This window comes from Eptatretus burgeri, chromosome 2 (genome assembly GCF_056783735.1).
Source record: "Eptatretus burgeri isolate ZD-2024b chromosome 2, Ebu_testis_v1, whole genome shotgun sequence".
NCBI classification, from domain to species: domain Eukaryota; kingdom Metazoa; phylum Chordata; class Myxini; order Myxiniformes; family Myxinidae; genus Eptatretus; species Eptatretus burgeri.
The window spans coordinates 62,190,658-62,316,139 of record NC_140962.1 but is presented as its reverse complement, the minus strand read 5'-3'; the positions used below and the strand labels follow the sequence as shown (position 1 = coordinate 62,316,139).

Here is a 125,482-nt window from a genome sequence, read left to right as displayed (position 1 = left end):
AATTTCAGACAACATTAAATATCATTTCGAGTTACAAAGGGAACTTTGACATGGGAAGAGACCATTTGATGCATCCATACTATGCCATCTATCGTTTAGATTTGGCCCATGAAGCCTCTAGTTTCGAATTGGCCCATGAAGCTTATAGTTGAGATTTGGCCCCTCAAGCCTATAGTTTAGATTTGGCCACTCAAGCCGATAGTTTCTTCATCATCATCATCATCATCATCATCATCATCATCATCATCATCACAATGTACCATGCACTTTACAGTGCTGTCTAGAAGGCTCTTGTGAAGGCTTAAGTTGGTGGTTTGCCATTGTTTTCCCATCAGTCAATCAGAACAGCAATTTGCTATTTGTTCAGGGTTCCGGCAATAACTGGCCGACTCTTGACAAGTACCGAACAAAAGCTACAAACCTTTGTGTCCTCCATCGATTTAGACACCATCGATGTCGGAGTTAAAAAGAAAGTGATTTTGTCATTTTTATTTTTAATTACAATTTTTTTTAAAAGAACACACATGGTGGGTTTTAGGAGATGAAACGGAGACCCACCATGTCTTAAAGTATGCACCTCCAACGTGTGGAGAGAGCAGCCAGCAACTTACGCATGCACACACCACACACACGCGCACACACACACACACACACACACACACACACACACACACACACACACACACACACACACACACACACACACACACACACACACACACACACACACACACACACACACACACACACACACACACACACACACACACACACCTTGAGTACTGTACTATAAGAAGAGTAAATGAATAAGGTGGAGAAAGTATTTGCCTTTAGGTATACTGTACAGGTCAATACACAGGACTACATGTTAATATAATGGCCACTTACTGTTGCTGTCATCTTCACAAGGGACGGAGACATAGTCTTTGGACATTATGGTTTCCCCTAAAAGGTGAACAAAACAAACATGTGATGTTTGTGCAAACATTGTGGATATGAATTATGCAAAGCAGGAAATGTAGATGAGTGAAGGTAATTCATTTGATGTACAGATGTTTCGAGAACTCACCCAATGCTTTGAAGCGCAATGAAGTCGGTTCTTTTGGAGTATAATATATGCATATGCTGGATAGAGATTGTTATATCATCTCTTTCAGACACGTTTACGAAATGGAAAAATACCTTTAGTCAACTCAAAATGTCAGAATGTGGGTGGAGAAAGCTCCACCCAGTGGGAGGGATGCCACACAGGTAAGAATGTTGACCCTGTCTTGGAAGCATCTTTTACGCCAATTGCTCGTATTAAAGTATTTATATTAAACTTCCACTTGCTTCATTGTGAAGCCATTGTTCTTAATGTAATTAATTAATGTAAAACCCTTAAATGGTGCCAGGTGTGTAGGTGTTTGTGTTTATATCATAATCTCAGAACTTGTCCGGACATGTTTTCAAAGACAGTATGGGGTTCTCCCCTAATGCAGGTATTGCACTTTTAAGTGATCCCAGCAATCCTGGAAATACATGGACCAATGCAGTTATAAAACTGCACCTGCCCATGAAAAAGTAGGAGAAACCTGAGATTAGAGGAAGTTAAGGAAAGTCTCATTGAGTTCGCCACAAACAAACTTCAGGTCAGCCAAACGAGAGATGATCATCAAGAACTCCTTGAACTAGCCAGAACCTTTCTTGGTGGCATCCCTCATCATGGAGTGTGAATTATAGCACCGAGAGCACAGAATCATGCAAGACGGATGGCCAAGGTATAATAATCCCTCAATATCTGTATGTTTAGGAGAAAGTTTAAGCTCACTCATCGCGAGGAAAGAGGAATCAGTGACATCTGCATCTGTTCTTCGAGTCTACCTTAGGGCATTGTTCACTGCTGCTCATGCCATTTCTTCTCCTCACATCGACCTTGACTTCCGACAAAATCTTGTTTAGTGCGAGAAGGAGAATTCTGCCTTTTCAAAATATGTCTGTTCTAAATGTGCTGCACCTTCATGGTATCTCATTTAGGAGCTCAATGGTTTGACATTCTTTGATTCGGATATATCCACAGAGTCTAAAACGAGCAATGGTTCAGGCGTTAAATGAAAAGGAACGTACGTATAAACTTCCACAGTGCACACAACTATATATCAGGAAGTCCGGGGACACGTCAGTTAAATATTTTGTCACAAAGAACACAATGGATGACGTGGATACCTTGAAATCCCAGATGCTTTTCTGGATTGTGACCCCAAGTAATATGGGATCTCAGAGAGAGGATTACAGGGAGGCACAGCAGAGTACAGACAGTTGAACACTTGAAGATGGTAAATGACAATGCTGAAAGGTGTGTCACCCTTATTGATTATATTGTCATCATAAATAGAGAGGTCATAGATAATGATACCACACACAGAGTTTAAGTATTGTATATACTTCGATTTTAATAAAATGATGATTGTAAAGATCATTTAAAAAAAATCTGGAAGTTTAGCGCAACTGAAGCAGTCTTATAAAATCACCCTTATACACTGTAATAAGATGACGACGTTGCAGTTTACATGAAGACATTAAGTCGCAATCGAACACAAGTCGCAGTTTAGGAGATGGAGGCTTTATTGATCACCACAGAACACACCACGATACTCCACCATCCACGTGCCATGCCCTCTCATGCTATATAATCGAAATATTGCATGGTTCTTGGAAGTATTGTGAAGGCGATTTTGTGTTCTCGTGTTCAAGTATATAATTTAATTTAAATAAAGGTTTAAAGGCATACAGATGAATTGCTTCCAGGTTTTACCACCGTTTTCCCCAGTGTCTATTACATCCCCCTACCAAACAGGTGACATTCGTTCTTTGTGCCCTTTAAAAATGTCCTTAAAAGAGTGAGTTTCCTATTTGGTATGATTTTTGCTTGACTGCGAGGCAGGCAAATAGGGTACAAATATTATTTCACTCCGCTCTAGACATGTGCGGTCGGGACAAATTCAGAGCCAAAGTACTGTAAAACGACAAACTTGTCTTCCTATTCTATTCATGTTCCGATTCGTGTTAAATGTATAACATTCGATTTAAATTAGTTGTTCCTCAATGATAAACTCATAAAACAGACAGCGAGACAGACTGACGGACATGAACCAATTGATTAAGCCCCCTTTTTGCTTCACGTACACTGGGTAATGAAGAAAGAAGATCGGTGGTGCAATGGTTAGAGCATCTGCTCCGAGTTTGGGACATTAGCCGTTCAAACCACCGGCCGAGTCCAACTAAAAAAGAAGCACGTGCCGATTCCTTGCTTGACGTTCAGCATTGAAAACGATCGAGCAGTTTCAATCCCCATAAGATGGCATTGATGGCGAGGAGGAAATTACTCTTTCGGAAATGCCCCGCAATTGTTGTGATGTCAGTGGAAGCCAGTGTCCGAGGAAGCGATGACACTTCCCCCAAGCTCAGTGGCTGTGTTTATCTCACCTGTATATATCCATGTGTGCGAGATGTGTGAGTGGCAGCTCCATTTCGAGCCTTCGACCTTGCATAAACAATTCCTCTTTCAAGTTGTGCAGAACCATAGAAGCTGCTTCGCCAAGAGTAAAAATGAAACAATATCAATGCTGAAGTGACGAACCACACCAGGCCCCTGGCTAGTATCAGGCCGCTACACTCGAGAACTTCAACCACATCGAGCAACCTCTAAATATGGTCCAAAATGGATGAAATGACTTCTTTTTTTTTACATTAGAACAAATCAGGGCAGCTTTAAAATTTTCAACTTTAAATTCTATCTGCAATTAAAGGGTATCTACAAAATAAACAAAACGCATTTGGCAGGGGCTACAGCTCAACTTGAAGAACCACTCCTTTGATGTCTTCAAACAAATGGGGCTGTCAAAGCAATTTTTCCACGGCTCGGATGCACAATCCCGGATGGGTCGCCACTGACGCAGGATACTCAAATAACTCATTCTTCCGACCTTGGAAGGATGACAGGCTGAGTCAACCCACGTGGTGTTATTTTAACAGCATGACAGGGGCTCAACTCGGGACCGGAAGATCTTAAGCCAGCCATCTCAACTGTTAAGCCAAAACCAGGCTATACAGCAACTTGAAAACTACAGAAATGGCCAGTGATATCCATTCTCACTCAATACCTTGACAGGCTAAACCTAAGACGTTTGTCAAGAGTCTTGACAAATGTCATCATTTGTCAAGACATTTGTCATAATTTCTACAACCGTACTTCACAATGGGGTAGATTTTGAAATTGCAGAGCAGCACCCAGTCATTGTTCAAGTGGCAAAAGATAACTTTCTGGCTCACTATGAAATTATATACAAATGTTCTGACAGCTTTTAACATTAGTTTTATCAACAATTATCACCAAGCTGCAAGGTTTTTAATTTGTTTTTATTAAAACAGATCTCTTAGATAGAGCATTCAGTTTTAAGAAGAAAAAAACATGGGAGGGAGGAGTGGAGTCGCTTACAACAAAGGCACTGATCATTCTTGTTTTGCAACTTTCATGTTAAAACATGTGGAATCTGGCTAAGTGAAAAAATAAAAATAAAAATAAAAAAACCTTAAATAAATATCACATCTCTCGTTTCACTTTAAAATACACCACTTTTATTGTGATAAACAATCAATGGTCTTCAAAGACTGGCTTTAGCAGTCAAATTCCGATTCAAAAAATCTTCACGATGGTCTTGAAAAGTTGCAGTTTTGAGGCCAGATTTCTTTACTAACTCTGCCGATTGCACAAACTACACATAATGTTGTCTATTTCACTCAAGGGTTGTTCGCTCTTTGAGTGAAAGCTGGCATAATATATTGATAGCCGAGAGGTACGCACACTCGCCTTGAATTGATCTAGCTTGGGTTTAAATCTCGGCTTCGCTTAATTTCATCCTGGTGTTGTGCTGAGGGCGGGGCATCAATGTGTGATTGGGTTGTTAACTCAGAAGACTTGTTGAGCAGCACAAGTCATTGGTAAACATTAAAGATCCCTTGGTGTCCTTTCACGAAGGAGAGTTATCCCTGACGTCTGTAACAAATTCCAAATTCCTACCCGGAGTGCTGGGAAGGTGAGGTGAAATGTCAAATTTCCCACGGTGTCTTTTGTGTGAAGAGTTGGCGAATTGTAGCCGGCATGCCGAACAAATTTGGAAATTCCGACCATCTTCAATCAAACGTCTGTCCTGGACAACCAGCTCGTGAAAGACTTTTGGGCCAAAGATTTGCCTGGTTGAGCACACATGGCGGGAACAATTGGGGCCGTTCAAGCAGCACTCGTCTTACTTAGTCGATGCAAATCCTCCAAATCCCATAAGCGAAAAGGTCGGCTTACGTACAAGCCATTGTTCATTCTTTATTTTAAACTTCCCACAGAGATAAGAGATAAAAGCACAGACAAGTGAAGATCAAAAGGATTTGGTTGTTTTATTATCAATGTCCCAGGATTTAACATATTCGGCAAAATAACCTGAGCAAAATGGATATTTTGGACGAAACATCCAAAATTAACCATTAATGTTTCTCCTGTTATATAATAAAACAACGCACAAGATAAAAATTGCTTGATCAAAAGGTTTTGTTAACCATTGAAACGAATCGGCTCATAAAACTACCCACGGGAAAATACACTCGTTTCAGCCAAATGTCAATCAGACGCAATTTAGAAAATTGTAAACAGCACAAGAAAAGAAAATGGCACCTACAAACACAACAGCCCGTACAAAGCTGTTCATCTGATTAACCCACGTCAAACAAAACAAGCAGGCAGCACCGGTGGCAAGCGTTTAGCCAATGATGCCAGAGCACATGGCAGATAAATCTAAACAAAAACAAAACGGCACATCTATACATTCTTATCGATACAAAATTCAACAAGAGTCACTTGCAACAAAAAGAATGAAATGAACCATCCAATAGCTGAGGATCTCAAGCTTTGACCCTTGCCAGTCCGTGGGCACCGCTGAGCACTCCTCCTGACCCGAAGCACAGTGATAGAACCAGCAGTTGACATGAACTGCATTCCTCTCAGTCATTTACAAACACCGACAGGTAGACTGGTGCCCTTGAACACCAACCCTTCCAAATTCCACCCCCCCCGCCCCCCACCTTCCACTCTGCCCTGACCCCGTTTTACCCCCAGCAGTTAGCATAAGTCAAGTTTAACACACAATGAAACAGACAGAAAAAAAACACATTCTCTCACTCACTCTCACTCTCTCTAAATGAAAAAGCACAATACACTTTAAATGTAATAAACAGGTTGCTGGAGAAAATTAAGATTTCTGGTCCCGTAGGAGGACGGTTGTGAACTATGTCACGGAGACAAAATAAGCATCATCGGTTTACAAAAATACGAAGCCTCTTTGCGGAGAAAGGAGGGTAAAGAATGCGGGATAAGCAGACATTCAGGAAAGTCCTTCAATGTTCATTCCATGTTTGACTTCAAACACCGTTGGCCCATTAGCCGACAATCCTTCCCGAGCAAGACCGCTAAGATTATTTTAAGTTCCACATATGTGGGGTACCAGAGGGTTCCATTATAAGGTCTCTGCAAGTTCACCCTCCCGACCCCTCATTCAAAAAGAAAAAAAAAAAACGAGGACTTTAGCAGTGGTTTACCAACACCACTGTCACCAGAATTACAAGTGCTGTTCGAGGCTGCTGACATGGTGTTGACGTGGTGTTTCAACATGCTACACTCTGTGCACACTACAGCTGTTTTTACAAGGACCCGTTTAACCTTGGCCTCCGGTAACAATGTAAAATGATAAGGTGACCTTTTGTCCGCTCTCTATCAGCAGCCGATGAAAGGAAATCACCACAGGCAGGTTGGGTGATGACAATGGGAAGGGGTTGAGTGGGGGTGGTGGAGGGGGGAATAAAACATGATGTACTGGGCTCACTTGGGTGTGCTTGAAAAGTATTGAATGTAATGAAACTCAAAAAAATTAAAAAGTTGGGCTTCCAAGGCCTGCTGGAAGGCAAACTGGAGCAAACAGATGGGGACTCATTCTCCAAAGACAACCATAGGTGAATGAAGAACGTAGTGAACAGAGTGGATGTCAGAATGTGCTAAAGGATTTCAACAAATATCGACCTTCAGTGGTCTGATGGCAGCGAAGCCACAGCCGATTTTGAAAGTGCATCTTCTGCTTTCGCTTGTACACCTCAATAGCTCCAGGCATCTCCTGATTGGAAGTGTAGACTGATGGATTGGTGGGTAAATGGGGTGATGGGTTTGTGCAAGCCTTTTGGATAATCTGTCATGACAAGAAACAGTACTCCTTGCTAGCCCATCCATATATCTTGCCAGTCTCTTGGATAGGTCATTAAGCTGACCGAGGTGCAGCCAATGATGGCACCAAGAGCCGGTGGTTATGACTCGAGTCGTGTTCGTTTGGCTGGAGCAGCTTCAGGAGAGTCGGTTTCTTCGTCCTCTTCATCTTCGTCATCAGGGTAGTCAACAAGCCCAACAGAACCTCTCTAGGATAGGGTGGTGGTGAAAGGAGAGCCGAGCCATTTGATTAGTACATTCTTATTGTGGTGATGTTATGCCAGTGCCACAACAGCAAACCTCAAAAAAAAATGTGATAGCCAGATTTTATGCAGCTTTACACACCTTGTCTTTGCTACTACAAAGCAACTAACAAACACTAGCCTGTATAAAAAAATTAAAAACATGATGCTCTGAAGGCTCAGGAAATGTGGACAAAACAAATGCTGAGAGGTTAATCAGGACCTTCATTCCATTAGCAAAGCCAAAAAAAACATTTGACAAAGTAAAGCTATCCATTCAAAATACACCGCCCCCATAAAAAATAAATAAACCAATGTCACCCGCAGGGTGACCCGTATCTTGCCAAAAGGTGACCACGCGTGACTTCTTTAAGGTCACACTGAGGTGAACAGAGCTGCTATCCACCAGGAGCGACTCCTTGAGGAATATCTGCCTACGAGAGATTCCGATGAGAATCGTTCTACAGAGTAACCATGAAAAATATGCTTTTGCCTCATAACGTCACCAAATGACGTCATAATGTCTCAAGCTTGACATATCTAGAAAGCACTCATCGAGGTGTTCAATTTGAGGTACTACACGATATGATTCTTAAAACTTGAAAATTTGACCTTGGGGTCAAATATGTTTGACCTCAGGCACTAACCATGAAGGTCAAGGCCAATCGCCACCAAAAATTAATCAGCTGAGCGCCAGACCATGAACTATATTCCCATGAAGTTTGAAGACGATCCGATCAAAATTACTCAAAAAATAAGGGTTTCGTCGACTCCCCTGATTTGCGACAAAGTGACCTTGACCTTTGACCTTGACCTTCAAAATTTTATGCGCTGAAATGGACATCTATAGGCCTCTGATATGCGAAGTTACAAAAATTTCCAATGATAACTGTGCTCTGCAAAGTGATTTATACAAGATTACAGACCAAAAAAAAAAATAAAAAACATATGACTGTCAAGGCCAATCGCCACCAAAAATTAATCAGCTGAGCGCCAGACAATGAACTATATTCCCATGAAGTTTGAAGACGATCCGATCAAAATTACTCAAAAAATAAGGGTTTCGTCGACTCCCCTGATTTGCGCCAAAGTGACCTTGACCTTTGACCGTGACCTTCAAAATTTTGTGCACTGAAAGGGACATCTATAGGCCTCTGATATGCGAAGTTACAAAAATTTCCGATGATAACTGTGCTCTGCAGAATTTTTTATACGTGATTACAGACAAAAAAAAACAAAAAAAAAACATACAAGCTGACTAACATATCTTGCAAAAACTTCGTTGTGGCAAGATAATAAATAACATATCCTCCAGCACACAACATTGCCGGGGCACCTTCAGTGCTGACGCTGTGCACGTGTGCAGGAGACAGAATTGGGAGGGAGCAGTGTGCAAACAGAAAGACCAACGATTTGTTACTTACGAAATCTAAAGATTTCGTAAGTATATTGATGACTTCCGTCCTCTGTTTGTGTGTGTGTGTGTGTGTGTGTGTGTGTGTGTGTGTGTGTGTGTGTGTGTGTGTGTGTGTGTGTGTGTGTGTGTGTGTTTGTAGGCACGATAACTCGAGAACGGAAGAAGCTACCAATGTCAAATTACACCACGTGATTCAGGAGGGTGATGGCTAGCCCTGATTAGATTTTGGTCAAAATCGGTTAAAGGTCAAGGTCACAGTGAGGTCAAACATAATTCCGTAAATTCATGTGGAGAAATGGAGTATTTTTGCTTCGGTCGACGTTACGAGTTCGTTTTAACTTCAATTTTAATTTTGTCTTCGGTTTTTGCGATCGCTTAGGACGCTTAACACTGAGTTGTCGAAATTCTGGTAAAAATCGGATGTTTTGGAGACGTTTTAAGAATGTATAAAAAATATTTCACTCGCCGCGTCACGGCTCGACACGTGGTGCAGCATGCTCGAGCAGAGGCGTCGTTGAGTCACGTAAAGGTTTTCCGTGTGCGCGCTGACGGTGTTTTCGATAAAGATGGTGTTTAAGTCATTTTTTTATCCCAATAAAGGTTATCGTCACATGCCTGACTCACTAAGCCGTCGGATTATGTCAAGATTGTTGGTGGATGGCCAAATATTACAGTTTTGTGACTTTGATAAAATAATATTAAATAATTGCGTGGAGAAATAGAGTTTTTTGCTTCGGTCGACGTTACGATTTTTGATGGTTTGGTACAGAATCATCATAGAAACTTCTGGTTTGTGTCGCTACCTTCTCTGGAAACAGCTTTTATTAGACAAGGTCAGAGGTCAAGTTGACGATTTCGTAAGTACCAGTCTATGACTGCTTGTTATTGTGGTCATTGAAATGCACGTAGTTAGCAAATTGTTCACATTTTCAATGCAAAACAAAATGGCTCACCTGTTCACCAGGAGAGCATAATAACAGTTATGAACATACACAGATAACAGGTGCACAGATAACAGATCATACGCCCACATAAACAGCACATAAGCCAAGAAAAATGGTCATAAATAATCAATAAATCAAAAATACCCTCTATAGCCAAATCACTTGTTCACCTTAGTGTCCAAATATCAGCTTCCTCGCTCAAAAGGTGCCCGAGATATTTCCCAGATGAGAAAGAAAAAAATAAGTAATTCATAAAGCAATAATAATGAAGTAGTAAATCAAGAAATAAAAAAAACATAACACTTTGCCAAAGCACTTGTTCACGATTGTGCCAAAATTTCAACTTCGTAGCTCAAAGGATGGTTGAGATATCGCCCGGACAAACAAACAAACAAGCAGTCATAGACTGGTACTTACGAAATTGTCAACTTGACCTCTGACCTTGTCTATAAAAGCTGTCTCTAGAGAAGGTAGCGACGCAAACCAGAAGTTTCTACGATGATTCTGTACCAAAGCATCAAAAATCGAATGTTTGACCTCACTGTGACCTTGACCTTTGACCGATTTTGACCAAAATCTAATCAGCACAAGCCATCACCCTCCTGAATCACGTGGTGTAATTTGACATTGGTAGCTTCTTCCGTTCTCGAGTTATCGTGCCTACAAACAAACACACAAACACACACACACAAACAAACACACAAACAGAGGACGGAAGTCATCAATACACTTACGAAATCTTCAGATTTCGTAAGTAACAAGCAGTCATAGACTGGTACTTACGAAATCGTCAACTTAACCTCTGACCTTGTCTAATAAAAGCTGTCTCTAGAGAAGGGAGCGACACAAACCAGAAGTTTCTACGATGATTCTGTACCAAACCATCAAAAATCGTAACGTCGACCGAAGCAAAAATCTCCATTTCTCCACGCAATTATTTAATATTATTTTATCAAAGTCACAAAGCCGTAATATTCGGCCATCCACCAACAATCTTTACATAATCCGACGGCTTAGTGAGTCAGGCATGCAACGATAACCTTTATTGGGATAAAAAATGACTTTTAAACACCATCTTTATCGAAAACACCGTCAGCGCGCACACGCAAAACCTTTACGTGACTCAACGACGCGTCTGCTCGAGCGCACTGCACCACGTGACAAGCCGTGACGCGGCGAGTGAAATATTTTTTATACAATCTTAAAACCTCTCCAAAACATCCTATTTTTAGCAGAATTTCGAAAACCGAGTGTTAAGCGTCCTAAGCGATCGCAAAAACACTAGGCAAAATTAAAACTGAAGTTAAAACGAACTCGTAACGTCAACTGAAGCAAAAATACTCCATTTCTCCACATTAATTTACAGAATGATGTTTGACCTCGCTGTGACCTTGACCTTTGACCGATTTTGACCAAAATCGAATCAGTGCAAGCCATCACTCTCCTGAATCACGTGGTGTAATTTGACATTGGTAGCTTCTTCCGTTCTCGAGTTATCGTGCCTACAAACAAACACACAAACACAAACAGAAGACGGAAGTCAATATACTTACAAAATCTTTAGATGTCGTAAGTAGCAAACACACAAACAGAGGACGGAAGTGATCAATATATTTACGAAATCTTTAGATTTCGTAAGTAACAAGAAGGCATCAGGCGGGACAGGTATGACAAAAATCATGCAAATGACGTCACTGTCACCTTGACCTTTGACATGTATAAGAAAACATTGACAGCCTCACTTTTGTCCTTCGGAATCTTCTGGTAAAGTTTGACGAAGATAGCTGAAAGTGTGAGTGCGAAAACTCGTGAACAGTAAATACCGAGCCGAGCCGTGACAAACGAGACAGACCGACACATGATGAAACTTTTCAATTTTCGTCAAAACAAGCTGAGTGAAAACCAAGTATGCATGTCATCACAGGGCACCAAATGCCTTCGGCATCCGGCAATGTCGTGCAGCGCTTGGAGATGGAATAGGGAGGGCGGTGCACATTAAATCATCCCGATGGTAGATCAGAGTGGATTGGTGAGATGTATGAATTGGTATTTTGGTGGCCAAGGCTACAATCATGTCTTGTGGCTCACCGCACCACCTTCTCTCAGGAAGCTTGGTGAAACTTTTTTTTAACCAATCTGGAACCACCTACAGGTTGTTATGAACAAAAGGTTTAATACAACAAAGAGTGGGAAGGTGGAAGAGAGGGAGAGGGGAATATTCATTTACATGGGAACATGGGACAGACATGGCACCAGGTTATTGAGACAGATAACATTCTCTAATCTGAGCCGTAGATAATGATTTTTTAAATTTATTCTCAGAACCAGCTTTCACCACATAGATACATTAGACATGAGCAAGGATGAGTGAGTTGAGTGGACAGAGGAGGCGAAAACATTTTTTTGTCTCAGGTTGTGACCACAGTCTGGTTATTCTTGTTGTATAATGATCAAGGCTCATGAGAGATCAAGAGCAGAATGGAATGGAACAAAATGCAAAGGGGAAAAACCAACAGCAGAGTAGAAGTGAGAGTGTGATCAAGGGGAGGGGGAGAAGGACATGGGGGTGAACAAGTTGCTTACAAGCTGAATGAAACACAACAAGAAGAGGAAAGGGGAAGCTGGGATGAAAGAGAAAAGGAACCAACCAACCGACAACTAGCAAATGAAAAAAAGGTGAGGGAGGGGGAATCATAACAACCTGCAAAAGGGGAGTGCTGGGGACGAGGGGTAATTTGGGGTAGAAGAGGTCACGAGTATGGATGTGGGGGGGGGGTGACCCTTAGGTGGTGGCGAATGGCTGACTTAAAGCCCTGAAGGGAAGAATGGGATTAAGCAGACTGGGGAAGTTGGTTTCACAGTGAGAGAGCAAAGAGGAACAAATGAGTGGAGGTGAGCAGTGAGCCTGGATTTTGAGAGTTTAAAAAGAAGAGGGTAACTAGCAGGCCATGTGTGCCCTGAAGAAACCTGTGAGGGACAGAGCCAAGAAAAGGTAGAGGGTGTCAAGCCAAAAAGGAGGTGTACAATGCAGAGAGGCCACCAACCTGTCTGCGTTGTGAAATTAACAGGCCTAGACACTCGGCTTCATCAAATGAGATCACAATGATTTTGAGGACCTTACTTTCCACAGCATCAAGAAGGGCAAGGTGTGAGGCAGGGGAGGAAGCCCAAAGTGGAGAGTAGTACTCCATCAAGCTGCAAATGAAGGCTTTGCAGGTTCAAAAATTCAGATCGGCCAAGAAAAGACCTTGCTCAATGAAGGGTGCCCAGTTGGCAGCTGGCGTTGGAAGCCATCTTGGAAATATGACCTTACCAAAGAAAGATGGCTGATGGTGAGGCTTAAAAGTGAGTGTAAAAGTAAAAGCAAACCTCTTCAAATTGTTTGTTTTGGAAGCATATGGGAGGGTTCGCCAGAGGGTCCTTTCAGAGAGACAGGGTATTGTGTGTAGGATTTGTGAGGGCTGAAAGACATACTTCAAGTGTTGGACCAGCTCCTGGTTATATGGAGGTCTGCAGAGAGTGAAGAGGCTGCTGCCCATCTGTCTGAAGGATGAGGGGTGTCACGACAGAGGATGGAATCATCAGCAAAGACTTGCACAAAAGCCTCGTCTCACTCATGCACCGATTTGTCAAAAATCACGTATGTGACTATCCAATCAATACTATCGGCCCTCGTACCGAACCTGTAGAGACACAGTGATATTCAAGCAGCTTGCTTTCTCAACATGGAAAACAAACCAATCTGATGGTAACTCTAAACCACTCCATAAGACTCACAAGAAATGTGTTCATCCAAATACAAGCTATAACACGTAGTTTTAACAAATGTCAAGGCTGAACTCTCCAAACGGTTTCATTACTTAAAGTCCTGGTGGTACATTGTCAAGTCAGTATCTGGTGTATGCTCCCCTCGCTCACCTCAAAATGGCCTCATCTCAAACTCTGCTCCAGAGAAGGCAGAATGTCTCAACTCAGTGTTCCCCAACATATCTTGTCCCCAAACCATTTCTACCTTACTCCCTTGTATCTACTGCCTTATTGACTGTCTTTCACACCCGAGAAGGTAGAGAAAAATCTGTCTAACCTAATCTCTTCATTGGCGATGGACCCAGATAGCAACAGTGCCATTGTTCTCAGATCATGCTCTGCTGCTCTTGCTTCGCTCCTCTTCAGCCCATCCTCTTTTGATCACTTCGCATCTGCCTGGAAGTCAGCTAACATCACTCCCATCCACAAGGATGGAAAAACAGACCCTATCAACTGCAGGCCAGTAAGATTACAGTAATCCCCCGTTTCTCGCGGGGGTTACGTTCCAAACCTCCCCGCGCTAAGTGAAAATCCGCGATGAATGGACGCCTCCCCAAAAAATTGATTCATCTCGTCTGGTCGGTTTGGCAGTGAATGGGTTTGAGGTGCCGGAGATCGACTAGTCTGGTCTGGTTGGTTTGGCAGTGATTGGGTTTGAGGTGCCGGATATCGACTAGTCTGGTCTGGTCGGTTTGGCAGTGATTGGGTTTGAGGTGCTGGAGATCGACTAGTCTGGTCTGGTCGGTTTTGAGGTGCTGGGTATGAGCAGTGCTCGTCCAACGGCGGCAAACCTTTTTCCTTCCCGAAGCATATATCGAGCACCTTTACCTTAACCTTCTCCTGGAGCATCATCGTTACCGCGATGTACCGGGGGAATCCGCAGAAAAAATTAGTTACGTTCCAAGGGAAAACCCGCGATGAACCGGGGACGCGATAGGTGAACCGCGATGAAGCGGGGGTTGACTGTACATCCAATAATAAACAAAGTCCTGTAATCCATAATTGCTGCTGATGTAGTCCTTCCTCTTTTTAAATTTCGCAATCTCTGACCATCAGTTTGAATTCAAGCACAGTCAACTATGGACATGCTGCTCCTCCTCTCTCAGCAATGGTCAGAGCTCCTAAGTCAAACAAGAATAACACTCGGTTGAGTGCATACCTCCACTAGGCTGAACACTTTACGTTTTGTATCCCACTGATAGGAGGAATCTGGATAAGGACCTGAACCAAAATCGAATCGGCTTGTTCTTGTCACCTAACAAACTGATCCACCTAGTTTTGTTATAATTCGTCCACAACTTTTTGAAATATCATGCTATATATCGTTTTTGGCCCCATCCCTCAATGGTGAAAAATCACTTTGCAATCAAGAAGTTATCGTATCCAGCCGGATCCAGATTGAGATCTTCACCCAAATTGAATCGATGCGGCCTTGTCACACACCCAACCTGTCCAGCAAGTTTTGTCCGAATCAATGCACAACTTTTTGAGATATCCTGCTCACAATTCAACAGAAAGGGGTGAAAACATAACTTCCAATCACCTTCGGAGGCAGAGGTAATAAGAGGTCAGGACCATCTCCCTGGACATATCAGGCATTCAATAAATTTAGCATAATGTCATGCCCCTCATATAAACAGGATGCAGATAAAAACAAACACAAAACAAGAAAGAGTAATCAGCGATTGCAGAACTTCACCAAGACTAATTTTGTGTGGTGTGTTGTATGGTGTTTGTGTGGTTATGTGTGGTGTATTTTGTGTAGTGTTTGTGTACTGGTGTGTTGCGAAATTAATAAGAGAAATAACTATAACTGCCACTTTTAACTGCTGGGAGTGATGACCGGGTATGAAGACGTCCCACTTTGATGCAACTCCGCTTTTATCAGACACCTTACCCTGACCCTGACCCATGACATTTTTATTTATTAATCAACTGAATTCAGGATGGGATTAAAATATATTCAACTCAGATCAGATGGAAGAGCAAACAGGTACAGTCCTGCATTGAAGTAATCAGAGGAACCCAAACAAACAAAAAGAAAACATGAAGTCATCAGGAGGAACCTGGATAGGATTCACATTTCAGCTGCGACTCCTCTACCCTCAAACCCATCCAAGAACAGCTAAATGAGCCTTATTTAAAAATTAAAAAACCCACATGAAAAAATTAAATAATTGTGGCTGCCAGACCATGTGTCCGATCAAGTTGAAGTGATGCGGAATATTAGTTCACTAGCCGAAACCCTGTCACAGACGGATTCCGTTCCATGAGCCCACTATGACAACCAGTGGCGGCTCTTGTAAGAGCCGGATCCCAGTCGATGTACTCCATGGCCTTACCTAATGAGGCCGACAAAACGTCCTTGTACACAACATTTTTGGTGTACACTTCTCCTTGTGAATAAGTCCCCCGATTTGTGCACGTGTCTACTTTGACGTACACCATATCAAAACTTCTCAGGTCACAGTGCCGAGAAAAACGTGACGCGACCGTTAGGGGGAGCACAAAATTGGTCCTTCAGTATTAATATATAGATGCTTCAGAGTTGAAGGTTGACTATTGCCACTATGTGCGATGCGCTCTTACAGGTACGAAGTTTCTTTCAGTCCAGGTCATAGTACCGAGAAAAACGTGACGCGACCGCCAGGAGGAGCACACAATTGGTCCTTCAGTATTAATATATAGATAATTGAGATCTAGTAGTGATGCAGAATAGGACACACATGCCAGACCATGTGTCCTATTCCGCATCACAACAATATCACAATTATGAAGTTTCACGACAATCGATTCAGCGGTTCCACAGAAAACATTATTTAATATCTTTTTTAAATCCAATATGGCTGCCAAACCATGTGACCTATAAATTATTCTTTAACACAACCTAGTATACACATGCCTTGGGGAACATTTATGTGACGTTTCCCCTCGATCTATCCGGCTGTTCTGGAGAAGAATTTTGTATGTTTGGGGGTAAATCCAATATGGCTGTAAACCATGTGACCTATGATGTCGTTCATATTTGTGAACCTTTTGTTCCTCTTGGAGAGGCAGCCATATGTGTAAAGTTTCGCCTTGATCTGTTCAGCCATTTCAGAGAAGATTTTTGAAGGTACTTTATAAAAAACAATATGGCTGCCGAATCAAGTGACCGATGACGTCATCAAAAAAAAAAAGTTTGTGGACCATTTTATCCCAAGATGACCCTCAAAATTTTCATACTGATCGGATGTAGCATTCCACATATGCAATTGTGACATCATAACGAAGGCACCTATGATGTCAAATAAATCAAACATTCCACATGGGGAGTACTTGCTGTGTGTCAAGTTTCAATTTTTTCCTCGGTGTGGGTTCAGAGATGCAGAGATCTAAAGTTTTTTTCAACATGGCTGCCACACTACGTGACCTATGATGTCATAATTATCATTAAAACATTATACATGAGTGGTCGCACCAATGTTGAAAACTTCGTCTCAATCCGACAAGCGGTTGCAGAGAAAAACACGAAAGTTCTGTGTGGAGAAGCAAAAAGAAAAGATGAAGTCTTTTCTTTTTGCTTGTTTCGGTTCCTTCTGATTACTCCTATGAAGGACTGTTCGTATTTGGTCTTCCATTTGATTTGAATTTAATTTGCTTTAATCCCATTCTGAATTCAATTGAATAACTAAAAGAGCCACACGGCGGAGTCCACACCTCTGCCACGTCATGCCTGATCCACAAGAACATATAGGGCCCAATACTTTTTGAAATATCATGCTATAGAGTCCTATATGGTTTTTGGCCCTAACTCTCAATGGCGAAGAATCACTTTAAAAATACCCCCGAGCGGAAGTGCCGGTCATCTCTGCCAGAGGTCGAAAGTAACTCTGTGCCATACTGGAATAGGGGCAGTTCATAAAGTACGTACGCTCTACTTCCGGGTTTCAAAACCACCCACCCCCTCTGTATGCAGGCTAGTGACCACCCACCCACCCCCCTCATACATCGCTAATCACTTGCAAAGCCAGCAGTTCCTTATGAACCGATGTTTGTAAGCCATGACGATGCAGTCCCTAGCAGTGTAATTTACCATTTTATTTTAATATCACAGCACGTCATTTATGAAAATAAAAGTACAAATTGACATTCAAGACAATGTTAATGTCATAAATGAAAGTAAGTGTGCATATAAACTTGTGTTCCATTGTTTTAGTTAAATCTGACAAAAGCTTCAAATGTAATATTTGTCTCGGAGAGATCCGGTTGTTAATTTTTTAATACTTTTTTTGTATGTACGTACTTTATGAACGGCCCATACGGGGAATCAGAACGAAATTTGAAGGGCTATAAAATCAGAACGAGAGCAAATTTCAAAAAAATGGCTCGTGTTGTTCTAGATAATAGTCCGTAGTATCTGAATCACTAATAACATTTGATCTCTCTTGATAAATGAGGGAGGAGATACGATTTGAAATCGACGATTTTCGCAACTTTGACAGCCTCGTGACGTTGACCTCGACCTTGGACGACCTTGTAAGTTACATCGTTGTGCATGTCTCATCGACCTCTATCCATTCCACTATTGGTTATTTGTCTGCACTCGGTTTGATTGTGGACGGACGGACGTACGGACAGACTTCGAGAGTGGGGTTATTAGGTCATCTCTACTGAGATGATAGAGATGACCTAAAAATGAAATAATTCTTGTATCAAGATCCGGATTCAGATCTTCACCCATATCGAATAATTTCTTCCTCATTACACACCCAACCTGTCCACCAAGTTTCATCCGAATCCGCCCACAACTTTTTGAGATATCCTGTACACAAACAGACAGAAAGGGGTGAAAACATAACCTCCTTCACCTTAGGGGGTGGAAGTAATAATAATAAAAAACGTCATGGGTCAGGGTCAGGTGTCTGATCAAAGCATAGTTGGATCAAAGGGGGACATCTTGGTACCCAGTCATCACTGCCAGCAGTTATAATGTGGCTGTTCTAATTTTGACTCTTATTACCTCCGCCACCGAAGGTGAAGGAGGTTATGTTTTCACCCCTTGCTGTCTGTTTGTTTGTCTGTGTACATGTTGGGTGTGTGACAACAAGGACGAACTGATTAGATTTTGATGAAAATCCGACGACGAGAATTTTTTTAAGTGATTCTTCACCATTGAGAGATAGGGCCAAAAATTATACATTGATGAGCCAAAACATTATGACCACCTGTCTAAGATGCTGTTGGTCCTCCGTGTGCCGCCAAAACAGCGCCACCCACCGAGGCATGGACTCTACAAGACCCCTGAAGATTTCCTGTGGTATCTGGCACCAAAACATTCGCAGCAGATCCTATAAGTCCTGTAAGTTGTGAGGTGGAGCCACCATGGATCGGACTTGTCGGTCCAGCACATCCCACAGATGCTCAATCGGATTGAGATCTGGAGAATTTGGAGGCCAGGGCAACACCGTGAACACTTCATCATGTTCCTCAAACAATTCCCGAACAATGTGTGCAGTGTGGCAGAGTGCATTATCCTGATGAAAGAGGCCACTGCCATCAGGGAACACCATTGCTATGAAGGGGTGTACCTGGTCTGCAACGATGTTTAGGTAGGCGACACGTGTTAAATTGACGTCCACATGAAATGCCAGACCCAGGGTTTCCCAGCAGAACATTGCCCAGAGCATCACACTCCCTCCACCGACTTGTCGTCTTCCCACAGTGCATCCTGGTGCCATCACTTCCCCAGGTAAACGGCGCACACAAACACGGCCATCCACGTGATCTAACAGAAAACAGGACTCATCGGACCAGGCGACCTTCTTCCGCTGCTCCAAAGTCCAGTTCCGACGCTCGTGTGCCCATTATAAGCGCTTTCGACAGTGGACAAGGGTCATCATGGGCACTCTGACCGGTCTGCGGCTACGCAGCCCCATACGCAGCAGGGTGCGATGCACTGTGGATTGTGACACATTCCTCCCATGACCACCTTTAAAATTTTCTGTGACTTGTGCCACAGTTGACCTTCTGTCGGTTCGGATCAGACGGGATAGCCTTTGATGCCCTCGCGCATAGATGAGCATTGGGTGCCCAACACCCTGTCACCGGTTTGTGCTTTGTCCCTCCTCGGACCACTGTCGGTAGGTACTCACCACTGCTGACCGGGAGCACCCAACAAGCCTTTCTGTTTCAGAGATGCTCTGACCCGGTCATCTGGCCATAACAATTTGGCCCTTGTCAAAGTCGTTCAAGTCTTTACTCCTGCCCATTTCTTCTGCATCCAACACATCAACTTCAAGAACTGACTGTTCACTTGCTGCCCAAAAATCCCACCCCTTGACAGGTGCCATTGTAACAAGATAATCAATGTTATTCACTTCACCTGTCAGTGGTCATAACGTTTTGGGTCATCAATGTATATAGCACGATATCTCAAAAAGTTGTGGACGGATTTGGATGAAACATGGTGGACATGCTGGTTGTGTGACAAGGAAGAAATGATTCAATTCTGGTGAAGCTCCGAATCTGGATCTGGATACGAGAATTATTTAATTTACAAGTGATTCTTCACTATTGAGAGATCGGGCCAAAAACTATATCATACTGTACAGCATGATATTTCAAAACTATATTGGGCCCGATATGTTCTCGTGTATTAGGCATTTCGTGGCGGAGGTATGCACTCGACCGAGTGCCTTCTAGTTAATTATGTAACACACCATGACACAAATGCCACACAAAATACACCACACAAAACAAGTCCTGGTGAGGGTCTGCAATCTCTGATTGCTCTTTTTCTACAACAGCGAGGTTCATGGAAGAGCAAGTAACATTGACAGTGGGGTAATGGAGAAACAATTGGGTACAACCAGCATAGGACTCAGTTAACAGGAAAGAAACAGAGGAGGGGAAGAAACACTGAAATCAGCAAGACAGCAGGTTGGGTTAGGAAGCGTTAATGGGAGGTAATAAAGACCATGGGTCAGGATTAGGGATGGCACGAGGTGATGGTGAACTGGCTACTTGAAGCCCTGGAAAGAAAAGTGGGAAAGACCACTCTCTGGAAGGCAGTTCCAGAGAAACGAGGAACAAGGGTGGTGAGGTGTGCAGTCAGTCTGGATTTTGGAACTTTAACCACAAGTAGGTTACTGGGATAATGTGTGCATCCTTCAGTTGCTGAGGAGGGTTGGAGGACTGAGAGAGCAGAGGGAGCAATATTGAATAAGAGACAAATAAAAGGCAAAAAAGGCCACCGACCTGAGTGGAGGTCAGCCTGCCTGCAATGTGACAGCAACAGACTTTGTGCTTCATTCTTTTCAATATACAGTAATCCAAGAGAGACATGTGATGCTGGGGTGCCAGCCCATAGGGGAGAGCAGTACTCCATTGAGCTACGGAAATAGGCATTGTCCACCGAATAGTTATGATTTTCCAAGGAAAGACTTGGATCGACGGAGGATGCCCAGTCTGCGGCTCGTTTTGGAGGCTAGCTTTAATATGGGGTTGGCTGAAAAGTGGTCATGGCTGATGGTGAGGCCTAGCAGGTCAAAAGACTAAACCTCTTCCAGTAGCTGACCATGGAAATAGACATGCGAGTTATTTTGACAATCCTTCCAGAGTGATAGGGTGAGACGGTGACATTTTATAGGATTGAAGGCGGACATGTTCCATTTATCAGATCAGAGTCAAATCATTTCAGAGAGATTAGCAGAAAGTGACATAGCTGCATTCTACCAGAGAGTGACATAGCAGTGGGATGGAATACTATATGACACAATGTGGAGTCATAACCAAAAAGGAAGAGGGTTTTTCAGAGCAATTAAAAGGTCATTTATATAAATGAGGCACAAGACGAGGTACAATACAATGCCTTGGGCAACTCCAGCCTCCATTGGGAGAGGGGAGAAGGTTCCAATGCTGCAAAAACAGACAAATTCCTATATTGTGTTGATTTGACCAACCATCTGTTATGCACATTAATGATGTAAAAGTGCACTGATGCCTTCAAATGTCCTTGTCCTAAATGTACCACAATACATACCTGCAAATGCTTCATCAAAATTTATCTCAGACCATTTGATTGATAGTTGACTGCATTTTCATGTACAACCTTCACCACTAGCTTTAGAACAGAGAGGGATAGTGACATGCATCAACACAACAAAGGCTTACAAGAAAATAAGCATAGGCAGAGAGAAATATCGAGAAGGGACTTCAATGGAGCCAAAATCCTACCTTTGATGTGATTGCAAGTGTTGCTACGCTGCTGCTGATGGGAACAGATGGAACTTGGGAGCTTATCGGCGATGTCACTGCTTGGCCGAGGGGTGACAGGGATTTATCCAGTGTCAAGCTGCAAGGGGGCAGCGTGTTTACTGCTAATGACAGTTTGAACATTGGTGCCTCTGTTTTGGTTCCGAGGCTGGGCTTGGGGAGGACTTCTGTATCGTCAGTATCTCGTGCTGCTAGAATGGTGGGGGAGGAAGGGAGAGACAGAGAGAGGTAGTGGGGGGGGGTGGGGTTGGAGGGGGGAAGGTTCAATATGTAGTTGATCAATGTCTAGCACAGAGTTACTTTTTTAAACAAACTTCATTGTTTGCCATAAAAAGTGTCATTCATCCAATAACAATGGCTACCACTTCAGCAAAGAAGAAAACAAAGGCCAAATGCAAATAATCGCATCCTAAGTTGCATTGGCGCTGTCGTACCAGCTTTCGGCAGGTGAAGAGGCCATCCCTAGATGTTAAGCTGGGAGTCTGTCTGCCAGCATTTGCTGGTGGACATGAAAATACCCCACAGTGTCCATTGCAAGAGTAGGCCATTGTGTGCCATCCCTGGCCAAATTCAAAATTGTTGCCCTGAGCTGTCATTTGTGACTTTGGTGGGGTTATCGGAATCATATACAGACGTTGCTACCGAAGGCTTCCGTTACCCAAGAGGGTGCAACAACACAACACGTGTGCAATGATGGGATTTGAAGCAAAAGTTGGAACATGGTCTGAAGGGAGAAAAGAAGTACTGCATTTCTCTGCAAGAGCAAAGAGTCAATACTTCTGCAATGGTCAAACCATAGAGTCAACTGATAGTCAATTCAAAGAGCATTTGCTGCCCCCCACCCCACCCCTAGAAATTAAATAAACACATTACATTATGAATGAGAACATGATTAGTACATGACTTACATTAGATTTTAATAAACATTTGTTTCAGAACTGTGGCAGAAGCAGATAAAAATCTCACCTTTGATGATGCCATCCAGGATAGTGACCAAGTATCCTCACTATAATTCACGGACCGGTGTGTGTGCGTGTATTTGTGTGTGTGTTTGTCGCACTAATCTTCTGACAGTTCTGGGCCAATTAGGTTCAGACTGGCAATATAGGATCAGCATGACACCAATTAGTGCAGAGGGGTGTTTTTTTATCTTTGCCTGTGGTCTTGGGGGGGGGGGTGAAGGGATGGGGGACTATGCAAATTCTCTATGTAAATGTGTATCGTCTCTCAAGGTGGGGAAGGGTATTATAAGTCCCCACCCTTTACAGAACAGTATTCCTGTCCCCACATTTTCCAGTGCAGTGAAGCGTTTGGAATTACGCAGCGAGAGATATTTTGAATTACACGTTTGAATAAGAATAACAACATAACCCCCGTGGAACTGCTTCAAGTGAATACAAATGAGAAATATCATGCAGAGATGACGAGAGGATCTACAGTAACAGATGTTCTCCAAGCATTATTGATTAACTGGAAGCAGATTTGCTGGAAGAATACCCTACCAGAAAGAGAGGAAAAGAGAGAGAGAAAGAAAAAAAAAACAATACCCTACCTCCACCACCGAAGGTGAAGGAGGTTATGTTTAGGGTAAACAATACCCTAAAAAAAAAACAATAGCTCTAAGTCAATCACCAAAACCACACATATGATCACACCATTTACAAATATGTTTTCTAATTCTCCATTTTGGGGAAGGACTGTTTGGGTGGTGAATGGTCTTACAGTTTCTAAGGATGTCAGAGAGTTGTGAAATAAATTATTGCCTCAAAGACTCGGTGATGTTAATGCATAGAGTGTCATTCCAAGTCTGGGAGGTCGGTGGTTCTAACCCCGGCCAAGTCATACCAAATACTTCAAAAATGGTAGGTGCTGCTTCCTTGCTCGACGTTGAACATTTAAAAGGATAAGAGCACAAACAATCCCCATAGGTTGGCATCCATAGGGAGGAGGAAATGCTCCGCTGAGTGCAGTGAAAAAGGCAGCGCCATTGCTGAGATGTTGCTGGTACTCAAGAGTACCCCAGGAAGTCATGGCACTTCCCCAAGCTCAGTGGTTGTGTTAACCTCATCTAAAAGGTGTACTCAAAAGGGGTGTGTGTGTGTGTGTGTGTGTGTGTGTGTGTGTGTGTGTGTGTGTGTGTGTACGGACTCCACTATGAGCCATAACGAGAGAGAGAGAGAGAGAGAGAGAGAGAGAGAGAGAGAGAGAGAAAGAGAGAGAGAGAGAGAGAGAGAGAGAGAGAGAGAGAGAGAGAGAGAGAGAGAGAGAGAGAGAGAGAGAGAGAGAGAGAGAGAGAGAGAGAGAGAGAGAGAGAGAGAGAGAGAGAGAGAGAGAGAGAGAGAGAGAGAGAGAGAGAGAGAGAGAGAGAGAGAGAGAGAGAGAGAGAGAGAGAGAGAGAGAGAGAGAGAGAGAGAGAGAGAGAGAGAGAGAGAGAGAGAGAGAGAGAGAGAGAGAGAGAGAGAGAGAGAGAGAGAGAGAGAGAGAGAGAGAGAGAGAGAGAGAGAGAGAGAGAGAGAGAGAGAGAGAGAGAGAGAGAGAGAGAGACAATCCTTGGAATACACTTTTGAAGATAAGGAAACCTTTCCCTGTCTCTTTTCCTCTCAAGTAAACACCTTTGTCATCATGTTCGATTCTCCCATTGGTCTGTACTCACTATTTATTCCACCGGTTAATTTTAAAAAAACAAAAAAAATGAGAATGGCACTCTTCGACATAGACCGACTTGCCTCCGCCCACATTATTACATTATAATACTTGTACCAAGTTTTATTTAAATCCCTTCAGCTGTTCTCAAGTATCACATTTTTACCTGAAATGATCTCTGACCTTTGGCCGTGCTGTTAGCTTTGCTAAAATATAATCAGTTCATCTTTGCAACGTAATATATACTTTACCAAGTTTGGTCAAAATATCATCACTGGTTCACAAGTTAGCCTGGTAACGGAATGTTTACAAAATGGGACCTCTGATCTTTGACCTCTTGACCTGAGAATCTAATCAGTTAATTTTTCAATCATTATACATACTTGGACCAAGTTTGACTTCGATCCCCTTCAGCCTTTAAGTTATTGCGGTAATGAAAAACTATCATGGATGATGGATGGACAGCCCGAAAACATAATGAAGAAGAACTAGTCTTGCTGGTGCAGGCTAGTGTTCATCTGTATTGGCAGACATTAGAACAGTGGATTAAATCAACAGAACATTTATTGAGGTATGCTGATTGGCATGGGAAGCAACAAGCTGATGTTGAGCGTTAACTCTTTGGCGGAACAAAAGAGCACTGATATACTTCAACACCCAAAACATCAGCTTCTTGCTTCGTATGGTGGTTAGCATACCTCGATCAGCTCCCTGTTGGTTTCACCTATTAATAAAAAAACTGACATTTTGCTCCAGGGCAATGTATAAACGAGAAATCATCTCAAAATACAAAGCATGTCCATACCTGCTCTGTACTCAAAATAAACCTGACAAAAACAACAGCTAAAGAAAAAAAAACCCCAAGAAGTTACATTTATTAATTCATGTTCTCCATATTCTCATAATAAAGGCTTGTTGAAAATTTGATGACAAAAGTTGAAATGGTAAAAAAGCAGCCTGAACAGACACACACTCCCATTCATTCAAGCTTCTGGGTCTCACTATCTGCCATGATCTTTCATGGAAAAGCCACATTTCCAAGCTGGCCACCAAAGCTCGTCACCGACTGGGAATCCTCGATCGTGCAAAGTCTTGCTTTGGCAAACCTGAGCTCCTGACCACATATTAAGCTTTCGTCCACAGCCTGAAAGAGTACTGCTTTCCCCTCTGGGCTGGTGCTCCTGCCTCTCACCTTTCTCAGCTTCACGCTGTGGAGACCAAGGCATTCAGGATCATTGGTATCTCCCGCGGTGAGGCTGAGTCTTTGGGTCTCTCGCTCTCACCACAGGGAGGTCGGTGGTGTGTCTTCTACCGTCTCCTCTCCGGCCTCACCCCCCCCCGCTCTGTGTGCGATTTGTCCCCCCCTCCTCCCCCCCATAATATTTCCGTAGGGTGCTCAAGGTCCGCCAGCAACCCCCTTCTGGTAAAACTACCAAAACCAAGAATCACTGCTCACCTTCACTCTTTCATTCCTCTTTTTTTCCCACCTCTGGAACAAACTCCCACACACTTTTCAATCCCACTCTTCCCTCCAGGTCTTCAAAACAGCTGTTCACCACCATCTCTTATCTTCCCCCATCCATAACGACGATCTTTTCCACCCCATTAATCCACCCTAAACCCACCTCCTTCAAATTCCCTGCTTTCCTTCCTGAAAGTCCCTGTACAATCCATCTTGTTTACTCTGTGTACCCCACCCCATCCTTGTACCTTCCACAGATCTCCTCATGTCTGTTCCCCACTGTTTTTTCCTTGCCTCTCCCACCCCTCTTGTCTCCTGCTCCCCTTGTTGTACGTTTCTGTGTGTTAGCTTTCATATGAGCTTCGACAGTGTATTTACAAAAAAAACAAACACTAATGCAAAAACCCCATGTCCCGCTTTTTTTTTTCTTTTGTATACTTTGTCGAGGCTCGTATGAGAGCTAACACACAACGCACATCAAGGGGGGCATGATACAGGAGGGGAGGGAGTGGGAAGGACAAAATAGTGGGGAACAGAGACATTTGGAGATTTGTGGAAGGGAGAGGGATGGGACGGGGAACATGGGGAATAGAAGATGGACATTACAGGGACTTTCAGGAAGGAAAGCAGGGAATTTGAAGGAGGTGGGCTTGGGTGGATTATCGGGGGTAGAAAAGATCGAGGATTTGGATGGGGGATGATAAGAGGTGGTGGTGAACAGCTGTTTTGAAAGCCTGGAGGGAAGAATGGGAATGAATAGAGTGAGGGAGTTTATTCCAAAGGTGGAGAAAAAGAGGAATGAAAGAGTGAAGGTGAGCAGTGATTCGTGATTTTGGTAGTTTTACTAGAAGGGGGTTGTTGGCAGACATTGAGCTCCCTGCGGAAATGTGGTGGGGACAAATCGCAGAGAGAGAGCAGGGGGGGCTAGGCTGGAGAGGAGACGGTAGAAGACAGAAAGACCACCGACCAACCTGCTGTGATTGAGTGAGAGGCCCAAAGACAGCCTCATTGCGGGAGATGCCAATGATCTGAAATGCCTTGGTTTCTACAGCGTGAAGCCAAGAAAGGTGCGAGGCAGGAGCACCAGCCCAGAGGGGAGAGCAGTACTCCATCAGGCTGCGGACAAAAGCTTTGTAAATGGTCAGGAGCTCAGGTGGGCTGAGGAAGGACCTTGCATGACGGAGGATTCCCAGTCGGCGACTGGCTTTGGAGGTGAGGTTTGAAATGTTGTGATGGCTAAGAAGCCCCTGAAATGTAAAGTGTGTGACAAACCCATAATAACTTTTGATGGAGAGTGACGCAAAATTCAGGTCCCATTTAGAATTTCGTTCAACTCCCATTGAACAAAGATCAGGAGGTTCAAACTGAAATGCCATCAACACTAATGGTGTACTGACTGTGAAAGACTTATGTGTGGCATTGAACTCGATTTGGTCCCAAACGACTTCATAAGAGCTTAAAATAGATCCATAATCAACTGGTTAATAAACTAAAAAAATAGCACCGTAAAGCGGGCGTAACCCCTCAGCCCCTTGACGCAAACCAATTTCAAGATGGTGGTCATATTGAAAATCGCAGCATGCCCATTTTCAAAAGGAACCTTCCTCTACTCAACCCCAACACACCCTGCAAAAATGGATTTAATCGGACAAGGCGTTCTCCTCGAAATTGATGGAAACCAATTTCAAGATGGCTGCCATGGAGGCCACATTGAAAATCGCAGAGCGCCCATTTTCGAAAGGAACCTTCCTCTACTCAACCCCAACACACCCTGCAAAAATGGATTTAATTGGACAAGGCGTTCTCCTCGAAATTGACGGAAACCAATTTCAAGATGGCTGCCATGGAGGCCACATTGACAATCGCAAAGCGCCCATTTTCGAAAGGAACCTTCCTCTACTCAACCCCAACACCCCCTGCAAAAATGGATTTAATTGGACAAGGCGTTCTCCTTGAAATTTATGGAAACCAAAAGTTGACAGACGCCCGGACGCCCGCCGGACAACGCCTATGACGACAATACCCCTTAGCCAATTCTGGCTGAGGGGTAAAAACCACAACACAGATAATTTTTGACAACAAAATGAGCCAGGATTACCCTTCTTCCTATCGATAAATTTCCCAAGGTTATCGATGAAATCGTCCTCCGCCTTGCTCTTTTCAGAAGGAGGGACGACTGCCTCCTCTTCCTCAACTTCCTCCTCATCCTCGAACCAGATCTCCTCCTCTTCCTCTAATGAGCGCACATCCCGTCTGTATCGGTGGTTTCGTAGCAGTGGTGTTGTACTGTCGAAAGAAAAAGCCAGTCCACACCGCACAGGCCATTAATTAATATATCACGAGAACTCTTCCGCTGAGAACTTTCTCACTGAGAAAAATCAAAAGTAACAACATCTCGCTGCATCACGATGCACTTTCCACGTTCATATATGATCGTTCATTATTAAAGCTACAGGTGAAGAAACATTTCCGTTTTTTTATTCACCTGTCCACTTTCGGTGTTTCCTGTCTCTCCTTTTCTTGTTCATAACGCAGCTTCAAGCCTTTGAACGTTGTCACGTAGTCAATGTTTTCAAAGCCTTTGTAGAAGTTCTCCACGATATGCATTATCAGTGACTTTACATCCTCCTGATGAGACAAACATGAAGTGCATAAAAGGCCTTGTGCAATAAATCCAATGATGTAAATTTACACAATTTTCTTTTAATTTCAGGTGAACTTGAAAATTCACGAACATAATTTGATATTTAATGATGACAAAAAAAAAGTCTAAGCGACTAAATCAGAGGAGGTGAATTGACATTGAATGACCCTATAAAATGGCAAATTACGATTAAGAATATTATATAAAAACACACATATAGCCGAAAGAAGAAGAGACATCACCGAAGATTTTTCATCCTGCACTCGTCAGGGCACATACAAGAATACAAGATATGCAGACGCAAAGCAATTTTATTTGCTCATATGACTGCTGCTGACACGAATACACGTCATGGCAACAAGGCAGTGAGGAAACCAAAGACTTCCCATTATAACAGAGCAAGTTTAAAACAAGTGGATTATTTGCACAAACTCTTTCTGTTTACAAAGAACAGGAACTTGTATGTGTATAAATGTGGCTTCAAGAATATGTAAATATGCTTCAGAACGTATACATGCCACAATCTGAAACTGTTTAGCATGATAGTTGCTCATCTGCACATTCAGGATTGGTCAGGAGGTGCTGACCGATGGTAGAATCGCTTTTTTGAGCTGGCGCTCTTGTTGGGTTCTTGCATGCACGAGTCAGTTGTTTATATACAACCAATATCCAAGATATTACGGATTGCCAATGGGATGTGCTGCTTGATCCGGTCCTCCGGTCAAACGGATGTACGGTCTACGTACCTGGCATCACGTCGGCATTATAATTGTTAACTAACATTATTCAATTTTGTGGGAGGGAGCACATATTTCTGGACTGAGGGGAGCAGTTTGTGAGTGTTAAATATCACTCTTGTTGCAAAATAGTTGCAGCACCATGAAACCACCTGTTTCATATGTTGTTAATGACAATTTTGAGCTGTGTGCACCCAGAGATGAGTCGCTCAGGGTAGCAGATGTCACATTAGTGTAGTAGATAGTAGAAAAATCGTGCAAATTATGATACAAGCATCAAATTTGGCATTTCTGTTCTGCAGGGCTTTCTGATCAAATCTGCCCGATTGGCCGTTTGAAAAAACAAATTTTGAAAAAAAAATAAAAAATTCAAAAAAATTTGAAGTCACAGCTGGCTCAAATTCTTGAAGCGCAAGTGAACATCCCAGACAGAAAACCAATGGAAGATGCAGTCATCATTGATGGCTCAGCACTTATCAATGCCCTACCTCCACGCACTTCAAAGATATTTGATGACTATGCTAAAGAAGACATCATCCCAAAGGTGGAATCCTATGGTGCCAGGTACGAGAGGGTGGACGTAGTGTTTGATGTGTACAAGAAGTCAAGTCTGAAGTCCGAGGCAAGGTCGAAAAGGGGGCAAGGAATCAGAAGAAGAGTGACAGGAACCAGTAAGACCCCAAGTAACTGGAGAAGCTTTCTTCGAGATGACAGCAACAAGACTGAGCTGTTTCACTTCCTTGCGGAAAAGATGTGTGAAGCACAGACGACAAGCACAGTCATTGTCATAAAAGGAGAAGATGTCATTAGCAACACAAGGAAGTCACTGGATGCTGTGTCTCCATGTTGTCATGAAGAAGCTGACACTCAAATATTTGTACACGCCAGGGATGCAACGACGGATGGTAGCAAGTCCATTATCATTAAGGCTAATGACACGGACGTACTAGTCATAGCAATATCTGTACTGCCATCCTTACAGGAACTAGGTCTTGAGAACATGTGGATTGCCTTTGGCCAAGGAGCCAAGGCGCGATGGATTCCAGTCCATGAGGTAGTTTCTGCAATAGGGCCTGAGAAAGCTAGAGGGATCCCATACTTCCATGCGTTCACTGGATGTGACGTAGTGTCTGCCTTCTGCGGTAAAGGGAAGAAAACTGCATGGCAGACTTGGAACGTCTTTGATGATGTTTCTGAAACATTCACCAATCTCAGCCAGCATCCAACATTGATTCGTGATATTGACTTTGAAATTTTTTTTTTTTGAAATTTTTCAAAATGTGGATTTTCAAATGGCCAATCAGGCAGATTTGATTAGAATCCCCTGGAGAACAAATGTGCCAAATTTGATGCTTGTATCATCATTTGCACGATTCCTCCCAAAAATTGCTGTTATCTGCCCCACTACATAGAATAGTTATGATGTACTCAATTTCAACAGCAAGCCAACAAGGTGAGCATATGGCCAAGGCTCTGTTCACAGCCGGATGTTAATAAAGGCAATCTTGGAGCATGTTGGGCTAAAGAAGTCCCACTGTGTTTACTGCACAACGAAGTTAAACTAGCAATATATTGCAGTTGATAATCCATCCCCAGTTTTCTTGACTAACACTTCTAGAAAGAGTACATATGATTGCTACATTTTAAAAATGAGCTTTAGTTTGGGATGGAGTGCATTGAAATGTGCAAGGGAATCAGTGCAGGCAGTAACAGCATTAAAAAAAATGATTTCAGTGTCGGTGTGATGCCTGGTCATACATCCCTTAACCTGGAGGACCGGATCAGGCAGCACATCCCATTGCAATCCGCAACACCTAAGAATCTTAAATACTGGTCACATACAACCAACTCGCAAATGTAAGAACCCAATACGAATGCCTGCTCAAAAACGCGATTCTACGAATATTCAGCACCACCTGAATAACCCTGAATGTGCCGACGACTCTCATGCTGAACGGTTCCAGATTATGGCATGTGCACGTACGTACCGAAGCACATTTGCATATTCGTCAACCCACATTGACACATACATTGTAAACAAAAAGAGTTTGTGCAAACACTCCACTTGCTGTAGCCTTGCTCTGTTATCATGGGAAGTCTTCGGTTTCCTCTCTGCCATGTTGCAATGACGTGTATTCGTGTCAACAGCAGTAATGTGAGCAAATAAATTGTGTTGTGGCTGCATATCTGGTATTCTTGCATGTGCTCTCACAAGTGCAAGACGAAAAGGTCCGGTAACGGCCATTTTTACATTGTAAACATACGAACTGTGCTTCCCCATTGTCATTGTCTCGGGTCGCTTACCTACAATCGATTTTTCATTTATTTATTTTTTCATTAACTGATGCTTTTCAATGGTTCTGTGATTTTTCCGGGTGTATCGGCTTTGATGTCCATCAGCATGCAAAATTACCGTGCTTCCCCATGGTGGCAGGTCGTTCATCTGCATTTTTTCATTCATTTATTTTTTCATTAACGGATGTTTCCCGATGGTTCTGTGATTTTGTCCAGTGCATCAGCTTCGATATCTGTCGGCACGAAAAATTTCACCTTTCTACGTCACCCAGAAGGTACCGATCTTTAATGCAAGTCAATGAGTCAGGGTGTCAGTCACGCCAGAGTATGCCGACGAATGAAAAAATTGTCTAAAACACTGGCGTACGTCGAATACGTTATGGGTAAGTTTGGTATACGTTAAGAGCACGCTGAAGCACGCTGGCATACGTCGTAGTACGCCGAGCTCGTCGACAAATTTTAAGCATGCTCAAAATTTTTCGACTTATGCCAGCGTATGACTCACACGTTCCGCATACGCTGGCCAAAAGTTGTAGGCACGTTATGCGATCGTTGACACACGTTACTTGGAAGTTACTCATAAGTCAAAACACGTCGAGGTAATGTTTAGCGTACCCGAAACTTATTTCTAACCTATGAGTAACGTGCTATGAACCTATGTGTAACGTATCTCCAACGCATATTGACGTATGTGGATGTATTTGACGTCTTCCGGACGACCACAGAACTTATTGAACATGTTTCTAACTTACAGCAACCGTATAATGGCGTATTGGCAGCATTTAGGGGAATTGGTATATAAAAATGGGCTTCACAGGAGGAACCCGTCAGTGTTTCAGACTCCATGTTGAGTAGATGTCCATGTCAGTAGTATCAGTAGTAGTAGTAGGTGAGTGTGTCAGTAGTAGTAGTAGTAGTAGTAGTAGTAGTAGTAGTAGTAGTAGTAGGTCCATGTCAGTAGTAGTAGGTGAGCGTGATGGGGAGGGTGTGGGTGATGATGGATCCTCCTTGCATCCGCGTCCACGGCCACGGCTAGGAGACTTCTTTGCAGCGTTCTTCGAAGTTTTCTTCGGCATGACGATGATGTTGACACTTCGATGTCTAGCTTGGTTATGATTAAAATCGTCGAGCGGCAGCGTCCATTTAAATAGTCGAGCGGCAGCGAGTTAAATCGTTGAGCGGCAGCCTATTACTAGCCTATGCCACGTGATCGTCGGCGATACGCTGCCGCACGCTATGCATACGTTAGACTATCGTTGGGCATACGTTGTGAACGCCGACAACACGCTCAGCATTCGTTGCTATAAATTATCTATAAGTTATCGAAACGTTCTGTGTACGTTACTAATACATTATGCATACGTCCAACTCGTTATGAGTACGTCCAAAGCTGAAAAAAACATCAATAGTTCAGCGTAGAAAAACATTGAAAAAAAATGCCGAAGAAAACTTCGAAGAATGCTGCAAAGAAGTCTCCTGGCCGTGGACGCGGACGCAAGGAGGATCCATCATCACCCACACCCTCCCCATCACGCTCACCTACTACTACTGACATGGACCTACTACTACTACTACTACTACTACTGCTGACACGCACACCTACTACTACTACTGATACTACTGACATGGACATCTACTCAGCATGGAGTCTGAAACACTGACGGGTTCCTCCTGTGAAGCCCATTTTTATATACCAATTCCCTGAAACGCTGCCAATACGCCATTATACGGTAGCTGTAAGTTAATGCCCAGTCACACCTTGACGTTTTAGCCAGCAATGGCAACGTATCAAAATGTATGTAAAACGCTGGCTTACGCTGAACTCTTGATGTTTTTTTTAAAGATTCGGACGTATTCATAACGAGTTGATCGTATGCATAACATATTAGTTACGGACACAGAACGTTTCATTGTCTTATAGATAACTTATACCAACGAATGCTTAGCCTGTTGTCGGCATTCACAACCTATGCCCAACGATAGTCTAACTTGTGCATAGCGCGCTGCACGTATCGTCGACGATCACGTGGCATCGCCTATTAAAAGGCTGCCACACAATGATTCAAATCATAACCGCCGGAGAAATGGAAGTGTCAACATCGCAGTCACACCTTGGCGATCTTGCCAGCGTATGCCGACCTCTGAAAAATGCGTCTAAAACGCTGGCGCACGTCGAATACGGTATGGGTAAGTTTGGTATACGTGAATAGAACGCTAAAGTACGCTATCATACGTCGTAGTAAGTGGAGTACGTCTTGAAATTTTAAATGTGTTAAAAATTTTACGACGTACTTGCCGTATGCCTCACACGTTCCGCATGCGATGGGAATAAGTTGTACGCACGATATGCGATCGTTGACACACGTCGACAAACGTTACTTGTAAGTTACTCAGAAGTCGAAACATGTCGAGGTAATGGTTAGCGTCAGTGTTCCAGACTCCCTGTTTTTTTTTTTCTTCGGTATGACGGTGATGTTAACACTTTGATTTCTAGTGCAGTTATGATTTAAATCGTTGAGCGGCAGCCTATTAATTATATTATATAAAACCGCACGAGAAATCAAAGTGTCAACATCACCGTCATACCGAAAAAAAAAAAAACAGGGAGTCTGGAATACTGACGCTAACCATTACCTTGACGTGTTTCGACTTATGAGTAACTTACAAATAACGTGTGTGGACGTGTATCAACGATCGCGTAACATGCCAACAACATGTTACTCATAGGTTAGAAATAAGTTTCGGGTACACTAAACATTACCTCGACGTGTTTCGACTTATGATTAACTTACAAGTAATGTGTATCGACATGTGTCAACGATCGCATAACGTGCCTACAACTTATGGCCAGCGTAGCAGAACTTGTGAGTCATACGCTGGCATAAGGCGTAAAATTTCAAGCATGCTAAAATTTGAGGACAACCGCAAAGTAAAACGATGAAAGCCAGCGTACTACGACGTATGGCAGTGTTTTTCAGCGTGCTCTCAATGTTTCCAAAACTTACACCATAACGTATTCGACGTGTGCCAGCGTTTCAGACAATTTTTTCAAAAATCGGCATAAGCTGACTAAAACGTCAAGGTGTGACTGGGCCTTTAGAAACACGTTCAGTAAGTTCTGTGGTCGTCCGGAAGACGTCAATCAAATACGTTGACATACATCAATATGCGTTGGAGATACGTCACACATAGGTTCAAAGCACATTACTCATAGGTTAGAAATAAGTTTCGGGTACGCTAAACAATACCTCGACGTGTTTCGACTTAAGAGTAACGTACAAGTAACGTGTGTCGACGTGTGTAAACGATCGCATAACGTGCCTACAACTTATGGCCAGCGTATGCGGAACGTGTGAGTCATACGCTGGCATACGTTGAAAAATTTTGAGCATGCTTAAAATTTGTCGAAGAGCTCGGTGTACTACGACGTATGCCAGCGTGCTCTTAACGTATACAAAACTTACCCATAACGTTTTCGACGTGTGCCAGCGTATTCGGCAAATTTTTCATACGTCAGCATACGCTGGCTAAAACGTCAAGGTGTGACAGGGCATGACGGTGATGTTGACACTTCGATGTCTAGTGCGGTTATGATTTGAATCGCCGAGCGGCAGCCTTTTAATAGGCTACGCCACATGATCGTCGGCGATACGCTGCCGCGCGCTATGCATAAGTTAGACTATCGTTGGGCATAAGTTGTAAACGCGGACAACACGCTAAGCATCCGTTGGTATAAGTTATCTATAAGTTATCGAAAAGTTCTGTGTACATTACCGATACGTTATGCATACGTCCAACTCGTTATGAATACTCCCAAAACTGAAAAAAACATCAAAAAAAACATAAAGGCCCTGTCACACATTGACGTTTTCGCCAGAGTATGCTGACGAATGAAAAATTTGTCTAAAACACTGGCGTACGTCGAATACGTTATGGGTAAGTTTGGTATACGTTAAGAGCACGCTGAAGCACGCTGGCATACGTCGTAGTACGCCGAGCTCGTCGACAAATTTTAAGCATGCTCAAAATTTTTCGACTTATGCCAGCGTATGACTCACACGTTCCGCATACGCTGGCCAAAAGTTGTAGGCACGTTATGCGATCGTTGACACACGTTACTTGGAAGTTACTCATAAGTCAAAACACGTCGAGGTAATGTTTAGCATACCCGAAACTTATTTCTAACCTATGAGTAACGTGCTATGAACCTATGTGTAACGTATAAGTTATCGAAAAGTTCTGTGTACGTTACCGATACGTTATGCATACGTCCAACTCGTTATGAATATGCCCAAAACTGAAAAAAAAAAAAAAACATCAATAGTTCAGCGTACGCCAGCGTTTTACATACATTATGATACGTTGCCATACACTGGCTAAAACGTCAAGGTGTGACAGGGACCTTAGAAAGAGCTTTATATATTTTATATGTATATATGGGAAAAATTACAGGCACAGACCAAGAATTAAACCCAGGTCCTCGAGAAAACCGTACCAGTGCTTTCTAAAAATGTCTTTCTCCATAAATCGGCAAAACGCTGTTTTAGAGATAACTCGATTTCCAGTCCTGAACTGGAGTTCATAATTGCTGGAGTTAATTGTTGGGGTGTGAGTTATACATATAAACTGGTATTTTCCTGAGAATTTTATCTGAAAAGTACCCTGCGTATTATAAATGGTGATGACGGTGTACATACTTTGAATTGCACTTAAACTAATTTAAATGGTTTTGAAGATAGTGCTAAAATGCAGCAGTGAGGGCTTACTGTTCGAACAAAGTCAAAGAGTTCAATGATGGCGGAATTCAGGAGGTTGTAGCGTGAGCCGTTGTGGAGGAAAGCTCCCACGATGGGATCAAACAGGTTCCCCTTGACGATGTAACGGTTGTAGAGCTCGTCTTTCATCCCAACGATCCTCCTCATAAATCGTAGTGCACCTGCAGAGAGTGTCGGTGGTTGCCACACAGAGCTGCCTCGCTCAAAAAATGCAAAGGTCACTGGAACCGCAGACTTCTCATGAAGCAAGGGTCATCAAAAGCTGCTGGGAAACAGCAGAGATAAAACATGCAAAGTGACTTTTACGGAACTTTAAGGACAACTGGCCGTAGTGATTTTTTATTTTTATTTTTATTTTTTTCAAATCAAAATATAATATGATTTTTTTTCTTCTTTCTTCTCGTCTTTGAAAATGGGGGGAAAAAAAAAGTTTTGTTGCCAATGTGGTACATGAATGCACATATGACATTCGAAAATGCCAACTTGAATTTCATTTCTGGAAGAAAATGTAGAAGGTTTGTGAAAAGGTTTGAGGGAAGCAGAATAACTCAGTTTATAGCATCTTTCCTGAAAAAATGAACAGTTCTGGGTTTGATTCCTAATGCAAGTGCAAGACGAACATTCTCGACTAGTAAGAGCAAACATAGATGCTCATGAACTGCCTTGAAGACGTCTTTGAATATTGTGGTCTATCTTCTTGTCAACTGGTAACGATATGAAACTACAGAATCAACAACTACATTTGGAAGCACATTCAGAGGTTACATTAAACCAGCTGCTTCTCTCATACAGGGGTCGGCAACCTTTTTGTGCAGAAGAGCCGAACAAAATGAAGACCTTGAGCAGTTGGTGCACAAAGAGCCAATCGTACAATTCAAACACACAAGTGACATAGCCTATTTAATTGTGGAAGTGTAACAATGAAATAGGAAAAATAATAATAATAATAATAATAATAATAATAATAATAATAATAATAATAATTGAGTTTATATTGTACAGTACTTCCATTGCCATTTTCTGTTCAAGCAAAGCTCAAGGAATGTTCAACTCTTTGTTAAAGATTTGGAATTCCAGAAAACTTTCAGCAAAAACTACGATGAAACGATTTGATTTCATTGTCAAATCAGTGTTATTACATGGTGCAGAGACATGAAAAAATGAGCATGGAAATGGAATGCAAACTGATTGTCTTCTATCTGATCGGTGATGGAACACACACCCCAGGGGTGTGGTCAGTTAGCAACTCTGTTGTAGAGCGCTCACCATGTGGCTTAAGCACTCAAGAAAGCACTCATTTGGAACTGTTGATACGGAACAGCTGGCTTGGTAAGCGCTATCTGCGACGTAACTGAACACACCCCGGTTGTGCAGCTTTGCTAATTCCGGTCTTACACAGATGGACTGATTGAAAGATATCTTTACCAATCAAAACTCAATGAAACTAGACAGGAATATGAGCAAAAAGATCCATCTCCGTGCGGTGGGCCTGTTCGTGCAGGAGAAATACAGCTCTGGGTCAAGTCTGGAGCAATAAACAACAATAACAGCAACAACAACATGAGCGGGTGGGATAGCCCACAACTTTTGGATCTAAATTAAATGAATATACACCACAAAATTAGAACTCATGGTCATTTGTAAATATGTTTCATAAATAAATATTGTAATATTATGAATTAAGTGTTTGTTAATTTGATCTTTACCTCTGCCACCGAAGGTGAAGGAGGTTGTGTTTTCACCCCCTTTCTGTCTGTTTGTCTGTGTACAGGATACCTCAAAAAGTTGTGGACGGATCCGGATGAAATTTTGTGGACAGCTTCGGTGTGTGATAAGGACGAACTGATTAGATTTTGGTGAAGCTCCACATCCGGGTCTGGCTACTAGAATTTTTAAAGTGATTCTTCACCATTGAGAGATCGTGCTAAAACGATATATAGCACGAAATATCAAAAGTTATAGACGGATTCGGATGAAACTTGGTGGACACATTGGGTGTGACGCAAGGACAAATTGATTCAATTTCGGTGAAGATCCAGATCCAGATCTGGATATGAGAATTATTAATTTTTTTTTAAAGTGATTCTTCACCATTGAGAGGTTGGGCCAAAAACACTATAGTTCTGTATAGCATGATATTTCAAAAATGTAATGGGCCCGAAATTGTCTCGTGGATCAGGCATTACGTGGCGGAGGTATGTGCTCTACCGAGTGCCCTTCTTGTTATATGTGCATCTGCACTGATAAACTTTGAGACTGCAAGCCACCTTGAGATCTCACACACACACACACACACACACACACACACACACACACACACACACACACACACACACACACACACACACACACACACACACACAGGCACACACACACAGGCACACACACACAGGCACACACACACACACACACACACACACAGGCACACACACACACACACACACACACACACACACACACACACACACACACACACACACACACACACACACACACACACACACACACGCCATTTTCCCTGCTAAAGTGGGGGTTAGCCTTGCAGGCCCCATCACAATCTTCTCCACTTTAGCCTATTTTCTGCATCTCCCCTTCTTAATCCCCTTGCCCACATTTCTTCTTCCACCACCTTTCGCCAAGTTTTTCTCAGTCTTCCCCATCCTCTACTTCCTACTACACTCATTTCCAACACTCCTCTCACCCAGTCATATTCATCCTTCCTCAACACATGACCCGAACATCTCAACCTGTTTCTCTTCACAACATCCATCACAGACTCTATTCCCATCATCTTCCGCAGGTCATCATTTGTCTTCCTCTCTCTCAACGATACTCCACACATCCACCGAACCATTCGCATTTCCACCCTTTCCAGCCTTTGTTGCTGCTTCATGTTCAGTACCCATGTCTCATTCCGATAAATCATCGTACTCCTCACACATGTAGCATACACCTCTCTCTTCAGCTTCAACAACACTCCCCTCTTCGTCAGCACGCCACTCAGTTCCCGAAACTTCTTCCATGCACATCTCACTCCAGAAACCGTCGAAGAGTCTGATCCACCTTCTGCATTCAGCATGTCTCTGAGATAGCAAAATGTTTTCACACCTTCCAGCTTCACACCATGTCCAAGATCCAACTCAACAATTCCTTCATCTGCAGCTCCCTCGATGCACACCTTACACTTGAATGTAGTTGCCACACTGGTAAATGACCCTCTCACAACACTACATTTTCGATGAACCCATTCAGCACACATTGTACACTGAATGGAGTTCACTCCGACACCCTTCCTGCACACAGCACATGGCCACTTCCCAGTCCTTTCCACCTCACATGATTTACCACTTGCCATCACCTTCGTCTTTCCGATATTCACCTTCAAACCTTTTGCCTCCATACATTCCTTCCACTTGTTCATCTTCTCCTTCAGTCCATCCATACTCTCTGCAATCAACACCAGATCATCTGCATACAGCAGCTCCCACGGTAAACCCTCCTTTACCCTCCGAGCCAGCACCTCCATCACAACTACAAATAGAAGTGGACTTAGTACTGACCCCTGATGCACTCCCACCCTCACCTCAAACTCACCACTGTTCCCATCCTTCATCTTTACAGCTGTGCGTGCTCTCTCGTACATGGCCATCACTACTCTGATCAACCATTCCTCCACTCCTAACTTCCTCAATGCCCATGTCATTCCTTCGCGTGGGACGCTATCAAATGCTTTCTCCAGATCAACAAACCCAAAAAACAACTACTTCCTCTTCTCCATGTACTTCTCCTGCAACTGCCTCACAATAAAAAATCACATCCGTCGTTCCTCTTCCTGGCATAAATCCAAACTGCATTTCGTCAATCTTTACCTTCTTCCTTATCCTCTTCTCCAACACCCTTTCCAATACCTTCATTCCATGCTCCAATAACTTTATTGTTCTATAGTAGCCACAGTCCAGAGGGTCACCCCTCCCCTTGTATAGAGGGACGAGGTTACTCAGGTCCCAATCCACTGGAATGTGGCCTTCTTTCACCACCAGATTACAGATCTCTGTCATTCTCTTCACACCCCAACTTCCCGCTGCCTTCAACATATCTCCCACAACTCCCGTCGGCCCTCCTGCTTTTCTACTCTTCATTGCTCTTCTAGCTTCCTCAACTTCCTTCTCAGTTATCTTCTCTGCTGGTCCTAAAACTGGGTTACTCTCGATGTTTCTATCCCATTCATTTTCTACATTCAACAGCCTTTCCATATATCTCTTCCATCTTCCTTTAATTCCATCTGAGTCCACAACGATTTTTCCCACTTCATCCTTCAAGAAACTCATCCCCGTCGCATCAAACCTCTCTCTCGCTATCTGCTTTGCAATCCTGAATATACCGCTCTCTGACCCTCTTCTGAATCCAAGCGTTTTCTGAACATTTTTCCTATAGGCCTGCGCCTTTGCTACCTCTTTCTTTGCAGCCTTCTTGGCTACCTTATGACTTTCATGCGCTGCCTCTTCTACCACCGTGCCCTTCACCTTTTGCCATTCCTTGAACTTCTTCCTCTTCTCTTCAATCGTCTTTCCAACTTCATCACCCCACCACCATGTTTCCGAGTGCCTCGGTGGTCCTTTTGTCCATCCACATACCTCACCAACGGCTCCCAATAGACTATCTTTCATTGACATCCAACCACTTTCAAGCTCAAGCACATCATCCTCAACCATACTCAGCCTCTCTCTTAATTCTTCCTTCACTGTCGCCTCTTTCAACCTCCACAACTTCACCCTCGGTTGGTCTTCACCCGCTGAATTCTCCGCGCACCTTTCACCCTTATATCGCAGACAACCAGGTGGTGCTGTGAAACAGTCTCCTCCACTGGGGTCACCTTTGTGTCCCAGATGTTTCCCCTATCTCGCCGACGCACCATCAGATAGTCAATGGTTGTCGTCGACCCACCTGATGTGTATGTCATAAGCTTATTATCCGCTTTCTGGAATTGAGTATTACAAATCAACAAATCAGCTCCATCAGCAAACTCCAAGATCCTTTCACCTTCTCCATTTCTCACACCATATTCATAACTACCATGGACTCCCTCAAAACCGTCTGTACTCTTCCCACATGTCCATTCAAGTCTCCTCCTACCACAACAATTTCATCATCTTTCACATTTTCCATCAACTTCTCCATCGCACACCAGAACATGTTCTTCTCTTCATCGCTTCGACCGACCTGCGGGGCATATCCTGAGATGACGTTCACCAAGAGCTTTCCGATCACGATTCTCACCATCATCAACCTTTCATTCACTCCAGTCACACTCACTACACTGTCTACAAACTCCTCAGAAAACATGACATCAACACCATACACGCCTTCCGGGCACCCTTGCCACATAAACTTGTACTTCTGTCCCTGCCTACCCTTCACCATTCTCACACCACTTCCCTTCCATCGTGTCTCCTGCACATAACATATATCCACGATTCTTCTGACAATGTTTCAACCACTTCTCCTGATCTCCCTGTCATTGTCCCTATATTCCATGTACCAAACCTCAGAAACTGATCTCCACATGGGGCATCAGACGATTGGTCATCATAAATGGAAAAATTTCCTCCCTTGCTTAGATCGGGTTCCCCACCTTGAGTTTTAACGAGAGGGGTGAGGACCCCCACGGGGTACATCGGGCTGTACCCTGCCCATAAGTTGTACTCATCATTGTTTCCTTTTGAGGCGATGTTTTTATGGCCGGATGCCCTTCCTGACGCCAACCCTTTTAGTCGCCTCTTACGACACGCGGGGATACGGTGTACCTATTCTAACCGGGGCACACAGCGGGGACCTTGAGATCACAGAAGAGCCAAATATGACTGTGAGCCATGTTGCTGACCCCTGTAATGGTATCTTAGATGCAAGAGAAAGCCTTTGAGGGCTAGAACCGTAGCGATATAAATACCTGATACCAGACCAGGGCATTTTCTTCATGGTGGTATTGAGCAATACGAACAATGGTATTGAGCTTCTGAACACGGCTTAAAACAGTCGGACGGCAGGAGCCTGCTCACAACATGTGATTTTGGACAATGCTCCTGTGGACCACCGAAAAAGTGACAATGGACCACCAGTTGAGAATCACGAATCTCGAACCTTTTAAGCACACACCATGCAAACATCTATAGTCTTCTTATAAAATACAGACTATACTTTTCAGCAAGTGATGCGCAAATTCGACCCACTCAGGATGTGGGGTACTCTGCTAGTAGTTAATGAAAGCACTCTTGTCACACTCTTGGCAAAACACTTCAGAACGAGAAACTAGAAACAGCAATCAGCAATCAGATTGCAGATCCTCACCAGAACTTGTTTTGTGTGGTGTTTGTGTAATATTATAGTGTACTTTGTGTGGCATTTGTATACTGGTGTGTAAATTAAAAAGAGACAAAACTGGAACTGCCACTTTATAAATGCTGGCAGTGATGACCGGTACCAAGACGTCCCACTTTAATGTAACCCTGCTTTGATTGGACACCTGACCCTGACCCATGACGTTTTTTATTATTATTACTCAATTGAATTTAGAATGGGATTAAAATATATTCAATTCAAATGGAAGACCACATAGGAACAGTCCTGGAGTGGAGTAATCAGAAGGAACCCGAACAAGCAAAAAGAAAGGATGAAGTCATCAGGAGGAAGCTAGACAGGATTCACATTTCAGCTGCTACTCCTCTACCCTCCACCCTCAAACCCATCCAGGCACAGCCAAGTGAGCCTTGTTAAAAAAAAATAAAATCAAAAAGAACCCAGATCAAATGATAATAATAATAATAATAATAATAATAATAATAATAATAATAATAATAATAATCCTGGCTGCCAAAATATTTAAATGTAAAAGGATGTATGGATGTTGATCCAAAATGTATGAAAACAAGGTTGGGATGGTCAAAATAAATGATGTGAAATAATCCCTTCATCTTTCCGGATCGGGATCTGACAATTTTTTTAAGTGATTCTTCACCATCGAGAGATATGACTAAACTGATCTATAACACCAAACAAGATATCTCAAAAAATTGTGGACAGATTCAGACGAAACTTGGTGGAAAGGTTGGGTGTGTCGCAAGGACTAATTGATTAGATTTTGGTGAAGATCCGAATTCAGATCTGGACACGAGACTTATTTAATTTTTTAAGTGATTCTTCACTGTTGAGAGATCGGGCCAACAACAATATATAGCATGATATTTGAAAAATGTATTGGGACCAAGATGTTATCGTGGATCAGGCATTATGTAGTGGAGGTGTGCGCTCTACCGAGTGCCCCTCCAGTTAAAAATGTTTTAATTAGTTGTGGATAATTTGAGAAGTGTGTTTTTTGCCGTCTAAGTATTCGTAAATCGCTGGACAGAACGAGTTGAAAACTGGTGGTTATACTCAGAATGTGCACAAGATAAAAAAAATAATAAACCAATGTCACCCGCAGGGTGACCCGTATCTTGCCAAAAGGTGACCACGTGTGACTTCTTTAAGGTCACACTGAGGTGAACAGAGCTGCTATCCACCAGGAGCGACTCCTTGAGGAATATCTGCGTACGAGAGATTCCGATGAGAATCGTTCTACAGAGTAACCATGAAAAATATGCGTTTGCCTCATAACGTCACCAAATGACGTCATAATGTCTCAAGCTTGACATATCTAGAAAGCACTCATCGAGGTGTTCAATTTGAGGTACGACACGATATGGTTCCTAAAACTTGAAAATTTGACCTTGGGGTCAAATATGTTTGACCTTAGGCGCTAACCATGAAGGTCAAGGCCAATCGCCACCAAAAATTAATCAGCTGAGCGCCAGACCATGAACTATATTCCCATGAAGTTTGAAGACGATCCAATCAAAATTACTCAAAAAATAAGGGTTTCGTTGACTCCCCTGATTTGCGACAAAGTGACCTTGACCTTTGACCTTGACCTTCAAAATTTTGTGCACTGAAAGGGACCTCTATAGGCCTTTGATATGCGAAGTTACAAAAATTTCTAATGATAACTGTGCTCTGCAGAATTTTTTATACGTGATTGCAGACAAACAAAAAAATAAAAATAAAAAAAACATACAAGCTGACTAACATATCTTGCAAAAACTTCGTTTTGGCAAGATAATAATAATAATAATAATTAAATAGCCGGGGGGTGGGTGCAGTGTGCGAGAGGGGTGGGGACTAGTTCTCTTTGTAAATGTGTGTAATTGTACTGTAAATGTGTGTAATCAGTCAGGTCAGGCCAGATTAGATCTGTGACTTGCTACAGGTGTCATGTAAACCTGTACTAACCTGTTCCATGGTCGGTTTGTCGGCAACTAAACTGTCTCCCCCACCAGGTTTTTTGGTGAGGAGGGTGTTTGGATATGGACATCCAGCAGGATTAAAAACAAAACCTGTGAAAGGGAGGAGGAGCTCCTTGTGAGCCAACGGCCATCCATATCTAGTGCCCAACTGTGTCTGCGGACGTCCTCTTGCAATTGGGTTACTTCTTATTAGGAAGTTGGTGGCAGGATTTGCACTCCGTCCACCGTAAAATGCTTCATTCCGCAAAACACAAAAACGCAAAGAAATCTGAAAACCCACTCTGTGGGAGTACCTCCTGTGCAGCTTCCCTTCGCAGGGCAGCTCACCGGATAACGGGATTGGGACAAAGCCTTTGGGACCCCCAATCTTTGATGATAGGAGGGAAACCATGGGGTAACATTCCCGGGTCAGATTGCGGGAGAATGTGTCGGAGTGGTGCTGAGGTGTCGTCCACCAGATGGCAGTCTCCTTGGGTTAACCTGAGGCAGTCCCTTTGGGTGGGTGCCTGGAATGCCATATCCCTGAGAATCCCTGAGAGGATGATCACCTGTCTCTGTTATCATCTGAGCTCAAGCGTTTGGACATCGGTATTGCAGCACTCTCTGAGGTTCGGAGACCGGATTGCGGCGAGATCATGGTGGGTGGTTACTCCTACTATTGGTCTGGTCGATCTGATGGTTACCATTCCCAAGGAGTTGCTGCAGCTGTGTCCAATAAGCTGACTCCAATGATAATTGAGGTAACACTGGTCGACGAGCGTATTATGAGACTAAGGATTTGTCACCCCTTAGGTGTCATTTCCCTGGTCTCTGTTTATGCTCCGACTGAGGCGAGTGTACTCACTGTGAAGGATGCATTCTACGCCACGCTCGAGTCTGTGGTTGATCAGTGCCCCAGACGAGATACACTTCTAGTCTTGGGGGATTTCAATGCATCGACTGGAACTGATTGGGATGGTTATGAGACATGTGTTGGTCCCCATTGGCCAGGAACTATGAACCAGAATAGCACTAAGTTCCTCAACTTTGCAAGAAGTCATGCACTTAGGGTGCAAGGTTCATGGTTTCAGCACCCACAAGCTCATCGCTGGACTTGGTATTCCAATGCTGGTGGTGTGGCAAAGGAGATTGGCCATGTTCTCGTTGATGGTCGCTGGAGGATAATCCAGAATTGCAGGGTCTACTGGAGTGCTCATTTCCTCAATACTGACCACCGGCTTGTTGTCGTAACTCTGAAGTTGTACCTAAAAAATCCAAGAGAATGGTACCATCCCAGCCTTGGCTGGATGTTGGCAAGCTCAAGGATGAGAGGGCAGCTGAGGAGTTTGCGAACAAGCTGAATGGAGATTTGGGGGTCTGGGTACTTTGGGAGGTCGTGAAGAGTTGTGAAGTGCCTTTAAGACCACCGTCGTTGATGTTGCCAGTGGATGTCTTGGAACTCACCGTAGGGCAAAGAAGAATTTTGTCTCTCAAAGGACACTGGATACCATTGACCAGAGTCGCAGGGCCAGGCTGAATGGCTGAGCTGTTCAGGGAGCTGAGGGTTAAAACTGTACGTGCACTAAGGGTGGACAAAGAGGCCTATGTGCGAGGAATCTGAGGGGGTAGAGCATCACCTGTGGTCAAGTGATTCTCATCCCACTTCCAGGGGAATTTGCGCATTGCGTTCATCCAAGCCCATCCCTCGGTGTACTGCAGTTAGAGCAGAGGTTGGTTGGCTCTTGACAGAGGAGTCCGAAGTGAAGGCCAGCTGGGCCGGTTACTTTGAGCAGTTGTACCAGGCTGATCCACCAGCTGTCGAGTTGGACGTCAGCGGTGTAACAATCCCTGTTGCTGACCCTCCAATCAACTGTGGTCCACCTTTGCTTGTGGAAACACAGGCTGCGGTGAACCGGTTGAAATGGGGTAAAGCTCCAGGGATCTGTTGCATTCATGCTGAACTTCTCAAGCTGGTGGAAATGCTGCACTCGTGTCGTTGCATGCAGTTCTGTGCTCTGCCTGGAACACAGGCATTATCCCAACTGACTGGAAGAGGGGCCATGTTGTCACTCTCTGGAAAGGGAAGGGGGATCGCCAAGACTGCAACAACTACCGAGAGGTGACGCTGCTCTCAGTGCCGGGCAAGGTCTTTGCTCGGATAATTCTTGATGGGGTTCGCCACCATCTGCTTGAGCACCAGCGTCCAGAGCAGTCAGGCTTTACACCAAAGAGGTCAACGATTGACCGTATCCTTTCTCTTCGGGTCCTCACCGGATGCAGACGAGAGTTTTGGCAGGGGCTGCTTGCAGCCTTTGTTGATCTCTGTAAAGCGTTCAATTCAGTGAATTGGGATGCCCTCTGAAGGATTCTTGGTCTTCGTGGGGTGCCACCACAACTGATCAATCTGAAGTCTGAACTCGACTCTGGTATTGAGAGTGCTGTGAGATGTGGTGGTACCATCTCTGACTTATTTCCAGTTGTTACTGGAGTTCGTCAGGGGTGTGAACTGACCCCCACACTTTCCAGCACTTGTATGGACTGGATTCGAGGGAGGATGGCAGAGAGATCAAGCTACGGTGCATCGTTTGGGAATGCAAGATCTCTGACCTTGATTTCGCAGATGATGCAGTCATCTTTGTGGAGACTTTAGATATCCTTTTGGGGGCCCTCGAGGTGCTGAATGAGGAGTCGGAGCCGCTGGGATTACGGGTTTCCTGGGTCAAAACTAAGATCCAGGCTTTCAATGACATATTGGATGCTGCTGTCCTGTTTGTGCCTGTTTGTGGTTAGGATGTTGAGGTTGTGGAGAGATTCACTTACCTTGGCAGTGATATTCATGTATCTGCTGGCTGTGAGTCGGAGGTCAATAGACGTCTGGGTCGGGCCTGGGGAGCCATGGATAATGGGGTGTGGCGCTGCCGGTGCCTGTGCGGGAGGATGAAAGTCCGAGTCTTCAGGTCCTTGGTGCTTTCAGTCTTGCTCTATGGATGCGAGACTTGGACTCTGACCAAGGATCTGAGACGGAGACTTAATTCCTTTGGAACCAGGTCTCTTCGGAGAATCCTTAGCTATCGCTGTTCAGACTTTGTGTCCAACGAGCAGTTGCTGAGAGAGACTCAAATGAGATTTGTTACCTGCATAGTCCGTGAGCGTCAGCTCGACTGTATGGACATGTGGCTCGTTTTCCTGACACTGATCCTGCTCACCAGATTCTCTCAGCGTGGGAGTCTCATGAGTGGCGGAGGCCAATGGGCCGACCACGTGCCTCGTGGTTGCAACAGGTTGGTCGGCAACTCAAGGAGATGGGGATAGGCCAGGCATCTGCCTGGGGGATGGCCAGACGGAGGCCCCTGGAGTACCGGCGGAAAGTGGACGCAGCGACACGCTGCTCTGGCGCATGCTCCCTTACTTGACCTGGCCTGTACTGCTCCAGGAGGGAAGGGGCATTGCATGTCAGAATAAAATATGCAACCCTGGGGAAAATTAACCAGTCAATAACCCTGGGGAAAATTAACCAGTCAATAACCCTGGAGAAAATTAACCAGTCCATAACCCTGGAGAGATTAACCAATCCGCAACTCTGGGGGAAATTAAACAGTCTGCAAGGAGGGGTACTTTGTTTGTAATAATAACAATTATAACTAGAACTACGTTGTCGATGGCACACCATCGCATATTCCCGCGTGCGCTGCTTTGTCCCAATAACGCTAGGTGAAATTTTATCTTGCAAAATGGATTGACTATTCTTTTCTATTTGATGTGCTTTATGACCAAAGACTTACTATGTTTACTTCATCAGAAGTCATTGCAAGCATGTCAACATTTCATGAAACATTAATTTAACACTATCCAGCAATATAGAATTGTGCACAATTTAATCATAGGAATGAACTGTGTATAATATTAATTATAATTATTTATAATCAATTAGATAAATACAGTAAAACCTGTGACTGTTTGTCACTCATGGAGGCCACATAAGTAAGTTCAATATTAAAGAATTTACCATGAACAATGGTAAATACACTTAAAAAAATATGTTGTTAAATGTATAACTCATGAATATGTTTGATTTAAAATTCTAAAAGACAATATATATTTTTTTTAATCACCCCCCTTGACCCCACCCCCTCTGGCCCGGCCCCAAGGGGTCATATAAAAAATCCGACAGGGTTGTGCACTTCCCCATACATATATCTACTATGTCCCAAAGTTTCACGTTCCTATTTCAAACGGTGTAGGAGGAGTTACAGGGTAAGACAGACGGACGTACGGACGGCGGAGGCAATCACAATATTCCCGCTTTTCTTCGAAAGCGCAGGAATAACAAGAAAAAGCGAAATCAGAGATTGCAGACGCCAGGACTTGTTTTGTGTGGTGTCTTTTGTGTGGCATGTGTACTGGTGTGTTACGTAATTAATAAGAGACATAACTAGAACTACCATTTTATAACTGCTGGCAGTGATGACCGGGCACCAAGACGTCCCGCTTTGATGCAACCCCGCTTTGATTGGACACCTGACCCTGACCCATGACGTTTATTATTATTCAATTGAATTCAGAATGGTATTAAAATAAATTAAATTCAAATCAAATGGAATACCAAAGAGGTACAGTCATGCATTGGAGGAATCAGAAGGAACCTGAACAAGCAAAAAGAAAAGATGAAGTCATCAGGAAGAACCAGGATCGGATTCACATTTCAGCTGCTACTCCTCTACCCTCTGTGAGCCTTTTGTTCCTCATGGATAGGTGGTTATACGTGTAAAGTTTTGCCTTGATCTGTTCAGCCACTTCAGAGAAGATTTTTGAAGGCTTCAAAAAAAAAAATTTATGGCTGCCAAATCATATGACCAATGACATCATCAATTTTTTTTTCTGTGGACCATTTTATCCCTAGATGGCCCTCAAAAATTTTCATACTGATCACATGTAGCATTCTACATGTGCAATTATGACATCATGAAGGCATCTATGACATCATAAAAAAAAACAAAAAAACCCCACTTATTCCCATGAGTACTTGCCATGTATCAAGTTTCAATTTTTTCCTTGGTGTGGTTTTAGAGATGGAGGTCCAAAGTTTTTCCAACATGGCTGCCACACTACGTGACCTATGATGTCATAATCTACCATATAAAACACATTGTGTGTTTGTGTATTTGTTTGGGTGATGTCTGTTCCCCCCTTCAAAAGGACGATTTAAGAAGGGTTTTCAAGGCCAATCTTTTAACATGACTGTGTATTCATTCACTATGGTATATTTTTTCAGGATAAAAAATAAAAATAAAAAACTCGAAAAACATTTTCCATTACAGAGTAATTACATCTCTTGTTTTGAAAATGTAGACAGCGAATTGCAACCAGACCTCAATGGCGGTATACAGAAGCGTTTAAAAAACAGCAATAAATACAAGGCACAGGAGGTGAAATCTGCTGCACGTGATGTGTAACGCACGCAGAGTAAAACGGGTGTTTATCTACATACGTGCAATGTCTAATAAATAAAGACACAAGCACACCTGACACTAGGCCGAGGCTTCAGGCTTTGACGCTCACGTGGCAGTACCCTCAAAATGAAAGGTCCCAGAAGATAAAGAAAATAGGGTAACATTTGTGCATTAAAATAATACTTTTTTTTTGCTACAAAACATCATATCTTCAAGTCTCTAAATCCATCCATCCATTAGGACCACACTCTGTGTAAAGAGTTGGTGCTGCCGAAGCAGTTTCCTGTGCTATTGGACCCAATCCTGGACGGGTCATCACTCCAACACAAGATACCAGCAAGCTGGCACTCATTTTGCTGACCTCAGAAGGATGACAGGCTGAGTCAACCCCACATGGTATTAATTCAACAGCCAAGCAGGATTTGAACTCAGGACCCTAGGATCCCAAGCCCACCTCTCCAGCCATTAAGCCAACACCAGGCATAATCTCTAAATATTTCAAATAAAATCATTCCACCCCATTATTTTTCACAGGCTTTTATACTGGTTATCATTAAAACATTTTACATGAGTAATCACTCATATGGTGAAAATTGTCTCAATTCGACAAGCGGTTGAGGAGAAAAATACTAATGTGTGCAGACAGACAAAAACAAACAAACCCAAATACAATCCCATCTCCTCTGGCGAGGGTAATAATGATTTATACGGCACAAATTCTCAGATCAAAGGCACATTTACACCTACAGTGACACTCGGTAGAGTGTATACCTCCACCAGGCTGAACAGTTAACGTTTTGTATCCCACTGATAAGCCAGATCTGCATTCAGACCTTAACCAAAATCGAATCAGCCTGTTCTCGCCAACTACCAAAATCATCCACTAGGTTGTCATCACCCGTCCATAACTTTTTGAAATATCATGCTATATATCATTTTTGGCACGATGTTTAAATGGTGAAGAATCACTGAAAAAAAAGAAAGAAAATTCTTTCGGATCCAGATTCGTATCATCTGCATAAAGAGAAAAATGAATCTAAAGTGTCACAGCAGGGGCAAAGTGGAGGGAGTGAAGAGAACAGGTCTGAACACTGATCCCTATGGAACACGACAGTTTGAGAAATTTCTGCTCAAATTTTTCATCATCGATTTCCACTCTTGGTCAACCGCATTGAAAGCTGCAGCAAGGTGAAGCAACACCAGCAATACCATCTGCTTTTGTTCTAGAGCAGAGAGAATACTGTTGGCTATTTTTACGAGAGTTCTCTCAAAACTATGTCCAGGCCGTCAAGTTGACTGCAGGAGATTATTAATTCTCAAGTGGTCATGAAGAAGTTGGAGGACGACCTTCTTAAGAATCATGGAAGATTGACTATTGACTGATGGATACCAAGTTTATCTGGATCCAAGGTAGTCGTTTTCAAAAACGGCATAACATAAGCATACTGCAAATCCTCTGGCACTGTAGCTTTGGGCAAATCAACAATTTGTGTGATGTAAAGGAGCAAATGTAGCTCAGGATTGTTTGTTCATACATGTCGATGTAGGAACAAGATGACATGACTTCCAAGGTGACAATCGGATCTCATTCACGGTTGTAGGCACAAGTTAGTTCACCTCACATGAGAAGAGGCTGCAGCTTCATTGCAGCTTAGCATGCAGCAAGAACTCATGGATTCCCTGAATCTTCTGCCTGAACAAAATGCTAAAACTATTTGCGAAGTTCGCGTCACCTTCATGAACAGGCCATGATCTTGACTTGAATCTTCCCACGAGATCATTCACAAGAGAAAAAAAAATTAGCTTCTGGTCACCTTCACTCTCCGATATATGAATAATCGGATAATGAGTTTTTGCTCGATTCATCCTGGTCTACAATTTTTTCCGTCGCTTCACAAACTGACAAATATCTTATAATACTGACTCTGCAACATCTCCCCACACACTTACAACACTACTTCCACAATCGTATGTCAAAGGTATACCAGGGCATTTCCTGACTGTGAACAATATTCTTGCACTTTACATGTGCATGCTTATTCACAGCATTGTATAATCTAACCAGTTTTTCGGCATCAGCAGCAATGATGGCGACGTCACGCTGACATTCAGCTAGACATGTTGCGACGTCGCCACAGAATAATTCCTTGTTAAATTATTGCAGCTTCCTATAATCTTCTCTTCGTTCTAACAGGCATCTTATTAATACCCAGTGACCTAATGCATCTCATCAATGATGCTGAAATCCTATTGTTATGTGAAATCTGGCCCCTCAGAAAGAAATTCATCATCTATGGAGTACATAAGGTTCTCGGCTGCTTCTGAAAAAGAGATGAGAGACTCCGACAAATCCACAATAGAAGTAAGAAGATAACAAGGATAAATACCCTGCACACACTCATCTCCAAGCTGTCTAACCTGAGTTTGAATCTCATCCTAGCTATAAAACTATCATCCTGGTGTTTCGCAGGCATGGCAGGACGTCAATATGTGGACCATCCTATGGATGAACAAAAAGGCCATCCAGTCCGATAGCATTAGTTGGTTGATGTTAAAGATCCTACTGTGTCATTTGTGAAGAGTAAGTGAGCTATCGGCGGCATCCTAGCCAATTTTCTGCTCTCATCCACAGGGGGTGTTGGCTTAATGGTTAGGGTGCTGGGCTTGAGATCCTGGGATCCTGAGTTCAAATCCCACTCAGCTATTGAATTAATACCACGTGGGGTTGACTCTGCCCGTCATCTTTCCAAGGTCGGCAAAATGAGTGCCAGCTTGCTGGTATCCTGTGTCAGAGTGGCGACCCATCCAGGATTGTGTCCAATAGCCAAGGAGACTGCTCAGGCAGCACCAACGCTCTGCACAGAGTTTGGTCCCAATGGATGGATCTACAGGGGCACAGCATCAGTGGCATAGCCATGCCCCCAGCAATGATGAAAACCAGCAGCCACGTGCTGCACATAAAATTACGAAGCCCAGTGGCTGAGTACTGTAGTCACATGTCCACATTATGGTATGTATCCATACCCTAGTTAAGTTGAAATTGGAGCAAAACTATGATCTGAATTTATTCCAATAAAGCACATTGACACCAGTGAAACCAGTAGCAACATAATCCAGCTTATTCTTGAAATCAGCCCAAATCAATTTGTATCATATTAATGTCCAAATGGTAGTTTTAACCATCAGAATGTTGAAAAAAAAATAGGAGAGCACCAACATCCAGTTGCAACACGGGTGCATTTCTGTGATCTCTCGCGCTCTCTTCAATTCATATAATTCACGACTGCTGGTCTGTTATGATCATGAAAGTTTGACAAGAACGAAGAGGGATAATAATGGCAAGGGTGGCCGAGAAAGAAATCCAGATGTGCAGCCAAGGATGCCAAAATCCAATGACGTGCACGAACAAAGGCTCGATGGTAAAGATGCTTTGTCGTTAAAGTGAGTGAAAATGCAGTCTGGATGTCAGACACATCCTTCAACACTGTTCCCATACACTTAGCTCGGTAAGAGCTACTACTTGTCTGTACACCTAAAACCAGAAAGTTCAAGGCAATTGCAGTTCATCCCTAATCAATTTGGGCAAAGGCTTTCCTCAGGCCTAACAACCCTGCTGTGTTAGCCCTGAGGAGAAGCAATGCCTAATGGAAGTGACAGAAGAACAGTTGCACCCCATATAAGTGATGAAAGATCAGAAAATCTGGGCTTTCTTTCTTTACAGGAGGCTCATGGAGGAGCAAGGGGACTTTAACCTTGGAAAATATGCATAAATTCCCATGTACAGGGAGGCCTGAAAGCCACTTTACCCCTCTCCAGTAAAGCATTGTTCTTAAACTGTTATAATATACAGGTATTAATGTACAATACTTACAATAATTAATTAGTCAATGTATCTGAATGATGGAGCACATACAGATACATTGACTGATTAATTATGCTAAGTACTGCACTGTAAAACATGTGTATGAAAACATTTGAAAAATGAATGCTTTATGACTGGGGAAAGGGTAAGCGACCGTTAGGCCACCCGGGACAAGGCGATCATTGAGAGAGTGAAAGAAAAGACCACAGAGGTATAACGAGACAACAGATCAAGACCCCAAGGAAAGTTATTGTACTTCCACAGTTGGCTGAAACCCCCGATACAGGAAGGTATCTATCAATATTTGTAATATTAAAACATCAAACTTAAATGCAAACAAGTAGCCAATGAGATGAGCAGCCAACATACAGAGGGCGAGGAATGCGTGTTTGGAGTTCATCAACACAAGGACGCGGCGCAGGAGGTCCTTATTCATTATGTAGTTCTTTATGTGGTATGTGTGGTGCTCCACACAGAATGTCAGCAGCTCCAAGATGAGTGCCAGCAACTGCCCTGTCTGGAAGTCATCTGTGAATGACAAGACCAGAATCACAAACAAATTAGTTGAATCATGGTGGATTCAAGTACGCCATATCTGCCATGTTGGAATCTTCAAAATGGAAATAATTATTATTACTCAAATATCCTCTTTTAGATTCCTCTTTGGGATAAATAATTTTACTTTCAAGAAACATTAGCAATTCAGAGACTTTTGGTCATTTTCAGGGATATTTATATGGGTACGATTCTACGTTATTCCTATTTACCACTGCTTGAATACATGACAAATTTTAGCTTCACCATAATTTGGAAAAACAGTATAAATATTCCTCCCAAAGCAGAATCAATGGTAGCAAGTGACTGCTCATGCAGAGATTTCTGCACAAGACTGCTTTCCTCTTTTCCTTGCAAAAAAGGTGCACAAATTGAACCAAATTCTAGAAAACTGCTCTAAATGAAAGTCTGAAACTTTGCATAGATACGAAGGGAACTCTAAGGAAGTGCATGAGTGAAAATTGGGTGTTTGGGTTAATTAAACCTCTTTTAAGGACAATTAATGGCCTTATTTACTATTATCCTTAATCAGGTGCATCCTCGGCCACCTCGCTCTCAATGGAGTTTTAAGGTGCATCCTGGGTTACCTCACTGGGGTCTGAAACCACCATGTTTTTTGGCCTGCTCACCCATGCCTTGACTTGGAATAGCCTGCAACGAAGTCTTAAAGATGAAGTTTATTTTTTTCCCCACTTTCCTCGCTCATATTATCAATCATACCTACGAATTGCTGGATACATCGCAATGCTTATAAACGACCAGAGATGCCAGCGTCATTGCTTTATTTCATTTCCGCACATGCCATAACCTCAAGTATCTCTTAAACTAAGCCGAATTACGAAATTTAAGCTCCAGAATTGAGCTTAGCAGCAGTTCTGACTGCTAAAAAAAAGAAAAGAAAAAGATGTTCATTCGTCCAATTCAGCCATATTTGACATTTCGATGTCTTCGGGAGGTGTGTGTTTAATATGACAGAAAGGCGATGCTCATCACTTGCTAAGCCAGCCATTCCTTATGCTTAGCAGCAGTTCCGAGTGCTAAAAAAAAAGAAGAGAAAAAGGTGTTCATTCGTCCAATTCAGCCATATTTGACATTTCGGCATCTTCGGGAGGTGTGTGTTTAATATGACGGAAAGGCGATGCTCATCACTTGCTAAGCCAGCCATTCCTTATAAACTGTTTCATTGGAGTGCTTGCTTGAGTGCTTAAGTCACTTGGTGAGCGCTCTCCAAGCTGCTCGGTTGTTCGTTTCGTTAAAAGTATCCGTGCATTCAATCCAACATCGATTATACGTACGTTTCCGCCTTTGTTGGGTCGCGCGGTGCCGTGTGGTGAGTGCCTCGGGAAGGTGTCTCATCCACTGAAAATGTGCAATTTTATTTTTACAAGACATCGCTTTGTTTAACCTTTTTGTGATTTGCATTAATAACACACCCCTCACTTTGACAATGACACATGAAAAAACAAGGTCCATCCGACCTCATATTCACCATGTTTGTTCGAGCTTTGATGGCAAAGACCACCATTTAGTGTTTTGAGCCTTGATATATTTTTGAATTGAATTTTGTCAATTTCCCACTTGAATTTCTCTTTCAAAGAACTCTGTTTAAAGGAAAATCTTTGCGTTTGTCGTTTTTAAGTACTTTATGCATGTGTACATTTGCACATGTACATATGCATATAAACTGTATTATCACGACGGAACTTGGCACCAGTGTTTGTGTTATTCGTTGTTGATTGGTGTATACATATCTCTCTCTTCTCTTCCCTCTCCCTCTCCCCCCTCTCCCTCAACCTCCCCTCTCTCTCCCTCAACCCCCTCCCCCTCTGTGTGTCTCTCTCTCTCTCTCTCTCTCTCTCTCTCTCTCTCTCTCTCTCTCTCTCTCTCTCTCTCTCTCTCTCTCTCTCTCTCTCTCTCTCTCTCTCTCTCTCTCTCTCTCTCTCTCTCTCTCTCTCTCTCTCTCTCTCTCCCCCTCCCTCTCCCTCTCTCCCCTCCCTCTCTCTTCCTCTCTCCCCCTCTCTCTCTCTCTCCCTCCCTCTCCCTCCCTCCCTCTCTCTCCCTCTCCCTCTCTGTGTCCCTCTCTGTCCCCTCCCTCCTCTCTCTCCCCTACTCCCTCTCCCTCCCTCTACATTCCCAGAACAGGGCCCAGAGCACTACCTTGAGGAACTCCAGCCTGGACAGGAAGAGGGGATGAAAGAACTCCATTTAGGGCCACACGTTGACTGCGACAGGAGAGGAAGTCTGTGAGCCATGAGTGGAGATGGCCTTGGATACCATAGGAAGAGAGTTTGGTGAGCAGAGCAGGGTGCCAGACTGTGTCAAAAGCACGTGATATGTCCAGGGATATGGCTCGGATTTCATGTCTGGCATTGAGGACCTCCATCCATTGTTGGGAGAGTAGAAGCAGCATATCCAGGGTAGAGTGACCTGGTCTGAAACCAAATTGATGATCGGAAATCAAGCCATTGGAGAAGAGGAAGGATTTAATGTCTGAAGCAATGATGGATTCCATAACTTGACCAGTGTTAGAGTGTTAATGCAAAAAGCAGCACAGGAAAACATGATTTTACACCAGATGGATGTCAAAACTGACAAAACCTACATGCACCAATAGATTGTGAGATTTTCATGGAACAACCAGAGGGTTATGAGGTGAAATCTAGTAGAAATGAAAAGTTGGTGTGTAAGCTAGAAAAGTCACTATATGGATAAAACAGTCGGGCAGAAACTGGTACAAACTGTTGCATGAGTATCTGAGTGAAAATGAGTTTGTAAAAAACCCAGCTAATCACTGTGTTTACACAAGGAAAACAGAGAATGAGAAAGTGATCGTCATATGGGTTGATGACTTGGTTATTGCTGCCAGTGATGAAGAAGCGCTGAAGGTTGTGAAAGATGCTCACAGCAAAATTTCAGATGAAAGACTTAGGTGGACTTAAACATTTTCTTGGTATTGATTTTTACCAGTGTGATGAATGTGTGAAAATGTCACAGAAGAAGTATGTGGAGAAAATGCTAGAGAGGTTTGACGTGCAAGATTGTAAATCTAGAGCGACACCTTGTGAACAAAAGTTGAATTACACTGATGGTGCAGAAATAATGAGTGATGCCAGAAAATACAGAGAGGTCGTCGGTAGCCTAATCTATCTAACTACATGTACTCGACCTGATCTAAGTTTTGTAGTGAGTAAATCTTAACAGTATTTTAGTGAGCCAACAGAAGAGCAGTGAACTACTGTGAAACGTGTACTAAGATATCTAAAAGGCACAATTGACAAAGTGTTGTGTTACAAGAAATGTGAAAATGAGGGACTGAGGCTACGGGCATACAGTGATGCAGATTGGGCAGCTGATGTAACTGACAGACGTAGTCCAACCGGTTATTGTGTTAGCCTAAATGAGAATGGTCCTTGGGTTTCATGGAAAACCAAAAAGCAGCCAACTGTTGCACTGTCCACGTGTGAGGTAGAATATATGGCGTTAGCCGGCAACCACACAAGAGTGTCTGTACCTAGTTCAACGACTAGAAAGTATTGATGGGTGTCAGTATGCACCACCTAAGATATATGAGGATAACCAAGGTGCAATAGCGTTAGCAAAGAATCCTGTAAGCAGACAGAGATGTAAGCATGTTGACATAAAGTATCACTTTGTAAGATCAACTGTAAATAATGGTAAAAATAAGTCTTGAGTATTGCCCAACAGACCAGATGGTCGCAGATGTAATGACAAAACCTGCAACGAAATTCAAGTTAATATAAGTAAATTTGCAAAGTTTATGTTTGGAGACTAACCATGTATGTTGAAGCTGTGACTACATGATGTCATTTATGATATTTGGGGTTTTTTGTTTATTATCTTGCCAAAGCGAAGTTTTGCAAGATATGTTAGTCAGCTTGTATGTTTTTATTTTTATTTTTTATTTTTTGTTTGTCTGTAATCACGTATAAAAAATTCTGCAGAGCACAGTTATCATCGGAAATTTTTGTAACTTCTCATATCAAAGGCCCATCGAGGTCCCTTTCAGTGCACAAAATTTTGAAGGTCAAGGTCAAAGGTCAAGGTCACTTTGGCGCAAATCAGGGGAGTCGACGAAACCCTTATTTTTTAGTAATTATGATCCGATCGTCTTCAAACTTCGTAGGAATAGAGTTCATGGTCTGGCGCTCAGCTGATTAATTTTGGTGGCGATTGGCCTTAACCTTCATATGTTTTTTTTGTTGTTGTTTTTTTTTGGTCTGTAATCACGTATAAATCACTCTGCAGAGCACAGTTGTCATTGGAAATTTTTGTAACTTCGCATATCAGAGGCTTATAGGAGGTCCCTTTCAGCGCATAAAATTTTGAAGGTCAAGGTCAAAGGTCAAGGTCACTTTGTCGCAAATCAGCGGAGTCGACGAAACCCTTATTTTTTGAGTAATTTTGATCGGATCGTCTTCAAACTTCATGGGAATATAGTTCATGGTCTGGCGCTCAGCTGATTAATTTTTGGTGGCGATTGGCCTTGACCTTCATGGTTCGCGCCTCAGGTCAAACATATTTGACCCCAAGGTCAAATTTTCAAGTTTTAGGAACGATATCGTGGAGTACCTCAAATTGAACACCTCGATGAGTGCTTTCTAGATATGTCAAGCTTGAGACATTATGACGTCATTTGGTGACGTTATGAGGCAAACGCATATTTTTCATAGTTACTCTGTAGAACGATTCTCATCGGAATCTCTCGTAGGCAGATATTCCTCAAGGAGTCGCTCCTGGTGGATAGCAGCTCTGTTCACCTCAGTGTGACCTCAAAGAAGTCACACGTGGTCACCTTTTGGCAAGATACGGGTCACCCTGCGGGTGACATTGGTTTTTTATTTATTTATTTATGATGATTTGAGTTGAAGGAGATAATAATGTGAGAGCAAGTGGGGGTGTTGACATTTACGATATGTGTGTGCTCTCAATAATTAATGAAACCAGCCAATATGAAGTGCTGTGATTGTCATGTGACCAGTATACCTGTGTATATATACTACTGCGCATGTGCAATAAATTCTCTTCTTCAGACGTTGAAACCTGCATGACTGAGGGTGTTTGTTCCTCCGTAATGTAATGTCATGGTTTTAAGGCTCGCACTGAGTACAACGCCAGAATCGCTGTGCAATGTAGCTCTATCAACATGTCATAAGCTTTCAAGAAATGTTTGGTTCACGTTCCTGAGGTTTCTGTTTCTTTGTAAATAACCATTTAAAGTTGCATCACTCTTTTTGAAACGCCCTGTAGATATGGATTACTATAAATGTAAGCACAAAATAGTTTCATTTTTCTTTGCTTTGATAATTTTCACACATGCTCTTCATGGTAATCAGGATAGATTTGCTGACTGGCTTGGTGGTTTTCGTATGTCATTAATAAAACAAGGTTATTTCATCACAGAAAATGACAATTCTGCACACTGTCACCAAAATATCCATATTATAACTCCATATAGCACAATGCTTCTTAAGCAATGATCAATAATAATCTCCTCAGACCTATCATTGTCTAATTACCCCACTGAAACCATCTACTTTTCAATTAAGCAGTTCCTCAGGTGCATTGATTGCTTGGCAGCCATTTTGTAAGACGGTTGCCATGGTCATCAGGGGCCAAGTCTGCAATGCCCCAATATGCAGATCTGATCCATATATATTGGTCTATCTGTGTGCCAAACTTGATGCTTTTATCACAAAATGCACAATGGGTTTGCTATGGCACCCCACTACGTCATTACATATCTGTGATCATAACCAATTTGAAGACTGAAATTGACTACTCCACATAACATTTATAAAACCCCAACAAGGAAGAGCAAGTTAGCAGTTGTAAAAAAGCAAAAAGCCTGAGTAAATCGGGACAAAGAGAATGGCAGACACAGGGAGTTAAAATGTACACGGAAGCTCTTAGCAATGCAGGGATGGTGGCGTAATATAATTTCCCTGTGAAATATATTTTTGAACCTCCCCGAAAAAAAACATTCCACTGAAATGAATTAATCAGCAAGGCAAAGATGAAAATGTGCTCTGGGTATATTTGGAATAATAAACTTTATCATGATTTCAATGAGCAATGTATTTCCTCCAATGCTGGATTCCAGCGGATGCCAGGATTGTCAATAAGTCACTTGAGCCAAGTCTCAAGTCTTTCAGAGCAAGTCTCATGTCAAGTCTCAAGTCAGCGTGGAATTACTTCAACTTGCGTCAAGTCCCACATTTACTTATAAACCTAGTTGGAGTTTAAGCTATCAAGGAATTGAGACACAGTGCTTCAACTTCAAGCAGTGGACATTTTTTTTTGTTCCGTGCAAAAATTAATATGTTAAATTTACTTTTCATGTCTAATATACTTACTTGACCATATGTACATGAGACTAATCAGTAGCCTCAGCTTATGTTTTCATTGTTTAGATACAGAAACGAAGGATTCAATGTGGAACGGAAAGAAGATTTCAATAACTTCCTTGATGTACATTAAAATGAAGCATATAATCTGAAAGAAAGGTGGGAATCAGGAAGGGAGTTTTTCCTACGTTTGTAAGACTGCTGCTTGCAACTTGGACATGGTGTACTCTGTGCTGTCTGGAGAGTGGACACTGCCTTTAACCTTAGTGGAGAACGGTATGCGACCCGGCAGCCGTACGCTCTGGTGCGCTGCACATACACAGCATATGTCATAATTGACCGAACTACGAACACCCAACTGAAAATAATTGACCATTCATTTTAAACCCCATTTTAATTAGATGTTTATTCAATGATTATTTTCCAAACATTGTCAACAAGTCATTATAAACCCAAGTCGCACGTAAGTCACAAGCGAGTCGCAAGTCTCCAGACACCGAGTCCCAAGTCAATTTTGTCAAGTCCGAATAAAGCCACAGGTCGCAAAATTGTGCGACTCGAGTCACCAACTCTGGCCGACATTGATCATGCTCGAACTGCACATCCCAGGAAAAGACGGTGGGACCACATTGATCTCTCTTCATCAATATGTTTTTTTTCTGCACAATGCTTGATTGACTGGTGGGTGTGAAGTCAAAATGCACACGTGGGTCTGATTCTTCCACTGCCAGTATATTTTTGCTCTACAGAGGAGGATGGAGCATTTAACCACCAATATATGCAAGTTTTTATTTTTTTTGATTATTTACTTTATTTTTTTTTACAGAGATTGAGGCTCATGGAAGAGCTGAATAATATAGGGGTGATGTTGATAGTGATGGAGCAGAGGGAGTTGGCATAAAAGGAGGGTTGCAGATATTGGAAAGTAATGAATACAAAGGCAACATAAGTAAGGACATACGGATGAGACAAGGGAACCGAGCAGACAACATGTAAGCAGATAATATAAGAAAAATTGGCAAAAGGGTATATATGGAAAGGTGCAGCTGGAGAGGAGATTCAGTGAGCACATCAAATCAACAATGAAACGCCTGTATTTTCCCCCGAACCCAAAGAAGGTAGCAATAATTCAATATGTGCCTTTAGCAGCAATTGACATTTTGCATTTCAAGCTAAACAAAAGCCAACACAGGGAATTTGCTATCAGCTACTATTCCCCAAAATAAGCTCTGTCTATATATGCATCTGCCATTACTCTGAGGTCTTCCCCAACATGTTTTCCTTTTCCTGTCTCATCCTAAAAAAATAAAAAATTAGAAAGTGTTATGTTTTTAAAATGTGGGTGTAACGATACACTCAAGTCGCCTGAAAATCACACCTTTGCCTGGTTTATCTTCCGTGGTGTTGGCCAGCAACGGAGCAGTCAGCACGTGCATGCAGTGTTTGTAAAAAAAGCTCAGAAATTCAGTCTTCTCCGTTTTCTGCAGAAAAAAAACAAAACAAAATAAAAAAACCTGGGTTTTCTCAATGTAATATTCAAAGGCATGTGACATGATTTGCTTTTTCCTTTCGTATTTTTTTTTCTGTTTATGCAAACCGATGGGTACATGCATTTTGAAACAATTGACATCAAATTCAGTGCAATAGTACAAATAACAGAATTACTCAGAATTTTACTCGGTCAACTGACTTGCCGAGCAATTCTCACTTTATGGCTTACTCGAGAAAGTGACACGTTACAAGTACGTTACTCCAGCGTTAAGCATCCACATTGCTATATCCACATTGCTATTTGCTTGCTTACTTAAGGCCCAGTCACACCTTGACGTTTTAGCCAGGAATGGCAACGTATAAAATGCACGTAAAACGTTGGCGTACGCTGAAGTTTTGAGGTTTTTAAAAAAAGTTTTGGTCGTATTCATAACGTGTTGGTCGTATGCATAACGTATTAGTAATGGGCACAGAACGTTTCGTTGTGTTAAAGATAACTTATACCAACGAATGCTTAGCCTGTTGTCGGCGTTCACAACCTATGCCCAACGATAGTTTAACTTAGTCATAGTGCGCTGCACGTATCGACGACGAACTCGTGGCGTTCTCTGTTAAAAAGCTGCCGCACGCAGATTTAAATCATAACCGCCTGAAAATTGGAAGTGTCAACATCGCAGTCACACCTTGACGATTTAGCCAGCGTATGCCGACCTATGAAAAATGTGTCTAAAACGCTGGGACACGTCGAATACGGTATGGGTAAGTTGTGTATACGTTAGGAGCACGATGAAAAACAATGAAGTACGCTGGCATATTACGTGGTACGTCTAGTACGTCGTGAAATTTCAAGCATGCTGAAAATTTTACGGCGTACTCGACGTATGGCTCACAAGTTCCGCATACGCTGGCAAAGTTCTCGGCACGCTCCACAATCGTTTACACACGTCGGCCACACGTTACTTGTAAGTTACTCATAAGTCAAAACACGTCGAGGTAATGTTTAGCATACCCGAAACTTAATTTTTAACCTACGAGTAACGTGCTTTGAGCCTATTAGTAGCGTGCTTTGAACCTATGTGTAACGTATCTCAAAACGCACATTGGCGTATGTAGACGAATTTGATTGACGTCTTCCGGACGACCACAGAACTTACTGAACGTGTTTCTAACTTACAGCTACCGTGTAATAGCGTATTGGCAGTGTTTAGGGGAATTGGTATATACAAATGGGCTTCACAAGAGGAACCCATCAGTATTCCAGACTCCATGTTGAGTAGATGTCAATATCAGTAGCAGTGGCAGTAGCAGTAGCAGTAGTAGTAGTAGTTCGAGAGAATTTAGTGATGTTGATGTTAGTAGTAGTGGTAGTAGTATCAGTAATAGTAGTTCGAGAGAAGTTAGTGATGTGGATGTTGGTAGTAGTAGTAGTTCGAGAGAATTTAATGATGTCGATGTTATTTGTAGTAGTAGTAGTAGTTCAAGAGAATTTACTGATGTCGATGTTGGTAGTAGTAGTAGTAGCAGTACTTTTAAGTAACGTGTTGCAAAGTGTGAACAACGTTCGTGTAGCGTGCTTACAAAACGTTACTCATAGATTAGAAATAAGTTTCGGGTACGCTAAACATTACCTCGACGTGTTTCGACTTATGAGTAACTTACAAGTAACGTGTTTCAACGTGTGTCAACGATCGCATAACGTGCCTACAACTCATGGCCAGCGTAGCGGAACGTGTGTCATACGCCGGCATACGTCGTAAAATTTCAAGCATGAAAAAATTCGAGGAAAACCCAAAAGTTAAACGTTTAAAGCCAGCGTACTACCACTTATGGGAGTGTTTTTCAGCGTCGTCTTAACATGTACAAAACGTACCCATAACGTATTCGACGTGTACCAGCGTTTTACACAAATTTTTCATAAATCGGCATACGCTGGCTAAAACGTCAAGGTGCGACTGGGCCTTTAAGATCTCATCATGTCTTATGGTAAATGGAACCTCTTGACGAACTCACACCACTTCCATCTGCCCTGGGCCCACTGACTGATTGCTGTCCAGATCGTTTATAGATCCCTCAGCTCCTTTTCCATGTCTTTCATGTCTTCCTCCTCTATGTCTTCCAACCCTCCTTCAAACTCCAAACCTCCATTGCATCGCTTTTTGTGATGCTGTTGCTTTTCCAGATGCAGTACATGTCCAATCCATCTCCACCTCCTCATTTTAATTCCCTCCATGACAATATACCTTCCAGTCCTTCTTGCTCAATCTATCTGGCTATAGGATTCATAAAATCCTTTTGTAAAAGTTGTAAACAAAGGAATTAGTTTCTATGCAATGACTTTGTTCACTTTCAATGCATCACAAGCAAATAGTAGAACTGATTTTACATTGGTGTTGAAAATTTGAAAAACTTGGCTCTCGTGTTGTATTTGTTTTTGATTTCCAGATTTCTCACATTCTCATGAATGCTACTTGTGCTTTTTGTATAGAACATCTCCATTCTCCTTCTCCTTCTTGGTGATGATAGACAACTTAGGTATTCAAAATTCTCAGCATCTGAAACGGGCAAGTCATTGCACACGACAGCATTGTTGGCTGATGTACATAGTTCCAAACTCTGTTTTGTTGGTGTTTATATTCTGTTGTACTTGTAGGGTATACTCCTGGAGCCCATATATTTCCTCTTGTATACTTTGCTTGGTGTCCGATAGCAAACAGTGGACAAAAAAGTAAAAAATGGAACCAATGTAGAGTCATTTAATAGGGCGTTGGGCAATCACGTGTGACCAGTACAGCCTGTATGCGCCATAGCATAGAGTTCACCAGCATCTGGAATTTTGCAGTAGGGATGCAAGACCATTCTTCCACGAGAAAGTCAATCAACTGACACCTGCTTTATGGAGGTGGAAAACACTGTCTTGGGCGTCGTTGCAGAATATCCCATAAATGCTCATTTGGGTTCAGATCTGGTGACTGAGAAGGCCATGAGAAGGTGCCGAGAGTGATCAGAGAAGTGATGTCATTTCCCCTAATCTCAGCAGCTGTCTTTGTATGTTAACTCATGTCTGGTGTTGTCTCATGCACCTGTCAGCATGTGTGCGTGATTTGTGGCACAGCTCCTCCATGAACCTGAGAACCTGCAATAATAATAATAATGATGATGTTAATAATAATAATAATAATAATAATAATAATAATAATAAACTGTGGAGACAACATGCATATCTGTCGGACTCCTGTTGGCAACCTCAAAATCTGGCGACTTCTCTCAATTCTGGATTGCACTGCATGTGTATCCATTGTATATGCTATAAAAACAATCTTTCTGATGAACTTTCCCAACAATCCATATCCTTCCAATATATTCCACATTGTCTCTCTCTTCACACTGTTAAATGCTTTTTTCAGTCGATGAAAGTCATCACAAGACTCAAATTCCATTTGTTACATTGTTTTATTGTTGTTCTTCAGGTAAAAATTTGGTCTCCACAACCTTTATTCCTTGTAGATTCAGTCTGTACTTTTGTCAATACTCCATCCACAACCTTCGGCATCTTATTTCGCATTATCTTGTAGAGCTCCTTGCTTGCAATATGCAGAAGAGTTTCACCTCTGCAGGTACCACATTCAGTAAGGGATCCTTTCTTTGGCTGTTTAATAATCAGTCCAAATTTGCACACGCCAAGTACATGTCACAACATTTACCGCCGCTACCGAAAGTGAAGGAGGTTGTTTTCACCCCTGTCTGTTTGTCTGTGTACATGATGTCTCAAAAAGTTGTGGACAGATTCAGATGAAATTTGGTGGACAGGTTCGGTGTGTGACAAGGACGAACCGATTAGATTTTGGTGAAGATCCGAATCCGGAACTGGATACGAGAATTATTTAATTGCTAAAGTGATTTTTCACCATTGAGAGATGGGGCCAAAAATTGGGTCCAATATGTTCTCGTGGATCAGACATTACGTGGCGGAGGTATGTGCTCTACCGAGCGCCCTTCTAGTTCATGAATAAAGTTGTGTCCTGTAATTTTCTAATTATAAACTGCAGTTTGTTCACGAATTTTGAAGTCAAAATAATCTACTGTGATTGATACATGAGAGTGGCTTGTACTTTGTCTGGTGGTGTTAATTTGTTCCAGTTTTCTTCGACTACTATGCTACAATGGAAACCATGCGAAGAGAACATGTCTTCGGCAATCGAGATCGCCTAAAGTTGCTATATATTCACTTAAAAGTGACCAGCAGATTAAGTGTAACTGATTGTAATTACCTCCGCCACCGAAGGTGGAGGAGGTTATGTCTTCGCCCCTTTCTGTTTGTTACTTACGAAATCTAAAGATTTCGTAAGTATATTGATGCCTTCCGTTTCTGTTTGTTTGTTTGTTTGTTTGTATGTTTGTTAGTTTGTTAGTTTGTTTGTAGGCACAATAACTCAAGAACGGAAGAAGCTACCAATGTCAAATTAGACCACGTGATTCAGGAGGGTGATGGCTAGTGCTGATTAGATTTTGGTCAAAATCGGTCAAAGGTCAAGGTCAGAGTGAGGTCAAACATAATTCCGTAAATTCACGTGGAGAAATGGAGTATTTTTGCTTCGCTCGACGTTACGACTCCAGTTTAACTTCGATTTTAATTTTGTCTTCGGTTTTTGCGATCGCTTAAGACGCTTAAAACTCGGTTGTAGAAATTCTGGTAAAAATCGGATGTTTTGGAGACGTTTTAAGATTGTATAAAAAATATTTCACTCGACGCGTCACGGGTCGTCCCATGATGCAGTGCGCTCGAGCAGACGCGTCGTCGAGTTACGTTAAGGTATAATTGCGTGGAGAAATGGAGATTTTTGCTTCGGTCGATGTTACGATTTTTGCTTCTATGACTGCTTGTTTGTCTGCTTCTATGACTGCTTGTTTGTTTGTCTGTCAGTGTGCAGGATATCTCAAAAAGTTGTGGACGGATCCGGATGAAATTTAGTGGATAGGTTCGGTGTGTGACAAGGACCGGATGTGTGTGTTTCGTGAAGATCCGGATGTGGATCGGGATCTGGATACGAGAATTATTTAATATTTTTAAGTGATTCTTCGCCAATGAGATTTGGGGCCAAAAACGATATTATACTGTATAGCATGATATTTCAAAAATGTATTGGGCCCAGTATATTCTTGTGGATCAGGCATTACGTAGCGGAGATATGTGCTCTACCGAGTACCTTCAAGTTTTATATGGTCCTCTTTATTTAACAGCTTTGGTTGATATTCGATGCAGTTTATAATTGGAAAATTACAGTGCGTTAAGAAAGTATTCGCACCCTTCGACTTTTGTCACATTTTGCTGTGTTACAGCCTGAATTTAAAAGTGAATTTAAGGTTAATTTTTTGTCACCGATCTACACAAAATACGCCATAATGACAAAGCAAAAACGTTGTAAGAATTTTTTTACAAACTAATTAAAAATGAAAAGTTGAAATGTTTTTGTGCTGAAATGAAAAGCTGAAATGAATCTTTCGGTAAGTTGTAGACAGGTAAGTTGTAGACAGCAACTGCTCAGGTTAGCACTACCGTTCTGACTTAGGAGTGTTAAAGTGGTGCCCGGGACCATCTTACACTCTCCGTGTCAGGATTGCTGGCCTTACTTTCTGTCTCACTCAATCTCTAACTACCGGGCTAGCGTTAATCTCTCCTCATGGTGAACATCCGGATCTGAAAAATTTAAATTTTTCATGTGACTACACTTTTAAGATATTGGGCCAAAAACGATACAAAGTAAAGCATGATATTTCAAAAAATTAAGGATGGGTTACGATAAAACTTGGTGGACGAGTGAATAGGTGACAATAACAAGCTGATTTGATTTTGGTTAAGGTTCGTATCCAGATCCAGCCTATCAGTGGGATCCAAAATGTAAACGGTTCAGCCTGGAGGAGGTATGCACTGTACCTGTAATTTACTCACTGTTATTTGTTTTCGTTACTCACTGTTATTTTCTTTTTGTATATATTTTGCTGTTTGTTTCCTATCACTTTAATATCACCAATTTACAAATGTAATGAAGTGTTGTCGTTCAATTCAGCAGAAAAGAGCTAACTTTCATAGAATCATTATCATCATTTCTGGCCCTCATATGGTACCCCTGTGCATGTAACAAGAATCTATCTACAATAAATGGATGAGGTGTGTATGTGTATGTGTATGTGTATGTGTATGTGTATGTGTATGTGTATGTGTATGTGTATGTGTATGTGTATGTGTATGTGTATGTGTATGTGTATGTGTATGTGTATGTGTATGTGTATGTGTGTGTGTGTGTGTGTGTGTGTGTGTGTGTGTGTGTGTGTGTGTGTGTGTGTGTGTGTGTGTGTGTGTGTGTGTGTGTGTGTGTGTGTGTGTCATACTTTTTGTATATCAATTGCGGTCTATTCATTAATTACGCGCCATTGGAATGTACCTTTTGACCCTTTGGACTGCTGAGACCACTTCAAACTATGAAGACCCTTTAAGAACCCCGCCCCCCATCCCAAGACCGTGAAGACCCGAGGACCCAAAAGCAATAAAAAAATTCCCCGAGTACCCAAAAGTTCCCATGGACCCAAAAGTCCCAAAAAGTTCCCGAGGACCCAAAAGTACCAAAACGTTCCCAAGAACCGAGAGCACCCAAAAGACCCAAAGACCCCTAAGACTCTGTAGACCCTTTAAGACTCGACGATGCAACAAAAAATCCATTAGAATTCCCATGTTTTAAACGCACACCATGTTAAGGTCTATAAAGCAGCTTGATAAGTCATCCTACCACAGCATGGCATTCTGATTACAACATACAGTAGTACCTCTACTTACGAATTTAATTTCTTCTGGGAGTAGTTTCGTAACCTGAAACCTTCGTAAGTAGAGACGCCTTTTGAATGTAAATGCGCTAATCCGTTCAAAGCCCCGCAAAATTCGGACATTTTTTTTTAATAAATCATAAAAATGCATCAGAACATGAAACAAATACATGTTAAAATTAGATTACCGCACAATAAACATAAAACGAGAGGCACATAATGTAAAAAACAAAGAATTAAGGAAATAATAAAAATATTCATTTACCTTTTAACTGCTATTCTCGTTACTTTTTGGCCTCTTTGTTTACTGGTCCTTATCAGCAGTGTTTTTTGCCTCGCGTTTCGTGAAGAATTGATCCAATGACGTCTGCTTTTGCCGGCTTTTAACAATCCGTCGGAAATGCGCGAGGCAGACATCGTCATAGTGCGCGATAGCCTGACTTGTGAACACTTTTTCCGGGTGATTCTTTTCAACAAATTCCGAGACTTCATGGAATTTTCCTAAAATGTCTTTGATTTGGGCTGATGGAATAATGGCTGCCTCCTCCTCCTCCTCCTCGTCCTCTTTGAACTCCTCCTGCACTGTGGTGTGTTGCATCACCTCCAATTCCTGCAGCTCCTTCGTCGAAAGCTCCTCGTTGTGCTCCTGAATCAGCTCGTTGATGTCCTCGTCATCCACCTCAAGACCCATGCCCTTTCCCAGCGAAATAATTTCGTCAACTTCACTCTCCACCTCGAACCCCTCAAAATCTCGTGGGGCAACATCATCAGGCCACAGCTTTTTCCAAGCTGCATTAAGGCTACGTCTGGTCACCTCCTGCCAGGCCATGTCGATCATCTTGAGGCAAACAACAATATCGAAGTGCTCCTTCCAAAACTCACGAAGTAAGCTAAGTAAGTAAGTAAGTAAGGTAAGCTGGGTGTTTTCAGTGATGTCAAAACACCTCCTGAACAGGTGTTTTGTGTAGAGTTTTTTGAAGTTTGCAATGACTTGTTGGTCCATGGGCTGGAGGATAGAGGTGGTGTTAGGTGGGAGGTACAGCACCTTAATAAACGAGAACTCCTCCAGGATATCATCTTCGAGGCTGGGCGGGTGGGCAGGGGCATTATCGAGAATGAGGAGGCACTTGAAGGGGAGATTGTTCTCCTCTAGGTACCCCTTAACAGCAGGGCCAAAAACCAAATTGACCCACTCAACAAAAAATTGTCGGGTGACCCAGGCCTTGGCATTTGCCCTCCATAGCACCTTAAGTTTTTCTTTTAATATTTTGTGAGTCTTGAATGCTCTGGGATTTTCGGAGTGGTACACCAGCAGGGGCTTGATTTTTCAGTCCCCGCTGGCATTGGCGCAAAGGGCAAGCGTAAGGCGGTCCTTCATGGGCTTGTGGCCCAGCATTTTCTTCTCCTCTATTGTAATGAAGGTGCGGCGCGGCATCTTTTTCCAAAAAAGGCCCGTCTCGTCACAATTAAAAACTTGCTGTGCAACGTAGGCTTCATCGATCATCAATTGTTTGAATTTTTGCACAAATTCGCCGGCCGCTTCGTGGTCGGCGCTACATGCCTCGCCATGGCGAAGAACAGAGTGAAGTCCAGTCCTCCTTTTAAACTTCTCGAACCACGCACGCGATGCCTTAAACTCCTGGTGTAGTCCTTGCGCCGAATTTCCCTCGCCTGTATCCTCCTTCACGAGGTCAGTGAAGATGGCGGTTGCCTTTGCGCAAATTATGGCCTCTGTCACTGTGTCACCAGCGATCTCTTTCTCCTTTATCCACACGAGTAACAACCTCTCCATCTCATCGTTCACTGCCGACCTCCTCTTGGAAATGACAGAGAGGCCTTTGGAAGGAGCCGTAGCTTTTAGGGCTTCCTTTTGTTTTATTATCGTGCCGATCGTAGATATATTACGGCCATATTCTTTTGCGAGATCAATCAAACGCATCCCCTTTTCATACCTTTCTATTATCTCTTGCTTTGTTTGTATGGCCAGAAAAACTCTCTTCTTCTTCTTTTCTCCTTGTCCACTTATCTTCATTGCTTTCTTGGGGTCCATTGTGAATAAAAGTTACTGTAATCCACACGCGTACTGTACTGTAACACTGTCCGAGCACTTCGTAGCGGGACCATAGACTGTATACAGTATAACTATATTTACAGAGCGGGACGGGGACACGAAGAGCATGCTGGGATACACGCATACGCAAAGGGTTGACAGGCAGATTTTAGGCGATAGCCAATGGCAGAGCAGCTACAAGTTTGTTTACGTTCGGGAAACTCTGGGAGCAGCGAAAAGCAGCGCGTACTGTACTGTATTTTTGACTTCGTATCCTGAAACGCCTTCGTAACTAGAGGCAATATTTTCCCGTTCAGGCGCTTCGTAACCTGAAACATTCGTATGTAGAGACATTCGTAAGTAGAGGTACCACTGTATATAACAATGATAACAACATGTCTGAAGACGACGATGGTTCACGAGCGGTATTTGACGATGTAGATTGTTTCAGAAGTCAAGGATGAGACAATGTGATAATGTTTGACCAAGTTATAAAAATGATCAACATGATGTGGTACAAGTGACAGGTTATTAGATGCAAAATGTCGAAAACCCGGTTTCATTCAACAACTTTAAAAATTTGGCCTTTGCATAACCTTTAAAGGTCACAAAACAATGTTGTGGACATTAAAATAAGGAAACAGGATACGTGCTATAGCTTATTGGGGTTAGTTCGTCAAAGAAGGTCGAAAACCTGGTTCGATTCCCACAACTATGAAAATATGACCTTTGTGAACTTTAAAGGTCAAAGGTCAAGGATTATGACCTTTGGTGCAAAACTTCCTTTGGAACATTCCAGGAACAATATAACGTCATATAGGCTATATGGCATTTCGCACTCCTCAGATTATCCATACTTTGATGAAATCAGCATAAAAACAAACTTGAAGGGGGTGCCACGGGCAAGGTGTTCGAGATAGAGCAAAATGGTTTCAAGACTTAAGGTGGGGAATGACCAAGATTTGGCATAAAAAATATTGTCATCCTAGCTCTCAAAGTTTGGGCGGTCGTATGATTTTTATGTCAAAATTCGAAATTTTCTAAGTTTGTGACCTTGACCTTGGGACGAAAATGAAAAATCGAGCTCCGTGGGGCTATGCAGGTGCCATTGGGCAAACCAAATACCGAAACCCCTGCCAGATTCGACAAACCCCTGCCAGATTCGACAAACCCCTCGGAGAAGATGCAAATTGAAATTGGCTACCCCCTAAAAACACAATTCACAATTTTCTAAGTTTGTGACCTTGTGACGAAAATGAAAAAAAAAAAAAAAAAAAAAAAAATCGAGCTCCGCAGGGCTATGCAGGTGCCATTGGGCGAACCAAATACCGAAACCCGTCAGATTCGACAAACCCCTCGGAGAAGATGGATTTTTATGTCAAAATTCAAAATTTTCTAAGTTTGTGACCTTGACCTTGGGACGAAAATGAAAAAAAAAAATCGAGCTCCGTGGGGCTATGTACTTGCCATTCGGCTAACCAAATACCGAAACCCGTCTGATTCGACAAACCCCTCGGAGAAGATGTAAATTGAAATTGGCTACCCCCTAATAACACGTTTTTGGGGCGTGGCTCCGCCCATAATGGGCGCACCACGCCCATTCTCAGGAAAACACAACAAGATCATGATATAAACCTCCCACGAAAATTTTATCAGGATCGGATCAAAACCCACGGAGCTATGCTCGGGACAGACACACACACACACACACACACACACACACACACACACACACACACACACACACACACACACACACACACACACCAATAACGAATATAGTGGTCACTTACTGACTCGTGAAACAAAAACCAATTATAACAAAAACCAATGATAACATTGCAACAAAGCATATATTAATCAACACATAATATTTACAACAATAATATGAATAGTAGTGTCATATGCGGAGAATAAAAACGAAGATTTAATCCCCATGCTGGCCCAAACACATCTGGGCTCAGTGAAAGGCAAGCTCAGGCTCAAGCAGTACAGCAGGCATTATGCAACAAGGCTGTGAAGACCAATAACAATTTGGTCCATGGCCCCATGAGTACGTGTGTGTGTGTGTGTGTGTGTGTGTGTGTGTGTGTGTGTGTGTGTGTGTGTGTGTGTGTGTGTGTGTGTGTGTGTGTGTGTGTGTGTGTGTGTGTGTGTGTGTGTGTGTGTGTGTGTGTGTGTGTGTTCAGAATGTGGAATGGAGTCCTCCCAGGGCAGGCTCGAAGCAGCCACCTTCATTTCGGTAAGCCTCTTCAGGATAATCACTGAGCACTGGACAGCAGCTTCCAACTGTAGTTTGTTTGTAATAATATTCTCAGGGATGGTTTTTAATATCTGTGAGGTTCTTTGTCATCATTCCTGTAGCTCCACCTATCACTGGTACAACTTTGGCATTCTTCAGCTTCCAGGATCTGGTTGCAATGCTTGGTTTCGATGTTCATGCTCCATTGGATCATTAGGTTGTACATTAGTTGTACTTCCATGTTTTCAGTGATTGCTTTCGGTTCATGTTCCCACAAATTTACTGGAAATGGAATAACAAAGTTTGCAGATGTGCCAGCAGATTACTTTACAAACTCTGTTGTGTTGTGTGTACAGCTGTTCTGACTTTTTTTTTGTTTATTTTTTCTGTTTGGTCATTATGAGTTACACATCATTCTCTTTGCTCACACCATTTCCACCCCTCACCTGTCTATTTGTTCCTCCTCCCCCCACCTCTCTCTGTCTGTCCCTGTTCACTCCTAATAAAATGCAGCACTCTCCTCCAAAACCTCTGTCACTCTCTCATTGTCTCTCTCTCACCCCTCCTCGCACCTCTCCCTCCCAGTATAGGGCAATGTTTGGTGAGGTTTTGCTCTCCCCACCCACCCCTCTCCCCCATATATATATATATCTCTATCTCTATCTCTATCTCTATCTCTATCTCTATCTCTATCTCTATCTCTATCTCTATCTCTATCTCTATCTCTATCTCTATCTCTATCTCTATCTCTATCTCTATCTCTATCTCTCTCTCTCTCTCTCTCTCTAAAGCAACGTTGTATTTGCTCATGATGCAATAAAGACAACTGTCATATATGAAAGGAAGTTTATTCCTGCTGGAATCGCTCTGGCCAAGTTTTTGCAAAGTGATTCACTACTTTTATTACTCTTTAAGTGATCATTCCTTTGATATTCAATTAATGTTGATAGTTCACTCTCCCTTCAGAGAATTTTGATTTTTGACCTTGCACTGTCTCATTTGGCATCATCATGCTGAAATTCTGTGTAAATCTTTATCGATACATCCTTTCAAACTCCACTCAAACAGGGGAGGGGGAGGGGTTACAACGTTATGGAAATCAATGAGCATTTTGTAGTGTTGACTCTCACAAAAGGTGGCAATTAAACAATGAAGGAGAATTTCATTCTTCATCTCACAGCAAACTCCACCAACCAGACTCACGTTTGCTGTGGCCAGCATGTTCTCTGGATCTATCAATGTACGTAGCAGCCCCACCAATTGTACAGCCCCGCCAAGCTCTGGATCTGCATCGCAGATCATCTGCTCAATTATCAGGTTGATCAACAGGATGTCCTAAACAGACAATGGTCAGGTCGAGGGTGAGGAAGGGGGGGGGTGGATATAGGAGAGGGAAGAAGGAAAGGGTCAAGTAAATATTTATGAGAGTCAAAATGTCAAATCAGAGTGGGAATGCAAGTTGCTTTTCAACCAGTCACTTTACAAACCAAGGAATAACTTTAGAAGTTTTGTCCAATGGTTTAAATAAATTGGTTTCAAAGATTACGCAGAGAACTATATATAGCAGTTGACATTTATTCTGGAATGGTGGTGGAAGGGTGGGGAAGTGGGGGGGGAGGCAAACCTTCCACATGTTTAATATATTTATACATTTAAAGAATGACATGCAATGCAAATTTAATTTAAACAGCTTGTGATAATATTGACAATGATACATATTCTCCCTCAGTGTTCACTTAAATCACTGGAAGATCACAGAAAGTGTTTGTTTACATCGTTCATGACAAAAACCCTGAAATGTACTTCCCAATTCAGACACTTTCTGCCAGCAACGAATACCAAGACTCTTAGATGTAATGCGAAAATACCAGAATTCCGTTGTAAAACCAATCACATTAAAATAGTGCTCTTCCATATCTTGCGCATGCAATCAATGATGTCTGAACAATGTCAATCATTGTCTAAAATAACACCAGTACCAATGTTGACAACGATTTGTCAGATAATTTTCACCCTTTGTTTATCCATTCATCTTTTTACAGCGCGTGCGCTGTATACAATTGCACCGAGTTTGAAATGTCCCCGGCGTCGTCTACCACGTCTCCGGTGGGTCCGGTGTCCCCCCGTCCCCCCCCCCCCCACGTGCCTCAAGACAGCCAATGACGGCCGTCCGGTAGATGCAGTGCGTAACCTCGACGGAAATGGCGACAATTGACGGAAATACCCGAGTATTTCAATGGAAATTTGTGAAACTAATGTGTTATATATGTGAAAACCATTTAATTCATTGCTTGACAGAAAAAAACGAAGAAACGCTCCCCTCATGTACGAACGAACGAACGAATGAACGAAACGCAGAAACGCAGTTCGCGCCGAACGCAGAAAGCTAAGTTCTTCTTATGCCATCATTCTCTTTAATATTATCCATAAACAAGTGTTTCGTCATGCATTAGTAGTTGAAATTTACTTACAACAAGAACGAAAAAATAATCTCCTCAGATTCAACAAGAATGAAAAAAAAAACCGAAAACATCACGTGCAGGACAAGACCAATCGAGCTGAAGGAAACGATACTGTAACTGCACTGCTCCTGATTGGTCAAACGACACCACGTGTGTTGTGTGGGCGGTGTTATGCATGAGGATTCCAGGCTAAGTTCTTCTTATGCCATCATTCTCTTTAATATCAGCCATAAACAAGTGTTTCGTCATGCATTAGTAGTTGAAATTTACTTACAATCATTCTTTTGCGGCCTCCTGCCACGCTGTATCGAACGATTTCATTCCTTCTGTTATATATAAAGGTGCTTATCACAATAATAAGATTTTTACATTTTAAATATTAAGTACGCTTTTTAATTGTTTTTCAACTGAAAAAAGCATAAATTGCATATTTTAACATTAGTGTACTCATTTGATTCACCACACGCACTGTATTAAGGATTTCACTTGTTTGTTTAGTTTCCCACTTCTCCCAAAACTTACTTTTTACTTGTCCTCCATTTTCTTTCTTTGCCTTTCCTTTCTATTTTTATTCTCCTTCTTCTTCTATTTCGATCTTTTCCCCCTCATTTTTTATGTCCTTATTATGACATGCAAGGAGAGTAATGCACTGACTTCTTACTTACACGTTATATTTTGTTTAAAAGTCTATGCAGTGCAATACATTTTACACCGATACTGTCAAATTTGTATATCCTGCTAACACCTGTTCTTGTTTTTATTATTCTTGTATACATCTGATATTATTCCCATTGTTTGTATCCTTGGAGGTACTCACAACGTTAACATTTGATTTGATTTTGTTCTACTTGTTTGTTGTTGTAAATGTGTGGTACAATGAATGTATGATCGATGGACATATCTTGTAACTGTTTTTTGTGTTGAATTAATCTTATATTTTGATTTGACTATTTATATTGATTATAAGAAGCAATTTTTTTTAAAATTTTTCTTGTATACCTTCTCAAGGCTCATATGAGAGCCAACACATAACGTACATCAAGGGGGGCATGAGACAAGAGGGGCAGGAGTGGGAAGGACAAAACAGTGGGGAACAGAGACATTAGGAGATCTGTGGAAGGGAGAGGGATGGAGCAGGGAACATGGGGAATACAAGATGGACATTACAGGGACTTTCATCAAGGAAAGCAGGGAATTTGAAGGTGGGTTTGGAGTGGATTAACGGGGGGTAGAAATGATCGAGGATTTGGATGGGGGACGATAATAGGTGGTGGTGAACAGCTGTTTTGAAGTCTGGCGGGAAGAATGGGATTGAACAAAGTGAGGGAGTTTATTCCAAAGGCGGGGAAAAAAAGAGGAATGAAAGAGTGAAGGTGAGCAGTGATTTGTGATTTTGGTAGTTTTACCAGAAGGGGGTTATTGGCGGACCTTGAGCGCCCTGCGGAAATATGGTGGGGACAAATCGCAGACACAGCAGGGGGACCAGAGAGGAGACGGTAGAAGACAGAAAGACCACCGACCAGCCTGCGGTGAGAGAGTGAGAGGCACAAAGACAGCCTCATTGCGGGAGATGCAAATGATCCAAAATGCCTTGGTTTCCACAGCGTGAAGCCGAGAAAGGTGGGAAGTAGGAGGACCAGCCCAGAGGGGAAAGCAGTACTCCATCAGGCTGCGGATGAAAGCTTTGTATGTGGTCAGGAACTCAGGTGGGCCGAGGAAGGACTGCACGACGGAGGATTCCCAGTCGGCGACTGGCTTTGGAGGCGAGGTTGGAAATGTGGCTTTCCCAGGAAAGATCATGGCAGATAGTGAGACCAGAAGCTTGAAAGAAAGGACTTCTTCCAGAGGATTGTTGAGAAAGTAGATGGGGTGGGGGGGGTGGGAGGGGCGGGGGGGTGGGGGTTGCCAAACGGTCCTTTCAGAGAGACATACTGAGAGTTTGAGATTTGTCAGGATTGAAAGACATGTTCCACGTGTTGGACCAATTTGTGATTTTACCCAGATCTGCAGTAAGCGAAGAAGCTGCTGCTTGCCGGTCTGAGGGATGACAGATGGTACGGCAGAGGGTGGAGTCATTAGCAAAGAGATAAAGAGGATTTTCCAGAGAGTCGGAGAGATCGTTGATCAAAACCAGAAAAAGAACAGGGCCCAGAATGCTACCTTGAGGAACTCCAGCCTGGACAGGAAGAAGGAATGAAAAACTCCACTTAGGGTTACACGTTGACTGCGACAGGAGAGCCATGAGCCATGAGTGGCGATGGCCTTGGATACCATAAGAAGAGCGTTTGGTGAGAAAGGCAGGGTTGCCAGACCGTGTCAAAAGCACTCAATATGTCTAGGGAATTTGGATGAACATTTCAGATTTTTTTTAATATGTCTGCACTATATTTTATTTACACTTCTCAATGCATGTGGATGCCTGAAAGCATTGACAAGTGTCTTCTGGAGTCTAGAACAAAGGTGGATGAAGGTTATGTCCCCAACCCCATTAATTTGTTTGCCTGTTTGTGAGCAGGATATCTCAAAAATTTGTGGATGGATTCAGACAAAATTGGTGGATGGGGTGCATGTGTGCTAAGGTAGAATATATTTGATTTTGGTGAATATCCGGATCCTACAATTTTAAGCGATTCTTCACCATTCAGAGATGGGGCCGAAAACGATATTGTTGCGAATTCACGCCCGCCAGCGTGCGGACGGACACGTAACTCGGATCGCAGCACGTCACCCACCGGACAGACAATTCAGTCGTGACCCTCCGGGAACTATCGCCCGGAGCCAGTCACGGGTGGGCCTTTCAACCTCACCACAATCGTGGCAATCGGCCACCCGCGTAGGATAGGCTTGTTCGCCAAACTCGACCTACCTAAGTACCCACGCGGATGGTAAACCGGGCGATCGTACCTCGCCGCAGGTCGACTCCGGACACGAGCCGCTTGGGCGGCCCGTTCCGTACTATCGGGATAACCGAGCGGTGTTTTCGTCGACCTCGACGGTTCAGATTATTTACCGGGCATTTTGCACCCACTACGAACCATTTACGTGAAGCAGGATGGAGATTCAATTCGGAAAAGACGAAGCGAAACGGGAAAAACAGTTCACACAATGCACATTTATTTCCCGGCACACGGAAAGCACGTCAAAATGCCACAGCCACATATACAGCCACAGTCAAAATGCACATAAAGCAACCAATACAATAAAAGCAACAACGACGCAGAGTTAATACCGACTATGCACACACACGGCAACACTTATACAGCTTTACTTTACAGACGGCGCCAACACACATTTACACAAAAGCAAAGGAAAGAAGCCACCCTTATAGACAAGGAGGCAGACAGGCCTGTAGGCCAAATGTGCGCGTGACCTGGAGGAGCGGCCAGGTCTGCGAGACCAGGGGGGTCCTACCCGCGTCCTCGTGACGTGTTGGCGGGCGAGCCGCAAATGTGGCCGCGCGGCTGTGCCCCGACTCCGTGCTTTCGTTGGCACGACGTTTGGGGTGGGGTGGGAACGGGGCCCCCTTTTGCACTATCTCAGCGCGGGGGAAAGGGGGAATTGTTGATGCCCTGTGGGAGGGGAATGGCTGGCTGGCTTGGGTCCCGCGTCGAGACGAGCGATCCCCCACACGGTAACCTCGTCGCTGACCACCGTCCTTCTCGCCTCGGACCCGAGCTGCTTTTCCTCTTCCCGCAACTCTTCTCAGTTCCGCACTCTCCTCACCCGACCGACTCAACTCTGCCACTCGACCGACCGACTCTGCCACTCTTTTCAGTTCCGCACTCTCCTCACCCGACCGACTCAACTCTGCCACTCTTTTCAGTTCCGCACTCTCCTCACCCGACCGACTCGACTCTGCCACTCTTTCCTCAGTTCCGCACTCTCCTCACCCGACCAACTCTACTCTCCCACTCCCATCGACAATTCGCCTTGCGCTCGCCTTTTTATAGGCGGGCAGGAGAAGCCAGTATGCAAATATTCGGATCAGAATGACCTCGGGGGCGGAGCCACGCTCGCCCATTGGTTGGAGGAAACGGGGGTGTGAACCTCCCCAGATCCTAGAATTTTCATATATCGACTTCACACACGCGCGCCTGGAGGTGGGGCCAAGCCGCCCCACGCTCGCTAATTGGACAGAGGAAAAGTGGGCGTGTAGCGTTTTTGATCCGAATTTTCCCTCGGAAAGGCCGCTATTTGCGCTCGCGGCTCGGTGCGCTCGGCACCAAACGCCGAACAGGCCCGAGACAGCCCGACGTTCAGTGTTCACAGGTGAGGCGGGAATGGCCGTAGAAGGAGAGAGGTGAAAGTGGTGGAGGGTTTTCGGTGGTGGTTTGATGGTTATGGTGCCGTTTGGGAATGGCGGTGGTGCGATGATGTGGGAGCGTAGATGGTGGCGGTAGCGTGGTTGTTGTGTGATGGCAGTTGAGACGTGGTTGGTTTAGAAACAGAAAAAATGGCTAACTCAAAGCGTCGCAGCCCGGATGAATCACATAAATTCCCTCTATACAACGGGTTTGGGCTAACTACACATGTACTTAGACATATCTCACCTCCGGGCCCTTCATGGTGTCATGCGAATTTCCACAGCCGTAACAATATATAGCACGATATTTCAAAAAGTTGTGGCCATGTTATGAGGAAACTTGGTGGATGAGTTGGGTAGGTGACAAGAGCGAGCCGATTAGATTTTGATTAAGGTGTGGATGCAGATCCAGCTCATCAGTGGGATACAACACGGAAACTGTTCAGCATAGCACAGGTATGCGCTCCAACGAGTGCTGTTCTAGTTTTACTTTGTTTAATTGGAAGTGTAGTGTTTTACCTCGACATTAAATGAAATCTGTTAACAGCTGCTGATGCATAAAGTTCTCCTTTATGCACACAATTATTAATCTCAATTCATTGGACAAAACAAAATCGTGCATCTTCCAGTGATAGCTGTGTTAATGCATTTATCATGTTCAATGACAAAGCATACCGATTCAATATGTCAAGTTCAGGTTTGATTCTTGGCCCAATCATCCAATATACACTGTCGCATTAGTGCTTCACAGGCAGGACTGGACATTGCATCAACAAGAACGGAAGAAGGAGGAAGAAGGAGAAAGATAAGAGGACAATAAAGGATAAGGAGGACCTAAGAAGGAAATGATGAATGAGGAAGGAGGAAGTGAGGAAATAAGGAGAAAGGAAGAAGAAAGCAAGAATAAAGGAAAAGAAAGAAGAAAAATAAAATAAAAAGAAGACTAAAAAGTATTAACAGATGTACACAGACAGACTTTTTACAATAAAAGAAGAATAACAGACAAAAAGGATCACATCAAACCACAGGATTATCAAAGACTTTTGAGATGGCCATGGAAGCCAAGCCTCGATCACCATACATGGTCGCAGGTGTGGCAGGTTCTCTCTGGAGGAAGGGTTTCTCTTATATTGGGATTCTGTTCTCATTCTTTTGTTTGCCGTCGCTCATCAGGTTTGAGGACGAGGCAATTCACTTCAAAACCGATGACACCTTGATGGATCGGTGCCACTGCGGTCTGTTTCTGGTCTTTGCCACTAAGGTTTTGGTGTCAATGTTAGTCTTCTTGAGGTGTGATTTCAGGGTGTCTGTATCACGTTTTACCTGGCCAACACTGAACTGTGAATATAGGACTTGCTTTGACAGTCAGGTGACTTGCAGTAGTAGCATTTGTAGTAATAGCAGTAGTAGTAGTAGTAGTAGTAGTATGACTAACGCTTTCTTTTTCTTTAATTTTTTGCATGTTTATCGATAGTGACTAAAAGTTTGAAAGAAAAGTAAAATTCCACCAATTTGCATAAGTTTAGCATGTTAATGTTAATATTGCTCTGATTTTACAAAACGAACCCCATTTTTACCGGTGGTATGTAGGTAGTGTACATAAATAAATCATTCAAAGTTGTGTGTTGGTAGTGGAGATGGTGAAGTCTATATGAATAAATAAATAATTCAAGGTGGTATGTCGGTAGTGGTGATGATGGTGTACATAAATAAATAATCCAAAGTTGTGTTTTGGTTGTAGAGATGGTAAAGTGTATGTGAACAAGAGCAAGAATTGCTTCGCAATACACGTCCCCTACCGGTCCCAATGAATGTTCGTTTATTTGCATGTATAATGGCACGTTCAGAGCTGAAAATAGTAAAAATAATAAAAAGAACCCAATGTTACATACATGAAGCATAATCATGCACACGGCTTATGTGCATATATAATACATCGTGGTTATATACCTGGGATCATTCCAATTGTACTGGGCCATGGACTAACACTCAGGCCTAAGGCCTGCCGATCTGTGCTGCTTCATGCAATGACAATATAGCGGCACATTATTTCAATGGGGTGGAGTCAGGCCAGCTGTCCAGCCAATGGGTGTAAATTATGATAGATTCTTCTTACATTTTGGCCACAATTAACTTAACCAAGCTTGAAGTTTTTTTGTTTTTTTTTTACAAAAGAATGGGTAAACAAAGTTGGTGGAGACTGATCCCAACACACTCACAGCTGTATTTGCTGTCAAAGGTGCTTCCACCAAGTATTAACTCAGGGGGGTGGACACTTATCCAACCACGATATTCTAGTTTGTATTTTTAATTAATTTTCTGAAATTTGTTTTATATGGTTCAAATATACATTTATATCGTTAAACTGTCAAGCTTCTGACCCGTCAATAAGCATCGACCATGTTTTTAAAATGTTACATGAAAAAATAAATTAAAATTGTTAAATTTTCATGAATGATTGCAATTATTGCCTTGAAGTGGAGTGCACTCACATCGTCATTCTGCTGTGCTTCCTGGACCACAAATTCCCGGACCATCGACGGGCTGTACTCTACGATGTATGAAAATATGTCTGTCGCTGCTGCTCGCACCTGCGCATCATCCATACCCTGCAAAAACAAAGAACCATTGTGGAGGGTCCAGACATGCATCCCGATTGTTTAGATGAAGAAGAAGAATCAAAAATATCCTACTTATTACATGTGCAAAATATTTTAGAAGGGCTGGTAAGGTGGAAAAAAAGGACTCCCTTTTTCCTCCTTCATTGCCTCCCTGAGTGCTGATAGAAAAGCAGTCATAAAGATGACATTGCTGGCACCCAGTGTGTTCTCGAAAATGATGTCACTTCCTCCAATCTCCGCAGGTGTATTTGTGTGAAAGTAAAATATGGTGTTGTGCCATGTATGTCTGAATGTGTGCATGATTTGAGTTGCAGCACCACCACGAGCTTTAGAGCCTGTAAAAAAAACCTTAGATGCTGTCAATATGAGACAAAAGAGGATATTAAATGTAGATGGAAGCCAATGACTAATTGTAATGTAAAGCAAATAAATTAGTATTTAATAAATGTCTCCAAGTGAGTGCAGCATATTAAAGTTCTACCAATAATGGTATTTCAAAAAGTGAAAATTAATTTAATAAGAAAAGTGGCATCAGTAACAATTTCTGCACAAAACATCATTTGATGCCCACTCCAAACATCAAATAATTGCAGGCCATATCTCAAAGACAAAACTTACCAAAACAACTTCTAATGCTGGAAGAATTCCAAAACTAGACAGAGATTTGAAAAAGCTGTCCCTGTCTTGAGGTTGAAGAGTTTGGGAAAATGCACAAAATTCTTTCAAAAAGCTTACCTGTGGAAAGCACAAAGAAAAAAAAAATTAAATGAATAAATATTCAGTAACAAGATACACAATGCTGAACACATGATGTTTTTTCATGCATCTTTTCTTTTTATGTATTTTATTCTGCACACATTTTGAAGGCATATCATATTTTATTTTCCATTTCCCTTTTACTGGAAAGAAATATACAGGACTAATAATTGAGGCCATCTCGTTCTTACAAATGCACAAAAGGAATTCGATTTCAAGGAAGAGGGGGGTAGTGGAGAGGGAGAGGGAAACAGAGAAAACAATTTTTTTTAAAGGATGATAGAAGAGAGAAAGGAGGTTTGAGTAGTTACATGAGTGGGGATAAAGGGGAAAAAAGCTTAAATGTACATCGGGGTAAAGTAAATGATATGTACAGAGTATATGTATGGGGAAGGATTTCGGAAGGAAGAGGGAGGGGATCATAAATTCCACCATTATTTTGAATACCTGAGTGCAAAGCCATTCACCACAACGCCAAAAATTTCACACAAATGGAAACTCACAAGAGAACGAGTCGAAAGCAAAATGAACTAGAAAGAGCAATCAGAGATTGCAGACTCTCACCAGGTCTTGTTTTGTGTGTTAAATAAATAGAAGAATTTACTAAATTAAGGTCATTGCAAATGAAATATCTAAATGGGGTAAAGATCTGGTAAGGTGTTATGGGCTGAAAGGGTGTAAAGTCTGAAAAGAGTAAAGGTGAAATAGCATAACACTTACAAGTTCTCTTCTTTTATCATCATCTGTAGCCTCCTCAGTCAATTGTGCAAAAAGCTCTGTGAGAAACCTGTCATCTTCCTGGCAAAAAGTTTATAAAGGATTAAAAAAAAAAAAAGTAATGATGGCAAACCAAAGCCAGCTGAAACACGATTCACGATATACAAAATTAAAGCAAAGAGGGTGAAGATATGAAGAAAGATTATTTTTTTTCATTTTAAAGTTTTTTTTTGGTTTTTTTTTTTACTCGAGCATATCCAGCAACAGCATAATAGCGTTAAAATAGTTATCATTCTGACCAAGAGCAAAACCAACTTGCACTGGACTTCTCAAAAACCAAAGACATGACAAGAGAATAGAGTAAAAAGCAACAAAGATGGTTAAAACAATGCAGCATTATTTACCAGGAAATGAAAATTGATCAACATCTAAAAGCACAAGCCACATAAATGATGTGCAATTCAAATCTTTGCATTTTGACTTCAGGAACTCAGACCAAATAAATGCCACCATAAAATCACATTACATCGTCGTCTCCATAAAAATCATAAAGTAAAGACAACATAGCAAACCTTAACTTGGATGCAATGATTTTTCCCATGACTTGATTCAGCTGCTCGGACATGCTCCACAAAAAGGACAAAGCTAAGAATATTACAATGTAAAGCTATACCACTTAAAGTGAGACAGACAGGTTGAACTTAGAACGGCACTCGGTAGAGCGCATATCCCCGCCAGGCTGAACACTTTACATTTTGCATCCCACTGATAGGCCATATCCCCATCTGGCCTTCCAAAATTGAATCGACTTGTTCTCGTCACCTTCCCAACTCATCCACCAAGTTTTGTCCGAATCCGTCCACAACATTTTGAATTATCATGCTGTACAGTACAGTAAACAGTTTTGGCACTATCTTTCAATGGTGAAAAATCGCTTACAAAATTATTTTTAAAAATTCTCGTATCCACATTTGGATCTTCACCAAAATCAAATCGATATGGCCTTGTCATACAGCCAACCTCTCCACCAAGTTTCGTCAGAATCAGTCCCTAACTTTTTGAGATATCATGTTATATATCATTTTTAGCCCAATCACTCAACGGTGAAGGATCACTTAAAAAAAAAAAATTATTGGAGCCGAATCTTCACCAAAATCTAAACATTTTGTCCCTGTCAGACACCCAACCTGTCCAGCAAATTTCATCTGAATCCATCCACAACTTTTTAAGATATCCTGTTCACAGACAGAGAGAAACAGGGGTTCAAACATAACCTCCGCCCACCTTAGGTGGTGGAGGTAAAAACGGATGGAATCGAGAGAATGCTGATTGAAGTTTGCCAACCACTATGGGAAGCAAGAAGCCGATGTTTTCGGCGTTAACTCTTCATCGGAGCAAAAAAGGGTCTGCTTTATATTCTGAAGGGTCAGCTTCTCCTCGCTTTCCACGCCGGTTAACATACTTTGATCAACGTTCTGTTGATTTCATCAATTTACCAGTGAAGTCACATCTACAATCTAGTAATGAGTATTTCAACCAGTGCTGTGAATTTTCATGTCAGTTGTTAAAGATTTAAATGATAAATATCGAATGTTGAAATGCTTTGTGAAAAAAGATGATTAGCAGATTTAAAAAAAAAATTTGTCTTGCAGTGTCCAAAATTGGTTCTCAGTCGGAACCGCCGGCAGCCCGTAGTTTACATTCAGCTAAGTTGCATATCATTGCAGGTTGTTTTGATTTACATCCATCCATTGGGACCACACTCTGTGCAGAGCGTTGGTGCTGCCGAAGCAGTCTCCTTGGCTATTGGGCACAATCCTGGACAGGTCGCCATGCCGACACAGGATACCAGCAAGCTAGCACTCATTTTGCCGACCTCAGAAGGATGACAGGCAGAGTCAACCCCACTCGGTATTAATTCAACAGCAGAATGGGATTTCAACTCAGGATCATAGGATCTCAAGCCCACCTCCCAAAACATTAAGCCAACACCAGGCATTCTTTTGATTTGAGTTTTCAAAAACAATACATTTTGTGGATTGAACAATGAAACTTTGCTTTACCATTCTACACATCCTAGCCATCACTTTAAAAAATGTATCACATGATATGTATGTATGTATGTATATATATATATATATATATATATATATATATATATATATATATATATATATATATATATATATATATATATATATATATATATATATATATATATATATATATATATATATATATATATATATACCCGCCAGACAAAACAAACAAACACACACACACACACACACACACACACACACACACACACACACACACACACACACACACACACGAACACACACACACACACACAGTAAGTACTTATAAAATCTATTTTATTTGAAGTTATAACCATAACCTAAAAGTAATTTACTGATTTCCCAACTGCCCGGATCTGGGCACCGTTTTTCATCGAGGTTTCGATCCTTTCAGCCAATAACCTCTCCAAATGGCAGATCTGCTACGCCAAACTTGCCTTTTAATTTTAAGAGAACAGTTTGTGTTTTGACTTCTTATGCACTCCTGAACTGCTGGACAGAATGAGTTGAAAATTGGTGCTTGTACTTGGGAAGGTTGTTGGCAGCAAAAAAAAATAATAATAATAAAAATAAAATAAATCAGTCCAGGATGGTGAGGGTGGACGTGGGTGAGCACCCAAATTCTGTCGCTATGAAGATGAATTACTAAAATACAGCAATTCTGGGGGGAATTATCCGGTCAATAATTGTGTGGGAATTAACGCATCCATAATTTTGGGGGAATTAACCTGCCCATAAAGATGGGTTATTTTCTAGTATATTACACCAAAGCTTCAGAGCAATGAGGGTGAAGTGATCTTCTGTTTACAAGTGGTTGCAGTTCTTGGGAAAGATCAATATTTAGCCTGTGCCAAAACAATTATGAACTTGAACGGCACTTGGTGGAGCGCATACCTCTGCCACGCAATGCCTGATCCACGTCAACATATAAACATATCAGGCCCAATACATTTTTGAAATGTCATGCTATATATCGTTTTAGGCCCTATCAATGGTGAATATAATCACTTTGAAAATTAAATAATTCTAGTATCCCATTCCAGATTCAGATCTTCACCAAAATCAAATGAATTTGTCCTAGTCACACACCCAACCTGTCCACCAAGTTTCATCTCAATCCATCCACAACTTTTTGAGATATCGTGCTGCATATCAGTTTAGCCTTATCTCTCAATGGTGAAGAATCGCTTAAAATTTTTGAGCAGCGGGATCAGGATCTGGATCCGAATCTTCACGAAAATCTAATCAGTTCATCCTTGTCACACACCCAACATGCCCACAAAATTTCATTTGAATCCATCCACAACTTTGAGATATCCTGCAAACAAATAAACAGAAATACAAACAGACAGACAGGGGTGAAAACATAACCTCCTTCCACCTTAGGTGGTGGAGGTAATTAAGCCAGAAAGCTTTCCTTATGCAACCAGGCCATATTTTTAGATAACAAAGCTTTGCATATCCACTGCCCAGCATACATTTTGGTTTACACACCTGTAACAACTTCACAATGTCCACTTTATTGAAGAATATATAAGAGCTGAGGGAAGAAAGTAGGTTCTCTTCAAAGAGAGAAGGAGTGGGCAAGATGACGTCCTGGATGTACTGTGCCCGGTACGTTTGGTGAATTTTCTGCCTGAGCTCAGAGTCTGTTATCGGGATGACTTCCTTGAAACGGGCGGTGTTGGTGAGAAACTCACGATGCCTCGTTGGCTCTGGTAGAGCCGGGTCATACTCGAGGCAACCAACGACGTCCATCACACAGCTGTCCGATAACATGATCTCAAATAAAGCAGTGCTGTTGAGCAAGAAAACACCTTTGAAGATCTGAAACAGATGATGCAAGCCTTCGGCATTGTCCAGGTCCTCACACATGTGAAAGAGCTCAAGAAGCTTCTTCACAAAGTTGTCCGATTCCAGTGCCAAAGCTAGCTTTTCTCGACGAATCGGTGATGGTAAAGCAGCCGTCACTATTTCCATGATCTCCCCAAGCTTTGAAAGCTCGCAAGGTGGAAGCTCCACAGCTGGGACAGCCTCTGGTAGCTCCTCAAAACGCTCTTCCTCAGATTCATCCAAGAGGTCCTGTGTGATATCCACTGAAGGATCCTTTCCTTGTACCTTTGTGGTAAATATGCAGCACACCATTGAGTTATTAAAACAACAATTTTATCTGAAACATTTTTTAAACATATTTTTTTCATAATGTTCAAGAAATACGATGGCTAAAGAATCCGTTTCACGGATGGATTTTTAACACAACAAAATTATAAATATGAAAGCAACCTAGATTTGAAAACAATGGATGTACACAGGGGCTATCCACAATCAAGAATGATCGTCAGGGAGCATGATGACGTTTAAGGAACATAACATTCCATATATACGTTCCAATACACATACACCCTGGGAAGGTAATGGCAAATCACTCAGTACAACCCTTGCAAAGAAATTGGCTTTGGCAGTACTGAACTTGCCTTCAGGCAGAACACTAAAATATGAACATACGTGCATATCAACAGTGAAAACAATAAAATATACCAATATATATTATTCTACTACATAAATGGCAGTCCTTCTGTCTGTTTGTTTGTTTGTAACCAATAAGCTCCTAGAGCAGTGAACCGATCTTAATGAAACTTTACACACATATAGACCTAACATTCAGCTCCAGGTTGCGCTAAGTGGCTTTCCATAAAAATTCCTGGAGGGTGGTTTAACGTGATGTTATTTTTGAATAGTGTGCCGGCGTATTAATCATAAAAAAGGCTTCATGGTTAAAAACGCTAGGGTTTTTTGAAATACAAAATGTTTGTATTCGTTGACTTTTTAAACATACACATTCTCCTCCTGTTATAACAGCTTTGAAACCCAAAACATTATGCCACTGCAAAAGCAAACAAATTTGAATTCTCGAACTGCACGCGCATGGCAACAGTGACAGGGGCGTTCAGAGGTATGCCGTTTCATAATACACGTCTCCCAATTCTCCCAATTCTAATACATGACTTAAACATCAAATTCCTGGACCAGCTACCCGGTGAGCGTCTCAGCTATAAATCATTTGACTCTGTACTTTACTCGGATGATGTTGTGCATTATCCCATAGAATTCTTAAATAGCTTGACACCAGCAGGCCTCCCTCCTCACAACTTGCACCGCAAAATTGGTGCACCTGTTATGCTTCTGCGAAACCTTGACCCTCCCAAACTTTGCAACGGGACACAACTGACGATCAAGAGGATGATGTCAAGAGTGTTAGAGTCAACTATTATAACTGGCAGAGCACGTGGTGAGGATGTCTTCAAACCGCGAATTCCTCTGGTCCCGTCTGATATGCCGTTCAAATTCAAGCGCCTCCAGTTTCCTGTGAAATTAAGCTTTGCAATGAGCATTACCAAGGCACAGGGACAGTCCTTGGAGGTGGTTGGCCTTAATCTTGCCGAACCTGTCTTTTCCCACGGCCAACTGTATGTAGGTTGTTCAAGAGTTGGTAACCCAAATAATTTGTTCATTTATGCACCACAAGGCAAGACAATGAATGTAGTTTACCATGAGGCTCTTCAAAACTAATAAGTTATCGTTTCATGTGTTCGGAAATCTACCTATTTGGTATTTTACATGTCCATCTGCCCCGCATAACAGGTATGTGTTAATCTATTCGTTATTCGGTTTAACTGTAAATATCCCATGGCAACCTTTTGGTCGCTTAACTGCTGATAAATGTTTAACCTATTTGTTCTATGTGTAGCATTTGCCATTTTTGTTAACGTTTTTTAGGGGAACTATCCATTTAGCGTAGAATAAGCTAATTGAGGTGACTGTATCGATACTTGCGGGTTAACCAAGCGGCTCTTCAAGCAGTTTGACGATCACACCCGTGAACAGACCGATAGCTATGTCATTGACACTTTTGCTTCGACATCACTATGTTCTGCAACACTACACAACAGTGTCCAGACAAAAGGATACATACAACCAAGAGTGAAGTTGGATTTGAAAGTTGGATTTGAAAGTGAATGCAACAAGGCCCTCTTTAGGGCCCCACTTCTAATTGTTACACCACTTCTTTTGATGAGTTCTTTTGTGTTTTTTTTCAGGAGTGTTTGGGATGGTTTCATTGAATTTTTCAGTGAGTGTCAGTTTAAAAGGCGGCTCGCTGATGAAGGGAAGTATAGGAAGTGCTCCAAGAACAAGATATTTCAACCAAGAAGCACCAAGTGTTTTTCATATTAAACTTTAAAACCTAACCATTCACTGCACCGCTATATTTACCAGTTGCGACGACAATGATTTCTCCCTCGGCGTCACTACATAAAAGAAGCCTTCCTAATTTTCTCCATACAACTAATGCCTCAGTCTAACTCGCGTGAGGAAAATAGGCACTTTGTCTTACCAGCAAATTTCCCGGGTACTTCAGCTAGTATATACTGTATATATATATATATATATATATATATATATATATATATATATATATATATATATATATATATATATATATATATATATATATATATATATATATATATATATATATATATATATATATAAAAATATAATATATGTTTGTATGAAAAATTTTAACAATATCCAAAACATCAATCTAGTTACCAAATGAGTTTTAAAACAACTTTTATAGGATTGAATTACAGCATTTAACTCTTTTTCTGAGTTATCATTTCACATTAACTGTTATTTATTTTACTTGCGTTAATTCTTTTCATTTTGATTCAAACATGCTTGGGGCCTTAAGCGGGCAGTGTGACCTCAATTATCCTGTTTCACTTGCAGGCAAAACAATATGAGGCAAATCTGACCATCTCGTGAACTAGATATGCCTCTCCAAAGAATGCTTGTGGGTTTATGTCAACCATCGGTGGATGTAAACAGTAAGCTGGGGCTGGCTGTTAAAGAGGGATTTCGTTTAACTAGAAGGATCGAGCAAGTTTTAGGATGAAACTTCAATGATGAAAGTAAACAAGTGAACAAACACTGGTTATGTGCAGATATACTTGGTATATTCATCATTTGTTTCGCATTTGATAGGAGGGGGATGGTGTATGTCTTACTAAAATATGCAATTTGGTGTCTGACTGACTGGCTGACTGTTTTGACTGCGATACATTCGGTGGTTACTTATCCAATTGCTTCCAAATGTGAAAGGAGGACTAAAGGTCACCCAATGGAGAGTGCAACGATGTAACTCCCCCCCCCCACTCATCACTTAGGGGTAGTTGCACCTTGCACGAACTCCATGTTGAGGTGTACAATAGGTTATCATGACTTTCATGGGACAAAAATTTCGGACATAAAAATTATCACAACCAAAAACGTTTGTCAATTTTGTCCAACACACAATTACATTTCAAAACAGTCGCTATTACACTGAAAGAAGTTTTGAGGAAACAGGACGTGATTAAGGCATTCTATACTTATCGCGTCTCCTTCAGATGAACAGATCACAGCAGACTTGACTTGATAGGCCTCTCGGTAAGTGGAAACATTCTTTAGCTAACAAAGCTGCTTGCAATATCCACCCCCCCCCATCACCAAGAGGTTTGTGTGGCGTGCCATATGCCCCCCGACACCCCCACCCCACCACCCTCATGGAAGTAAATTGTATTTTTGGGAATTTATAATGGTGAGGCACGGTTTCCAAATCTCCATCATCAAAAGAATGATTGAGTAACATATTGTGTTGATCTAACAGAAGAATAATTATTTTTAACCTCTGCCATAGAAGATGGACAGGGGTTACTGTTTTCACCCTTGTCTGTGAACAGTATTACGGAAAAACTCCTGGACAGATTTCGACGAAACTTGGTGGGGAGGATTAGGTATGGTCTAAGGATCACGCCATTAGATTTTGGACTTGGTCCAAAGTCCAATATGGCCGCCATAGCGGCCATATTGAAAATATATTTGAATTTTTGTTTTTGCATTTCTACATGTTTTAAGTGATTTCCAACCAAAAAATAAATAAATTTGTTAGAGAAAAAAAAACAAAATTTTGCAACTTTTTTTCCAAAAAAATGTCGATTTTATTTGAAAAATATTTGAATTTTATTTTTGCATTTCTACATGTTTTAAGTGATTTCCAACCCAAAAAAAATTTGTTAGAGAAAAAAACAAATTTTGCACCTTTTTTTTCAAAAAAAATTTTGATTTCATTTTTTGGGCATTTCTACATGCACGTCAATCTAGTTTAGTTTATTCAATCGTGGTTCAGTAGAGTCTGATCCGTTTTGACCTACAATGAATAGGATATCAGGTTCACTTAAGTGACCCAGCAGTATTGGCGGCAGTGGTTTTACACTGTACCGAGTGCTCCCCCTCTAGTTTAAAGTGTTTTTCATTGTAATTTTTTTTTAATATAAAATATCAAGAATGGCATAAGAGCGAACACACAAAACATACAACAAGGGGAGCAGGAGAGGGAAGCACAAAACAGTAGGGAACAGAGACATTAGGATATCTGTGGAAGGGAGCGGGATGGGGTAGGGCACACAGGGTAAACAAGATGGACACTACAGGGACTTTCAGGTCCTTACACAACAGGGACCTGAAGGAAAGCAGGGCATTTGAAGGAGGTGGGTTTGGGGTGGATTAGCGGGGGTAGAAAAGATCATGGTTTTGGATGGGGAAAGATAAGAGATGGTGGTGAACAGCTGTTTTGAAGACGGGGAGGGAAGAGTGGGATTGAAGAGTATGTGGGAGTTTGTTTCAAAGGCAGGAAAAAGAGGAATGAAAGAATGAAGGTGAGCAGCGATTCTTGATTTTGGTAGTTTTACCAGAAGGAGTTTCCTAGCGGACCTTTAATGCCCTGCGGAAATATGGTAGGGGGGGGTACCAGTTACGAGACAGAGTTGGGGGGGAGGCTGGAAAGGAGACAGCAGAAGACAAAGACCATTGGCCTGCCTGGGGTGAGAGAGTGAGAGAGTGAGAGACCCAAAGAATCAGCCTCAATGCGGGAGGTACCAATGATCCTAAATACTATGATTTCCACAGCATGAAGCTGAGAAAGTTGAGGCAGGAGCACCAACCCAGAATGGAGAGCAGTACTCCATCAGGCTGCGAATGAAAGCTTTGCATGTGGTCAGGAGCTCAGCTGTGCCAAGGAAGGACTTTGCACGATGGAGGATACCCAGTTGGCGACTGGTTTTTGGAGACCAGCTTGGAAATGTGGCTTTCCCATGAAAGATCATGGCGTGATCGTGAAGCCCAAAAGCTTGAATGAAAGGACTTCTTTAAGAGGATTGTTGAGAAAGTAGATGGGGGGAGGGGTTGGGGGTGGTTCCAGACGGTCCTTTCGGAGAAACATAGTGAGAGTGAGATTTGTCAGGATTGAAAGACATGTTCCAAGTGTTGGGTCAGCTTGTGATGTTATCCAGGTCTGCCAAGAGTGAAGAGGCTGCTGCTTGCTGATCTGAGGAATGACGGATGGCAGTACGGCAGAGGGTGGAGTCATTAGCAAAGAGATAAAGAGGATTTTCCAGAGTCGGATGGATCATTGCTGAAAACGAGAAAAAGCACAGGGCCCAAACATGGCCTTGAGGAACTCCAGCCTGGACAGGAAGAGGGGATGAGAGAATTCCATAAAGGGGCACACGTTGACTGTGACAGGAGAAGTTTGCAAGCCATGAGTGGAGAATGCCTTGGATACCAAAGGAAGATAGTTTGGTGAGCAGGACAGGGTGCCAGACCATATCAAAAGCACGCGATATGTCCAGGGATATGGCTCTGATCTCATGTCTGGCATTGAGGACCTCCATCTATAGTTGGGAAAGCAGGAGCATATCCAGGCTACAGTCACCTGGTCTGAATCCAAATTGATGATCGGGAATCAGGCCATTGGAGAGGAGGAAGGATTTAATAATGGAAGCGATGATGGATTCCATAACCTTACTGATGATTGGGAGAAGGATGATTGGCCTGCAGTTGCAGGGATCTGTTTTTGCACAGCGGTAATATTTGCTGATTTCCCAGCAAATGGCAAATGACCTTGAGCAAATGAGAGGGTGACTAGAACAGAGGGGGAGCAAGAGCAGGCTTATAGGAGATGTGGGTTGATACCGTCTGGATCGGTTGAAGAATCAGTCGAGGTTTGATAGCAAAATCTCCACCGTGTCAGGAGAAAAGGACACAGAGTCTAGGAACAGCTGGGTGCGACTGGGTAAGGTGGGTACAGAAAACGAAGGGTTTGGGACACAAGATAAAGAAGCAAACACAGAGTTTAGGCATTCAGCCTTTACACGTTCAGTGTCAGCACTGTGTCAATTTGAGGTAAAACGGAGGGGATGGAGGGGGAACATGCACCAGAAACAAACTTCACTAGATGCCACCAGGATTTGGAGGAAGGAGACAGGTTTGAGAGTTCAGACTTGAGATGAGAAAGATGTTGTTTTCTGGCTCTACTGAGGGTATATTCACACTTGTTTTGAGCTTTGTGGAAGGAACTGAGATTGCCTTCAGTTGGATTTGGATTTGCCTTCCAGGAGGTGAAGGCAAGTTGTTTCAGGGCAACTGCCTCACCACATGCTTCAATTTACCATGGGTGGGAGAAAAGGTATGATTGAGTAGCATATTATATTGACATGATCTAATATGTTATGTCATGCATGGTCTGATCTAACATGTTAAAATGTCGACTCCAGGCTCTATGTCATCAAAATTTATATTTTTTTTTGAAAATTATTCTAACGGCAAATTCATCGCTCAATTCAGTCCAATGATAATAACATAATGACAATATCAATACAGGGTGGGGGCGCTTGGAGGATAGCCTCGAGCTATGCACACTCTCCTCTAAGCTGTCTAGCCTGGGTTTGAATTCCGACCCAGCTGTCATCCGGTCATTTCACAGGTAGGGTGAACCAATGTGTGTTACATCCCTCAGGCAGATGTGAAGCTGGCGTCCTGTCTGTCAGCATTAGTTGATGGGCTTTAAAGATCCCACAGTGTTCTTTACGATGATTAAGTGAGCTATCCGTGGCACCCTGAACAAATTACAAAATACTGCCTTAACCTTAGTCGAACGTCAGGCCGAGCCAGCCAGTCATAAAAAAATTTGGGCCAAACTTCCCCCAACCAACTCCATAACAATGTGGGAATAATTGTGGCCGTTAAGCAGTAAGGATATTAACAAACTGCCGTCCACATGGTGTGCATGTAGATGTGATCCCTCACTCCCTTCCACCCCACGACCCCTCTGCCTCCCCAGTTGCTCCTGTATGGAGCAGGTATACTAGTTAACTTAAAAGGCAGATACGGGGTCTACTACATTTAAGCATGACCTGTTCTCTGAATATATTCTATTGCAAGAACTATTGCATCGATTCAGAATCTATTACTATCACATTGTAAAACATTACATTTACATTTCGGAAATTACACGTATGGACAGACAATTATGGGTGAGGAATGATTAAATAAATAAACCCATCAATGAATGATCATGCTGATTACTGAACTGTATTTTTGGAATCACAGAATATGTGTAATTTTTTGGTATACGGAGTTGAGGCTCAGGGAATAAATAACTCGAACACAAAATTGACCAGCAAGTAACAAAATGAAAAGAACAGTGAAACGAGTGACATAGCCCGGAGAGGGGAAAACACACCTCCAACAGGTTAGAGGGGAAAATAGAGGGTTACTTGGAGGGATAAAGGACATGGGACATGGGGAAGAAGAATAAGAGCAAGGGGAGGACACAGGGAGCGAACAAGATGGATACAGCCGCAAACTCTCAATCACAGAAGTCGATATAAAAATGCAAACCCAAAAAGGAGTGGGCTTGAAGATCATGATTGTGGATCATGATCAAGGGAGAGTCGTAATCCATCAAGTTGTGGATGAAGGTCTTGTCAGTAGAGAAAAGTTCCGATGTGCCAAGGAAAGACTTTGGTGGCAGCTGACTTTGGAAAACAAGTACAATATGTGGTTTGCTAAAGGTGCTGTCACACCTTGATGTTTTAGCCAGCAATGGCAACGTAAAAAAATGTATGTAAAACGTTGGCATACGCTGAAGTTTTGAGGTTTTTTTTAAAGTTTTGGTCGTATTCATAACATATTAGTAATGGGCACAGAACGTTTCGTTGTCTTTTAGATAACTTATACCAAAGAAAGCTTAGCCTGTTGTCGGCATTCACAACCTATGCCCAACGATAGTTTAACTTAGGCAGAGCGGGCTGCACGTATCGCCGACGAACTCGTGGCGTAGCCTGTTAAAAAGCTGCCGCATGCCAATTTAAATCATAACCGCCTGAAAATTGGAAGTGTCAACATCGCAGTCACACCTTGACGATTTAGCCAGCGTATGCCGACCGATGAAAAATGTGTCTAAAACGCTGGCACACGTCGGATACGGTATGGGTAAGTTGTGTATACATTAGGAACACACTGAAGAACAATGAAGTACGCTGTCATATTCCGTGGTACGTCGAGTACGTCGTGAAATTTCAAGCATGCTGAAAATTTTACAACGTACTCGACGTATGGCTCACAAGTTCCGCATACGCTGGCATAAGTTCTCTGCACGCTCCGCGATCGTTGTCACACGTCGGACACACGTTACTTGTAAGTTACTCATGAGTCGAAACACGTCGAGGTAATGTTTAGCATACCCGAAACTTAATTTTTAACCTATGAGTAACGTGCTTTGAACCTATGAGTAGCGTGCTTTGAACCTATGTGTAACGTATCTCAAACGCACATTGTCGTATGTAGACAAATTTGATTGACGTCTTCCGGACGACCACAGAACTTACTGAACGTGTTTCTAAAGGCCCGGTCACACCTTGACGTTTTAGCCAACGTATGCCGATTTTTGAATTTTTTTTCTAAAACGCTGGCACACGTTGAATACGTTATGGTTAAGTTTTGATAACATTGAGAGCACGCTGAAAAACACTGCTATACGTCGTTGTACGTTGGCTTTAAACGTTGTACTTTTTGGTTGTCCTCAAATTTTTTCATGCTTGAAATTTCACGACGTATGCCGGCGTATGACACACGTTCCGTTACGCTGGCCACAAGTTGTATGCACGGTCTGCGATCGTTGACAGACGTCAACACATGCTACTTGTAAGTTAATCATAAGTTGAGACACGCCGAGGTAATGTTTAGCGTACCCGAAACTTATTTCTAACCTATGATTAACGTGTTGTTGGCACGTTACGCGATCGTTGCCACACATCGACAGACGTTACTTTTAAGTTACTCATAGGCTGAAAGACATCGGTATAATGGATCGTCCTTGCGTCAGCGTCCACGGCCACGGCCAGGACACTTATTTGCAGCATTCTTCAAACTTTTCTGCGGCATGACGAGGATGTTCACACTTCGATGTCTAGCTTGGCTATGATTCCAATTGTCCATCGGCAGCGTCTATTTAAAATAGTCGAGTTTGAGCGTTTTAACACGTTCAGAAGAAACGCTTCAAATTTCAAAACCCCAGCGTCAAAAAACAAAGGCGAGTGACAGCAATTTAAATCGTTCATTGCAAACAATGAAAATAGCTGAGTGGTACCGTTTAAAAGTCGTTGAGTGTAAAAAACAATCCAATTGTTGAGCACAAGCGTCTCCTTTCAATAGTGGAGATGCAGCCATTTAAATCGTTGAGTTTATCATTTAAATCGTTAAATCGTTAAACGCAAGGACGATCCATCATAACCCACACCCTCCCCCTCACACTCACCTACTACTGCCAACATGAACAAACTACTACTAATACTAATACTGATACTGATACTGATACTGTTACTGCTGACATGGACATCGACTCAAAAAGGACTCGAAAACACTGTTGGGTTCCCCTTTTATGAGCAGCATTTTTATATACCAATTCCCAAAACCGCTGGGAACACGTCTTTATATGGCAGTTGTAAGCTAGAAACACGTAATTTTTTTTTTTTGTCGACCGGAAGACGTCATTGGAATACGTCTACATACGTCAATGTGTGTTGGGACTACGTAAAGAATTGGTTCAAAGCACGTCAAACATAAGTTAGAAATAAGTTTCGCGTAAAAAAGACATTACCGCGACGTGTTTCGACTTATAAGTAGCCTTTGTGGACGTGTGTAAGCGTCCACATATCGTGTGTAAAACTTATCCCCATCGCATGCGGAACGTGTGTCATACGCCGAGTACGTCGTAAAATTTTGAACATGTTTAAAATTTCTTGACGTACTCTACTTACTACGACGTATGATAGCGTACTTTAGCGTTGTACTCACGTATACCAAACTTACTCATACCGTATTTGATGTGCCCCAACGTTTTAGACACATTTTTCTTAGGTCGGCATACGCTGGCAAGATCGCCAAGGTGTGACCGCGATGTTGACACTTCCATTTCTACGGCAGTTATGATTCGAATCGTTGTGCGTCAGCCTTTTAATAGGCTACGTCACGACATCGTCGGCGATGCGTGCAACGCGCTATGCCTAAGATAGACTATCGTTGGGCATCGGTTGTGTAGGCCGACAACAGGTTCAGCATTCGTTGGTATAAGTTATCTATAACACAACGAAACGTTCTGTGTCCGTTACCAATGCGTTATACATAAGACCAAGTCGCTATGAATACGTCCGAATCTTTAAAAAAAAACATCAAAAGTTCAACGTAAGCCAGCGTTTTATATACATTTTAATACGTTGCCATCGCTGGCTAAAACGTCAAGGTGTGACCGGGCCTTAACTTACATCTGCCGTATAATGGCTATTTGGCAGCATTTAGGGGAATTGGTATATACAAATGGGCTTCACAAGAGGAACTCGTCAGTGTTCCAGACTCAATGTTGAGTAGATGTCAATGTCAGTAGTAGTAGTAGTAGTAGTAGTAGTTTGGAGGAGGGTGTGGGTGATGATGGATCCTCGTTGCGTCCACGAATAGGAGACTACTTTGCACCATTGTGCGATGTTCTTTTCGGCTCATTTTTTTTTTTCTCATTCCCACAATGAACTTTTTTTGTTTCAGTTTTTAAAGTATTCAAAACGACTTGGACAAATACATAACGTACTAGTAATGAACACAGAATGCTTCGATAACTTATAGATAAGTTATACCAACGATTGATTAGCGTGTTTTAGGCGTCTACAACCTATGCCCAACGATAGTCTAACGTATGCATAGCGTGGCAGCGTATCGTCGACGATTACGTGAGGTTTTCTATTCATAGGCTGCAACTTCACTTTTAATAAATGCGTCACTCGCCTATTGTTTTTGGACGCTGGTTGTCGGCAATTGAAATCGTTTCCATTGAACCAGTTAAATCGCTTCCACAGCACTGCAGTCACGGCACCAACAGCAGCAGGCTCAGTGCCAGGCTCAAGCGGATCCCTGTAGAAGGTGTACTGCTTGGTTATCCTTGGACCCACTCTGGCTAGCAGCTCGTCGAACATCGCTGGGGGCATTCGCAGGAAGTTGGTGAAGGATGCATGGTCCTCGTTTCAGAGTTCCACCATGAGCTGGTCATATATGCCATAATGGCGTCATCTCCCGATCCATGGTCTGACCCAGTTCCCTCTCCGTTCACGTCTTCTTCTCCCGGCTCTATTGGCACGCAACTGGTGCAGTGTCAACTAGATGAGGTCATGTTGATGTTGGAGGACAGGTAGGTATTGTCGTCTCAGCCTTGCAGTATCCTCCATCTCTCGGAATGACATGGACATGTACTCACCACGAAGTCTAAAAAAAGACGGGTTCCTCCTGCGAAGCCCCTTTTTATATACCAATTCCCCTAATCGCTGCTAATACGCCATTATACGGTATCTGTAAGTTAGAAACACGTTCAGTAAGTTCTGTGGTCGTCCTGAAGACGTCAAATACATCTACATACGTATTTGTGCGTAGGACATGCTTTACAAATAATTCCCAAGCACGTTACTCATAGGTTATAAATAAGTCACGGGTACCCTAAACATTACTTTGACGTGTTTCGACGTATGAGGAACTTTCAAGTAACGTGTTGCGAAGTGTGAACAACGTTCGTGTAGCGTGCTTACAAAACGTTACTCATAGGTTAGAAATAAGTTTCGGGTATGCTAATCATTACCTCGACGTGTTTCGACTTATGAGTAACTTACAAGTAACGTGTGTCGACGTGTATCAATGATCGCATAACGTGCCTACAACTTATGGCCATCGTAGCAGAGTGTGTGAGTCATACGCCGGCATACGTCGTAAAATTTCAAGCATGCAAAAATTTGAGGACAACCCAAAAGTACAACGTTTAAAGCCAGCGTACTACGACGTATGGCAGTGTTTTTTAGCGTGCTCTTAATGTATACAAAACGTACCCATAACGTATTCGATGTGTGCCAGCGTTTTAGACAAATTTTTCATAAATCGGCATACGCTGGCGAAATCGTCAAGGTGTGACAGCGGCTTAAGGAAAGATCATGGATGATGGTGAGGCCCAAAAGTTTGAATGACTGAATTTCTTCAAGACAATTGTTACGAAAGTAGATGGGAGAGTTAGAAATGAAATACAGAGAAAGTTGGACTGAACAAAGGATGAGGCATTCGGCCTATCAAGCCTGCCCTCTATTGATACCACTTTAATTCATTGTTTATTGACTTAATTTCACTAGGGGAGGGTGGTGGAGGGGGAGAGGTGAGGTGAACTATGGTAGTGGAGAACTATGGGACAGGATCACCACCAGGGTGTTGCAATATTTTATGGAGGAAGGGGATGGTAGGGTGAGGAATGACGAAACACAAACAGCACATTCACCTTTTGACGAAACCTTAGATCAATATAGGATCACAATTGCCAACCCATACCTCACCAACCAACGAGTCCTGTCAATAGCAATGTTCCCTTTTACGTCGATGCTTTTTGAAACCTATCAAACTCAAATTTAAATCTATCTACTGTTTCTTCCATTCTGATGTAAACCGTCCTGTCTCCTTCAGCTGCTCCTCATAGCTTAGTCGAGCTCGGCCTGGAATAAATCTAGTAGCCCTACACTGAACCCTCCCTACGACAACCATGTCATTCCTCAGATGTGGTGATCAAAACTGCACACAAACATCAATAAACTTGAGCAGAAAAAGAAAAAAAAAATACCTGACAAATTTTTTCCCATATCTCATCACAACCTGCTTTTTCTTGGAAGCTGAGGGCCAAGTCATAGTTCTCGGCCTCGGACCACACAATCAGGGTGTCCTGAAGATCGGAGAGAGAATGATTAAAGAATTAAAAGTTTACAGTACAGATATATTTGGTTTGTACCCAACTTAGACAAACAAGTACTCAGAATAAAATAAGAAAACAACATAAAATTCCACCTTTCAAAATGCACACAAAAACAGTTAATGCATAGAATACACCAACACTGAAAATAGCAAACCTATCATTTTATGAATAAAAGCCACAACTCAGAAATTGTAATGATGCAGAAAGCTTTACAATGTAATTGTAAAACACAAATAAAGGTATAAATCAAAGCTAATCTTGCAACTTCATTATGACAGCGAAGCAAAATAATGTAAAATACCTTTGTTGCTGCAAAATTAGTTTGTCAAAACAAAATGACATCAAGACAAGGACAAGGTACAAACGTACAGATGCAAATTTCAGCAGATCAAAAACAATACACGTACCTGCTGTTTCTGGTATGCAGTATTTGGTTTTATTTTAGACTCCAGAAGTACCGAGCCTGCATAAGAAAATGGGATATGCAAGATCAGCACTCAAATGTCAAAAAGTTGTACGGCCTTCAAACATATGTGTGCATAAATACAAGCAAATACTCAACCCAGGAATCTGTTAAGTCTCAAAAGTTAAAAGAAAATGCAATATGGAATTTGAAGATTGTGAAGATCAGTTTCCAGGTTAACCTCAACAATTACTATTAAGAATGACAGGGCATTTATCGTTGTGTATGTGCATATTTACCGTATTCTTCAACATACAAGTCGATGTGGAGTACAAGTCTAATTGGCTAATTTTTATTTCCTTTATTCATCGGTAAGCCGATTTGAAGTTAGCAAAACTGTCAGTCAGAACAATAGAGCTGTTCATTCCTCCCTCACAATCAACACATTGCTGCCTACAGGACTTCCTGGGTCATGAATATTCATGAGCCATTTGTGCATATTATTTGAATTCCTTTGTGGGAACACCTTTTGAATAAATTATGAATGTAAATAGTGTTTCAACATGGTTGTCATCATGTAGCGACCAATCCCACGCTCTTCTCACCGAAGAAAGCTGCATAAAGCAACCATGAAAGGTTACCCAAGGAAAGCCCTTTGCTGTTTCAAACCCTTCCTCGAGTTCCTCCACAGCAACAAAGACATTCACAAATAGTACATAATTCTTTTTAGTCTATTTATCTAGATAATCCGAGCCAGCTGAGTTTAATTCATTATGTGAGAGTTAATTGGTTATTGCCCCCATTCGTAGGTGAGAGAAATGGGTGGGTTTTTGTTATGATATATGTGTGTATATATATATATATATATATATATATATATATATATATATATATATATATATATATATATATATATATATATATATATATATATATATATATATACACACACACACACACACATACTGTAGGTTATTTGTTTGTAGAAACAAAAGTTCAGACACACCTACTTATTCAAGGGTTTTTCTTTATTTTTAATATTTTCTACATTGTAGAATAATCGTGAAGACATCAAAACTATGAAAAAGCATGTGGAATTATCCCTCCATTGGGACCATTATCTGTGCAGAGTGTTGGTGCTGCCTAAGCAGTCTCCTTGGCTATTGGGCACAATCCTGGATGGGTCGCCACTTCAACACAGGATACCAGCAAGCTGGCACTCATTTTGCCAACCTCGTAAGGATGACAGGCAGAGACAACCCCACCTGGAATTAATTCAACAACCAAGTGGGATTTGAACTCAGGATCCTAGGATCCTCATGTAGTCACCAAAAATGTGTTTAAACAAATCAAAGTATATTTTAGATTCTTCAAAGTAGCCACCATTTGCCTTGATGACAGCTTTGCGCACTCTTGGCATTCTCTCAACCAGCTTCATGAGATAGTCACGTGGAATGCTTTTCCAATAGTCTTGAAGGAGTTCCCACATATGCTGAGCACTTGTTGGCTGCCTTTCCTTCACTCTGCGGTCCAACTCATCCAAAACCATCTCAATTGGGTTTAGGTCAGGTGATTGTGGAGGCCAGGTCATCTGATGTAGCACTCCATCACTCTCCTTCTTGGTCAAATAGCACTGACACAGCCTGGAGGTGTGTTTTGGGTCATTGTCTTGTTGAAAAACAAATTATGGTCCCACTAAGCGCAAGCCAGATTGGATGGTGTATCGCTGCAGAATGCAGTGGTAGCCATGCAGGTTAAGTGTGCCTTGAATTCTCAATAAAATCGCCGACAGTGTCACCAGCTAAGCACCCCGACAGCTTCACTCCTCCTCCTCCTCCATGCTTCATGGTGGGAACCACACATGCAGAGATCATGCGTTTACCTTCTCTGCATCTCACAAAGACACGGCAGTTGGAACGAAAAATCTCAAATTTGGACTCATCAGACCAAAAGACAGATTTCCACTGGTCTAATGTCCATTGCTCGTGTTTCTTGGCCCAAGCCAGTCTCTGATTATTATTGGTCTCCTTCAGTAGTGGTTCATTTGCAGAAATTCGACCATGAAGGCCAGGATTCACACAGTCTCCTCTAAACAGTTGAAGTTAAGATGTGTCTGATACTTAAACTCTGTGAAGCATTTACTTGGGCTGCAATCAGAGGTGCAGTTAATTGGCGATTTATGTGGCTGGTAACTCCAATAAACTTATCCTCTGCAGTAGAGGTAACTCTGGGTCTTCCTTTCCTGTGGCGGTCCTCATGAGAGCCAGTTTCATCAGAGTGCTTCATGGTTTTTGCGACTGCACTTAAAGAAACTTTCAAAGTTGTTAAAATTTTCTGGAATGACTGACCTTCATGTCTTAAAGTAATGATGGACTGTCACTTCTCTTTCCTTATTTGAGTTGTTCTTGCCATAATATGGACTACTACAGTAAAGACAAAATAATGGTCTTTCACCAAATAGGGCTATTTGCTGGATACCAACCCAACCTTGGCACAACACAACTGATTGGCTCAAACGCATTAAGAAGGAAAGAAATTCCACAAATTAACTTTTAACAAGGCACACCTGTTAATGGAAAAGCATTCCAGGTGACTACCTCATGAAGCTGGTTGAGAGAATGCCAAGAGTGTACAAAGCTGTCATCAAGGCAAAGGGTGGCTTCTTTTAAGAATCTAAAATACAAAATATATGTTGATTTGTTTCACACTTTTTTGGTTCCTACATTATTAACCTCCGCCATCGAAGATGGACGGAAGTTACTGTTTTCACCCGTCTGTTTGTTTGTTTGTGAACAGTATTACGGAAAAACTCCAGGACGAATTTCGACGAAACTTGGTGGGGGGATTAGGTATGGTCCAAGGATCATGCCATTAGATTTTGGACTTGGTCAAAAGTCCAATCTGGCCGCTATGGCGGCCATTTTGAAAAAAATTTGAATTTTTGTTTTTGCATTTCTACATTTTTTTAAGTGATTTCCAACCAAAAATAAATAAATTTGTGAGAGAAAATAAAAACTTAGAAAATTTTGCAACTTTTTTCAAAAAAAATTCGATTTTATTTGAAAAATATTGGAATTTTTTTTTTTTGCATTTCTACATGTTTTAAGTGATTTCCAACCCCCCCACCCACCCCCCAAAAAAATTGTTAGAGAAAAAACTCCCAGAAATTTTGCACCTTTTTTTCAAAAAAAATTCGATTTTATTTTTTTGGCATTTTCTACAAGCACGTCGATCTAGTTTAGTTTATTCAATCGTGGTTCAGTCGAGTCTGATGCATTTTGACCTACAATGAATAGGATATCAGGTTCACAAAAGGTGACCTAGCAGTATTGGTGGCGGAGGTTTTGCACTCTACTGAGTGCTCCCCCTCTCGTTCCATATGTTATTTCATAGTTTTGATATCTTCACGATTATTCTACAATGCAGAAAATAGTAAAAATAAAGAAAAACCCTTGAATGAGTCGGTGTGTCCAAACTTTTGACTGGTACTATATATATATATATATATATATAAATAAAATATAATACATATATTTATATATTATAATATATATTATATAATATATAGACATATATAAAATATAATATGTAAAATATAATACATTAGAATATAAATGTAGTGACTCACAAATTTTCTCAATAATTCATTAATTTTTCGAACACGTGAACAAATAAAGCAAACATGTGAACTCTGGTAGCCAATCAGTCGCACCTTTCCGGAGAGCCAGTCAACGCACGGGATGTTAAAAAGGCCGAGGGCTCATGGGAGTTTTTTGGTGACGACATAGTGGAAAGCTTGCACACACCCCTTCACGGACAATTCCTATTCAGGAGTCACTCAACACATCATTGTTTTTCAGTGGCTTTTGGATGGACTTTATCAAGACTATTGTGCAATGTGGATTTCGTTTGTTTGGTTAAAACAACCACGACTACAATGAACTAGTTTTCTTTTTCTGCTTAACATTTGACGCCATTCAAAAGCCATGGAGGCTCAGCACCATTAAACCTTTCATTCTTCACCAACCGCTGAAAAGACGATGACCGAGCAATTATATCAGTCAGACATCGTTTACAACACGTCATTGCATTGTTCATGTGAGTGAGATTTCTCTTGTTCTGGTTTAAGCATGATCATCTTCACCAGCATATGAAAAGGGAATAATCACCATATATATATATATATATATATATATATATATATATATATATATATATATATATATATATATATATATATATATATATATATATATATATATATATATATATATATATATATTCGACAAGTCCAGGATTGTGCCCAATAGCCAAGGACACTGCTTAGGCAGCACCAAAGCTCTGCACAGAGAATGACCCCAATAGATGGATATTATATATATATATATATATATATATATATATATATATATATATATATATATATATATATATATATATATATATATATATATATATATATATGGTCCTTATTTACAGGTAAAATGTAAAGTAAATTTTTTTAAAGCTGTCACCCCTAATGTTGTTCCAATTAAAATTTAAAAACCTCACATTTTATCCATTTTCAATCATATTTAGGGGCTGCGGAATGAGCTTGAAGTTCTGAACTGCAATGACCTGGTACTGACTGGGGCCTGGCGTGGTTAGTCACTTTAGCATTGATATTTTGTCAGTTTTTACTCATGGGGAAGCGGCTTCTGTAGTCCTGCACAACTTGAAGGAGGAATTGTTTATGTTCTTCTTTCTTTGTTATGATGACAATATAATCAATAAGGGTGACACACCTTTCAACATTGTCATTTACCACCTTCAAGTGTTCAACTGTCTGTACTCTGTTGTGCCTCCCTGTAATCCTCTCTCTGAGATCCCATATTACTTGGGGTCACAATCCAGAAAAGCATCTGGGATTTCAAGGTATCCACGTCATCCATTGTGTTCTTTGTGGCAAAATATTTAACTGACGTGTCCTCAAACTTCCTGATACTTAGTTGTGTGCACTGTGGAGGTTTATAGATACCTTTTCATTTAACGCCTGAACCATTGCTCATTTTAGACTCTGTGGATATAGCCGAATCAAAGAATGTCAAACCATTGAGCTCTTAAATGAGATACCATGAAGGTCCAGCATATTTAGAACAGACATATTTTGAAAAGGTAGAATTCACCTTCTCGCACTGACAAGATTTTGTGGGAAAGTCAAGGTCAATGTGAGGAGAAGAAATGGCATGAGCAGCAGTGAACAATACCCTTAGGTAGACTCGAACAACAGATGCAGATGTCACAGATTCCTCTTCCCTCCCCCCCCGATGAGTGAGCTTAAACTCTCTCTTAAACATACAGATGTTGAGGGCATATTATTTAGATTTACTGAAGGCATGTAATGCCTTGGCCTTCCATCTTGCACATTGCTGGGATCCAGGTCCACAATCACTCTCCTCGAGGACGGATGCCAACAAGAAAGGTTCACCACATTCAGAGTATGCAGATATAATGCAAGCCAAAAGTTAGAACTTCAACTTAATTGAGGAAATCTAAATGTGAATCAATAGGATAAAATTTGGTACTAATTATTTATTGGTATTATGTTTGTGGGGGTAGATAGGTATTTCATCAGAAAGTTAGGATTGTATAGAGTTGTTTAGTCCATGGATGGACATGCAGGAGACATCTTGATGCAATTAAGTAGAGGGACTGTGAGCTTAAGTGTTACTTGTCACTACGCAGGGGGTGGTGCCGTGATAATTAGGTAGTGTAAAAGACTAATTGCCACCCTGTGAACTTTCCCTCCATTTTGTATTCCAAAAGCGGCAATAAAGGTGGGGAACACATCCCGAAAACTGTATACGCACGCAAAAACACACACACACACACACACACACACACACACACACACACACACACACACACACACACACACACACACACACTGGAGTAATAACCAAGGGAGCATGCGGTCAGGAGAGGACGTTAGTCAGAGGACACGGAGGATCTCGCTTTTGCTCTCAGCATGACGAAGGTTGCACGATTCTCATGTTCGATTCTCATGTTCGATTCTCATGTTCGTGCTGCGTGACTTGGCTCGCATGCTGAGTAGGACGTTCGCTGTTGACAGTTTGGCTGAGCTGTGAAATGTGTACGTTTCTGAGGATGGAAGGAGAGCGTGCCTCGTGGCCTCATCAAGTCTCGTTGTGTGGGCCATTGTTGTGAACAGACCAGGTGCAAGAGATGAACGGTCGGCATATTTGCTCGTGAAAAGAAGCTGCACGGCGTCTTTGAGCCTTGGTGTTGATTACCGCTAACAAATTGCCTGACGTTCATTCTTCCCGCTGCGAGATAGCGACTAGGCACCATTATTTTGGGCGCGTCTCCGAAGCAACTCGATTCCACATTCCATAAAGACCATCTGGACCAAGCTAAGTGCCAAAATAAAGGAGGAATTATTTTTCTTTATTTTATCTGCCCCCCTGGTGTGTATTTAAGTCTGTGTGGAGGCACCTCAATAAGAATTTGATTTAGGTTACCTCACATCTTGATTCATTTTCAATATAATTGTTGGTTTTGTTATCAAATTATTATTTTATTTAATTCAATTGGTTTGTGGCCATGTATTTCTGCTGTGCTGGTGCAGCGCTTAACTGTATTCCCACGCGCGCGTGCGCACACACACACACACACACACACACACACACACAATGTATATGTACATACACACACAATGTATATGTACACACACACACACAATGTATATGTACACACACACACACACACACACACACACACACACACACACACACACACACACACACACACACACACACACACAATGTATATGTACATACACACACAATGTATATGTACACACACACACACACACACACACACACACACACACACACACACACACACACACACAATGTATATGTACATACACACACAATGTATATGTACACACACACACACACACACACACACACACACACACACAATGTATATGTACATACACACACAATGTATATGTACACACACACACAATGTATATGTACACACACACACAATGTATATGTACACACACACACACACACACACACACACACACACACACACACACACACACACACACACACACACACACACACACACACACACACACACACACACTGTATACATGCGTATGGGTGTACACACACAATGTTTATGTACACACACACACACACTGCATATGCATGCACAGACAAACTGTATACGCACATACACAAACACACACATTGTATGCACACGTACACAGAAACACACACACAAAAGTACAAACACACACATACACTATACGCACGTACGCGTGCACACACACACACACACACACACACACACACACACACACACACACAGTATACGCACACAAACGATTCGCACGTGTACACACACACATGTGTACACACACTATACACACACACACACACACACTAAGCACATGTGTACACACACATACATATACACACAGTGTACAAACATACAGTATACATACATACACACACACACACACACACTCACAATACATACAAACACCTTTCAATTTTTGGAAATGGTAACAATTAGTAAAAACCCGAATGTTCTGGATCCCGATGTCTCTCCGTTGTTGTTTTTTGATCCTCCGAACATTTTCAATTGGTGACAATAAACTCAGGGAACCAGTGCACGGAGATGTGCGAAACAAAACACATGTTTGAGGGAGAGTTACAAGAACAAGCACATTGCTCGTGTTCCAACAACATCGCGATCACACATCGCCTCGGGCGAGTCAACCTCAGCAACCCTCTGTTCACTCACCTTTCAACCACAACCAATGGGACACCACCTCAACAGATGGCCATTCACGATTTGTCAGGGAAAACATTGAATCGGTGACAATAATCCAGCACGTTCATTGGTGACAACTAACGGTTCATGGATTTATTCACAATCACCAACCTGCACTCGCGACCGAACCCACGTGACTCGTACCTGGGAGGGAAACGAACAAGATTCTCGCAACGATTCAACGCAACGGCGACCACCGTCGGCGTACTACATATCAACAATCAAACTTATCAACTTATTAACACGAATTATGACCAAGAAAATAATAAAATCGGAATCGTCGTTGCACGCGATAAAGAAAAGACAAATCACAACAACGACATCAACGTGCTGATCATCACGTGATCACGAGTTAATGGCGAATGTTCGTGTTAATAAGAAATTACAATAAACGTTTTTCAGGGCCTCACGAAGTTATCAAACTGCGGCCTAGTCTCATGTCGGCTAGTCCGAGGTTCCGGGCGACGGCGAGCGACGTCGAACGCACCGTCTGCCTCGGCTCGGACGAGCAAAGACATGCCCTTGAGTCTCTCGACGTAGGACGAGGACACATGGCCGGTCCCCCGGTCGTCCCACTGACGCTCTTCGTTCAGAGCGTACAGCTTCACCCTCCTCCTGGTGTCCGTCATGGCGGCGCCCGTGCGTGTGCAGGAAGACGTGCACGAAGAATGGCGGACGGGAGACACGAGCACGCACGGGGACGGAGCGACGTGCCGAGACACAGTCGGTCGGACCGGTCACTAGTCCAGTGGGTTCAGGTCACTGGGCCGTGCGGGCCGCACCACGGACCATGATGTTCGAGCAAGTCGACATCGGGCCTGACTCACTCGCGCTCAGCGGCTCCTCCCTTCGGCCCAAGCGGAATGAAACCCCCGCGACCTCCTCGTCCCTCTCCTCGTCCCGATCCGACCCGACCCAGCACCGCCGCTCCTCACGCGGTCACCGCTTCAAACCGCTTGGCCATGGAACGCCGCTCTCGCTACGGGGCTTCCCGCGCCTCCCGCAGGGCTTCCTTCACAGCGACTGATCCTCACGTCACATCTGCTTACTTCGCGCCCATAAAACGGATCCGCGTCTCATTCTCGCTCTTTCCGATCCGTTTCACGTTTGATTCTTGTTTCTTGTTGTTGTTTTTTTTTTCTCTCCTTCTCCCGATCTGCCTCGTTACTTCTCGATTCACGTTGATTGCTTCACCAACTGTCCGTCTCTCGCTTCTTGTTATCCACTTCACGTCTCTTTACGTCGGACTCGCTGCTTCTCGCGACCGGACTTGGGCTCTTCCCTTGTCGTCTCCGTTTCTCGCCAGTTATTACTTCTCGCCGTTCACCACCTCGACTTCCATTCCACTTCAAACGACTTTCACATTCGAAAAATGAGATTGATCTTTTTCGGAGTGTGTGTGTGTGTGTGTGTGTGTGTGTGTGTGTGTGTACATGTCTGTGTATAGTGTGTGTGTGTGTGTGTGTGTGTGTGTGTGTGTACATGTCTGTGTATAGTGTGTGTGTGTGTGTGTGTGTACATGTCTGTGTATAATATGTGTACACGTGTGTGTGTGTGTGTGTGTGTACATGTCTGTGTATAGTGTGTGTGTGTGTGTGTGTGTACATGTCTGTGTATAATATGTGTACACGTGTGTGTGTGTGTGTACATGTGTGTGTACACGAATGTGTGTGTGTGTGTGTACACGAGTGTGTGTGTGTGTGTGTACACGAGTGTGTGTGTGTGTACACGAGTGTATGTGATGTGTGTGTGTACACGAGTGTGTGTGTGTGTACCCGTGTGTGTGTGTACACGAGTGTGTGTGTGTGTGTGTGTGTGTGTGTGTGTGTGTGTGTACATGTCTGTGTATAGTGTGTGTGTGTGTGTGTACATGTCTGTGTATAGTGTGTGTGTGTGTGTGTACATGTGTGTGTGTGTGTGTACACGAGTGTGTGTGTGTGTGTGTGTGTGTGTGTGTGTGTGTGTGTACATGTCTGTGTATAATATGTGTACACGTGTGTGTGTGCGTGTGTGTACATGTGTGTGTGTACACGTGTGTGTGTGTACACGTGTGTGTGTGTACACGTGTGTGTGTGTGTGTGTGTGTGTACACGTGTGTGTGTACACGTGTGTGTGTGTGTGTGTACACGTGTGTGTGTGTGTGTACACGTGTGTGTGTGTACACGTGTGTGTGTGTACACGAGTGTGTGTGTGTGTGTACACGAGTGTATGTGTGTGTGTGTGTGTGTGTGTGTGTGTGTGTGTGTGTGTGTGTGTGTGTGTGTGTGTGTGTGTGTGTGTGTGTGTGTAGTGTGTGTGTATACTGTATGTGTGTGTATAGTGTGTACACGTGTGTGTGTGTGTGTACATGTCTGTGTACATGTCTGTGTATAGTGTGTGTGTGTGTGTGTATACTATGTGTGTACACGAGTGGGCCTGTGTGTGTGTGTGTATAGTGTGTGTGTACATGTCTGTGTATGGTGTGGGTGTGTGTGTGTGTGTACACGAGTGGGTGTGTGTGTGTGTGTGTATACTATGTGTGTACACGAGTGGGGTTGTGTGTGTGGACACGTGTGTGTACACGTGTGTATAGTGTGTGTGTGGGGGTGTGTGTGTGGACACGTGTGTGTGTGTGTACACATTTGTGTTTGTGTGTGTGTGTGTGTGTGTGCGTGTTGTTCATTGTTATCTCCATATGTGAGTTTCAGAATGTAGAATGGAGTCCTCCCAGGGTGGGCTCAAAGTATCCACCTTCATTTCATTCAGGGGTCACGATTCATGGACGAAGCTGTGAAGTTTTCTGTTCTCAAAGTTTTGTCCCGAGTGCTATCCTCAGGATCATCACTGAGCTTAGAGAGCTTCCAAATGTAGTTCCTTTGTTATAATATTCCCAGGGATGGTTTTTAATATCTCTCTGAGGTTCTTTGTCATCATTCCCATTGCTCCAACTATCACTGGTACAACTCTGGCATTCTTCAGTTTGCAGGATCTTTTCACTTCAATCTTGAGATCTTGGTATTTGGTCATTTCTTGATTTCTGTATCATTTAGTCCAAAATTGCTGGGTACTGAAACCTCAATTAGCAATACCTTCTTCTCTTTTTTTGGATCTGAGTACAGTACGATATATGCAGTTGCAATACTTTGTTACCTCCACCACAGAAAGGTGAAGGGAAGTTATGTTTTCGCCATGTCTGTCTGTTTGTCTGTAAGGAGAATATCTCAAAAGGGTATGTACTGATTCGGACGAAACTCGGTGGACATGTTGGGTGTGTTACACGGACAAATTGATTCGATTTTTATGAAGACCCAGATTGGGATCTGGCCTATCAGTGGGACACAAAAGATAAACCAGATTTGTTGTGTTTTTGTTTTTTTTTTGTCTTCATCTAGGTCAGTGGTCAGCAACCCAAATATAACAAGAAGAGCCATTTTTTCAAATTTGGTCAAAAACACCAAAAAAAAAAAGCCGCAATGCCCGTAAACCCTATTTCAATAATCGAATAACAGGACAAAGACACACACATTCATTTGTAATGCAATACATGTTTATTGAGTTGGTTTCAATGAAAGGAAGGGGCCATTAAATTTTCATCAATACATTGAGTCAGCTTACCCACATTTACCTCCACCACCGAAGGTGAAGAAGGTTATGTTTTCACCCCTGTTTGACTGTTTGTCTGTCTGTTTGTGTACAGGATATCTCAAAAAGTTGTTGACTGATTCGGATGAAAATTTGTGGACATGTTCGGTGTGTGACGAGGATGAACTGATTAGATTTTGGTGAAGATCTGAATCCGGATCCGACCACTAGAATTTTTAAAATGATTCTTCACCATTGAGTGATGGGGTCAACAACGATATATAGCATGATATCGCAAAAAGTTATGGACGGATTCCACAGAAACTTGGTGGACAGGTTGGGTGTGTGACAAGGACGAATTGATTCAGTTTTGGTGAAGATCCAAATCCACATCCGGATAACAGAATTTTTCAATTTTTAGATCCTCGTGGAGATCCTCGTGGAGTCTGACTCACGTTGTTGTTCTTCATCTTCTTCTTGTGGACTTTTTTGTTTCACAGCCTCCAGTTTTCATCGAAACTCCCTGAAACTCCCTGACAGTAACCATCTCCGATTTTGAAAATTCCTCCTAGAAAACAAGTTATGACGTCAAAATATCTCCGCTAATGGAAATCGCCTAAAAACTTATCTCTGAAACTAGGCAAGCTTTTTAAATTCTGTTTGCGGGAATCAAACAGGGCATTCGCAGAGATTAATTACTGCACATGTGATACATCACTATGACGTCATATCAATTTTATGACGTCATTCCTATTTTTTGACATTTTTTGTTTCACAACCCAGAGTTTTCATCGGATCTTCGTTAAACTTGCCATGTATATGCAGAAAGCCCACGCGCAGGCAGTAACCATCTCCGATTTTGGAAATTCTTCCGAGAAAAAAAGTTGGCATTATAATATCGCCGCTAATGGAAATCACCTATACCATTATCTCCGAAACTAGGCAAGCTGTTTGAATTTTGGTTGCGGGAATCAAGCCGGGCATTAGCACAGATAATTTATCGCAAACCTGATACATCACAATGACGTCATATTCGTTTTTATGACGTCATCATTAAGAGGACGAGGATCTTAGCTCATTTGAGCTTGTAAAAGTGATTCTTCACCATTGAGAGATGGGGACAAAAACGATATATATATATATATATATATATATATATATATATATATATATATATATATATATATATATATATATATATATATATATATATCATGATAATCCGAAAATTTATTGGGCCCGATATGTTCTCCTGGATCAGGCATTGTGTGGTGGATGTATGCGCTTTACCGAGTGCCCTTCAAGTTTAGTGTGATTTCTCCTGCGGAGTTTCTTTGGAGAGTTTGTTCGATGTTTGGACAGTACGCTGTCGTTCTCATTTTCAAGCCGGACTTTAAACTCACTTCATTCAATTGGTTTCTCAATGTGCTTTTTATGAAATTCATACTTGAAAACACTTGCTCGTACAGGTAAGTCGATCCGAAGATGGACAGAATGGCAAATGCATATCTCTTCACATTACTGTACGTTTCCAGTCGAGAATTCCAAACTTCAAACACAGTTTGGTCTTGTTTGTTAAGACGATGCGTTTCAGTCCATCTGTGTTGAAGTGCCAGGGTAGATCTGAGTCTTCGCGCCTGAAACAATATGGCCGGTGCTTATTTCTTACGTCTTTTGGCAGTCAACAATAGTTGACAAAATATATTTTTCCCTTGTTTGGTCTTTGAGGGGCAGCAATTCAATCAGCTCCTCTTGGGGTCCTTGGGAATTCACGTACCTTCCGAGAAAAGCAACCTATGCCATGTCGTCAACATCACACGACTCGTCACAAGCGATAGAGAAGCCCAGAGCTGAAATAATGTCCTTAATCTGCTGACTGGCAATGTCTGTTGCCATTTTTACTGTTGTCCCTCACTGTCTTTACAGACAATGGCATGTCTCTAATTTTTTGAACAATTTCGTTTTTGTTTTTGAAATCACTGTACAGCTGCTCTGATACTTTCATCATCATCATCATCTTCTTATTCTTCCTCTTCCTCTTCCTCTTCCTCTTCCTCTTCCTCTTCCTCTTCCTCTTCCTCTTCCTCCCGTTAGGGATCGCCACAGTGGATCATCCGTGTCCATTTCGCTCTATTCTCCACATCTTCCATTGACACTCCAACCACCCGCATGTCCACCCTCTACGCATCCATGAACCTCTTCTTTGGCCTTCCTCTTCTCCTCCTACCTGGTGGCTCCGTCCTCAGCATCCTTCTCCCGATATACTCCGCTTCCCTCCTGTGCACATCTCCAAACCATCTCAATCTCGCCTCTCCCACTTTGTCTCCAAAACCGTCCTACCTGCGCTGTCCCTCTAATATACTCATTTCTTATCCTCGTCACTCCCAACGAGAATTGCAGCATCTTTAACTCTGCCACCTCCAGCTCCGCTTCCTGTCTTTTTGTCAGTGCCACCGCCTCCAAACCATACAGCATAGCTGGTCTCACTACTGTCTTGTATACTTTCCCCTTCACTCTTGCAGCTACCCTTCTGTCACAAATCACTCCTGCAACTCTTCTCCATCCACTCAATCCTGCCTGCACTCTCTTTTTCAGTTCTCAACCACACTCTCCGTTACTTTGGACAGTTGATCCCAAGTATTTAAACCCATCCACCTTCCCCACATCAACTCCTTGCAACTGCACCATACCACCACCCTCCCTCTCATTTAGGCACATGTACTCCGTCTTAGTCCTACTGACTATCATTCCCCTTCTCTCCATTGCGTACCTCCACCTCTCGAGGCTCACCTCAGCCTGCTCCCTACTCTCCCTACAGATCATTATGTCATCCGCGAACATCATAGTCCATGGAGACTCCTGTCTGATCTCGTCCGTCAACCTGTCCATCACCATTGTAAACAGGAAAGGGCTCAGAGTCGATCCTTGGTGCAATAACACCGTTACCTTAAACCGGTCCGTCATTCCTACTGCATACCTCACCGCTGTCATACTGTCCTCGTACATATCCTGCACCACCCTCACATACTTCTCTGCCACTCCCGACTTCCTACTCTGATACTTTAATAAAGCACTCTATTATATATTCACCATCTGTGAATGGCTTTCCTCATTTCACAATCTCTTGAGTTGCCACATAACTAGTGGTTGTTGTGCTACTTGGTGATTTCATTCATTTAGTGAATGTGTTCTTACTTTGGTCTGCTTTGTGCTTCAGCTCCTCTGTGACTCTTTCTGGCATCTCCAACTGGATACTTTTCGGAAAACGTTGTGTGTTTTTTTTAGAAAATGCCTCAAGATTGGATTTTTTTGTTGTTGGCAAATTTCTCATGGCAAATGAGACATAAAGAGAGCCCAGCCGAACTTGATATGAACGCAAAGGGTTCAGTCCATTCATTTTGAAATTCTCTATTTTCCTCTTTGATTTAACTCTTCTTTGAAGCCATTTCACAGTTGACCTTCACAGTACCACTGATGAATGTTGCAAACTTCTGTTTCCTGAAAATAATAAAAAGACTCAAAACGCTGATGCAGTATCAATGTTCATCAATACAGTTCAGATATGGAACAACAATACACACACACACACACACACACACACACACACACACACACACACACACACACACACACACACACACACACACACACACACACACACACACACACACACACACACACACACACACACACACACACACACCATTTATTGGACGTGAGAATCTCATTCCGAATCCCTCTTGAACATCCCTCATAACTCGCAAGTCAAGCCTCCAAGTCAAAATCCTTGGATTGTTGTGCCAAGACAGTCTATGCTATGACAACCAATCCTTCCTCCCAGCACAGTTGCCACAACAAAATAATGAGCAAAAATTCACCATTTTAATTCCTATTTTAACAAATGTAAATACAATGATGCAGTGCACGTGTAGTTTTGTTTTGTTTGTTGGTACTCCAAGATGGCGGACAGAAAACGTGATGACGTCACATGAAAGTGCACCCTCTATTGAAGAGTGAGTTTTCAAAACAACATCTCGTTTGGAGTACAGTGTTTTTTTGATGAGGTCGAGAGGCGAGCGGAGGGTGCTTCTGGGTTCTTCCGGTATTTGGTAGTACCGACAGTCCGGTGTTCTTTTTGATTTGTCATTAGTAGGTAAGGGCCAAAGTTCTCTCTTGGTGATCCCTATTTAGTGCGACTAAATTTAGGGTGGAGTGGGAGACGATGATTGGGCGTGTCCTCCGCAATGGGTTCGATCTTCTCAAGGGTCGGACACGAAGAGGGTTAAGGCGGTTGAAGAAAGCATCTATGAGTCTGAGGTGTGTAAAGGGGTTAAGGCTCAAGAGGAGCCGGATGATAAATTTCCAATAATAATCTTAACGTTGGAAGGACCCAAGCCATCGATTTTTGGCAACCCGTTAAAGTTGGAAACTTTAATTGGGAAAGAATTTGGCGTTGTCGACAGTGCTAAAAAGCTTAGATCAGGGGACCGACCGATCCAGTGTAAATCAGTGGCCCAGCGAGAAAAAAATTCTGAGTGTCTCTCTTCAGTGGTTTCCGAATCTCTGCGCTCATCCCCAGGTCATTAAGGGAATGCCGTGGGGTAATTTATGGGATAGACTTTGACATTAGTATGGATGATATCAAGAACCATTTTGTAGATGTAGGAGTACGTGACACCCGTCGTCTCACTAGGGATGGGGTTAAAGTGGACACCACATCTGTGATGTTGTTCTTCTCCAACCCTGTTCTTCCTCCTAAAGTGTTTTTGGGCGACAAAACTTTTCCTGTTTGGGAGTACATCCCTCCCCCCCCCCCCTTAAGATGTTGCAAATCCCAAAATTTCAGGCATACTGCACCATCCTGTTAGGGTAAACAACACTGCAGCAAGTGTAATGGAGAACATGAGTATGATAGCTGTAGGTGTGTTAAAATGTGTTGTGCCAATTGTGGTGGCGACCATGCTGCAGCCTACAGAGGTTGTTTGGAATTCCAAAGAGCGGCCAAGATACAAGTCAAAACTACTGGGAAGTTATCTTATGCACAGGCGATCCTCAAGGTCCCCAAAATAGTGTTGCCAATGAAGGAAGTCAATTTGATCACTCAAACTTCAGCCCCGGTAAAAATACAGACAAGTTCGGTTGGTTGTCAGACCGAGTCCATGGACCAGGAATGCCAAACCGAGCAAAGAAGTGGCATGGTTGTTTCAAAGATTTCCAGAATAGGGTTTATTGGTTTCATTACTGAGGTGGTCAATTGTACAGCTCTTGTGAAAATGAGATCGGAGAAGATTAACATAATCTCTTCCGCAGCCTGTAAACATCTGGGTTGGGAGGGCATTTCCTCCAAGGATATCAACAAGATATTTAACAAGACAGGTAAAAAAAAGAGAGAGACCAGTTCTGATGCCAAACAATCTCAGGACTCAATGGATTAATGTTAATAATTCATTGGAATGCTAAAAGTGTAGTTGCCCATGGATCTGAATTTTAAAAATGTATCTCCGATTTGGTAACTAAACCAGATATAATATTGTTACGGTTGTGGAAATTCGCATTACACCATAAAGAGTCCTCAGGTGAGATATCTCGGGAAGTCCATGTGTAGTTAGCCCAAACCCGTTGTATAGAGGGAATATGTGTGATTCATCCGGGCTGCGACGCTTTGAGTTAGCCATTTTTTCTTTCTCTATTGTTATTTTCGACCATTAAGCCACCAACAACGCAAACAGCCACGACCTTTACCTTCACAAATCCATCCCGCAAACATCGCTTCACCGCCATTCCCAAACGACACCATAACCATCAAACCACCACAGAAAACCCTCCACCACCTTCGCCTTTCTCCTTCACAACCAACAACCGCACCACCTGTGAACACGGAATGTCGGGCTGTCTAGGGCCCGTTCGGCGATTGGTGCCAAACGCTCCGAGCCGCGAGCGTGAATGGCGGCCTTTCCGAGGGAGAAATTCGGATCCAAAATGATTCACGCCCACTTCCCCTCCGTCCAATGGGCGAGCGCGAGGCGGCTTGGCCCCGCCTCCAAGCGCGGGTATGTGAAGTCCGTTTATGCAAATATGCGATCAAGGGAGGTTCACGCCCCTTTTTGCCTGACCAATGGCTGAACAGAGGGTGGCGTGGCCCCGCCTCCAATCGCGTTTTGATCCGCATATTTGCATATTGGCTCCTCCTGAGTCCTATAAAGATGTGAGCGCAAGGCAACTCGAGAGAGAGGGTGAGTTGAGCTGGGAGGAGTTTATGAAGAGTTGGAGAGAAGTTGCGGAGGAGTTGCAAGGAAGACGGCGGACGGCGATGAGGTTGCGGTGTGGGGGTCGCTCGACTCGTCGCAGGATCCAGGCCGGCCAGCCATACCCATCTTCCTGAGCATCAGCGATTTCCCCCCCCCCCCCATTCGCGCTGAGATAGTGCCGAGGGGGCCCCCGTTCCTCCCCCACCCTAAACGTGGTGACAACAAGACCGCTCGCGTGGAGCACGCCGGAGAGGACTCGCCGACCACGCCAGGGCACGGAGTCGGGGTGCAGCGGCGCGAACATTGCGGCTTGCCCGCCATCGCGTCATGAGGACGTGGGCAAGACCTCCCCGGTCTCGTGGACCTGGCCGATCCTCCAGGATCCACGTTCATTTGGTCTACGGACCTGTCTGCCTCCTCACCTATGAGGGTGGCTTTCTTTTACCTTTGCTTTTTGTGTAAATGCTTGTGGTGGCGCCGTTTGTTAAGTAAAACTGTGTAAGTATTGCCATGTGTTGGTCTTAGTCGGTAGTATCTCTCTTTTACTGTTTCTTTCTGTGCTTGAATACGTGCCTTTTATTATTATTACTGTGACTGAATAAGTGCCTTCTGTGCTGTCTGCATGTGTGAAATAAATGTGCTTGTTCAATTGTTCCCGCTTTGCTTCGTCTACTTCCTTTTGTTGACTCTCCATCCTGCATCGCGTAAGAGATTGGTAGTGGGTGTAAGTTCCCGGTAACTAATCTGAACCGTCGAGATTGACTATAACTCCATTCGGTTATCTCTGCAGTACGGAATGAACCGCTTAAGCGGTTCGTGTCTGAAGTCGACCTGCGGCGAGGTACGATCGCCCGATTAACCATCCGCGTAGGTACTTAGGTAGGTCGAGTTTGGCGAACAACCCTATCCTACGCGGGTGGCCGATTGGCACGATTGTGGTGAGGTCGAAAGACCCACCCGTGACTAGCTCCCGGCGTTGTTCCGAGAGGGTCACGACTGAATTGTCCATCCGGTGGGCGACTTGCCGCGATTCGAGTTACGTGGCCGATCGCACTCCGGCGGGCGCGAATTCGCAACAATATGTTTACAAGAAACATGGCTCAAGAAACATAATCGATTCTATATTCTGGGGTATACCCTTAAACGTCAGGATAGAGCAAGTGGGAATGGTGGTGGCTGTGGGATTCTTGTCAAATTTGGTATTCCCTTCTCGGGAATGGAAGGTATTGCAGAATTGGAGTGTAACCTTATCAAGATCCATGGCTCAAGGGGATTGGTTTCTATTGTAAATTTCTACAATCCCTGTCAAGCATTGATGTACAAGATGCTCCAGGAGGCTTTTAGAAGGGGGGATGGGGTGGTCATTGTATGTGGGGATTTCAACAGTCATAACATTTTTTGGGGCTCTAAAACCACGGATAGAAATGTGGAATGAATTGAGGATTTGATTGATGAATTTGAAATGGTGGTATTAAATGATGGAATGGGAACATGTATTAATCCATCTACAGGGAGCATGTCCCCTCTGGATCTCACTCTCATTTCATCAATTGAAGCAGCGAGATGTGATTGGAAGGTCCGTGACAACAACCTTGAAGTGATCACTTTCCAGTGATCACAAATTGTAAACTACAAAGAGATCCTGAGGACACACAAGGACTGGCTTCTTGAAACTTTTCCAAGGCGGACTGGGGTCTTTTCTCATGTCGATGTTCCAATGAAGTGAAGGAAGGGATTGTCGATAGCGATATTGACAGCCTCAACAGGAATATTGTCCTAACTATGAATAGCATAGCTGGAGATACAATCCCAACTTACAGAAGTCCAGTGGGTAAGAAAATCAAATTCCCTTGGTGGGATGAGAGTTGCAAACAAGTGATCCAGGAAAGGACAGCTCTTAAAAGATTAAGGAGAGCCCTTAGGTTGGAGGATGTCGTGGAATAAAAAAGGAAAAGGACGTATGCTCAAAGGACTATTAAAAAAACAAAGACTGCCTCTTGGAAATTATTCTGTTCTTCGATTAATGCGGACACCCCGCCTAAAACCATATGGAAAAGAGTTAAAAGTATGCAGGGTGTTAATAGTCCAGTCAAAATAAGCCAAAATGGGAGCAAACTTCACACTAATTGCAAGAAAAATGAAACCACTTGTTTTATGTTCCTCCAGCTCTACCTTATCAATGACTAAAAATTCCAAGTAAATGAAGGTATGGAACATGGTGAGTTTTTAGGATGATTGCGACTTTTCAATCTTTTCAGGCAAGTTTACGGTACTAAAAATCTGTGTAATTTGGCCATTTCTTCCGCTATTCCATTCAACTTCCCGGTTCCGGGTTTGGAGCGACGAGAGGTCTCCTTCGGGGCTCTCTGCTGATGATCTCAAAGTTAAGTTTCCGGTCGTTATTTGTCCCGTTTTAACTGTTTAATTTTCTCACCTACATGTTACTGTGTGTTCCCAGTTCGGATTTGTTTCAAAAATCGTGCTATTTTGTGAGTATTTTTGTCGACGTTCTTACCGGGTGTTTGAGGCCTTGTCCTAGGCTTGAGGCCTACCTGTTCCACTCGGTGTTCGATCGTTTTTTTTGTTGTTGTTTTGTTTTTTCTCCCCATTACCTTCAATTTTCATCCTCCCCACTTTCTGAATGTCCCCCATTCTCCCAACTAATCTCTATTTCTTATCTCAAAAAAATAAAAAAATAACCAACAACAACAACAACACGCTTACCTTCTCCCGATTCTGCTTCTTCCTCTTATCTTCCCCCTTGTCTTCTTCCTCGATTTTTTTCTACAACACTTCCATGACCTAATCTGTTGAAAACTCTCTCAAACATTAATATTAACAACAAAAACGATCTTATTATGCTTCATCTTCCTCTCTCACACATGTGGTACTCTTTACTGTTTCATAATGCACTACTCTTCGACTATTTTAACAGACTGCTCTCATTTCGACCTTTCCTTCATTCCTTGCCTAAAAAATCCAACTATAACAGCGCTTCTTCTCTCCATTCTCTGAATTCGCCTTCATTGCATCCATCAAGAATTGTGTTAAATTGCATCTCTGACCTAAAACTTTAAAACACCACAGTTTGCGATGGATGTTCGCTTTCCATCAACCATTCTTTTTTTCCAACTTCAGTGCCAACTCACCCCCCTCACCCCTCACTCTCACTCTCAAAGCAACCATCCCACTCTTCTCCCTCCAAGCCTCCCTCTCACCTCTCTCAAAAATCCCCCCCCCTCACCTTTCTCCCACCTTTCATCCCCACACTCATCCTTCTCAAAGTTGCCCCCCCTCATCCACCAAGCTGCCTTCCTCCACTGCCCTCTCACCTCCATCTCTTCACTCCACCTCCTCAAATCCTCAACTGCCTTCTTCCTTGTCTCTTGTCCCCCCTCTCCCCAAGCACCACAGAGCCTTTTCTCCTCCTCATTTGGCCCCTCCCCTAGCTATTCTGCAATACCCCACACTCTTTCAACAACCCTCCTTACCTCCCCCACCCTCGTCCCTTGTCCTACCCCCTCCCCCCCATCCCCTGCACCCAAAGCCTCCTCCCCTAACTCTTCATTAAAAGTGTGGACCTCAGGTATCCAGGGCCTTCGCTCAAACCTTTCAGATCTTTCCATACAGGCTGCCACTGACAAACCAGACATAATCTGCCTAACAGAAACTTTCCTCTCCCAAGACGTGTCTGACTCCCAAGTATCTCTCCCCGGTTACTCCCTCCTCCCGTATGACAGACCTGAGCCTCGTCCTGGTGGAGGTGTTGCTCTCTTCATCAAAGACTCTATTCCTCACTCTCCATGCACTGCTCTCACTCCCCCATACCCCAGGAATACCTCTGGCTACGGCTTCCCTCCACTCCCACCTCATGTTTATATGTGTACTGTGCCGCCCACCGAACAGTGATGACTCCATCTACACCTCACTATCCGAAAACATGGACCATCTTCTATCTTCTCATCCAAACTCTCTCTTACTCTTATGTGGTGACTTCAATTGTCATCATGCCAGTTGGCTAGGTGTGGGTACCTCTCACCTGTCATGGCACCTCAGCAAAAGCTTGCTGCGACTCATTGGGACTGATTCAATCGGTCAACTTCCTGACGCGGATCTCAACCAATGGAACTCCATCTCTTCTGGATATGATTTTGACAAATTTCCCTGACAATATCTGCTGCTCTTCCTCCACTCCAATCGGTTCTTCTGACCACGTCCTTGTCAAAGTGGACATCTCTCTGGCTGTTATCAGAGAACCACCTCACCGCCGTCGAGTCTGACATTTCACTCAAGCCGACTGGCAGGGTCTCCGAGCAGCCATCAAACTTACAGACTGGTCTCCTATCACTACTTTCTCAAACATCAACTCATCCCAGGAATTCTTTCAAAGAAACTTGCTCTCCCTCATGCACAGATTTATCCCCTCTCATGTTCAGTTGTCCTACCCTTCCTCCCGCCCTTGGTTTACTGAAGCTTGTGGCGAGGCAGTTGTCCTGAAACAACTTGCCTTTGCCTCATGGAAAGCAAACCCAACTGAGGGCAATTTGAGTTCCTTCCACAAAGCTCGGAACAAGTGTATATCTACCCTCAGGAGAGCCAGAAAACAACATCTTTCTCATCTCAAGTCTGAACCCTCAAACCTCTCTCCCTCCTCAAAATCTTGGTGGCGTTTAATCAAATCTGGTTCTGGTGTATGTTCGCCTCCATCCCCTCCCTTACCTCAAATGGCCGCACTGCTGATACCGCACGTGATAAAGCTGAATGTCTAAACTCTGTGTTTGCAGCTAAATCTTGTATCCTAAACCCATCACTTTCTCGACCCAACTTACCCAGTCGCACCCAACTGTCCCTGGGCTCTGTGTCCTTTTCTCCTAACAAGGTGGAGAGCTTGCTGTCAAACCTCGACTCAGATTCTGCAACCGGTCAAGACAGCATCAGCCCACGTGTCCTCAAAGCCTGCTCTTCTGCTCTTGCTCACCCTCTCTCTGTTCTATTCAACCTCTCATTTGCTCAAGGGCATCTGCCATCTGCTTGGAAATCTGCTAACATCACTGCCCTGCATAAAAAAGGTGCAAAAACAGATCCCTATAACTACAGACCAATCAGCCTTCTCCCAATCATCAGCAAGGTACTGGAATCCATCATCGCTTCAGACATGAAATCCTTCCTCTTCTCCAATGGCTTGATTTCCGATAATCAATTTGGTTTCAGACCAGGTCACTCTACCCTGGATATGCTGCTTCTGCTCTCCCATCAATGGATGGAGGTCCTCAATGCCAGAAATCTGAGCCGTATCCCTGGACATATCACGTGCTTTTGACACAGTTGGCACCCTGCCCTACTCACCAAACTCTCTTCCCATGGTATCCAAGGCCATCTCCACTCATGGCTCGCAGACTTCCTCTCCTCTCGCAGTCAACGTGTGGCCCTAAATGGAGTTCTTTCATCCCCTCTTCCTGTGCAGGCTGGAGTTCCTCAAGGTAAGGTTCTGGGCCCTGTTCTTTTTCTGGTTTTCATCAACGATCTCTCCGACTGTGGAAAATCCTCTGTATCTCTTTGCCAATGACTCCACCCTCTGCCGTTCCATCTGTCATCCCTCAGATTGGCAAGCAGCAGCTTCTTCACTC

At 42.6% G+C, this 125,482-nt stretch overlaps 1 protein-coding gene across 3 annotated transcripts; it reads right to left on the bottom strand.

Moving 5' to 3' along the window:
• Positions 1-5,411: 5,411 nt before the first annotated feature.
• PPP4R3A (protein phosphatase 4 regulatory subunit 3A) lies at positions 5,412-111,354 on the bottom strand. Of its 3 annotated transcripts, none has more exons than XM_085869514.1 (15): positions 110,534-111,354; positions 102,197-102,252; positions 101,661-101,759; positions 88,082-88,705; positions 84,510-84,587; positions 83,652-83,768; positions 82,905-83,021; positions 74,851-74,982; positions 62,427-62,529; positions 54,498-54,656; positions 36,493-36,662; positions 28,536-28,678; positions 28,149-28,336; positions 21,907-22,133; positions 5,412-7,488 (listed from the first exon to the last, which is right to left on the bottom strand). In XM_085869514.1, exons 1-15 carry the CDS (start codon positions 110,673-110,675, stop codon positions 7,381-7,383), a joined length of 2,463 nt encoding a protein of 820 aa, XP_085725640.1. In that variant the 5' UTR covers positions 110,676-111,354; the 3' UTR covers positions 5,412-7,380. The 3 variants fall into 3 exon arrangements, with proteins under 3 accessions (XP_085725640.1, XP_085725639.1, XP_085725641.1); XM_085869513.1 differs by having other exon boundaries at positions 21,907-22,136; positions 110,534-111,348; XM_085869515.1 differs by having other exon boundaries at positions 21,907-22,136; positions 110,874-111,341.
• Positions 111,355-125,482: the final 14,128 nt, after the last annotated feature.

What these genes read in the sequence shown, in the direction of transcription:
- PPP4R3A (XM_085869513.1), bottom strand. Translation starts at nt 110,675, where the DNA reads ATGACGGACACCAGGAGGAGGGTGAAGCTGTACGCTCTGAACGAAGAG. An exon ending in TATGGGAAAAAATTTGTCAG is followed by an intron (nt 88,706 to 101,660) that starts GTATTTTTTTTT and finishes TTTACCACAAAG; the next exon opens with GTACAAGGAAAGGATCCTTC. An exon ending in CAGCATTAGAAGTTGTTTTG is followed by an intron (nt 83,022 to 83,651) that starts GTAAGTTTTGTC and finishes TTGTTTTTGCAG; the next exon opens with GGTATGGATGATGCGCAGGT.